The sequence below is a fragment of the Lathamus discolor genome, chromosome 21 (genome assembly GCF_037157495.1).
Source record: "Lathamus discolor isolate bLatDis1 chromosome 21, bLatDis1.hap1, whole genome shotgun sequence".
In the NCBI taxonomy this organism is placed as follows: domain Eukaryota; kingdom Metazoa; phylum Chordata; class Aves; order Psittaciformes; family Psittacidae; genus Lathamus; species Lathamus discolor.
Window position 1 is genome coordinate 64,726 of NC_088904.1, and position 132,467 is coordinate 197,192.

The following is a 132,467-nucleotide window of genomic DNA, read 5'->3' on the forward strand; positions in this document are numbered from 1 at the left end:
CCCTCACCCGACATTCTCTGTGCGTGCACCTCCGGTTTGCATTGCTTTGGGATGCGTCTCTGCGTGCTGACACAACTGGAAGCTCCTTCTGGAAAACTAATAGAATTCTTTGCCGTTCCCTTCAAACTTCCTCCTTGACAAATTCCAGCCGGGTTTTCTTCTGTGGCAAACAAAACCCTCAGAGAAACCATTTCCTACTGCAGCAAACGCCTGGTCCCAAGGCTGCTGAAGGGGCTGGGTTGGCATTGTAGGAGCATCAGTGGGAGCAGGTAGCTCTTGCTCCCTCCCCGTGCTTCTCTTTGCTTTAGCCACTAACTCAAATCCCCCCATGACTCCTCTCCATCCTGCTCTGATCCCTAAATGCTCCCTCTGGCCACCTTTGTTCTCCCGAGACCCCAGCCCGAACCCATCACTGTCTACTTACACTTCCTGCTCCCCAAAGCCAGTGTGAGGCTCCTCCACCCTCACCCCCAGCAAAGCCATGGTCAGGATAATTTTTGACCTTCCCCCCACCCTTGGGTGCTGCTCCTGTTGGCACATGGGTATTTCAGGGACCCCCGGCATCAGAGTGCCACTGGGTGCAGTGCGTACCAGAGTTGAGCCAACGCTGCCGTGCTAAGGAAGCCATAGGGGTCACGGCACTGATCCCACTCCCAAAGCTAAGTTTTCCCCTTTTTGGGACCACGGGGCATCCACGCTGAGTGGCAAGACTCCATCCCAGTGTCTCCATCCCAGTACACCCATCCCAGAGCCTCCATCCTGCTCAGGGAGGGCAGTAGCACCACAGCTGGATTTGAAGCCATTTGGCAGCAGTGAGGCTGATGCACATGGAAAAAGGCAAAAGCCCTCCTTTTTAATGTGAAGAAACCAGCTTCCAGCTTTGGGTCAGTTTGGGGTGATTGGCCAGGCACCCGCTGCAGAGGATGCAAGAGCCAGGGAAGAGCTGAAAAGGGGAATTCTCACCAGCTCTGGCTCCTCAGGAGTTGGTTTCCAAAAAATTTCAGGGGGGAAGAGGTGATGTTAGAGCTGATGGAAAAAACACAGATGGGGGGGGGGGGGGGGGAGGAAATGTGGAATTGTAATTTTCTAAATATCTAACCTGCAGCTAAAAAGAAACCCCAAAAACTTAAAAAGCCATAGCAAAAAATCCTAAAACCCCTTCAGACTCAAGCAGGATAATTCACTGCAATCTGCTGGCATTTTTTAAACTGAATTTTCCTTGTCAGCAACAGTTTCACCAGTGAATAACCTGCTTTAGAAAGAAAGAGAAAAGAAAAAAAAAATAAAGGGGAGGGGGGGAAGAGAGAGAAAATACACACACCAAAAAAAGAGAAAAGTCCTTTTTCATTGCACGTTTTGGCTTTGAATTGAGCTGGGCCAGACCTCTGCCTGGATGGGACCCAGGCCAAGAGCCATATGCAGGAATAAAGTAAATAAATTCTGGTCAAAACCAGAATATTCTCCTTAAAGGTGACTTTAAAAGCAAAGAAAGACAGCAACAGAATCGTCCCAACACTGGTTATTTCCCTTTCTTTCTCTTGTGCTGATGGGGCCGCAGTCCTAAGCACTGCACCCAGCAGAATGGGACCTTGGATAAAAACCCTGCAAAAAAGGAGGCTAGAAATGAGGCAAAGAAAAGGGATAATGAGGCTGGGGGATATTTTCCATGGGGATGGGAGGGTTTCCCAACCCAAGGATCTGCATCCCCTTGGCTGAGCCCAGAAGCTGGCATCAAGGCATCTCAAAGCACAAAGCAACCAGGAAACACCCTTTAGAAATAAAATGGAGCTTTGAGGAGGGAGCTTGAGCTCTGGTCCATGGACACCCACTGGGTTAGGAGCACAGCGTGGTGGGGAACAGCCTGAGCCCCCCCAGTGTGGTCTCTCACCATTCTCTTGCAGCAGGGTTGCACAAACCCATGAGAAACAGACCCAAACCTCAAATCCCCCCCTCTGTGTTTCTCTTTATTTGGGAAGCCGAGATGACCTGCACGGAAAGATTAAATTGGGTTCGGATTCTCCCCTCCCCCAATTCTGTTTACAGGCAGCCTTGAAACAACAACAAAAAAAGGATTATTGTATTTTTAGTGTTATTTTTAGTGTTTTTCTATCTGGGGTTTATACGAGGAACTAGGGGGGCTGGAGGGAACTGGGGCAAGTGGGGGCAGGATGGCAGCAGGTGTGCAGCCCTATGGCTAGAACAGCCTAGCTGCAGCCCTTAACCTGCCTGCATCCCACAGTTTGCCTGTACCCCACAGCCTGCCTGTACCCCATAGCCTGCCTGCACCCCAAGGCTCCCTTTCGCTCCATGGTGGCTTGGTGCAGATGCCAACATTATTTCAATCCCTGGGTCACTGCAATTACGCTTCATGGAAGATCAGTCCCTGGGCCCCTCACTGAGACAGGAGAAATGGGATTCATCCAGTGGGACACGACATGTGCCTGCGGGCTGCTGGAAACCCAACATCTCAGCCCTTAAACTCCAGCTGTGATTCACCCAGGAAACACTTTAACAGTATCACGAAAACACAGAGCTAAGGTAGAACCCCCCTTCCCGCATCCCAGGCCCTCAAGAAGTGACAATGAATGCCCAGCCCTGCTCTTCCTCCCTGCCATCACCCCACTCCATCTCAGCAGCCTGGGACCACCAACCAACCTCCCAACACACGGAAACTGAAGCAGAGCGTCCACGGCCTCCCCAGATCACGAGGAGCTTAGGAATGGCACTGGCTGGTGGCAGCTGCAGGTCGAGCACCGTGGCCTTGGACATGTTAGAAACAGGAAAATTCTTCCCTGGGTTTATTTTTGCACTGTATCTCGCCCAGGCAGAGAATGAAAACTGCTTCTGTGAGCAAAGTTATGGCTGAGTTCCCATCGCTTGGGGCTCAGGGAGCTGGGATGAGGCGAGTGAATGGCTTATTTCAGCCAAGAGCCTTTTATTTCAGCTTTAAAACAGGGAAATGGCTTGGGGGGGGGGGTGCGCGGAGAAGTAGATGGTGACTAAGAAATAAAAAAAATTAAAAAAAATTAAATCTAAAGCTTGTAAATATATAGATTTGGGGGTGGCAGGAACAAAATCAGGTCTCATTTCCATAAGGCCAATGGTCACACATTGGTGTCTGACCAACATCTTGAACAGCATAAAACAGACCTGAGAACACTCAAACTGTGCCATGGAATGTCCAGTATCCTGGGAGGCACACGGTGGGTTCAGCAAGTAAAGGGGCTATGGGGATGGATGAAATAAACCTCCAGCATAGCCCCAATCCCTGTTAAAATCAGGCTGACCCGTTGTCAAAATGCTCAGGGCTCACCGAGTCCTCCCAAAAGAAAATAAAATAAAGGCAGAAAAGGATGAAATAAAAACTGAGAGAATACCAGGGCAGCTTGTTTTAATTTTATTGTATATAATAATTTATTTAGCATATTATTTATCATGCTGGAATCATTTGAGTGCGAGACAGGCTGAGATTATGGTCCTGTTCATTCAAGACTCTGTAAGCGTGTCGGAAAAATACAGGCACAGATCATACACTGCAACAAACTAGGGAAAAAATCCTTTTGGTTTTTTTTTTTTTTTTGTTGCCTTCCTATAGAAAAATATGGTTATTTGAAAGGATTAAAAGATTAAGGGATTACTCAGTAACAAGGGTTAAAAACACAGGGCCAGACACAAAGGGGGTCGATAAAAGCAATAGGAATGATACCCCCCCCCCCAATCCAGCCCTTCTCTCCCAGCCCAAATCCAGCTCCTGGGTCGCTGCCAACTTTCCAAGTGGGATCAGGAAGCAGGGAGCAAAGCCTCGGCCCCCACCTAATGCAAAGCGGCCTGTAGCTTTAAGAGACACGCGGGGGGGGGGGGGGGGGGGGAAGTGGGGGAAAGGGGTATGCTGTGGAGGGGAACCCTGTGGATTGGGCACCCTGGGGGGGACGGAGAAAGTGCGGGGGTAGGGGAACGGGATGGAGAATGGGGGGCGTGACCAGCGGACGCGACAGGGGGTGTCCATGGGGCATAGAGTGTGCGGGGGGCGGGGGGAGATGCCCGCGGGGGGGGATCGGGGTACCCAGGGGGAGAATGCTGGGGGGGTTGAGGTGCCACTTGGAGGATGCCGGGGTTGGGGGTGTGGGGGCTACACACCGGAGCTCTCGGTGCGTGGTTTGGCAACCGTGCCCGGCTCTGCCCGCGGCTCCTCCCCGCGCTGCGGTAGCTCCGCACTGGAGCCGCGTCTCCCCCGCCTTCATCTTCCCCCTCCCCTCCATCCCCATCCTCATCCCTATACCCATCGCATCCCCCGCATCCCCCGCCTCCCCCGCGCCGGGCAGGGCCGGCCCCGCACCTCCCTCCGCAGCCCCCCCGCCGCCACCTACCAGCACCGGTTGCGCTGCGAGCGAGCGGGTCCGGAGCCTTCCTCCTCCTTCCTCCCCACCCCTGCACCGGGAGCGATCCCTCCGCAGCGCCGCCGGTGCCCCGGGCGAGGGGAGGAGGCAGAGGAGGAGGGGGAGGGGGAGGAGGAAGAGGAGGCGGCGGCGATGGGGCCGGGGCGCTGCGGGCTGCGAGGAGGAGCCGAGCCCGGCCGGAGTTGGGCTGCGCTGCGGGGGGGCGGGGGGGGTGTCCGCTTTGCTGCTCCATAGGCGCAGCCCGGCCCTCCCCGCTGTGGGGTTTTGTTTTTTTTGGGTGGTGGTGGGGTGGTTTTTTTCCCCCTTTTTTTTTTTCTACAATTTAAAAAAAAATATTTTTTTCTTGCTTTCCAAAAATAACCCTCTCCCCCCACCTCCCCCCTCCCTGCCCTCCAGCCCCGCCGCCCCCCGCGGCAGTGCATGAGGCCGGACCGGGCCCCACGTTCTCCCCCTCCGCAGCCTGGCCCGGTGCGGGCCCCGAGTTGCGGAGCCCGGGACATGGCCCCTGGGAGCGCGGCGGAGCCGGAGCGAGCGTGACCGCCCCGGCCGGGGGGGGGAGGGGGCTGCAGCGTTATTCGTGGGGTGTTCATCCTGTAATTATTATTTTTGGAGGGGGGGCGACGTTTTTCTTCCTCCTCCTCGGTGGCAAACACACGGTTGAGCACAAACTGCCCCCAGCCCACCCTCCCCGCACGGCTTCCCGCAGCAGCCCGTTAATTGCACTTGGCGATGGTAGGTCCCACGACACTTTCGTTTTCTCTTCTACTTTCTTTCTCTTCCTCCTCCTCTCCAACCTCCCCCCTACCCCCCCATTCCACCCCCCCACCCACCCCCCGCGTGTGCGTGTGTCTGCGCGTGCACCCACGGGCAAAAGTTGGTTGCGGAGGGGGATACTTTGGGGGAGGGGGTCTGCCGTGTCCCCACCCGCGGTCTGGGGCTGAGGGTGTCGTGGTGCGGGGCGGGATGTGGGGGACGGGGGGGGGGGGGGGGGGGTCGTAGCGCGGGGGGAGGCCCCGCAGCCGGCGGAAGGTTGGATGTAACTGAAAATGGCCGCTAGAAAAGGGGCGGGGAGGCCGCTGGCAGCTCCGACTTGAACTTGGAAGTGACGCTCCGGAGGGGTCGCGGCTCTGCCCGCACCGGGAAAGGGGGGGCGCAGATACCACCACCCCCCTCCGCAGCTACCATCCCCGGTATTAGAATGAGCCCACCCCCGCCGCAATGGGCTTTTTCTGCTTCATCTCCCCCACCCCTTCGCAACGGCTCCCATCACCCCCGCACCGAGTCGGGGGAGTGCGGGGGGGGTCCCGGATCGGGCGGTGAAGTTGGTATGGTTCTTAATGAGGTTTGAGGGAGGGAACCCCCAACCCCGCTTCATTCCCCGGTGGAGATTCGAGGCCGGCGAAAGTTGCGAGCGGAACTGAGTTGTGCGGGAGAGGAGCTGCGGGGGGGCGGGGAAAAAAACCCCTTTGCGGCCCCCCCGCTGCAGGGACCCGTCAGACCCCCCCCCCCCCCCCCCCGGGTGTGTGTTTGGGGCGGGGGCTCCGCGTCCTGCGGGGGATTCCCTTTGTTTTTCCGTAATTAGCTTTAAAGCCGCGGAAGTGCGCGGTGCAGCGGGAAGCTGAGGCTCGGAACCGTTTCGTGCGCTCGTTATTGGGGGTGGTGGTGGATGCGGGGCTGCCCCCCCATCAGCTCCCTCCCCGTGCCGGGGCCAAGGTTGCCCGTCAATCTGCAGCTTTTCGCCGCGTTGGCTCCGTTAGTTAGCTATTAAAAAAGCACCAAAACACCCAAAAGTCGGGGGGTGCAACCCCGCGGGGGGGGGTCACCCGTCCCTCCCCTGCTCCGCAGTGCCTTTAGGCCTGCGAGTCAAAGGGGGTTCCTACATCTTTAAATGGGATGTAATATTTTGGGATGGGCTTTTTTCATCACGTCACTTCATTCCTCGCTCTTTTTTTTTTTTTTCTCTTCTTCTTCGCCTCGGTTTTTTTTTTTTTTTTTATTTATTTTTTTTCCTCTCTTTTTTTTTCCTCCCTTTCCCGCTGTCCTCCCTCCTTCCCTCCCTCCGTCTCTCCCACTCTCAGATGGGGCCGCGGCCCCGTTGACTCCTACCCGCAGCTAGAGCGCGGACTCCCCCCGACCCTCCCTTTGGCCAACGTGAGCCTTTGGCTTTTTTTAATCCCACCACCCTCCCCCAAAAACCATCAACACCCCCACCCCAGAAAAAAACAAAACGTTTTATTTCCCAAAACGGGTGAGGAAATTTGCTTTTATATATCTATATACATAATTTTTAATTGTTTTATTATTTTTCCTCCCGGCGGGTGGAAGTTGGCCCCGGGTTATATCCTCCTCGCCCCCCCTCCCCAGCCCCGTTCCCCCCCCCCGGGCCCCGCAGAGCCGCTCGGAAGGAGAAAGGGAGGAAAAAAAAACGCCCGGACTGCTCCAGCCTCCGAAATGACTCAGTAACTTTTACGCCTCGAGTCTCAGCCCTGCAATTAGCCACTTGCCCAGCGCGGCTCGGGATGTATTCGTCTCCTCTCTGCCTGACCCAGGTAACTGGACCCCCCGTGTCCCGTGTCCTCCCCTAATTATCCCCCCTTCACCGCAACAGACTTTTACAGTTGCAACGCAAAAAAAGAAATAAGGAAAAGAGGAGAAAAAAAAATATCAAACAGCCCCCCCCCCCCCCCCCAAAAATAGTTACAGCGCGGAGCAGCCGCGTTTCTCTTCTGCTCTCCCCCCCCCCCCCCCGCGTTTTTACCCTTTTTTTTTTTTTTTTGGTGTTTCTGGTGCTTTTAAGGGGTTTTCTGCCTCCGGTTTCACTTGGGGTGGGGTTGGGAGGGGAGGTTGCATTGTGGTTTGGGTGTTTTGGGGGTTTGGTTTATTTTGTTGCTGATCCCGGAGGTTGTGGGGTCCAGCTGGTGGCTTTGGGGGTGCGGGGGGGGGGGGATCCCCACTTTAGGGTCGGTGGGAGGCTCGGCGCTGTGGGTTCAGCCTCAACAACACCACCACTTGTGTCGGTAGAAACTTTTTCTTCCCCCTCCCCCCCCAACTGGCTGCACATGGTGGGGTGCAGGAGGTGGGTTTTGGGGTGGCTTTTCTTTCAAAATCCTCCCAAGTTTGGTACAATTTGGAAGCAGTTGTGCCATGTGCTGGTGGCTGAGAGGTGGGGGGGATTGTGCGTGGCAGGATGTGGAGGGCACCCCCTTAGTCTTTGGGGCGGGGGGGGGAATGTTGGTGTCGAAGAGCAGCCCCGAGCCATGTGTGTGGGGACGCCAGTGTCACTCGAGTCCACGCCAACGTGGCCGGTGGTGTGGGCAAGAAGGGGGTGTCCACAAAGGCTCCCCCAGCAGCCAGTGCGAGGCTTTGGGGACCCCCACTCGCCCACTGCGGCTCCGTCTTTGCTCTGTCCTTATCGATCACTGATATTTATTTAATTATTGAGCAGGCAGCTCCCCCCCTCCCTAACCTCTTCCCTGCTCTAAACCAGCCTCGTGCCACACCAGGGGTGGCCACTGCTGGTGGAGCCCCCATGCCAGGGGTTCTCCTGCCAGAGGGCCCTGATACCATGGGCCAGAGGTATGGGCAGGGTCCAGCCCCACCTTGGAGGCCTGTACCTGGGGAGCTCATGGAGCTCCTGCGTAGCCCCTGTGTGGTGCCTGACGTCCACAGGGCTTCAGCCTTGGCCCCATCTCTCCATGGGTGCAGTGCAGCACATGGGGCTGGGGATGGTACTAGCATGGGCACAGGCATGGGCATGGGCAGAGGTGGGCAGCACAGGGGCTGTTCACAGCACCGTGGGGTGCTGCTGCCCAGCCTGGGGTTCGCTTGGCAAAGGGTCACACCTCAATCCTTTCTTCTTTCTTTTTCTGGGTTTTTTTTTTATTTTATTTTTTTATTTAATTTTTTTTCTTCTTCATCTTCTTTTTCTTCTTTCTCTTCTCTTTTCTTCTTTTCTTCTTTCTTTTTCATTTCCTTCTTTCCTTTCCTTTCCCTTTTCTTTTATCTCTTTCTTTTCCTTTCCTTTTTTTTTTCCTTTTATTTTTTCCTTTCCCTTTTTTATTTTCTCTTTTCTCCTTTCCTCTCTTTTCTCTTTTTTTCCCTTCTCTCCCCTTCCACCATGACTCCATCTTTTCCTGGGATCCCGCCACCCCACTCTCCACCAGCGCTGAGCCCTGGTTGCCCACTCTCTACTCTGGGCTGCAGTAGGAGCCGCTGGCTGCACGGCCGGGGCAGTTCCGCTCCCAGATCTGGGATCCCGGAGCTATTCCCAGCACTTTGCCCGGCCGACAGGGGGGAGTGGGATTTTCCTCCGCAGATCCCAGCCTCTGCCCTGATGTCTGCATGAGGGGAATGCTTCGGTTTCCCCCTCCATTGCCCTTGCGTAGCCTCAGCTTCGATTCCGCCGGGCTCAGATGGGATCAGACGTTGTCTGCACCTACCAGATCCAGCCCCACTGTTCCCATCTCAGCTCCGTGGGGAGGATTGCTTTGGCTCAGGAGCTGCAGATGGTGATGTGGATACATTGGAACGTGCGCGGGAGCCGCCCTTGCCTCGGCCTTCACGCATCTCCCGAGCTGCCACCGCCGGCCCCTCAAGCATGGCATGGCCACTTGCACCCCGGCTGCTCTTAGGGGCAGCCACCCTTCCCAGCCGGAACTGGTCCAAGCTGGGACTGGGCAGCCCAGTGGCACCAAAATAGCCCTGGCAAAGGCATCAGCCGGGACATGATCCCATTGGGGCCTTGGCCGAGTTTCCCATCAGGCAAGGAGGTTACTTTGTGCTTTCCTGGGTGCTCTGTCCCTGCCTAGGAACTTCCTGGCTCACCTCCATCCCTGCTCAGGGACAGGCCAGGAGCTCTCTGGATTAGCAGGGAAGTGGCACCAGAGCCGCTGCTGCAAGACGAAATAACCCTGACATTAAGGACCTGCCGTGCGTGTGTTCCTCGGGAGCTGCTGCTGCAGTGTTCCCAGAGTCGTAACAGTTATCCCAGCTTCTGGAGCTGCACTGGGGTTGGGGTGGGGCAGGATTTGAGTTGCTCCTGGGGAGGTAGATGTGCAAATCCGATGACCGGTGATGCTTATGCAAACCTCTCTCATCAACTCTGGTACCTACAGTCTGGGGGCGAGGTGAGGTAGGAGCCAGTGTTCAAGGCAACCAGAGCAATGGGAGCTTGTTGTCCTGCTGGGATCCAGCTGGAGACCTTCTCCCAAGACCCACGAGTCTGCTAAGACTGGGAGAGGGAAGTTGGCTCTGTCCATCGCCACTGTCTCAGGCACGTGGCAGGAGCAGGGATCATCCTTCGGCAAATCTCCTTCCCAAAAGTGCAAGCACGGGGAGCACCAGTGCTCGCCCCCTCCACCAGTAGCTCCATCTAACTGGCTTCCAGCCAGGAGCTCAGATTGGCTGCCAATGGATGGGAGCAGTGAGCTGGGCATGGTGGGGGGGAGAGATGGAAGGTTGCAACACAACTTTCAATTCTCCCATCTGCTGAGTATTGTTTGGGGAAAACAATGAAGCTGTTCTTTAAGCACAACCTTCAGGAGAGCCCTGCTTGTGCCTGCCAGGCCAGGCGCTGCTCGAGCTGATCCCAAGTCCTCACCATAAACCAGATCCTGTTTTAAGTGTGGTGCATGGGGCTGGGATGGGCATGCGGCGTGACCTGCTGCAGGAGAGACGCAGTCGGGTGAGAGCCGAGCGAGCGGCCGGAGCGAGTGCTGCACCACTCTCCACCGCATCACCTTGAACTTGGCTGGGGCCTCGTGCAATAAATCAACCACCCTTCTCCAGCGCTCCAATAATTCATCTTCCTGGGCAGCTCTGGCCCTGCTTGTGCTTCCCTGCCTGCCCACGGTTCCTTGCTTCCCTCCCTGCCTTTCCCTCTGTTACTGGGGCAGGGAGCAAACCCACCGTGTGCCCAGTGCTGCATGTGCACGCTTCTGCAGCTCACTGAACAAAGCCCAGCTCGCTGCCCGCCCACCTTGAAGCAATAGGGAAGAGTTCCCTTTGGGGCTGGTTTTTCTATTCCTTCGATCACGGGTGGGCTGGGGATGGATGATGGGATTGGCACATGACCTGAGCCTGCTTTGACCCGCCGTTTTTAACCGCTCTCATGGCAGCATGGCTAGTGTGGTGGGATGTGGACAGGGCAGTGCTGGCATGGTAAGGCTCAGTGGGCAGAGGAGCTAGCCACATTCTCCTTGGAAAGGTGCAGAAAATAGCATGGAAGGTTGCTCCCCCAGGAGCCGTGGGAGCTTGGGAACTCCAGGTGAAAACTGCCACGGTGGCAGCCGAAGATTCATCCTGGCTCAGGGCTGTGTGCGGCAGGGAGAGTCTGGCACTTTGTTTGGCACCTAGAGGGAGAGGAGAGTATGGTGTCCTCTGCCTTGGGGCGATGGAGGCAGGTCTCTGCAGGGGAGGGCTCTCCAGGACCATTTGGTGTGCCTGCTTCCCAGCTTTTCAGTGCTGCCTGTACCAGCCTTCCCATGCCTGGTCTCTGGACACTTCCCCACACTCCAAGGGGTACCCATTGTCCCCTGTCTTCCATGTCATGGCTGTGCTTGTCCTGGGGCAAGCCAAGCTCTGGATGGTAGGATAAGGATGGTAGTGGCACTGACATGGAATTGGAGGGGAAGAAGGAGGGCTTGGAAGGAGATAAAATATCTCCCCGTGAGGCTGGAACCCTGTCCGTGCCATGGCTCTTGGTGCACCAGGGTGGCAGCATCATCACCGAGCACTACCAAGGGGCTGAGTGCTGATGGGAGGGGGCCAGGGGGCTCCCATGCCTGTCAGTCCCTGCAGCTGAGCTGGGTGGTGCAGGCAGGGCCTCGGGGTGCCCGGGACACTGTCTGTTCCTCGGGGACCCCAGGGCACTGCTTCCTCCTGTGGCACCTTGGGCTGTGCTGGGCAGGTTGGGGCAGGGTGGTGAAAGTGATGGGGAGCAGCTGGAGCATCAGTGGGTGCCTGTCTTTTCCACATGGCATTGCCGGTGATGTCCCCACAGCGCCATGGGGCTGAGCCCCAGAGGAGCACTGCTTACTGCCAAACTCTGGTGGGTTTTGGGTACCAAAGAATCATTGGAAGCTTTGGATGCGCCAGATTGGTACAGGCAAGAACTCAGCCTCCCTCCCTGGCCCTTTTGAGTGTCACCCGATGAGATGGTGTCACCGTCGGGAAGCAGACAGAGACCCCTGCGCAGGATATCCCAGGGCCTGCCTGTCCGTCATGTGGGCCCCAGGCAGGCATCCCCACGGCTGCACTGCACTGTGCCAGCTTGGCCTGGACCCAGTGCTGGCCGCCAAGGCTCGGCGCTTCCCAAGTCCTGGAGAGGAGCTGGGAAAGGATCCCATGGCCCAGGTGAGGCAGTGCTCCTGCGCCAGGGGACCCACAGGCCAGCCGCTGCCAAGGATTGATTTCCCGGTTAACTCGCCACTGCTTGGAAAGCACATCCATCCTACTTCCCTGGCCAGCAGCCAGCTTGGAGCAGCATTTTGGGTGAAATCCTTAGGTCTAGGCTTCGGGCTGCCCACCTTGGGCATAGCTCTCCCCTAGGCAGCACCGCCTGGCACGGGAACGCCACGATCCAGCCATCCTGCTGACACCCCTCCTCCACTTCTTGGGAATTTGTACAGATCTGCAGCCAGGTGGATTTATTTTAAAACCTGGATTTTTATCTTGTTTTTTGAGAAGTCTTTTGCTCTCCTTGCAAAGGGCCCCTGCATTCTCTTTGCGGGGAAATGGTATTTGACCGGCTCTTGTCCAAAAAAAACCCCCAATGTGTTTCTGATCACGAAAAATCCAGGAATATTTTTGCTTTCAAATGGGTAAAAAAAAAAAAAAACCCAAAAAAAAAAACCAACCCAGAGAGAAATGTTGATTTTCCACCCAGCCATTTCCCCTTTCCCCAAAACTGCCCCAGAATGAGAGGCACCATCACTCCCTCCTTATCCCAGGACACCATCCCAGGGGCATCGTCCCACCAGGGATGCCACCCAGGGCTCATCCAGCCCCTGGCAGTGCTGAGCACCCTGCTGTCTTCTCAGAACCCCCCTTTTCCAGCTGCTCCCATCTTGTGGAGTGCTGCCAGGGAGGATGGAGAATGACAGTGACCCTGGGGAGCCACGACCATCGTGTTTGCTGAAGAGCTCCCAACTGCCTGCCTGCCTTGCCCTGCTATGATGGGCCATGAAGCTGCTCCATCCTATGGTTGCTTTGTGGGAGCTGGCATGTGCTGGATCATGCACCCCCATCTCGCCATCCCCCGGCTCCTTCCCGGTAACTGGGGCTGTCTTGTGACCCCGCCACGCTGCACCACACAAAATCTCCTTTAGTAACCCATGCACCAGGACAGGCACGCTGCGAATACCAATGAGGTGGTGCGGGGCGAAAAGTGCCGAGTCAAGGGTTTTCCATGGAAATGGCACCGCGTGAGGGAGTGAGCGGGAGCGTGCGCCTGGAGCCAGCACTCCAAGGGCTGGGCGGTTGGGGGACTGCATGCTGGGAGGTACTGGGGGGCAGTAGGGTGCCCCAGCGAGTGTGAGAGTGATGGGGTGCGTTGTGGGACTCATGGCCAGGGCACGGAGGCGCATCCACTGCGGTCAAGGACGGCGTGGCTCGGCTCGGCTTTCCTGCTGTCTGGCTGCAGGGAAGCGCTCGCCTGCCCCGGCCAAGCGCGCTCCTGATCAAAGGCACAGGCAGGAGGGCGCAGGCTTGTGCGAGCAGCACCCCTGGCCGCCCGCCACCCCACCACCCCGCTCCGCTCCCCCGGGAGTTTGTTAAACAAATTTTTGTTAATTGCACAAGCCCAGGAGTTTGGTGGAGAAAAAAGCCGGGAAATTCCCCTCCCCTGGGCCACCCCTTCCCCGCTTCCCCTGCAGTGCTGTTGGGGAGCAGCCGGGTCTGCCCGAGGCTCTGCACACCCCGGCGCCTGCGGGGAGCAGCTGCAGGGTGTCCTCAGGTCACTCCTGCCTGCACTCCAGCTCCTTGGAGCCTGGTCACCCATGGCCTCTCTGCTCCAGACTCGAGGGTTGGACCCTGTCACCGGGTGCGGTGACACCCGGCACCTCGACCACCAGCGTTTGCCGTCTCTTGGACGTTTCCCCCCCCGGAAACGGCCTTTGTGAGCCGCCTGTGGGCAGCCCCCGCCACCGAATCCTGTCAGATTAGTGAACATATGGGATAAAAGCCTCGGCTTGGCGGCGGCTCTGTACCGGGAGGGGGCTCTGGCCGGAGCTCTGCCAAGAAGGGAGGATGCATGGCCGGGCGCCTGCCTCAGCTCCTGCTGAGGTCATGGCTATAGATAGCCCGGGAGGGCACAGGGCCGAGGGCAGGATCCACACAAGCCCTTTCTAGTCCCATGGGCACCCAGTGCCTTGGGGGGAGCCACTGCCGACACTCAGGGCGTGCTGGTGGCAGGAGGAGGTTGGCTGGGCCAGTCGCCGGCCACTGTTGCTGCAGGCTGTGACTCTGCACCTGCAGGGATGCACTGCGCAGCATCACCATCCCCTCTCCATCCATGATCATCCATCTCCATCCTCAGCAGTGAGCAGGGTCCCACAGCTCTGTTGGCTCCGTGGCCAATGCCATACCCAGGGGTGGCTTTTGATGTTGTTTCTTACCAGGTCTCCTTCCAGGCTGCGTCATCTCCACCACCGGGGTGCACCCATGTATGCAAAGAGGCTGGGTTGGGTTGTGTGGGGCTAGCGTTCCCCCCCTCCAGCTCTCTGGTCATGGTGCAGCTCAGCTCCCCACATGGCAGGGTGCCCCCACCAGCCCCGTGGGGCCCCAGAGCGCCGGGGTGGCTGGGGAAGGCGTTGTTGATGAGGGCACTAAAAATAGAGTGGGACTGGGATCTTAATGGGACTTTGTGGGAAACCTGGAAACATTTTCTCATCCCCGTAAATGAGTCCAGATGCATTAGCAATGACTGCATCGCATCCTGAGGTGCCGCCGGAGGGAACCAGGACGCGCTCGGCAGCCTCCTTGCCTAGTGCTGAGGAATTGGTTGGAGAATGAAGTCCTTGCTGTGTCCTGTGTGGGGATGGGGACAGAGAGGCACTGGCTGAAGCTTGCCTGGTGTCACTGAGGGTGTGCACACGGGTGCTGTTGGGTTGATGTGCATGTGGGCATGTGTGCGTGGTAATGGCACTGCAGTCCCCAAGCCTTGGGGTGGGCAGTGGGAGACAGCACTGCACCCCACTACACCCCATGGTGGCATTGAGCTGGTGGGAGGGTTTCCTTCTGCAACACCGGGATATTGGCTGGGATAGTTGCTCCCAGAGCACCCAGCCCAGCTTGGGGACCTTGGACTCCCCAAGGGGATGGCTCTGGGCCAGCCCGGGCAAGTAGCCCAGGGTGGGTGGCTGGTGGCCTCCACATCACGAGGCAGGTTGGCATGGCAGGCTCAGCGGTGTGGTAGTGGCACTTAGTGGTTACACTGATATCCCAGGAGGCAAAGACAGTCTTGATCCATCCTTTGGCTCTGTTTTGGGTGGGGAGCAGCACCTGGCATGGGAGAGGGGCAACAAGGGAGCCAGCCACCAGCCTCTGCGCTGGGCACTGCCAGCGTCCCAAACAGAGCCCCTTTGTGCGAGCTGGCCCCATTCCTGCTGCTTGGGAAGCATCCAAGTCCCTCCCGAAATTGGACCCGGCTGGACTCAGCCTTTGAGCCTCCCCAGGAAGGCTCTACAGAGCTGCCAACCACGGCTGAACCCCTGTTTGCATCCATTAGAGCATCATGGTCCCTCAGCACTCGGGGTGCAGTAATGCAGCTGTGTTCAAGGTAGTGCCAGTGCCTCGTCTCTCTTTGCTCCCTGCTGCCATTCTGTGCCTCAGTTTCTCCATGCCTATGTGCAGGGGCCTGGTGGGGTGTACCCAGCCCCCAGGGAGCCTGTGAGATGCTGGAGCAGAAGCTGACCCTCAGATAATGTCCATGGTTTTGGCACAGGCTCCAGGGGTGGACAATCCTCCTGCAAGGTCGTCGGCTCCTCAGGGAAAGGCCAGGGTTATTTTTAACTGGTGACTTGATCCAACCTGCCAAGGATTGGATTTGCAGTGGCGTGAGCATGGGGAGCCCATCACAGGGTGCAGAGGTACCCCCTGGGTCTTCTCCTTCCCCTGGCGGCCACCCCCAAGAGGGAACTGGGGACCCCTGTCTGCACCACCACACCTTTAATGGTGTGTGATGGAGGTGTGTTGGGGGGAATTACTCCCCCTTGGAAAGGCCAGGATGAGCAGGCAGGGCTAAAAATATGTTGGGAGGGAAATAAAACCTCCTGCGTCAGGGGCTAAAGCTGGGCTTAGAGCCCTGGGCTTGGCCTTGGGGGGGGCTGAGGGGTCTCTCAGTGCTGGGGAGTGATGCTGAGCCAGGGTGTCTCCTGCCTCAGTAGGGTGCAAGTTGCCATCAACCCCAGTGCCACATCCTGGGGGCAGCTCCCAGGCTGGGACCCTGGGATGGGTGTGGGGTACCCCCATAGCCGCAGTGTGCAGGGTGGCAGGCAGTGGGGCACCCTCAGCCCCACGCTGGCATAGGGCCAGGTGGAGGAGCTGGCAGCGCTGGGGACTGTTGGCCAAGCTGCTTTTTTTTTTCCAGTTCGATGAAACATTTCACTTCCTTGGAGACTTGGGGGGGGTCGGCTGGGAAGCCACGTGGCCCCAGCGCTGCAGACCATGGGATCCTTCCCGGGGTGGAGGGAATGTCTCCTTGGCCATGGGCCGGGTCCTCTCCATGCTCCTCTTGAGCTGCTTGTGAGGCTTTTCCCAGATCCTATCCACTGCTGTCGCCTCCCCGCACTCAGAGGGGGATGAGCAGGGACAACACATGGGGAAGGTGAGGCACCAGAGGAATCTGCAGGAAAGCAGTGCTCCTAGCACCCTCCCAGCTCCATCCATCCATCCATCCATCCATCCATCCATCCATCCATCCATCCATCCATCCTCCCTCCCTCCCTCCCTCCCTTCCTCCACAGGGTACCAACCCCTGGGGCATCCCATACCCCAGGTACAGCACTCCCTAGTTTGGGGTGTATTTAGCAAAGCCGGGGAGGGACCAGCAACACTGCTTGTTGGAGGTGGGGGTGCAGACCAGAGGCAGGGTGATGGGGGCAGAGCTTGCCTCCCCCAGGAGAGGAAGGGCTGTGCTGGCTGGTGCAGGCCCAGGCAGTGCTTGGCACCTGAAGAGAACTGCTTTTCTTCCTGCTGTCTTCTAAGCAAACTGCCTGGACGGCCTCCCGTGACCTGCGGCTTCGGCGTGCTCCCCACTCCCAAGTGCCAGCATGTCAGCACTGGCCCAGCACCAGGTGCTCGCAGCACCCACAGGGCAGCAGAGGACCCGGTGGGGTGGTTGTGGGCAGCACCAGGAATGGGGAGCCCAAAAGGCTCCCAGGGTCCCAGGAACACCAGGGACCCAGACACGTGGCAAGCACCAGGTACTTTATTATAAGCCCATTGCAGTCTGATTCTGCGCGGGGCTGAGCATCAAGGCAGTAAATGAAGCACAAGGGCTTGCATCCATCCTGGCTGACCCTCCTGACAACAGGGTGGCTGCATCCAGAGCATGCTGCGGGTATGGTCCAGCCTGGAGCCCGACGTGGATGTTGGCTAGGGGATGCTGTCAGCTTCGGGGTAGAGGGGGCCATAAAAAACTGGGTGGTCTGGGGAGAGGAGCCGTGGGGTGGTTGCATCATGTCCTGCCTTCACCTCTACACCACAACAACGTGTTCTGCCTCACAGCAGCCCCGCTACAGGGCTGGGCGTGCAGAGGCTTGTCCCATCCCCAGCTATGTTCCTGGGGTCCCTCCTGTTGCCCTGCGCTGCAGTTTCCCCTGCTACCAGCATGTCAGTGCTGCTCTCCAGGGCTGGGGAAGCCTCTTGGGGATGTGCTGAGCTGGCCGGGAAGCCTGGCTGCAGCTCTTGTTAATAAATACTTTATGATGAATCCAAAGAGATTTCCTCCTCTGGAGCAATTATTGTAAAATGGGCTCTAATAGAGCACAGGGCTGGCCCTGGGAAGGGCTGGGTGCTTTTCAGGGCCTAAGTGCCTCCTTCCATCCCCTCTAATGAGCACTTCCCAATCATTGGCATCTGTCTCCACAACAGGTCTCATTCCCAGGTTAACATTACCCAGAGCCGCTTTGGCAGACGGTTAAGAAGTGGCTCCTGGAGGCTTTGCAGGGCCCATACCAGATTTTCATCCATGCCAAAGGCACCTGAAGCCTTTGGTGAAGGGAAACTGAGGCTGGGGCAAGGAGCAAATCCTCAACATGTGCCTTTTGGGCACCAGGATTTGAGGATTTTGGGGATTACTGGCATCTCTCCAGCTGCATCCCCCCTCTGCCACCATGCCAAAGCTTCCCATGGGGGCACAGTGCCTGTGCCGAACGTGCAGGTCCCAGCCCGGGTTGGTGTGGCCGCAGGGAGCAGGACCTGGCAGCGGTGCTGGGGTGTGTGGAGCCTGGCAGGGCCCCTCCACACCCCTTCATCGCACAGGACTCTGCACCGCTCCCTGCGTGCCACAGGGACACCGTCCTGCTCCTCCCCATGGCTATGTGGTGGAGAACAAAACCTGCTGACAAAGTAAGTGACCCCTCCTGTCCTCCTCCCCCTCCTCCTGTGAAATCTGCTCGGGAATTTCCTGAGGAAGTGTTTTGGTTTTTTCATTGGAAAATTCAGGCTGTTTCGCCAAGCCTGACTTGTTTGGACACGGCACTCAAGTGGAGGATGCTCAGGGCCTGGTCAAGCCCATGCTACAGTGTCCCTGTGTGGCACAGAGCATCCCACACCGTGACAGGGTGGAAGGCACCCACTGGGCAGCTGGAGTCAGAGGTGGCAGTGATGGGCACGGAGAGAGGCCCACACCAGCTCTGGGGTGCTGCTAAAGCCGTTAGTCCTGGCACAGCATGCCCAGCTCCACGGTAGGACTGACACCAAGACAGAGGCAGGCTTGATCTGTGCCTCAGTTTCCCCTCACTGCATCTGGTGCAGAAAGCCAGTGCTCTCTCTGGAAGGGGGAAACAAGAGGGTCCCTGTGCTGGGACTGGCAGCACCCCAATGTGGGCATGCTCTTTCTTACAAGCCCAGGCTGGATGAGGCCCAAGCACAGGCTCTGATGCCAGATTCCCATCCGGAAATGCCCCAGGAACAGCCTTGTCTGGGGTATTGCAGCATGTCTCTGCTTTCCAGTCCCGCAAAGGAAAAACAGCAGGAGAAGCACTTAACCAGTCTTTTGGCCCTTTGCCGGTGCTCTGTGCTGCATGCAGAGCATGGGGATGGACCCCAGGTCTTTCAGTTTGTCCCCCTCAGCTGCAGCCATCCCACCCACCCGGTGCCCCTGGCTGCCTGCACCTACCCCCGCTTGAGCAGCATAACTCGGAGAGCAGGGTAAGCTGGAGGGAAAATTGCCAAGGGGCTAATGGGCTTTGGGGCAGCTCCCATCTTGCTGTGACCCTGAGTACAGGGAGGACTCAGCAGGCACTGAGGGCTTGATGGGGCTTCTGCAGGCAGTGGACTTTTGAGGGGTGGCAGCAATTTGTTGGGCTCCTCGGAATAAGTGGCCACCAAGGACGATGAACTGCCCATTGCCCCGGCCAAGGGCTGGCTTTGGAACTGGCTGCTGCTTTTTTCGGCTCCTGTCTTACTTTTGTTTGACCTTCTTCCCTAATTTAAGCCACATGCCCAGCCCTTGCCCAGCTGCACTGAATTAGTGGCTGCTGCTGGGGAGGGAACCAGTCCTTGTGGTCGTGGGGGGCTGTAGCTGCCCTGTGAGCAGCCACTGGTGATGGGTTCCCCTAGCAGGATGGGTCCCCCAGGCTGGGATGGGTCCCCAGGGTCAAGAGGGGTCTGCATCTCCCAGGCAGAATTGGGTCTCCATGGGTGGGATGGGCTCCCCAGCAAGAGGGGTCCCTGGTGGGCTATGGGGGGACACCCATGGAGTCACAGCTCTGGTGAGACTCGGTCCAGAGCAGGGGCAGTCAGCAGGTCTGTGTTTGGGGGGACTTTTGGTGGGCTTGGGGAGCCCATGCTGGTGACTGGTGGTGCAGTTCTTGGTGTCTATACTGGGTTCAGGGGACAACAGGGGCTGTGCTGGGGTGTCTGTGCCAGGTCACGGCAAGGTCTGTGCAAGGGAAGCAGGTCTGAGGCTGTGCAGGAACTGGTTTGAGGTTAGTGGGTCTGTGCTGGACTCAGGATCAAGTGGGAGTTATCAGGGTCCATATGGGGTTAATCCCTGCAGGGAGCCTGCTCCAGGAGACACTGTCCCCTCCAAGCAGGGCCACTTTGGGACACAGCTGCTTCAGCCAGGGAATGGCATCACTGCCCTAGGATGAGTGCGACGAGTGCGGTGTCCAGAGCTGTTTGCCCCATCCCCTGCTGGGCTCCAGGTCCTCCCCTGACTCCAGCTCATGGACACCTTGGGGATGCAATTTCTTGTTTTCTCCCAGAGCTGGACCCATCCCGCAGTGCTCACACGTGGGAAAGGCAGTTGGAGCATGGCTGCAACTGAGGCAAACTGAGGGAGCTTCCCACTGGTGCGGGGGAAGCTGGGGTATGGGACATGGGTCCCTTGGACGCTGTGAGCTGGCAGTGCCTGACCATTGCTGGAGTGGTGGCTCCGGCAGGCACGATGGCAGGTAGGGTTGCCGTGTCTGTCAGGGTTAGATCAGAGAATCCCAGACTGGTTTGTGTTGTGTTGGAAGGGACCTTAAAGCTCATCCAGTCTCAAGCCCCGGCCACGGGCAGGGACACCTTTCACTGGAGCAGCTTGCTCCAAGCCTGGTCCACCTTGGCCTTGAACACTGCCAAGGATGGGGCAGCCACAGCTTCTCTGGGCACCCTGTGCCAGAGCCTCAGCACCCTCACAGGGAAGAGCTTCTGCCTAAGAGCTCATCTCAGTCTTCCCTCTGGCAGGTTAAAGCCATTCCCCTCAACCTGTCCCTACATGCCCTTATCCAAAGCCCCTCTCCAGTGACCACCCATCCCTCTGCCCCACAGGATGAGTTCCACCCCTTCATTGAGGCGCTGCTCCCCCATGTCCGGGCCTTCGCCTACACATGGTTCAACCTGCAGGCCCGCAAGCGCAAGTACTTCAAGAAGCATGAGAAGAGGATGACGAAGGACGAGGAGAGGGCGGTGAAGGACGAGCTGCTGAGTGAGAAGCCAGAGGTGAAACAGAAATGGGCCTCACGCCTCCTGGCCAAGCTGCGCAAGGACATCCGGCCCGAGTGCCGCGAGGATTTTGTGCTCTCCATCACCGGCAAGAAGCCCTCATGCTGCGTCCTCTCCAACCCTGACCAGAAGGGGAAGATGCGCCGCATCGACTGCCTGCGGCAGGCAGACAAGGTGTGGCGGCTGGACCTGGTCATGGTCATCCTCTTCAAAGGGATTCCACTGGAGAGCACTGACGGCGAGCGCCTGGTCAAGTCAGGCCAGTGCACCAACCCCATCCTCTGCGTCCAGCCCCACCACATCAGTGTCTCCGTCAAGGAGCTGGACCTCTACCTGGCTTACTTCGTCCGCGAGAGAGGTGGGTGCTCATCTGCCTGTGGGTCAGAGCCAGGATGAGTCCCTGTGGAGCGAGCTCCCAGGGGGAGGTTCATGTGCCAGGAAGGGGAGTGAGTGGTCCCCAAGAATGCTCCTGGCATCCCCCAAGGGGGATCTGGGGGGGTTATCCCACATCCCACACTGCCTGTGCCAGCAGCCCAGTAACAGCCTGTTCCTGTTGTGCCCAAGAGCTGGAGCTGGGAACATCCAGCAGTGCCAGGTTGCTGTGGGTTGTGGTAACAGTCCCTCACCCAGTGGGTGACCAAGGTGGGGACAGGAGCAATGATAACGCCATCTGGGGCAAACCCCAAACACCATCAGCTCCTGCTGTGCACCAAGGGATTGCTGCTCCTATGGCCTTCACCTGCTTGGGGCCCTCAGATGGAGCTGTGTGTGCTGCCAGGATCTGCCTGCCCAGCCACACCTGCTGGCATGTGCTGGGCTGAACTGGGTTTGGGATCCATCCAGTTAAGCCCCAGGGCGTAACTGGCATGCAGTATGCTATGCTGGGGGTACCCCATATTGGCTGGGATGGGGTGCTGCACACTGGGCTGGCCTGGGGACATCCTGGACTAGACTGGGCTGAAGTGGGAGCCCTGCCGTGGCTGTGCTGGCAGCAGGGATCAGGACCCCCATGGCAGCCACGCTGAGGTCCCCCACACTGCATTGGGATGCCATTGCCGGTGGGTGTCCCCAGGGAGGTGGGTACTCCTCTGCCACCCACCAGCATCGACCTTGTCCCCAGCGCCTGCGGTCACCTGAGTTCCAGTTGGGAACATGGGGCTCTAAATACTCTGATAAGGCTCCTGCTGCCATATTAAGGTCGCTCCGAGTCCCGGTTAAGGGAGCCCAGGACCAGGCAGCAGCACCCATCCTGCTCTCATCCCTGCAGCCATCCTGCTCCCATCCTGCTTTCTCCCCCTTGCACATCCCACCCTACAGCTCCCCACCCCCCGCAGCATCCCCAGGTCCAGGGGGGTGACAGGGGGTGACTGAGGGGATGTGGCCCCCACCGGCCGGGCCGCTCGGGCTCCCCACGGCCCCCCTGCTGCGGCTGCACACGTGGTTTTGGGCCAGGCGCCTTCTGCTGAGGTCAGCACAAATTCCCCGCTGCTGCTCTGGCAGCGCCGGGGCGGGGGGAGCTCTCGCTCTGGTTTCCCTGCTCGTCTGGGGGAAAGACCCACGGGGGAAAGTAAGGAATGAGCAGAGCCTGGTTGGGGAAAGGCTCCGGGGCGCTGAGTGCGGGATGGATGCATGCTGGATGCAGGATGGTGCAGGCTGGTGCAAGCTGGGAGTGGGATGGTGCAGGCTGGTGCAAGATGGGTGCAGGCTGGGAGCAGGATGGTGAAGGGTAGTGCAAGATAGGTGCAGGATGGGAGCAGGATGGGTGCAGGATGGGAGCAGGATGGAGCAGGATGGTGCGGGCTGGGAGCAGGATGATGCAAGCTGGGAGCAGGACAGTGCAAGATGAGTGCAGGATGGTGCAGGCTGGATGCAGGCTGGTACAGGACAGTGCAAGATGGGTGCAGGCTGGAAGCAGGATGGTGCAGGCTGGATGCAGGATGATGCAGCATAGTGCAAGATGGGTGCAGGATAGGTGCAGACACTGCGGGGCTGGGTGAAGGATGGGTGAAGGATGGGAGCGGGACGGGTGCAGACGGTGCAGGGCTGGGGCTGGGTGCAGGATGGGATCAGTATGGGTGCAGATGGTGCGGGGCTGGGGCTGGGTGCAGGATAGGTGCAGGATAGGTGCAGGCTGGTGCGGGGCAGGTGCGGGGCTGGGCTGTGCACACCGCAGTGGGGGCGGGGCGGGCGCTGCAGTGGGGGGTTGCGGGCAGAGCTCGGAGGTCGCTGGTGAAAGTCACTGCAGTAACCAGGGATCGATGGAGTAGCTCCATGTGCCGGGACCTCGGAAGCAGCAGATCCCTCCCAGCGACCACAGCCAAGCTGGGGGTCCAGTGCCCCCCTCCCTGCACCCTTGTGCCCCTATCCCGGCACCCCATCCCTAAACACCCAGCCCTGCATCTCCATCCCTGCATCCCCATCCCTGCATCCTAATCCTGATCCAGCTGGGGGGCAGCAGGAGCTGTAAAGAGGCTGGCTGGGCTCAGTGGTGTCCCCTCCCACTCTTTGGGGTGCTCTAGAGCTGGCGGGGACCCTGCAGCCGAAGGGGGCTTGGGCACAACACTCTGCCCTGAAGTGAGCTCCCCCTGGTAGTGCCTGGGGTGGGAGCAGATGGATATTTGGGGTGAGCAGGCGGCAGGTCCCAGGGTGGCATCGCTGCTAGCCCTGCCGCTGCGTGGATGGCACCAGGGGGAGGCAGGGACCTCCACCATGCTGCCAGCATCTGCGTCCCCCCTCGTTGGCAGCCCCTTATCTCCCCTCACCAGTCTCACTGAGGCAGATGGCACCAATCTGCCAGGGAGCCCGTGCCAGGGCTTTGGGTCCGGACGTGCCAAATGTCTGCGTGGTCCCTCCAGATGGAAGGGCAGGAATTCCCTCCGGCAGTGCTGTTCTGCCAGCCCCCCAAGCCAATATTTATGGGCAGGAGCGCAAAGAGATTGATGGGGTGCACGGTATTTGGTTGGAAGGGACCTAAAAGCTCCTCCAGTCCCAACCCCTGCCATGGGCAGGGACACCTTTCACTGGAGCAGCTTGCTCCAAGCCCCTGTGTCCAACCTGGCCTTGAGCACTGCCAGTGATGGGGCAGCCACAGCTTCTCTGGGCACCCTGTGCCAGCGCCTCAGCACCCTCACAGGGAAGAGCTTCTGCCTAAGAGCTCATCTCAGTCTTCCCTCTGGCAGGTTAAAGCCATTCCCCTTGGCCTGTCCCTAAAGACCCTTGTCCAAAGCCCCTCTCCAGGTTTCTTGTATATTTCCATTCTACAGGCAGGGCCCAAAAGCAATACACACAAGGTTATCTACAGGGAATCCACAGGGGCTGTGTCCCTGCCCTTGAGAGGTGGGCCGGAAAGGGGCTCACCAGGTTGCTGTGACCGCAGCTCTATCCCCATCCCCTGCAGCATCCCTGTGCCCTGGAGGTGGCTGCAGCTGGGTTGGTTTTGGCACGTCGTAGCTCTGTGGATGGTGTGCTGGTGACCTTGGGGAGGTCAGGGCTTCCCTGGCTCTCCTGCAGTGCGCCGGGCCGGCAGTGTGCCGGAGCCATGCCAGAGCCAGGCAGCTTTCCCGCAGTGCCACCAGTGAAGTGAGTTCTTCATGTCTCAGCCCCATGGCCCCAGCCAGGGTGCCACATCCAAAGTGCTAGGGCTGGTGGGGGCAAAGCGTTCCCTGCACCCAGCGGATAAAACACAAGGGAGCTCCATTGTGCCAGCACCCGCCTTTTCCCCACCCCGGTGCCTGCCCCATGGCCACAGTTGCTGTCCTGGCCAGGCGCCCAGCTCCTGCCGCGCTGGCAGGGGACAGCTGGGGTGGCAGATGCCACTGCGGGGCTTGTTCTGCCAACCCCCCCTGGCAGGACAATGTGCCCCCGAGCTGGGTTGGGGGTTTGGGGTCCCTCAACCTGCTCCTCCTCTCCCCCTCAGCCTTGTGCAGCCTCAGAGCTTGGCCGTGAGGAGAGAGATTCCCATCATGCACTGGGGGGGATGCCTGTGGTCAGTGGGGGCAGAGAGGGGAGTCTGTGGGACTCTGTGGGGGGGCTGGCTGTGCCATGGAGCTGTGCCATGGGGCTGTGCCGTGGGACTGTGTAGTGCTGCAGGACTATGCCATGACACAGGGCTGCGTCGTGGGGCTGGGCCGTGGAGCCATGTAGTGGAATGCTGTAGGACCCTGCCATGCCATGGGGCTGTGCTGTGCCGTGGGGCAGGGCAGGGGCAGTGGTTCCAGCAGCACAGGGCCAGGCCTGGAACCCTCTGACTGCGCCTGCAGAGCTGGGGTGTTCCCCCACACCCCTTCTTCCTCCCGCCCCCTTGCCTTCCTCCTGCCTTCCTCCTGCCTTCCTCCTGCCTTACCTTCCGTTTCCTTCCCTCCCTCCCTGTCAGCTCTTTCTCTTTCCTTGGTTTAATTTTCTTCTTTCTTTTGTTCTTTTTCCTTCTCCTTCTCTTCCTCATTTATTCTCTTTTTATCCTTTTCCCTTTCTCTCCACTTTCATGTCTTCCTCCCTTTCTAGTTACCCTCCCCACCCTTCCCTCTCTCCCTCCTTTCTCCCTCTCTTTCCTGTCCCTCATCCCCTCCTGCATCTGCAGCCCTAGGTCCCCCCACTCCATGGCAGAGGCACTAAGTGCCAGCACCCCAGAGGGGGTGTCTCACAGAGGATGTGGGGGTCTCAGCCATCCCTTTGTCCATCCTGCTCCCGTCCCTTTGTCCGCTGCCATCTGTGCTCTGCAGGCGCCGGCAGCCCTGGATGAGGCCCAGGCCTGGCAGGGCTGAGCGAGGGGGTGACCAGGCCCCGTGTTCCGCCCCCCCGGCCACTGCTGCCGGGGTCAGCCAGGGACAAATGCTCTGGCTCAGCCTCCCGGGCCGGCTGCAGGCTGGGACGTGGCAGCGGGTGCATGGTGTGACCCCCCCCCCCCGCCACCCTGCGGGACATCTGCAGCCAGGACCTTCCCGGGGCTCAGTGTGGGACGGAGGAGCTGGCTGAGAGTGGGCTGAGACCCAGCAAGCTCATCTCAGGCCCTTGTAGCACCGCTGTCGTGCGGGGAAGGAGGGAGGATGGAAGGGGAAGTGGGGGTTGTAGGCAGCGTGGCAGAGGGGTCTGGTGCTCCCACCGTGCTGGCTGAGCCGGGATTTAGCTGGAACACAGAGTGTTTCTCTGGGGATTATCTAAAGGAGGTTACACAAGCAGCGCTGGTGCGGGTTTTATGTAAGGGCCATGGGGCCACTGTGGGTTGGGGTTGCTGGGGGTCTTGCAGGGAGAGACTGGAAATCACAGACACACACACACACACACACACACACACACACACAACCCCTCCGCAGCTGCTGCCATGCAGCACTCGGGCTCCCTCAAGTCTCCAAACGTCTCCAGTCCTTGACCAGGACTGGAGACATTCGGAGGCCAGGAGCAGGAGCATCATTGTGGGCCCTACTGGTGCTCCCCGTAGGGAAGAGCCAGGCAGAGGCATGGAGGGGGGGGCTGTCCTGGGTTAACACCATCGCAGGGGAACTCTCCCCTGCCCCAGGGGTAACTGAGGCAGTGGGGCCGAGCCCTCTCCTGTCTCCTGGCCTGTCGCTAACAGAGCTGGAGGAGGAAACCTGCTGCCCTACCTGGAGTGGGGGGGTGTCCCACCAGCCCCCAGCACCCTCCAGCTGCTGCACCTGCACCCTACAGCAGTCCCTGTGCCCATCAGTGCTGCGGCACAGAGCCAGGGCTCTTCAGCGGCCCTGGGGGCACCCAGCCTGCATTGAACCCCAGATCCTGCCCAGGAGCTGTTCCCATGTGCTGAGGCCCTGGGGAGAGTCTCTGTGGGGCTGGTGGCACCGTGCCGGGATCCATAATTCAATGGGTGGCATCGGTCCAGGGGCTGGGAACGCGGACAGCCCTCACCCTGCCTCAGGGCACAGACTTTGTTCTTTCCAGCAGAGATGGGATCGACCTGTTTGGGCCCCTCCATGCACCGAACCCCACAGTCTAACATCAGGACCCCCTCCATCATCCCCCAGCCCATTATTTGGGGGTGCAGAGAGTGCGAGGTTGTCCCCCACCCATGAGGCTGGGGGGTCCCAGCCTTCTTTCACCTTCCCAATGCAACTGAAGCACTTTTTGGGTGGTGGATTTGGGGTGTCTCCCCCAAAAACACATCCCTTGGAGGTGGGAGGAAGGAGGCCGCCATTTTAGAGTGGGCCAGCAGGCCCCAGGCAGCCCTCACATGGCGGCGAGAGCAGAGTTTGGAGGAGGCAGCCAGAAATGTGCTGGCAAGATCACCCAGCCCCACCACGGGGGGTCCTGAGCCCGCAGCCCCCCTCCTGGCACCCACAGCCCTCCATCTGCAGGGACACGAGGGGTGCCAGGAGGGGGCAGCCCTGCTGGCAGACCTCAGAGGTCCTGAGAGCCCCCAGGTGCTCCTGGGGTGCCATGGCTGGAATTGGGGGGCTCAGCTCGGGGGATGCTCCCTTGGGATCGGGATCAGGGTCAAGGGATGATGCTGGTGGAAGGATGTGGGGGATGCCCAGGGGGGTACCCAGGGCAAGCAAGTGGCCCTGTTGGGTGCCCAGGGGCTACAGAGGACACACTGGGGTGGCTTTGGGGGGAGCAAAAGGCTGTGCCAACCATTCTGGGAGAGCAAAGGTCCACGTGGGGCAACTGGGGTTGAGGAAAGGTCCATGTGGGGCATCATGGGGTGAGCAGGGGCCATGTGGGGTATCTGGGGGAGAACAAAGGTCCATGTGGGGCATTTGGGGCAAGCAGGGTCCATCCCAGGACAAGCAGTCATGGGAGGTCCCATGGGCCATGTGGAGGCCACCAGCTTTGGTGGGATTCTAATGCCCGATCCCCCCGCGGGGAGCGAGCAGGGACCGGGGCACCCCGAGGCAGTGTTGGGGAGGTCACGGGGCTGCAGCCGCCGCCCTGCGCCTTGGCCCGGCTCCATCGCTAACGGCTTCCAGAGCCGCCGCGACGGTTGTTGTTGTAAGAGGCAAGGAGGGGCCATGTCCGGCCGCGTGGTGCCCATGACTGCGGCGGGGGGGGGGGGGGGGGGAGGCCCGGCCACCCCATGCCCATGCCCCCATGCACTTGGGCGTGCATCGGCCTTCAGAACAAGGGGGGTGGAAGGAAAACGGAGAGAAGGAATTGGGAGGAAACCCCTCCCGACGCACTGCCGTGGGAATCACTGCTCCCTAAAATGGCTGCCCTGGGGAAGCCGCAGGCGTGGGCAATGGCGGGCACGGGGCTGGCTGGCACCGGGCCGCGGCGCTAGTGTGGGATGGCTGCCAGCAGGGCAGGGGCTGCCAGGCCGGCGCGGGCAGCAGCCGCAGAGGAGCCTCGGGAACTGGGGAGAGAGACAAAATGGCGGCGCTTGGCATTGGTGTCCAGCAGCCCCCCGGGTGTGGGGTGGGAGCGCAGTTTGTGTGTGTGAGGGGCTGTGGGTCGCGGGGTGAGAGGGGCACAGAAAACCGGGGAAGAAAAGGGAAAACTGGGCAAAGCCCAGCTAAGGCGCAGCAGGAGGGCTGGCAGCTGCGGCCACGCTGTTATGGCGGTGTCATGGCCCTTTCCCGGCATCAGCCAAAGCTGGGGAAGAGGAATGCTGGAAGCCAGTGGGTGGGAGAAGGAGGAGGAGGATGGGGAGGCAGGATGGAGGATGAGGAGAGGGGGAAACGTGTGGCAGAAAGTTATGAAAGGGATCTGGGGGCTGGCAGGTGCCCTGCCCTGGGAAGGAAGGATGTTCGCAGTAAGGTACAGGGAACCAGAGGGCACATTGGCCATGCCGTGTTGCACCGTGCCGTGCTGTGTCATGCCGGGGTGTGCCAGCGCCGCTGATCTCAGCGTCTGAGAGAGCTTTTTTGTGTCTAAAGCTAAAAGAGTGTTCAAGGAGCAGGAGCAAGCGCTGCCCCACGTCCCAGCGCCCTCTGAGGGGCGAGGAGGGGGCAGAACAAGGTGCTGTGGAGCGACAGAGGCGATGCCTGGCGGTGGCGGCACTGCCCAAGCTGGGTGGCAGCAGCAGGAGGGAGGAGGGGAGGCAGGAGCAAGGCCAGGCAGCTGTCACTGCCTCAGGGCAGGAAAAGGGCTGTGGGTTCCCCTCACATGGCAGCCCAAGGGTGTCCCTGTTCCTGTCCCTGTTCCTGCCCATAGTGAGGGATGCCTATGGTGGCTCTTCCCTGATGGCTGGGGACGTGCCAACTTGGCCCTGGACCTTCTGCCAACCGTGCCTTGGTTTCCCCATGCTGCAGAGCATTGAGGGGGGCTGCCAGGGCAGGGAACTAGTGCGTACCCCAAGTTTGCACCGGTGCCTCATCCTGGTGGTATTTTTCCCTCTTGCAGATGCAGAGCAGAGCAGCAGCCCCCGGACGGGCATTGGCTCGGACCAGGAGGACAGCAAACCCATCACGCTGGGTGAGAGCACGGCTCAAGGGGCAGCATTACAGTGGCATTGGGGATGTTGGGGTGCTCTCAAGTTTTACCACAAGACAGTGTGGAGCAGGAGGGGTGCTTCTGTCCTGTCCTGCCCCCCATCCACAGAGCTCCCTACTCTCTTCCCACACAGATTCCACGGACTTCCAGGAAAGCTTTGTCACCTCGGGGGTGTTCAGCGTCACCGAGCTCATCCAGGTGTCCCGAAGTGAGTGCCACCATCATGCCACTAACGCCCCCCAAGCTGCCTGGGACTGGCAGCATCCCAATTGTTCCCCATCCCAGATGTGGGCCGACCCGCCCCCGCCAATCCCCTGATCCCTCTCTCTCCCTGCAGCACCGGTGGTGACAGGCACGGGTCCAAACTTCTCTCTTGGAGAGCTCCAGGGCCACCTGGCCTATGACCTGAACCCCTCCAGCACTGGCATGCGGAGGACACTGCCCAGCACCTCTTCTAGCGGGTACGTGATCCTGGGACCATGCTGGCGTGGTACTGGGTGACGCTGGGTGATTCTGGGTGTGAAGCCAGGGTGAACCCAAGCCTGGCCATGGGCCACTGCCCATCTCACTGTGGTGGAGGCACAGGACAGGTTGTGTCCAGTTGAAGGCTGGAGCTGATTCCTCCCCTACCCACCCAGGAGCAAACGGCACAAGTCGGGGTCCATGGAGGATGACATCGACACCAGCCCAGGGGGCGAGTACTACACCTCCTCCAACTCCCCCACCAGCAGCAGCCGCAACTGGACAGAAGACATGGAAGGGGGTAAGTGCTTCCCTACAGGTGCCTGCCTATAGATGCCCCCTTGCTGCTACGGGACCCCCCCAGCCAAGTCACTACTGTCTGTCCTCCCCTTTGAGAGCCTGGGGTTGCTTTAGGGTGCTCAGGTCAAAGCATGAGCTGGCTGGAAGGGCTGTGGGGTTGCTGTAGACCTCCCCCCCACCAAGACACAGGCTCTCTATAGGGTCAGCCCAGTGCCCCAGCCCCACAACAGCCTCTCCCAGCCCCACAGCGGCTGCTTCTGCTGCGGGCAGCAGCTCTGTTGCTTTCTTGGCATTTTTTCTGTTGGTTTTTTTTTTTTTTCCCTTTCCTGTCTAGACAGCCCCAATTAGCTGTTCATTAAGAAAAGGGGGGGGGGGGGGGGCTGGGCTAATTAAAGTGATGCTGCAGGGCTGGCAAGGCAGCTCCCACACCCTGGGGTGCCTTTGCAGGCCAGGGAGTGCTCGTCTTCCCCCCTCTTTGGCTCTTGTACTGCTTCCCTGCACCCCAAACAGTGGGGCAGAATCCATCCTGCCCCCCCCCCAGCGCTGGCAGAACCTGGAGGGTGCCTGGCTTTGGGGGACTGGAGGCAATTTGGGGAGAGTGAGTCCTGCCCCAGCAGGGTGCCCCATAGGTGCTGGGGATAGTGACCCATCCTGCACCAGCACTGTGCCCATGGGCCTGGTGGGTCCTCAGAGAGATGTCACCCCCTGCCCAAAACATTGCCTGGGGGTATGCATGGCAGGTTGGACTGCGCAGGGGTGCTCCTGTCCCCTGTTGGTGGCCTGATCCGGGGCAGGAGGGAAGGGGGCAGCAGTCCCATATGGGATGTTCCAGGAAACCCTCCTAAACACCAGCTGAGAAGAGGCTAAACCCATTACCAGGCCTTGGCCAAATGGCCAGAGCTAAAGCCACGGTGATAGGGGAGGGTGGGAGGCATCTACTGTCCCCTCCCTCTCTACCCCAGCTTCCGGCACCACCGGAACCCCAGCCCCAGGGGTCCAGTGGGGCACCCATGGGAGCCCCCAGTTTTGCCCCCTGGGTAGGCACCCACACATGCAAACACGCGTGTGCACACAGGCATAGAGGTACACAAATGCCCATGCTTGAGTACGTGCCTGCACATGCTACATGTGTTTATATGCCCACCTGTGGTAGGCCCATAGAAGTGCCCACATCCATGCACACCCTCACTCATGTGCACACACACGTGCACTCGTGCCGAGCCTATCCTCAGGGAGCCCCTCACCCCAGGATCAGGCTAGGTGCTGGGCTCTGACACTGCACCCCGCTTTGCCTCAGGCATCTCCCCCACTGTGAAGAAGACAGAGATGGACAAGTCCCCCTTCAACAGCCCATCACCCCAGGACTCCTCACCCCGTCTGAGCAGCTTCACGCAGCACCACCGTCCCGTCATCGCAGTGCACAGCGGTGAGTGTCCAAGGCATGGAGCCAGTGGGTGAGCAGTGTGGGGCTGGGCCAGTAGCTGGCTTCTGGTGACACTGGGGGGTCCCCCTCTTCCTGTTGTCGCCTGCAGGTATCGCTCGAAGCCCGCACCCATCATCTGCGCTGCATTTCCCCACCACCTCCATCCTCCCCCAGACGGCCTCCACCTACTTCCCCCACACGGCCATTAGGTACCCGCCTCATCTCAACCCGCAGGACCCACTGAAAGATCTCGTCTCACTGGCCTGTGACCCGTCCAACCAGCAGCCCGGACCGGTAAGGATGCGGCCTCATCCTTGCATCCCATCACTGAGCTCATGGTGGGGCACTGGGGTCTGCTGCATCCCCTTGACTGGGGTGATGTGTGAATGCGCCATCCCTGGTAGTGTTCAACACCAGGTTGGACAGGGCTTGGAGCAAGCTGCTCTAGCGGAAGGTGTCCCTGCCTGTGGCAGGGGGCTGGATCTGGTTGAGCTTTAAGGTCCCTTCCAACACAAACCATTTCGTGATTTTGTGATTGTCTGCCACTGTCGCCGTCACCGCCACCACAGCTGGGGGTCAGGGCACTCTGGTGGCACTTCGGTGCCAGCACCCAGCCTGGTAGGGTGTTGGACAGGGCTGGGCAGCCATGCATTGGTTTGGGAGCGTGGCTGCAGCTGGTTGGTGTTGATAGCTTGGTTCTCTGGTGATGGAGGGGAGACAGGGCAGTGGGTGCTGGGGCTGAGCCATTGGCTGGGGCTGGGGGTGTCTGTGGGAGTAGGGGACATGTGACCATTGCCAAAGAGCCACCATCCACCAGCATGCCGGGGGACTGATGGGCTCTGTGTGCTCCGGTTCTGGCTGGTGACCCATCAGCCCTGTCCCCACTGTGCCATGTCCCCATTGGGTGGCAGGGCCACACTGAGCTGCTGTGTGCTGTCCCTCATCCCAGTACCCCACACACCCAGCACTCAGCACACCCAGCACCCCATGCACCCCACATGCCACATATCCAGCACCCCTCATAAAGCACAAAGTGCATTCAGCAGCCAGTGCCTGCAGCATCCAGTTCACCTAGCACCCTGCACACCCAGCACCCAGCACACGTACTACCCTGCACACCTAGCACCCAGTGCCCTCAACATGCCATGCACCCATCACCTCACGCACCCTGCACCCCGCACACCCACGCTGTGCTCCCTTTGTGCCTGCAGCCAGGGCCTAGGAGTGGCTGCATCCCCACCCCCTGTGCCCCCATTCTGCCCCACAGCTGCAGACAGTCTGGGGGAGCTCATCTGAGCTCTGCCCAGCACCTGGTGAGGCCTGATGGCAGGGTGAGGGGCATGTCTCCCCATGCAGCAGGTCAGTGCCGGGGCTAGCAGAGACCGGGTCAGGAACAGGGGGAAGCTGGTACAGGAGCCTTCGATGTCCCCATCCCCTCACAGCACCCTGGCTCCGGCATGCTCCGCCATGGGGTGGGGGACGTGGGCCGCCCCCCAAAACCCACCCTGACCCCCCTGCTTGTCACCCCTTTCATGATTCCCTGTGGCTGGCACCGACCGTTCAGGGCTGCTCTGAGACCCATCAAACTTGTGCCAGCAGTGAGGGATGCTCTGTGCGGGTGCCAACCGGCACCAGGCGCTCCCGGGCCGGCTTTTGCTGGTGCTGCCCGTGCTTCCTAATGGCTTGTGCTGTTTGTTTTTCTGTCTGTGTTGTATCCCCAGTTAAATGGAAGTGGTCAAGTGAAAGTGCCCAGCCACTACTTGCCCCCGCAGATGCTGGCGCCACCACCTCCCCCTGGCATGCCCCGCTTGGCCGTCTCTCCTGACACCAAACCCACTACGACAACTACCGAGGGAGGGACGACCTCGCCGACATCACCCAGTAAGCACCCCGCGGCGCCCACCCCTCTCCCCGGCCCGGCTGGCCCCCTCCTCTTGCAGCCCCCCCAAAGCGTGTTCCCCCCTTGTCCCCGGTGCTGCTGGGGGGGGACGTTGGCGGAGGTGGGCTCCCCGCAGCCGGTGAGAGGGCGGCAGCTGGCACGCGATGAGTTTGCTGGGTCTCAGGCAGGTCGGAGTGGGCAGGGTTTGGGCAGGAGGCTCTTGTGTGTCCCCACCAAGCTGGGGGGGCCCTACACTGGTCCCAGGGACCTGATGGAGCCCGTGTCATTCTGAGCTGACGCCCTGCCCAAACCCCCCCCGGCACAGGCAGGGCTTGCCAAGGGAGGCAGTGGCCTCTCCGTGCCTCAGAACGCGGTGGTGCTGCTGGTGAGGCAGGGACTGGCTCAATGGCTGTGGTGGTGGAAGGGTGCCGGCCTGTGCTGCATGGGCCTGCTGTCCTCACCCTGCCACCAGGGTCCCCAGCGCTAGGTCCCTCATTTGATCAGGGGCTGTGAAGCGACTTGGGTGCAGGGCACCTGAAGAGCCCCTGGGGGACCCTTCGTTAGCAGCGGTCACTGACAAGCTCATCCTTTAGATGGCCTCAGTACCTTGGGCAGGAGGAGTTTGGGTTCACAAAGGGGAGACGCTGGTGTCACCCCCGGCCTGGCATAAGGGCATGTACTGTAGTGGTGGGACACTGCTACCATCACCATGGTGTGTCATCACCATGATCAACGAGAGTGTCCCTGTCCCCATCCTGCTGTATCCATGGGACTTCTGGTACCCAGAAGGAGGCTGCCACGTCCCTGGAGACAGGCGACAGCTGGATGCCATTGGTATGGAGGTTACATGGCATGACATGGAGGGGAGAGCTGTGGGTGGTGTGGCCCAGCCAGTGACGGGACCATGTCCACAGGGAGGGACTGGGCAGTGCCAGTCTCCCCTTGGTTCAGGGAAGGATGTACACTGGGTGTCCCCAGGGAGCACAGGGGCCAGCTGGCTCTGAGCCCTGCCCCGCCCCCCCCCCCCCCCCCCCCCCCCGGCTCCTGATGGGTCTCAGGAGCTCAGCAGGGCTGGGGGTCCCACTGCTGGACCCCTACCTATCTGGGGGTGGAGGTGGTAATGGGGTGATGTGGCCAAGTGGAGCTGGTGGCTCCTGTTGCACTTGCCCCACAGCGCTGTGCTGGCACCCCAGGGGTGCCCCCAGCCAGCCATCACCACAAAGCCACCCCTCCAGAGGGCACAGGCACAGTAGGCACAGCATCCCTGACCTCCACGTACTGCCAGGACACCACCAGGGACATTGTCCCGCTGTCAGCTCCATGTGCCTGGGACGCCTGTCCCAGCAGTGCCAGGCAGCAGCGGGACAATGGCGATGCCACCGGCAGCCCCATTAATGAGCTCTCGTTTGTTCCCCAGCCTACTCTGCACCAGGCACGCCCCCTGCGAACCGTTCCTTCGTGGGATTAGGACCAAGGGATCCTGGGAGTATCTATCAGGCACAGGTGAGAATGGGGATGCTGCTGGGGGGACCCTCCTGCCTTTACCCTGGGCACCACTGTCGTGGCATCGCCGTTGTGGGCAACACTGTTGTGGGCACAGCTGTTGTGGGCATCACCGCCATGGGTGTCTCCACTATGGCATTGCTGCAGTGGTGGGCATCGCTGCTGTGGCATTGCTGCCAAGGGCATCACCAGCATGGCATTGCCACTGTGGGCACTGCTGCTTTGGGCATTGCTGGCTTGACATCACTCCTGTGGGTGTCCCTATTATGGGTATTTCCATTACAGGCATTGCCACCGTGGGTATCCCCACCATGGGTATTGCCACCATGGCATCTCCACCTTGGGATTGCCACCATGGGAATCCCCAGCTGTTGCCCAAGCCAAGGCCACAGGTGCTCCTGGTGACTTGTGGCCACCAAATGTCCCCCATGGCAGCAGGAGGTCCCTGCCATGCCCACAGCTGGCACCACGCATCCCTGCACGAGGGCACTGGGGCCATGTGTCCCTTCCCCAGGCAGACACAGACACCCTGCTCTTCCCGCTCCAGACGTGGTGGGATGTGGCACGCGCCTTTCCCGGGAATCTTCACTGGTGCTGGGTGTGTTGAACTGGCCATGGGTGAGGCACCGTGGGCAGTGCCGTGGGGCAGTGCTAGAACCTTGTGCCTCACTTGTGCTACAAGTTGCACAGCCTCAATGGTCCCCTCAGGGGCAGTATCGGGATGCAGTGGGATGGAGTGCAGATGGCGCCATGGGGGGAGTGAGGACTTGAGGGGCTGAGCCGTTCCGTGGGGCACCCAAGGGTGCTGTGCTGTGCCACAGTGCTCAGGGCCCATGAGCTGGGGCACCCCAGGCGTGCTGTGTGGTTGCTGGTGGCAAACACTGGGGTCTGGCTCTGACCAGAGTGCCCTGCCTCAGTTTCTCCAAAGGACAGAGTGGGGTGGGCACCCCGAGGCTTTTGCATCCCTAAAAAGGAGACACGGGGTACTAGGGTCCCTGCACCCCAAACTCTGTGAGGGTCACTGTCTGTGTCCCTATGCATGTGTGTCTGGATGCACTCTAGGAGCTTCCCCAGAGCAGAAGGATACTCTGCCTGAGGAAACTGAGGCACAGTGGGGACAAAGTGAGTGGCCCATGTTCCCGGCAGCGGTGGCTGAGACCTGCTGCTCTCTGGTCATGTGTGGTGGGGCTGGGAAGGGTTAAGGGAAGCAACGGCTCCGAGCTGTCTGGTTGCCAACGGAAACCAGACATGAGGTAATCGGGAATGAACTTGAACTTGGGGCTGGAGATGGGGGGGAGAGAGACAACGGGAGGGTGGTAGGGGCCATCCCGCAGGGTCCCCAGTTCTACCACCCCTCTGCTTGTCCCCAGGCAGGATGCTTTCCCTGTGGAGCATCGCCTTGGCCACCGAGGAGGACGGGGGGGGGGGTCACTGAGTGAACTCGGTGCAGGAGTGGGGCAGTGAGGGGAGCATGGGAACAGTGTGGGGACACAGGGTAACGCCAGGCTTTCTCCTCTCTCCCGGCAGTCCTGGTACCTGGGATAACCGCCGCCGTGCCGCCCCTTCGCCTCCCTTCTCTGCTTTAGGCACCCCCAGAGGAACATCCCTGAGCACCAGGCCCAGCCTTGTGGTGATGACGGAGAGCGTGGACTCACGATGACGACGACGACGACGACAAGCAAAACCCACACCCGAAGGAAAGAGCGAGGGAAAGGAAGAAGGAAAAGGGTCAAACTTTTTCAAAACGGAAAACAAAAACCCCCACACAAACAACACCCCACCCCCCCCAACCCAGGAGGATCCCAACTCCCCCCCACCCCGGAAAACAAAGAAACACACACAAAAAAACGAGAGAAAAAAACACTATTATTTGCCCCTGTTGGCCGGCGCTACGCTGAGACCTGACACAACTCGTGCCAGCAATGCTCCTGCAGCGCCTGAGCCCCAGCGGCTGGTGACTCCCTCGGTCCTGCCTCCATGTGAGTAGAAAAGATCAAACCCCCTTTCACCGTCCCCCCACCCGGCCACACACAGACTGTAAGGGGAGCCCGGGGTGTGACACAGTGACATGGTGCTGCAGTGGCCGGGGCTTGGCTTGTCATGACTTTCACAGGAGGAAGGGGACTGGGGGTTCCCGTCCCCCCCTACCGTGTCCCCGTGTCCCCCACAGGTGTCCCCACCCCGGGGGGGGGGGGCGGGGGGGGAGCTGTGATGACGGGACACATCCGTGTGTCTGAGCTATGCATTCCTGTGGACAGGTACGGGGGGTGGGGTGCGATTGTGTTGCACATTTGTAGGAAATGCACTTTGAAGAGGGATTGGTCAAAAAAAAAAAAAAAAGAGAAAGAAAAAGAAGAAAAGAAAAAAAATTACTAAAAAGGAGGAAAAGGAAGAGGAGGAGGAGGATGGAGAGGAGGAAGAAATGGAGCCCCTGGCCTGGCCTTTGGCTGCTTTGGGGTTTTTTTGGGATTTTTTCTTTTTTTAACGCCAAGGGCAGAGCCCCCCACGCACCCCTCAAAGCATCCCCGCACCCCCCAAACCCCCCTGCACCCCAAAGCCCCCTCCGCACCCCCCACCCTGCGCCAAGTGCCTGAACCGCTGCGGTGGAAGGGACACGGACCCGGAGAACCCCCTTAAGGATCCCCCCCACTGTGGGGAGAAGCGCTGGAGGAAGCCCCCATCCCGCTCGGGGGAGGAGGAGCAAGATGAGGAAGACCCCCGGTGTCCCCCCGGAGCAGACTGGTGTTTCTTCCCGGCGCCGCAAGGGACAGCCCCCGGAGGTGATGGAGAGAAGCCACTGTGGGATGTGCGGGATGGCAGCAAGGGCACCGCCAAACCCTCCCCCGGCTCCCGCGGGAAGGAAAAGGGCTGGATGGAGGAAATCCCTGGAGAGGAGAAGGCATCCAAAACGAGAAGAAAAAGGAGAAAACCCGCAAGAGAACAAGAGAAAACAGCAAAAGAAGCACTTGGCGGCAACGGAGCCCTCTTTCGTTTGGGGTTATTTTTTACAGATCTGAGAGAAGCATTTTAAAAAGCCCAAAACAAACAAACAAAAAAAAAAAAAAAAAAGAGGAAAAGAGGAGGGAAAAAAAAAAAAAAAAAGGACAACCCCCCTGTCTATAAGTGCATGGTGCTTTACCAGGACTTGGCGACCCGGCTCGGCCCCGCCGTGCTGGCGATGCTGTGCATGGCAGAGTGTAACCGGCTCTACCTTCCCCTCAGCAACAGAGAAAAAGAGGAAAAAAAAAAACAAAAAAAAAAAAAAAACACAAAAAAAATCTGTATAAAAGAAAAAAAAAAAAGGGGCGAAACCACCCCCCAAAAAAAGGGCGAAAACCCGAAAAAAAAGCAAGAAAAAAAAACCAACAAATCCATGTTTTCCTAATTTGCACGAAGTTTTCTACCACAAGATGTGCCTTTGCCTTCGGAGCCTCAGTATTACCGGGCCCGGTGCCGGGGCGCGGGAGCCGCTGCATGCCCGGGGCCCCCCCCCCGCCTCCTGCATGGCTTCTTCTTGGCCGGAAAAATCCCCTTTTTCTCTCTTTTATTATTATTATTATTATTATTATTATTATATTGTTATTAATTCTTTTTTAACCGATTTTCCTCCCCTTTGGAAACGTCTTCCAGTTGATGCACCCTCTGCGCCAACACACCGGAATATGCAATAGCCGCCCCCCCCACCCCCCTGCTTTGCCTCTTTTTGAGGGGGGTTCCTTCCCTTTTGGGGGGGTTTCTTTTGGTTTTTGGCTTCCAGCAACCAAAGGCAGTGAGGTGGGAGGCAGCGCCCCTCTCCCTCCCCCCGGGCCTGGACCCTGCCAGTGCTCTGGGTCTGGACATGGCAAGATGGATGAGGATGCAGTTGGGGTCCCTCATGGCTGAGCCCTCGTGAGGTGGAGGGGGCAGCATCCTGACCTCCCCCTTTTGAACTGGTTTTTAATGGTGTGCAAGGACAAGAGGGCTGAGCCCAGCAGCTCTTGTGACAGGAATAGAACCGTGTGAATGTAGCTGTTCCCCCCCCCCCCCCCCCCAGAAAAAAAGGGCTGGTGTCGGGGGAGGATCACAGGTCACAGGCCCCCATATCTATCTCCATTGGCCTCATCTTGGGGGGTCAGGAGGGAACAGGCCACAAGGTCTCCTCTCGCCTGTGCAAAACCACCGAGCGGGGTCTTGACACCCCCAAAAAATCCAGATTTTGCCTTAAAACCCACCGTCCCGCCGGCCGGAGAGACACCCCCCTCCCCCCCAGCCCTGCTGAGGCCTGATGCATGTTGTGACACCGATGGGCGGGCGGCACCGCGCGGCGGCGCTGCTTCGTGATGAAGAAACGTCAACATTTTGGGGCTTTTTTTTATATTTTTGATAGTTTGGTGGGGTTTTTTGTGTATGTGTGTGTCCAAAAGTATTAGTGGGGGACGAAGGGGGAAAAGTAGGGGGGGATCTTCCCACCCTCGGTGTGGTTTGTTGGGGGTCCCACCAAGGGGAACGTCCGTGGGAGACACTTCCTGATGCAAGGTGCAGTGCTGATGTCTGCAAGGACAATGCAAGGCGGTGGAGGGGATCAGTGTCCAGCGGGGGGAGAGATGTTGAAATCATGGAATTTAGGGGAAAGTAAAAAAGAAAACAAACAAAACAAAACAGGAAGAAAATTGGGGGGAAAGGAAAAGGAAGAAAAGACAAAAGGAGGGTTTTAAGGCTCGAAAAAGGATCGGAAAATACAAAAATTAGTGTTTTTTGCAGCGGTGACAGGAGGGAGGGGGAAACTCCCCCGGGGCAGACCCCCCGGCATGTGCGGGGCCTGAGGGGGAGGTGAGGAGCGCTGGCGCCCCTCGGGCCTGCCCCCCCCCCAAACCCCCCCAGGAAGCCCCCGGCTCTCCCCTTTTGCTGCCTTTGCCCGGGGCCAGCCCAGCGGCTGCGGCCCCTCAGAACCCTCCCTCGGCAAGAAAAGCACCTTAAACATGTTAAATCAAGGCAAAAAATCATCATCTTGACACACACCTCCCCCAGCGGGGGGGGCTGGATGAGGCTTCCTATGGGGGGGTCCGGGAGCCCCCATCCCCCACGCCCCGGGGACTTTGCACTGCTCCCCCCACCCCCCCAAAGGGAATATGCAACCCCCCCAGAGCTCTCGGAGTGGGGGAGGCGGAGGGGGGGAGGCACCACTAATTTTTATTATTATTTCTATTTTAATTGTTTTCCCTTTAGTTTTTAACCCCTTCCAAGCCCCCCCACCCCGCTGCGGGGTTGGGCGCAAAGCGAGGTGGGGGAGTATCCACATATGATCCCCCCATCACTGGGGCTGCTTATGGGAAGGGATCCCATAAGATGGGGGGATGAAGGGGAGGGGTCCGCTCGACAATCACCAGGGCCCCCCCGGGGGGTTTCGTGCACTACAGCCTCTCCTCGAGGGTTTTTTAGGCTCGTCGGCTTCAACCGTTAATTAATAGTCCTCGTGCCCTATAAATAACGCTGTACATAGGAGCTCCCCCCCCGCACACACACATATATATATATGGGGCTGCGGGACAGGGGGGCCCTGCGGGCCGCACGCACCTAAAGGTACTTTAAAGCGCAAAGAAATATATATATATAAATATCACTATATATATATATATATATATACATACCCCGCTATATATATATGGCGTGTCCGTTGTCGGTTTGTTTCTGGTTTGGGTTTGTTTTTCGCGTATTTTTGAGTTTGGAAGTGCTGCTGCTGCGGGTGAGGGGAGCACCCATGGATGCCCCCTTGCAGAACCCGGGGATACCCCTCTGCAGCACCTATGGGTGTCCCCCCTGCAGCACGCATGGATGCCCCCTTGCAGCACCCATGGGTACCCCGTGCAGGAGCACCTGGGGATGCCCCCATGCAGCACCCTGGGGTATCTCCCCGCAGCACCAACGGTGCCAGCGGCCAGGAGGGAGCGGAGATGGAGCCCGGGAGGATGCGTGTGTGTGTAATGGGGTGGGGGAAACATCCCCCCCACAGCCCAAATAGCGGCAGAAGGAGGGACCCCCCCAAAAGGCGCCTTTCGGGGGGCAGCCGGGGCCCCCTCACAAACCAAAAACCTGCCGCAGTGCCTCCGCGCTACCGGCTGCCCGCCGCCTTTTGAGGGGGATCCTACCCTCCGCACCCCCTCCGTCCCCCCCCTGCACCCCAACCTCCCCCACCCGGGTCTCCCCCACTTTGTACCCCCCGAGCAGCCGGATTCTTGCTTCTTGCTTCACCGCAGCCGTTACTGGCCCCCCGGGACCCCTCGGGACACCCCTCCCCGGTGCATCACGATATTCGGTTCTCCCACCGCGCAGCAGCTGGCGATCCCCGCCGCGGGGGGGGGGGGTGGTGTTGGGGGTTCTGGTTGTTTTGTTGGTTTTTTTGTTTTTTGGGGTTTTTTTGGTTTTTTTTTTTTTTTTTTATTTTTGTTGTTTTTGTTGCGTTTTGGGTTTATTCGGTTGTTTCCCACCCTCCCCCCTATGCAAAGAAAAAAAAAGAGACAAAACAGAAGAAAACAAAACAAAACAAAACAAAAACTGACACGGGAAAAAACAAAAACAAAACAAAAAAAAAGGAAAAAATTAAAAATCATTAAAAAAAGACAAAAGCCAGAAAATGTACAAACATTAAACGAGCTCTGCTTCAACTCCCGCCCGCCTCCGGCCGTCCTTTGCCACCGGCACCAAGGCACCACTGCGGTGCGCTGGGATGTGTTGGGCTGCACTGGGGAGCACTGGGATGTACTGGGGTGGATTTGGGTGCACTGAGTTGTACTGGGATGCACTGAGCTGTGCTGGAGTCTGTTGGGATGTACTGGGGTGCACTGAGCTGTACTGCAGTGGATTGGGGTGCACTGATCTGTAGTGGGATGCACTGGGAGCACGGGGGTGCACTGGGGTTCACTAGAGCAGAGTCATGGTGGGCAATGGGTGCCCATCACCCCCTCCCACTCAGTCTATATGGGACACGGGGATGCAACTGCGGGGTCCCACTGCCTCCGCCTTGCTCGTGACGTCATCGCCTCGCAGGTGTGACGTCATTGCCCTCACCCGTAGGACGGCCTTGGCCCAAGCTGGGGGTCCCCACTGGCCCCGCCCCACCCAGGGGGTCCCCGGTGTCCCTGTGACCCCCCCGAGGCGTGGGGCAGTCCCACAGGCCCCGTCCCGGCGCAGTGACACCAGACAGTTGAGACCGGGCACTTTTACTAGGGTTCAGCTCCCCCCCGCCAGATGCAGGGGTGCAGGGTGCGAGGTGCCCCTGCGCTGCCCTCCCGGATCCACTCCTGCGGTGGATCCACGCCGGATTGCGGCTGCAGCCGGAGCCGCCCCAGGACACCTCCCGTTCCGCGGCCGCATCCGCAAAACCCGGCGCGGATTCACGCCCCGCGGACTGGGCTTGGGGCGCGATGCGCGGTGGGGGGTCCCGGCGCCGGCCCCGGCTCACAGCGGCGTGGCTTTCTTTTGCCCTTCGCTGTCGCTCTCCTCGCCGCTGCCCTTCTCAGCCGCCAGGTTGACGCAGCCGGTGCGCTCCAGCCTGCCGGGAGGGACGGTGCATGGTGCACAGGGCCGCCACCGTGTTCTCTGGCCGTGCTCAAGGCACGCCGGGCATGTGGCGGTGCCAGCGAGGCCCGGACCGAAAGGGCGCTGGCAGCCCCGCAGCGCACGGCCCGTGGTACCTGGTGATCCGCGGGGTGTCCTGGAGGCCGCCCTGCTTCCTGAGAGGGGATAGCGGGGTGAGCGGAGCCCGGGGGTGCCCTGTCCCCTCCCTGCAGCTCCTGCGCGCGGCCTCGGGCATGGCCGCCCCCCCGCCTCCCCGGCCCGGACCAGCACCCCCCAACCTGCGCATCCGGAGCTTCCAGAGCCGGTTGACGAGGAGGAGGATGAAGACGATGAAGAGGAAGACGACGATGGCTGTGAGGCCGACGAGCCAGGGCTGCAGCTCCTTGGGGCCAATGCCTGCACAGCCAGGGATGGGGACAGCTTCAGAGGAACCCCATCCTGTAGGGGATGGACTCCCCATCCCACAGCACAGGATCACAGACATTTGCTACCCCCCCTTCCCCACCCTCTGTCCAGTGCCACTTTCCACAGCCAACATGTCCCCAGGAAAGCACAGGGACAGCAGGGAGCACTGCGGGCAGCAGGTGGGTGCCCTCACATCTCTCTGCTCTGCCCCCAAAGTGGTCGCTACCAGGGCACTGGGACAGACTGGTGCGAATGGGGATGGGCATTGTGGGGACACCTACCGTCCTGTCCCCAGGCGGTGGCGGCGAGCATGAGCAGGACCAGGAGGGAGAGGGGTTGCCAAGTCCTCAGCATCTTTGGTGAGAGGTCAGCAAAGGGCTGCAGCACTCCAGATCCTGCACCCCAATGTGGGTCCTGTCCCACAGCTGGTGACTGGCAAGTGCAGGCGCTGCTCTGTGCACCCAGGGCCAAGGAGCGGCTTTTATTGCACTCGAGAGTACAAGTGCCACCAACACCACAGCAACGTGGCTCCTAGGGAGCTGGCACCGGCACTGGTGCAGCCACGGGTCTGTGGGTGCTGGTGTCCAACATGGGTGGATAGGGAGAGGGATGGATGGAAGGAGGGAAGGAAGGAAGGCCCAGTGCCCCATCCCAGTCTATCACCTCTGCCCATGGGGTGCTGCACCCCTGTCCCAGCTGGCAGTGCTGGGGCAGATCCAGGCCACTGCTCCATCCCCATGGACACAGCCCCCAACCTGCCATGCTTTGGGGACAGAGCAGCACAGGGGGACACACACGAGTAGTGCCAGTGCAGCCCCAGCCTCCCTCAGGCCCATCTGTGCCCCAGATGCATTGGCTGGTGCTGACAGGACCCAGTCATGTCCCTGGGGAGTGCCCAGTACTGTGGGGAGCTAAACATTAACGGTGTTATCGGGAGACCTTGGCAGGGTGCAGCCCTCACCCACCGGGACACGGGAACATGGAGGCATGGGGTGCCTGGGAGCACTGCAGGGATGGACCCAGGGTACCCTGCCCATGGCAACCCCTGCAGGGACACGGGGACAGGGCCCCTGCTGAAGGGGGGGTGTGAGGTGGGGGTTGCAGCCCCAGCCTAGGTTTAAGGCAGGGGAGGCTGGTCTGGACAAGGCAGCCCCATCCCCAGTGCCTCCACCTGTAGCTTTGCACCCCCAAGATCAGCTTTGAGTGTCACCTGTGGGTGCCCCTGAGCTCTGCCCCATGAGGAAAGGGCACAGCCTGGCAGGGTCAAGGCACCAGGGGGCCAGCAGGAACAAACCCAGCCTCAGTATCTGTGTGTCTGTCCCTCCGCACGCACGGTCACGCTGACATCAGCCTCCCTGCGGGTGCACGTGCCTGTGTGTCCACGATCATGTGTGTGTGCCCATGCCCCTGCCCCCATGCCAGGGGTCTGCATCCCCTTCACACCCCCACACACATGTAACACATGTGCCTCTCCCCACGCGCCCTTGCCCGGCACAGGGAATGTCCCTGCTGTCCCCAGGTCAGGGTGTCCCAGCTCTGCCCCCTCCCCATGCCCATGACAAAGGGGCAAGCAAGCAGGGACAGGGCAGGAGCGTTTATTGGGGGCAGCGATGGCAGCCCTGAGACAGTGCCTTAGGGCTGTGAGAGGACCCGGCTCCAGGGAGGGCTCCGGGGCGCTGGTGGTGGCAGGAAAAGGGCATCCCGCAGCTCTAGAACAGCCTCTTCTTGTGGGAGTTGGCGAAGGAGATGGAGCTGCGCGGGGTGGATGGGAGCAGTCGCAGCGCGACGTCTGTGCCCGCCAGCACTCCCGCACCTTCACCCACCAGCTCCCTCTCCCCCAGGGTCCCATCCTCTTCCAGCCACTCCACCTCCAACACTGTCCCCTTGGCCACCACCACCTTCTCCTCCTCTGCTTTGGGGCCGAACACCCAGTCTGGGGGGCAGAAATAGAGCTATCAGCAGCACAGCCCCATAGCAAAGGCTCTGGGTGACTGCCCTAACGCAGCCCCTCACCCGGCCTCGCTGCGGGCAGCACTCACCGGCAAAATCATGCACCAGGTCCTTGATGAGGTGGCCGACAATGGCGTAGGCCACCAGCAGCACCAGGGTGGCTGCCATCATCAGGTACAGCACATAGCGGGGCAGGCGAATGCTGTCCAGGGCAGGGGGTTTGTACTCCACATAGAGCACCCCGTCCTCCTCGGGAGGGGACTGCAGCAAGTGCCGCAGCCCCCAGGCACCCCTGGGGCTGGGGAGTGGGGTCCCCCCCGCCAGGGCCATCGACAGCTCCCCCCAGCCACCAAGGGACAAAGCATCCATGGGAAGGAGCTTAGTGCCCGCTAATCCAGGCACAGCCCTGGCAGGCTCCACCTCAGGGGGGCTGGGGAGCTGTGACATGGCCCAGGGTATCCAGAATCTGCCCCCCCGGCAGTTCCACAGGTCCCTCCATCTCCCCAGCAGTGAGGAATCCCCCACAGCTGGAGAACCCCCAAAAGCAGGGAGGGGAGGGACGACAGACACAGCCCAAAGCCTTTCCCAATCCCCTGGGCTTGGTTAGGTCCTACGAACAGATTGTGCACGATGCTGGGAGCAGGCAGAGGATGCAGCGACCTCCGCACCAGGAGGCGATGGGCAGGGTGATGGGCACCACATCCTGACGCCAAGGGGGGCCACAGGGACTCTTTGCTGTGCTATTGCCTTCCCAGGAGTTTGTATCAGCCCCACAGGTGGCAGCAGCACCCAGCAGTGGCCAGAGGGATGAAGGTGTCCGTCAGGTTCAGCTCCAAGTCAGGGCTCAACACCCAGATCCTGCTCTGCCCTGGCACACGGGGGTGCACTGAGGTGGATTAGGGTCTACTGGGATGAGCTGCTGTACTGCGGCCCGGCTCTGCTGCACCCAGCTCACCCCAGCCAGATCCTGGCTGCAAAAATGCAAAAATTCCAACTTGGGCCTAAAGGGCCCTTGGGGGGAGCAGAGGCAAATGGTGGTGCAGATTTAGAAACAACCCTGCTTGGCCCAGGTGAACCTGGACAGGGAATAGCGGAGAGCAAATGGTGGGAGCTGCTGACTCCAAAACAGTGTGATAATGTCACGTCTTTGTAGTGCTGAGAAACAGAGGTTTGGTGGGCGTCAACCTCCATGACACACACAAGTGACCCCGTCCACAGCACTGGGACACGTAGGTCTGACTTGCAATGAGCACATGGGTTACCTGCAAAAGTCGTGGATGATGCCCCATCCCTAGCAGTGTTCAAGGCCAGGTTGGATGGGGCTTGGAGCAACCTGCTCTAATGGAAGGTGTCCCTGCCCGTGGCAGGCGGTTGGAACTGGAGGAGCTCCCCACACCCGGGCACAGGCTACAGCACTGCACCGGATTCCTGCTAGAGCTCCTGCTGCCGGCACTTTGCTCCCTGCCAGCCAAGCCCTGTGCCCACAGCAGCTGACTGGGGGTGTTGGGTGACAGCAGCAAACCCCAGCCTCAGCCCCCTCCAGGTCTGGTTCAACGTGGGGGGAAGTCTGGGCAGGCTCTGCCTCACCCTGTAGCCCCGATGGCAGCGGCACTCCCTGCAGAGAGCAAAGCGCAGCCAAAGCTTCCAAACTCTGCCATGAAACAACCCCCATCCCAGGGCAAAGGCTGTGGCAAGCACAGCCCTGGCCTGCCCTGACAGGTCAGGCCAAACCCACACAGCTCCTCCACTGCAGAGGCAAGGAGGGATGCGACTCAGCACCAGCACCACAGGTGATTTTGGGGCATCCCACCCTTACAACCTCCAGAGCGAGTGCCCAAAGCCAGACCCAGCCTCCCAGCAAAGCTCCAGAGAAAGCAGAGCTTTTCCACATGGAGCCACTATGGCAGCACAAGCCCAGAGCAGCCCCTAGGCCCCATAAAGCCACAACAGGCTCTGACGTGCTGAACAGAGCCCACCTGGTCCCAGCCCTGAGCCAGACTACAGGTAAGCAGGGAAAAAAAGGCAGATCCAGGAAACTGAAGGTGGTGGGAGAAGGACAAGTACCAGCTCAGCCCGGATTTGGAGGGAGAATGCAGCTGTAATTGTGCCAGAGAGCGAATCCAGTTCGTCCTCCACCTCTGCCGTAGCAGGGCATGGATCTACATCTATGGAAAGGGCCACGACAGTGCTGCTGGGGTGGGGGGAAAGCAGCAACCCCATCCTGAAGCTCCCAGAGGTGGGGCTCAGGCCGAGGCCTGCAGCCTGCAAAGCCCATCAGCATACTGGAACTGGTCCCCGCTCTGGTACTCGAACATGTCCAGGGCCACCTCGCAGCTCTCGCGCACCACACGCTCCGCGTCGCAAGTGAAGGTGCGCAGGGTCTGCAGGCAGGAGGGGTGTGCTATGGAGCCCAGCGCCTCGGCGCACTCGTGGCGCACCATGGGGCTCTCGGTGAGGCTGCACAGCGCAGCCGTCAGCTGCGGGACACAGGCCTCATCCTGCATCTGGCCCAGCACGTAACCGATCTCGTGGCGGAACAGGGCGCTGCCACAGCGCAGTCCTGTGGGGAGAGCACAGAGTGAGCTGCCACAGCCTCAAAGGGCACTGGGGTGCCTGGTCAGAGCCCCACACCCAACCCCAAAGCCATGAGGAGCACACCTGTGGGGTTAGGGCTGGCAGTCACTGCCACAGACCATGGGGAAAGGGGACAAAATACCTATGGGAAGGGGTGTCCCACCTGCTTCGAGCCTGCATGGCCGCAGCAGCTGTGGCACAGAGAGACCCTCTTGTGATGGAGCTGTTGTCCCCTCTGCCTGCCCTGGCGAGCCTGCACTGCCCATGGACCCTGCTCCACCAGCACAAGGTGCCGGGGTGGTACTGGCATCTCAATCTCAAGTCCTACCATGCTGTGGGGCTGAAGAGCTGCAGCAGGAGCCATCTACTTGTCCCAGACTGCTGAAGAGCCTTAAGCGCTTCCCTTGCGCTGGGTTGTGCACCCAGACAGTTCCTGGGCTGTGGTTCACCCTTTCTCCACCCAGGAGACACTTACTCCCCTCTCTAAAGCTATTCCCAAACCCCAGGAGGAGGCTGGCAGCCTCCAACTTGAGAGCAGGGCCCAGGTCCTACCAAGAAACATCAGGTGAGACTGGTTGGTCCCTGGCCGGTATTACAGCCTGTGCTCTCTCTCACCTGGACCCACGGAGCAAGGGATGACATTACAAGGGCTGTGAAACAAAAGAGCACCAAGTGCTTTGCAATGTGGCTCCTGCAGCAAGCAGGGGGCAGCAGCTCTGGAAACACAGAGGGTGAAGAGCCCAAAAGGAGCCGCAAAGCTCTGGATTTGGGAAAGGGTAATCCTGGATTAACCTACAGAGAGTTACAGCACAGAACCTGCCCTCACCATCCGCCAGTGCCAGCACAGCGGCACGGCCCCCCACGTTCCGCAGGGCAAACATGGCCCTGTAGCGGTCGAACAGCGGCCGGGACTCATCCAGGAGGGTCTCACGGAGTTTGGTGACATCTGTCTCCTCTGCAGGTGGAGCAGGATCCACAGAGAGGTATGGGCTGCTGCCTAGATCCTGCTTGTTCTCCTGCAGCCATTCCAGTCTCCTCACTGCCAACTGACATGTCTCAGCCACCTGCAGAGATGAGGACAGAGCCCTTGTGGGATGGATGGGAATGGGCTTCACTAAGGCAGCAAGGAGTCAGCACACAGGAAGATGTTTTTCATAGAATCATGAAATCTCAGCCTGGTTTGGGTTGAAGGGAGCTTAAAGCTCCTCCAGCTCCAACCCCCTGCCACAGGCAGGGACACCTTTCACTGGAGCAGGTTGTTCCCTGTGGACCCATCACCAGGGAAATGAAACCCCCTGCAGCCCCCCCACCCAAGAGCCTCACCTCAACCACGGGATCCTCTGAATAGCATTTCAGGATATCCAGCACATCAGGATTCCCAATAGCACCCAGGGCTTCACCTGAAGGAAGGATGTGTCAGTGCATTAGCAGGGTGTCTGCTGTGCTCTCCAGCAAAGCCTCGCCCTGCTCTGAAGTGGGGACATGGGCCTGACTGACCAGTGCTAAAAGACACAGCCAGAGAAATCACCACAGCAGGAGTCTGGCCAGTGGGAATGGGAAGGCTCACCAACCAGTCCAGCCAGTGCCATGTGGTAAAATGGCTGCATTCTTCAGGATCCTCCCAGCCATTACACCCAAGCTTGATGAGGCCACCACAGAATGGTTGGAGTTGGAAGGGACCTTAAAGAACACCTTCCACTGGAGCAGCTTGCTCCAAGCCCCTGTGTCCAACCTGGCCTTGAGCACTGCCAGGAATGGGGCAGCCACAGCTTCTCTGGGCACCCTGTGCCAGCAACTCAGCACCCTCACAGGGGAAGAGCTTCTGCCTAAGAGCTCAGCTCAGTCTCCCCTCGGGCAGGTTCAAGCCATTCCCCTTGGCCTGTCCCTACAGGCCCTTGTCCCAAGCCCCTCTCCAGGTTTCCTGCAGCCCCTTTAGGCACTGGAGCTGCTCTCAGGTCTCCCCTTAAGGAGCCTTCTCTTCTCCAGGCTGACCCAGCCCAGCTCTTTGGTACCGACAGGAGCACCCACAAGTCCCACTTAAAAGCTACCCACTGCCTGCACCCGCAGCCATCGTACCGGCCTCATGCCTGACCATGGGCTCCTGGCTGGTGTCCTGCAGTACACGGACAAGCACTGGGATGGCCGCTTCGTCCTGCATCTGCCCCAGGCAATAGGCCAGCTCGTGCTTCAGTAGCACAGAGGCGTCCCCGAAGGCGCTGCCGATCCAGGCCACGGCCGCGGGGCCGCCCAAGTTGCGCAAGGTGAAGAGGGCCCGGAACCGGGCGGGCAGCGGCTGGGCCGTGTCCACCAGGGCCCGGCCCACGGCGTTCACCTCCTCCGCCATCAGCATCACACCGGAGGGGAGAGGGGCCTGCGGCACGCGCCGCTCCGGTCACAGCCCTGCACACGGGAAGAAGTGAGGGAGGCCTTCGGCCGCCGGCGGCTCCGCTGGGCGAGAGCAGACCCCGCGCCTGCACCGGCGGCCCGGTCCCAGCGGGACCCGGTCCCAGCGGCCGCCCCGCGGGGGGCCCGGTGCGGGCGGGCCTGCGAAAGGGGAGACACACACGAAACCAGCCCCGCACTCACCGAGCTCCGCCATGCTGCGCCGTCACGTGACCACGCCACGACTCCTACTCCGCACTTCCGGGACCGCCCATAGGGCCCTCCCCCCTCCGCGTGGGCGTGGCCGCGCAGCGGCGGCGCTACCTTGCGCGTGGCGGCAGCGAGCGCGAGCAGCGGGGTCCCGGCGTGCGACTGCGGCTGCGCACAGCCCCACCGCGGCGGAGCAGCCCGGGCGGCAGCGGGGCCCGGGCCCACGAGCTTGGGGCAGGCGGCCCTGGGAGAAGGGATCTTTCCAGTCTCCATCTGAGCCTCCCCCCGTGCAGCTCGAGGCCTCGTTCCTCGGGCGCAGAGCCCAGCCCCTCCTGGCTCCATCCTCCTGTCAGGCACTTGCAGGGGAGCAGTAAGGTCCCCCCGAGCCTTCTCTTCAGACTAAGCCCCCCCAGGTCCCTCAGTCGTTCTCCATCACACTTGTGCTCCAGGCCCTGCAGCAGCCCCATTCCCCTTCTCTGGCCCTGCTCCAGCACCTCAATGTCTCTCCTGTAGTGAGGGGCCCAGAGCTGAACACAGGATTCAAGGTGTGGCCTCAGCAGTGCCCAGTGCAGGGGCACAATGCCCTGGCCATATTGCCACACTGGTGTTCATACAGGCCAGGATGCTGGTAGCTTCTTGGCTGCCTGGGCACAAGCTGCTCAAGTTCAGCTCCATCACCCGGCACCCCCAGATCCTTCTCCGTGAGCAGTTTCCAGCTGCTCTTCTCCAAGCCTGGAGCGTTCTCAAGGGCTCCTCCTGGTTTCAGCCTGACAGAGCGGCCTTCGGACAGAGCCAAGCTCCCCAGAAAAGGAAACCCAGGCAGCACCCACCCACCCAGCCCCGCTCCCCACCTTCTCCTCTCACAACACACCACCAGACCGCTCTATGCCTGGAAGAGAGTAAAGGGCACAAAATACATTCCACTGCCTGAAACAAGTAGCAAAAACAGGATGAGCACAATGCAGCCACCCCTTTTCCCCATCCTGGGAATGGCCAATGCAGTCAGCAGCCCTTACTGGACATGGGAGGACACAGTCCTTTGCCGAGCAGCATGGTACCACTCGGCCAATGTCTGCTGGAGGAAGTCCACAAGCAGGGATGTGCAGGGCTGCTCCTTCCCACCCCAATCCCATCATCCCTCCCCAGATCTTCCCTCCCCACAGCTCTCGAAGTACTGGCACATGAGCTCCCGCACTTGCTCGGCCCGTCCATCCTCCATGGCAGTGGGTGCAGGCTGGCAGGGCTTGGGCAGCTCGGTGGGCTCGGTGCCCTCCAGCCACTCCTGGTTGAAGGGGTTGTCATGGGCTTCGCAGACGTTGTGCAGGATGCAGCAGGCAAGGACAAGGGTGGGCAGCAGCTCCAGGCTGCAGTCATCACACTTGAGGAGGATCTGCCAGCGTGCCTTCAGGCGCAGGAAAGCATTCTCGATCACGCTGTGCGCCCGCTTCAGGCGGTAGTTGAACTGCAGCTGCCGCTGAGTGAGGGTCTCATCCTCCTGGTAGGGCTTGAGAATCCAGTCTTGCAAAGGATAGGTGGCATCACCCAGCAGCACGTACTTCTGTGCCTTCCCCATGAAGTGCTTGGGAGGGTTGGGGCACAGCCGGCCCTCCTTGGCCAGCACCCACAGGCTGGAGCTCTCCAGTACTGCACTGTTCTCCATGCTGCCAGGGAAAGCAGTGGAGACATCCCAAAACTGGCCCAGCCCGTCCACAGTGGCCTGTGTAAGGATGGAATGCCAGCCCTGGCCATTGCAGTAGTCAGCACTGAGGCGCAGGGGAGGGTGGATGGGGATGTGAAGGCTGTCCAGGGCACCGATGCAGTGTGGGAAGCCCCAGCGGGTACGGAAGATGCGCACCATGTTCTCCAGCTCCTTCTCGTTGGGTAGCCGGAGGTAGAGGGGCTTCAGCAGCAAGACAACAGCATAGCTCACCTCTCGCACACACGTCTGCACCGTGGAGGGCCCCACACCAAAGAGAGGGCTCAGAGTTTGGTACTCCACATTGGTGGCCAAGTGCCACAGGGCCACGGCCACCCTCTTCTCCAGGGGCAGGGTGGGGTGGAAGTGGGCGCTATGCGGAGCCAGCCCAGGACGCAGCTGGTTGCAGATGTAGAAGAAGGTCTCCTTGGACATCCGGAACTTCTCCAGCCAGTCCCGGGGACTGAACTCCTTCAGCACCACCCGCTCCCACCAGTCTGCGCCCCTGACACCGGGCCAAGCGCGGGGGTAGAAGTAGCAGCTGGTTCTCCTTCGGCGAGCGATCAGGAGCTGCAGCGCAGAGGGGAGACAAGAAGGGAATGAGGAGGTGCTTCAGAGACTCATACAACGGTTTGGGTTGGAAGGCACCTTAAAGCTCATCCAGTTACAACCCCATCATGTCCCCATCTCCATACACATTCCCCATCCCTGTGTCCCCAGGTGTCCTTTGTGTACCACATCCTCTGCTTATCCGTTGCGCTTCTCACGTCCCTCACCCTTTGTGTCCCAGTCACCTCTATGCCCACATCCTCCCCATCCCACCCCCCCCCCCCCCCCATGTTGTGTGTGCCCTCCCCCCGCATCCTCCTTGTCCCTGGGCTTCCCCGCCGTGTCCCCGCCCCACTCTTCCCCCGATCCGGGCCCCGCGGGCCGTGTCCCCACGTCCTTCCCCCCGCCGGTCGCGCCCTCCGCGGTCACCGTCATGAGCCGCTTCTGCCGCTGGCTGTAGTAGTGCCGGAGCCAGGCCCGCCGCTGCTGCCCGTCCCAGGCGCCGGGGCCGGGCATGGCGCGCCGCCCGCCCGTCCGCCGCCGCGCCAGCGCGCACAGCAGCACCACGAGCCGCTCCCGCATGGTCAAACCGGGAACGGGGGCCGTGCGCGAGGCGATCGGCCGCGGGGTCACGGCGGCACCGGGGACGGGGTGGGCACAGCGCGGCCGGGTCTCGCCCACGCTGGGCCCCTGCTCTGCCGCCCGGGGACGCCTCTGGAGCGCGGTGGGATCTCGGGGCGGCGCTGGAGGAGGCGGGTCCCGCACCGCGGGACCGCACCGGGATTCGGGCCGTGCTGCCGGGGCGGGGCGGGCCTGTTCGGGCTGCCGCGCGGTGTCCGCAGCGGGCAGGGGCCAAGCCGCGGGGAGCAGAGCACGCCGGGATCCCGGCCCCGGCACGGGCGGAGGGGCCACCGCCAGCGCCAGGCCGCCCCGTAACGGGGGGCCTACGTGCAACAACGTCAGCGCCGTGACGCTAGCGCGCTGAGAGCTGACGTCAGACGCTTCTCCCACACCGGGGTTGCGGCTGTTGCCATAGCGCCACTTCCTGTGTTGATTCGAACGGAGGTGACGGGTGCGCTCCCTTCGTGCCCCGCGCGCGGGGGGCGGGGTCAGCGCTTTGGGGGGCGGGGTCAATGCCGTGAGGGGCGGGGTCAGCTCTGTGGGAGCGGCAGCCATATTGCGCAGCTCTCGGGCTAGCGGAGCCCGCCGGGAGGAGGCGGAGCGGGGCCGGGCCGCGCCGCGCCGGGCGGGCAGGGCCGACAGGTAGGGGCGGGGGGGCTGCAGCCTGGGCTGGTGTCACGGCGGCGCGGGTTGCGGCCCGTCCGCTGGCCGCTGGGCTTGTGGGGAGGACCGGGCGGGCCCGGTGCGGGGCTGGCGCGGCGGGAGCGGTGCGCGGCCCCGGGTGTCATTCTTCCGGGGCAGTGTCGGGGGGCGGGCGGTTGGCGGGTGGTGCCGGCGCCCCAACGGCTCCTTCCTCGCTTGTGCCCACGATGGTCGGGCAGGACGGGGTCGGCGCTGCCCCCGGCTCGGAGCCGATGCTGAGTGAGGGCTCTGCTGCAGCGCCTGGAGGCCGCGGGCCTTCGTGCACCGGGCCCACCTGCTAACAGTGGTACACTGGAGCCAGGGGCAGGGGGGCCCGTGTCCAGCCCCGCTGGTTAAGAATTTTGGCTGTAGAGCCTTTACCCGGCCCTGCTCTAGGTGAGCTGACACCGGGGCTGGCTTCGCTGCCGTGGCTTCACCCTTTCTTGGCTTCTTGACCAAAGTGACACAATGAGCAGTGTCTGAGTGTGTCTGGTGTGGGCTCTAGTAGGAGAGCACCCAAACAGTGACAGAAACTTGGGTCAAAAGTGGATTGTTTGTGCCCAGAACAAGTTAATAATGTGCCATTGTCCACCCTGTGGCTTCTGAGGGAGAATGTCACCACGTCCTCCATTAGGGTCTCGTTAACGTGGTGGGGATGTCGCATGTTCAGCAGGTTACAGGTTTGAGGTCTTGAAAGTCCAACGTGAGCATCGTCTGGGGTGCTGAAGGGGAGGAGGAGTTGTTAAAGCTCATTAGGAGTTTCAGGCCGTGATGCCTGTAGAGTGTTTTGTTCCCGAGGTTCTTCACAGAGTAACCCCCTTGCTGGCAACAGCATCCCATACTAAAGCCTGATTTACTTTATTATTGACTCGGAAGCAGAGTTTTCTGAGGCTGTTAACTGAAGCCCCAGTTAAAGCTGTTCTGTTGTCTAAATACTCTTTCTGTTGTTGACCATTGCAGCCCCAGCAGGTTAGATGTTATGAGGAAGCAGACTTTGGAATAGTTCCACAGCCAAGGCTTCTTGGCAATTCTTAATCTTGGCTTTTAGTATATAAACTGCTAAAACCCCACCAAGCAAAAGAGCCTGAAGGTCCTACAAAATGTTCCAAACCACATACAGTGTGTGACCGTTCTTGTGATCCCTTCTGCTCCTAAGAAAGTCCTCTGAGTCTGGAATGCCTAACATGGAAAAACTCCACCTGTATAAAGACCTTGTATCCCTGAGGTCCAGGCACTTCATCCCTCACCACTCCTTTATTATCAGCTGTTGGTGTGCAGGGAAGTGGTGGAGTCTCCATCACGGGGGGATATTTAAAGGAAGTGGTGCTCAGAGACATTGGTTGCTGGTGGATGTAACAGCGTTGGGTTAATGGTAGAGCTCAATGATCTTAAAGGTCTTTTCCAACCTAAACGATTCTGTGCAGAAGAAGTAAATATCTTGTAGGTAATCGCTAAAAGGAATGCCGTTGTGTGCTGGTTGGTGAGCAGCTGACAGCAGAACCTCCATTTCTGCTGTCTGTCCAGCAGCTTGTCCAAAATGTGTGTTTATGTGGGGAAAGCTGCCATCAGGTGACAATTGGAAGTAGAGGTGCAGTGGCTGCAGTTTAGCCTCTCTTTCCTCTTGACTGTGCAGTGGCTGCACGTGGCTTAGCTCTCATCTTCAAGGGCCGTTTGGTGGTTAGGTGAAGTCAAAACAGAACACGAGGTCGATGCTTCTTCCCTCTTTGTCAAGGAGGAGCTCAAGGGAATAGTACCCAGCTCCTTCCCCAGTGTGTGTCCTAACCTCTGGCACCTGCAGGAAGGGATAGTGTTGAGCACAGCAGGAACCTGTTCCTGACAACCACAGGAGCAGCAAAACTTGTTCAGCTCTTGATGTTTCTTAAACATGAGCTGCCAGAGCTGAACCTGACCCTGCACTCAGCCTTCAGAGCTCTGCTCGAGCCTCTGGAACAGCCAGAGAGGAAAGAGGAGGCGTTCAAACGCTGTTTAACGTAGGTACCTGCTAGTGATTGCATCTCTCAAACTGGAGCTGTATTTCTGCTGCCTCTTATTTGGTTTTCTTTGATAATAGATGAACCTCTTGGGAGACGTTCTGTTAATCAAATGCAGAAGTTGCCTTTTGTCCTAGAGGCAAAAGGTGGCCCAGAGCCCCATGGTGAGCGTGTGTTGTATGTTCATGCTCTGTGTTTCTCCTGCCCTGCTGAAGACTTTGTACTTCATAGCGGGTTTCCTGGGAACAGGTGTGTCCCTCTTGTTTGTGGAGAAGGGAAAGAGGAAATAATCCCTCCCTGCAGGCCATGAAAAGGGTGATGATCATAATGGTGACGATCTGAGAAATCCTCTGCTGGGTACGAGATTGTCATGTCTGTTTAGATAAAACATGTGCTTCTGACAGTCTGGTCTCTGCTGCAGTGAGGTGTGTGGTGAATGAAAACATCCTCTAGGAAGTAGCAAACCTCCAGTTCTCCAAACGACTTCTCCTAATTTACTAAAAGCTGGCTGGAGCAAATGTGGAACCCCCTCATCTGGGGCCTGGCTGCTGCATGGGGTTGATGGTCATGCTTGTATTTGAGACTTGAGCAGTTGAAAATGTGCTTGTCCTTTGAGTACAGCCCAGCAGACGTGACTCTGGCTTCCCTTCTTTTCCAGTTATGGGGAAAAGTGGGGGAGGGTTAGGGAAAACATCTGTGCTGAAAGCAGTGGTTGTACCTGAGCATTGCCAATCTAAGAGGCAGCAGTAGCAGTGTTCTTGGTAGGCTTCCTGCAGTGTTCCGTTTGGGCAAGGGTTTGCATCTAAGAGCAACTGTTTTGTGTCTGGAAACCCTCTGGTCTTGTCCTGGTGTGCTGGAAGGTTGAATATTGGAGGGAGGGGTGTTATTTTACTGAAGGCTTCTCCATAGACAGAGATTTTCCTGTTCCCTGAAGCTCTCACAACCCTGAGTGTTGAATGTGAAAGTCCACACCACGTGCAGAGCTGTCTGGCATCCTTGGCTCACACAGTTCCCTGCAGCACTCCATGACCTGAGTGTCCTAAATTAGTGCTGTTGCTGTGTGGTTGCTGGTCAGCATTCCTCTGTCACCTCTCTAGGGCTGTAGGTTGCTTTGGAAAGGTATAAATGAAGCCTAAAGTCAGCCCCTTAAGGGGAAACCTTAGAGCAGCTCCAGTGCCTAAAGGGGCTCCAAGAAACCTGGAGAGGGGCTTGGGACAAGGGCCTGTAGGGACAGGCCAAGGGGAATGGCTTGAACCTGCCTGAGGGGAGATTGAGATGAGCTCTTAGGCAAAAGCTCTTCCCTGTGAGGGTGCTGAGGCGCTGGCACAGGGTGCCCAGAGAAGCTGTGGCTGCCCCATCCCTGGCAGTGCTCAAGGCCAGGTTGGACACAGGGGCTTGGAGCAAGCTGCTCCAGTGGAAGGGGTCCCTGCCTGTGGCAGGGGTTGGAACTGGAGGAGCTTTAAGCTCCCTTCCAACCCAAAGCTGTCTGGGATTCTATAATTTGATGATTCATGGTGTTAAGCCACAAAAGAATAAAGGGGAGGGGATGATGACCAACAGCATTTTTTATGATTTGAGAGGTCCTGTTAGCCTTTAATGCAGATTTCGTAGATCAAGGGTAGGTCAGGTTGGTGATGAGTGAATTACAAAAGAAGGGGGAGTGTTTGACATGCGATGCATTCATTTTTTTTAACCTGCTTTGTTAATAGCATCACAGACTTCTTGAACTTCTCCCTTGCAATAATGCAGTCTCTGACTCTTGGGGAAGCTGAACAGGTTAGCATGAGGTACTCCAGGGTTACTCCTGCAAAAGCATTGGGATGCTTAATGGCGGGGAGGAAAAGACCTCTGCATTTCAGCATCTGCAAGAAGTCCAAGTTTCAGCACTAAGAAATAGCTCAGCTAAAGGGAAGGTATCTCTGCTCCAGACCATGCTCTAGATTTCATGTGCTTTAGCTTTCAAACTAGTTACAGAGAATATTGCAATAGTTCAGTCATGTCTCACTGAACCCCTCTCAGCTTGGTGCCAGTTTCCAGGAGCAGAGCCTGGGTGGGTGTTTTTCTTCTTTGAGGTAAAGCTCCCTGCAGCAAACCTCTCCCATTGCAGAGGGGCTGAGGCCTGTGTGTTAGATTCCACCTTTCCCTTGGGATATGTTTGTCTTGGGTTGAAAGGCCAACTTGGCAATTCTCTTCTGGCGTTTGTGTCAGCGTAACCTAGGGGCAAAGCATGAGATGTGGGTGAGTTGGGCAGCAACATTGCTGCTCTGTGCCCTTCAGAGCTTGGAGCTAGCCAAGAGAAATTGGGAGAGCATGGGCATCAGCCATTGGATGTTAACCCAAGGGGCTGCCTAGTCCATAGCAGTGTGTGGTACTAAGAGTCTGCAGGACTTTTGACACGGCTAAAAGTTACCCCAGGCAGTGTCAGCACTGTGGTGTGCACTGCTGTGGATAGGAAAAGTGGTCTTAGGTTGAAAGAACAGACAGAAGAGGTTGGGGAGAGGCTGCTTCTGTATGAAATGGTTGAATAATCTGGTGGTTTTCTTGGCCTGTCTGTTGCAGCAGACTAATTACTGATTGGACTTGATGAGTGCAAAATCCTGAGCCTGCTGGACTCTTCAACCTTTCTGCTTCCCAACATGGACCAGGATTATGAGAGACGTCTCCTACGCCAAATCAACATACAGAATGAGAACACAATGCCTTGTGTGAGTACACATGGGCTCTGCTGAGTGCTCTTGGTCTGACTATTAAGTTTTCTTGTGACTGTTTTCACTTGAGCTTTTAAAAGACATGGGATCCTTTGAAGCAAACCTTAGTGTTCCCTTGTGCTGTGAGCAACTGTGAGTTCCTGAGCTGTTCCAGAATAACTGAATAACTTCAACAACAAGGAGTTAAGATATTTTAATGTAGCTTAGTATTGCCTTCTAAATAAATGTAAGCACGTGTGCAACCTGAAAAGCTGGGGGCTAACCAGCAAGCCAACCAACTGCAGGGCTTGACAAGATAGAAAAGTCCAGTGGGGGCCACCAAGATGGTTGAAATCAGCCCTTTTCTGAGCTGGGGGTCCCTTCCAACAGAAATGGTTCTATGCCAAAGCATGTGGCTGAAAGTGAGGAACGTGCTGCTCACCCTGCAGCAGTCTGTACCATTCCGCCTGCCTCAGGTCTGCCTTGACAGGGTCACTTTGAGAGGGAACACTCAGGAAGAAGCTGTTTAATTGCTTCTCTTGGCAGATGTTCCCATGACAGTTGGACTCTATGCTCACTGGTTCTGTGAAGAGGATAAACTAGTGCTTGGCTCTTCTCTGGCATAGTCAGCTTTGACAAGACCCTGTTGATGTTTTTCAGACCCCTGCCATGATCAACACTTGTTCTTGTATATGTCTTTTTAATTCAGGTAGCAGAGATGAGAAGAACCCTGACACCTTCCAATTCTCCCATGTCTTCTCCCAGTAAGCATGGTGACAGATTCATTCCCTCAAGAGCTGGGGCCAACTGGAGCATCAACTTCCACAGAATAAATGTAGGTTTTTCTCCCCTCTCCTGCAGTCTTGGAAGTGAGGAAGCGGCTGGCAGAATTGCTCTGCTTGTCTTCTGCTGCCTCAGAAGAGTTCCTTTGAGGGCATGTCTTCAAACAGGCTGCCCCTGTCATCCAGGAGACTTCTTCACTTGTTATTTTACCATGTGTCATGATGTTTCTGTGTGGTGAAAGTGTGTTTCTCCCGCTTAGGAAAACGAAAAATCGCCAAGTCAAAACAGAAAAGCAAAGGATGCTACATCAGACAACGGCAAAGGTGAGGCCACACTCCTACCGCTTGTGCCAAGGCTACAGTTTTTGCTCCAAGCTCTGTTGGAAAGTTTGGAAATTGAGGGAACACTGATAATTCAATGCTTATACAAAAACACATGCTGGTGTGTTAGGAAATGCCCTCATCATGAGAGTGAGTCCCAGGTCAACCTCAATGGGCTCCTGACAAGCATGTGGGAAGCATGAGGCTATTTGTATCTCTTGATTTGTTGTGCCTTGGAAGCCGTTTTCTGATGGACTGGGAGGAGGGGAAGCTTGCTGCAAATCTTAATTCCAAATTGTGGCTCCAGGCTTATTGAGAGGCCCTGTTAATGTTGAGTGTGATCCTGCTGCTCCCTGTGGAGCTGTTTGCTGCCGCCGAGCTCCCCGCCTAAGCACACATTTGGGTTTACAGATGGCCTTGCCTACTCTGCCTTGTTGAAGAACGAACTCTTAGGAGCAGGGATCGAGAAGGTGCAAGACCCACAGACAGAAGACAGGAGGCTGCAGCCATCCACCCCAGAGAAGAAGTCTCTCTTCACTGTAAGTGGGTTACCTGACATTAAAACCAGCGGAGGTTTCACATGTGTGACACTGGAACAAAGCACCTGATTCTGCCAAGCTGCTGGGGCCAGTGAGGTAGTGCTGTGCCTTGACTGAGATAAACTGTTGATAACAAAATTGGGTGGCCAGGTGAACAGAAGGATCTGCAGCAAGCTACGTACTTCCTATTTCTGTGCTGGCAGGGAAGCTGGGTTGGAACCAAGCTTTTTTGGGCAGTGTGATAAATGACCAAATCAAACTTGAGGATTTCAGTGGAGATGAGGTTTTTTTGTGTAGTTTTGGAGCACGTGGGAAAGGGAGGAACTGGAAAGTCTGGAAAATTTGGCTGTGAGTGTTAGAGTTAACATTGGGCACCAGCATGCGTTCTGCCGAAGTCCTGGTTGTGCTGGGGCTCTTACTGGATGTGTTTTCTTTATGCAGTATTCACTCAGCACAAAACGTTCTAGTCCAGATGATGGCAATGAGGTCTCACCGTATTCCCTGTCTCCTGTCAGCAACAAAAGGTAATACTGATTCTCCACAGGCAGCAAGAAGGGAAGGGCAGGGACAGAGGATTCACTGCGTTCTCCAGGGCTTTTTATTAAGGCACCAACAGTTGCTATGTGAAGTGGGTTTAGGAATCTGGGGAGATAATAAGTAGGGACAGTAAAGTTGTAAGAATTTTGTGCAGGTGCCCATCATGCCTCGATCTGTCTCGGCCAGCTTCCAGTAGTCCGTTTTACCTCTTTGCTCTCCAGCTCCTTTATAGCAGCACAACCTAATTCTTTCCAGTTTGCAAAGAATGTTGCAGGCTCTGTATGTGTTTCTATAGCCATGTAGGTATGCTTTGAAGAGTGGCTACATGTGTGTCTACCATCTGCTGCCAGGTGTAAGATCCTGTCCTTGTTTTTGTATCTGTTTTTGTAAACAGCCAGAAACTGCTCAGATCACCTCGAAAACCTACTCGGAAAATCTCCAAGATTCCTTTCAAAGTGCTGGATGCCCCAGAGCTGCAGGATGACTTCTACCTGAACCTGGTAGACTGGTCCTCTCTGAACGTCCTCAGTGTTGGCCTTGGGACTTGTGTTTACTTGTGGAGCGCTTGTACAAGCCAGGTAAATGATCATCCATATCAAGAGAGTCAGGCGCCCATTGCTGTAGCATCTTCCAGAGCTACAGGAGGTGCTGTGTTAGGGATCCAGCACTTGCAATGCTCTGCCCCAAACTAGGCACTAGTCAGTGAGACAGTTAATAGTGTAGCTTGACAACAGCAAGTGTTCCTTAACTCCATTCTGTCCTACTCCCAAGGTAACCCGTCTGTGTGATCTCTCTGTGGAAGGAGATTCTGTAACATCTGTGGGCTGGTCAGAACGGGTCAGTACAACATTGTCAATATCAATAGCTGAAAAACTCTTCATTTAGACCCTCTTCTGGTAGCTGTATAGCTCTTCCTTTATAGGTTTCATTTCTTAGATTGTTTTTCTTGTATTTTCCCAAATTCCCTGTATGCATTACAAATCAAATGTGGCTTGCTGTTCTTGCTGTTTTTCTTGCTAAATGAGAGGGGATAGAAGGCAGCCTCTTGGATCTTGAAGTTCTCGAGGTATTTGCAAAGAGGTGTGGGAGGGAGAAAAAGCCAGTTGGCTTCTCCAGTTCTTGACAGTAAAATGCTACAATAAATATATTCCAGCCAGGCTGTTTGGCATTCTCAGGAGGGAAAAGATGTAAGATGGAAGAACTTGGTATGCTTTCCCTTTTGTGGGATTTATCACAAGTCTTTTCCTCAGCTTTTAGCTTTTGTTTTATGTCTGTCTGTACTTACTGGCTTTACTGATTGTGGTCTTCTGCTTCTCTAGGGGAACTTGGTAGCTGTTGGCACTCACAAGGGTTTTGTACAGATCTGGGATGCAGCTGCAGGAAAAAAGCTCTCCATGCTGGAGGGGCACACAGCCAGAGTTGGTAAGGAGGTGGGAGGAAGAGGTTTCACATGTTTTGTTTCTTCATGATTGAACTTTCTCCTGTGTGAGGGATTTGCTTGAAATAACAGAACACAAAGTACCAAAATTGCTAGTGCTATGTCTTCAGCAGTCTTCAAAATATACCATCACTGCAGTGTTCTGACCCTGAGTGTGGTGGTGGAGGAATCTTCAGCTGGTGTTTCCACCATCTCTGAGGCATTTTAGGTTTGGTTACAACATCTTTTCTCACTGCCTCTGGCTTCCTGTGTCAGCCCTGTAGGCAGGCAGCTTTACACTGAGATTTCCAGTTCCCCTGTTCTGTGGGGACTGTTTTCTTTGCTCAGAGGTGCTATGAATCCAAAAGCTGGAGCGAGATTTGGGAAGTCAAGGCACTCTCCAAGTTTCTGTGCTTTATTGCACTGTGAAATGGGATTAGTGATACCTTCAGTAAGGTTGTGCAGGTTAATCTTCCTTTGTACACTACTCTAGGGACTTCAGAAGGATATAAGGGAGATCCATCAGCACTGATTTTTCTTTATCTTTTTAAAACCTTGGCAACTGTGGGGTCTGTTCTGCCTCCCCCCTCCTGCAGGACTCCCACAATGTGCTCTTCTGCTCTTTCTGCATTCAAGGTGCCTTAGCATGGAATGCCGACCAGCTATCTTCTGGGAGTCGAGACCGGATGATCCTTCAGAGGGACATCCGCACACCCCCACTGCAGTCTGAGCGGCGGCTCCAGGGCCACAGACAGGAGGTCTGTGGGCTTAAATGGTCTACAGACCACCAGCTCCTGGCCTCTGGAGGCAATGACAACAAGGTATGGTACTGCCTAGGTGCCAGGTGAGCCTCAGGGTCTCTGCATCTTCACCAAGAAACAGCAGACCCCCTTCCTTTAAGGATATATGTCCTTTCTGAAAGAGGTTTTTGTTCCAGTTGTTGGACTGTGTCCAAACAAATCATGCTGAGCCTCTCGTCAGCCTCCTCTCTCTAATGAAATTAACAAGACAAATTTCATTTTGCTTCTGTATTTGGCTAATTAAATCTAGAGCTTGACTCGGGGGTTTGAGTGCAACAAAGCTACTGGTAAGCTGTGCTTCCTGACTTTATTTAGGTAGAATATAGTAGCTTATTGCAGTAATGTTTATCTGTGCAGAAGGAAACTAAGTTTAGAGCTTTAGAAGTTTTAATACCTATAATGCAGGCTTGTAGTTCACTGAGCACCATATGGAAGAAGCATCTGTTGTGGAGAAGCAGTGTTCAGAGCCCTTTGGAGCGGGTTGCTAGGTAGTGAATTTGCCCAGTGCCTGTGTGACAGCGTGGTTGTACCCAGTTCCTCCTGCTCAGAATAACTTCTAATGAACCTGAGCATATTTCTAAGTGTGTTCTGGAATAATACAGCCATAAAGAGAAAAGAAGGTTTTGAGTCATGTTTAGTGATGGCATGTTTTTGGCTTCCTAAGCTTACCTGAAACAGCACTCATCCTGAGAGACAGACCTACCTGGAGCATTGAGGCTGAGCTGGTGTGGTCCTTACTAGCAGAAACAGTGCAGGGCTGAGCTGCTAATGCAAGTACCCAGAGAAGCTGTGGTTGTCCCATCCCTGGCAGTGTTCAAGGCCAGGTTGGACAGAGCTTGGAGCAACCTGCTCTAGTGGAAGGGGTCCCTGCCCATGGCAGGGGTTTGGACCTGGATGACCTTTAAGGTCCCTTCAACCCAAACCAGTCTTGGATTCTATGACTGTGGCCCTCAGAATCCTCCTCAGCTGAGGTTGTGGCAGGGTAGGACTGGTTTCAGGGCTGCCAAGCGCAGAGTGGAGTTGCATGTGCAAGGCTGTGGGAAACCACCTTGTTGCCCAACTGCCCTCATCAGTCCCAGTGCAACATCATGGTTTGTTGTGTGCCCGTAACACCCACTGCAGCACAAGTTTGATCACGTCTCTCCTCTGCCAGCTCCTTGTCTGGAATCACTCCAGCCTGAGTCCTGTCCAACAGTACACCGAGCATTTGGCAGCAGTGAAAGCTATTGCCTGGTCTCCACACCAGCACGGGCTCCTCGCCTCTGGCGGTGGCACCGCTGACCGCTGCATACGCTTCTGGAACACGCTCACAGGGCAGCCCTTGCAATGCATTGACACTGGGTCACAAGTGTGCAACCTAGCCTGGTCCAAACATGCCAATGAGCTGGTAAGTTCCATCCTGTGCAGTCCTACTGCTGAGCTGTCTCCTGTTCAGAAACTTCATGCATGTTTCCTTCTCCCCTTCCAGGTGAGTACCCATGGCTACTCGCAGAACCAGATCCTCGTCTGGAAATACCCCTCCTTAACTCAAGTAGCAAAGCTCACGGGGCATTCATACCGAGTCTTGTATCTGGTGAGTGATGGCCATGTCTCTGAAAACCTCTGTAACTTCTGTAGCTGCTTTATCTGGCTGCAAATAAAGCATCTCATTGGGGCTCCTCTTCTGTGCTGAAGATGAGGCTCAAAGCCACAGTGCCGGTGGCACTGTAAGCTGCCTGTAGTCTAGGTGGAGATATGAATGCTGCCCTGTGAGCAACAGAAAATGCTCTGGATCTGGTTTCCTTGCCTGCAAGGGTTACCTTTCATTTGCTGCTATGGAAATGTGAGGTTTTATTAATGAATAGCAAAGCCTGCCAAAACACTTCTAAGGAAGCAGAAGCATCTCTTTTTGTTCCCTTAAGACTCGAACGCTTTTTCACTGGTGACTGCCAGGTGGGTAAGAATTTGATGCTTTCAGTCTTTCTAATTTGTTATTAAAATACTTGGTGTAGTTAATCCCCATCGATCTCATACCTGCTTTGTTACTACTACACAGGGCTTTCAGTGGTGAACTCATAACAGAGATGATAAATAGGCAAATACTGTTTTGTGAGGTGGATTCCAACCCAAGTGACTAATAGAGCTGGCAAATGCCACTCCTATCACACTTCCTGCCTTAAGACATATTTATAGTGTGGGGAGGAGTTGCCTCAATTACAAATGGGTTGGAGTTCCTAATACAATAATCCTTTTTATGATAATTCTACCCATGTGTTCCATAGCTGCATAAACAATATGCAAGTGCTTGAATTGGCACCTACTGAGACTGAACACTGCACATGAAAGCAGAGGTAGCTGCCTCATTTCTCACCAAGTAGGAAGGAGAGTTAAATCTCTTTCATTCCAATGAAGATTTGTTTTCAACCTCAAAAAATGAAAGAGATGCTAAAGGTTGCTCTCTCTTGGCCTTAGGCAATGTCCCCTGATGGGGAGGCCATAGTCACAGGAGCTGGAGACGAAACCCTGCGCTTCTGGAATGTCTTCAGCAAAACCCGCTCGACAAAGGTAAAGATGTGTGTGTTGTGTGCATGGCTGCAGCTCTGTCCTGCCTTGGGCGGTCAGGTCAGTCCAAGCTTGTTCTTTTCTGCTGCCTTGCTTCTGATCTCATCACCAGATCCTGCAGATTGAGGGCTGGATGCAGTGAAGGGTTAAACTTTGCAGAGAGATGAAGGTTGCCTCTGTGTGCCTAAGGCAGTAGGACAGGACATCCTTCTCCTGGCTGCTACAGGGCTGCTGCACACAGCAGCATTTTGGGGAGCTCACAGACTAGCAGTTGTTTTAATGCACACCCCAAAGGGCAGATGGAATAGTGCTGCAGTACTTAGCCCCTGCCTTGTCTTCTCTTGTTAGGAGTCAGTATCCGTTCTCAACCTCTTCACCAGGATACGATAAACCCCTGTGCTGAGACCCAGGAAGACTGCAGGCTGCCATACCAGGATGAAACCACTACCTTGGTGTGCATGGACCCCCAAGTGATTCACCAGAAGGGGAGGGAGTGCCAATGGGACTGGAGGACGGACCCAAGAGATGATAATTAAATACGTGCTTGTGAACATGCTGGGCAGTATTTGGGGTAGTGTTGGGGAGGGGAGGGAACTGCCAAAGGTTTATGGATTCATCCTTCATAAAAGGGCACAAGAGAAATGTTAAACCTGCATCTTCCAACCCTCATGTTGTGTACTGGAGAAACCACGTGTGACATGGACCACTGAGATGGGACCAGCTGCTGTGTTGTCCCCTCCTGGGAGAGACCAGACCATCTTTGCCTCTGTAGGAACAACTTTAACGTGCTGCTCTGGGTCCTGCTGTCCTTGGATGCCATCAGTGGAAGTAGGAGCCAGCCAGACCAGTTCAACGTCACTCATGCATGGGGGCTGGATTCCAGGCTTGTTGCCTGGCACCCCCCTTAGAGGAAGAACCTGGAGAACTGTTTCTTTCCTTGTGCTCCCCAGGGGTGCTGTGTCTCGATACAATCACTCCAGCTTGAGTTTTGCTTTCGTTTAGGCATGCCTGACAGGTGCCTTCAAATCCATTTGGGGGGCTCAGCTTTGGAGGAGACTTGAGGCTCCATTGTGGAGGGAGCACTTCAGAAAGTGCTGAAATTGCTGTTGCATATTCTGGGCTGATCCTTTTAGTTAACAGAGGAAAACCAATGGCTTGAAGAAACCCAACCAACAACCACTGTGCACGTGGAGCTCCCCACAGTGGTGTTTGTGGCAGGCTGGTTGCACTGGAGTCTTCCTGAGGACAAAAGCAGTTGAGATGAGTGGTTTTGTTTCACAGACACGTGTGGATCTGGGTTGTTTTGGAGAGAGCAATGGCCTCTTCTGGCTGGAAGGGGGGCATAACCCCACGTCTGGATGAGAACAGGGGTTCCTTTTTGAAAGCAAGAAGCATTGCTTTACTTTCTAACCCCCCAGGTCAAAGTGAGGGACCTGTTGTGGGGGTTTTGGGGGGTTGTTGTGGGAGTTTAAGTTGAATGAGAAGAGAGTGCCTGCTGGTGAGCTTGGGGTGAGCCATGGGCTGAGCTGCAAAGTGCTCGTGTGTCTGTGTTGCTTTTAATTTAAAGAGAAGCTGTTGTGCTTGTCAGCAGCCTGTTCGCCTCTCACTCTGCCCATGTGCCAATGCTCTCCCTGCCACACCTGAATGGATGCAAGTGCTGTTTCCTCTTCCCAGTTGAATTTTCCTGGCTGTGTATATAGACCTTGACCTGTTCTCTGTAGATTGCAAAAGCGATAATGTTTCTCTCTTCCTTTTCCTTCTTTCCCTGCACTGGGCTGTAATGGGGATGTGATTGTCTCTTCCCCAGTGCCACCAGTATCCGTGGTGTAGGAAGGATGTGTAGGAAGCTCCACATGGAGAAGGGCAGTGAGGTGCTGCTCTGTTCACTGCAACCTTGACTATGGGTGCCATTCACCAGTGCCTGGATCAGGCTTTTGGTGCTCCCTTTGCATGTCACAGGGATGTATGAGGCCCTCGTGCACCAGGATGGCAGCACTCAGGCTCCACAGCCCAACCTGGCAGCCACATTGTGGTCTTACAGCCTCACCTGCTTCCAAAACGTCATGTCAAAGGGATTTCTGACCCACCTTTTCAACACAATGACTTTAGTGTAGTGCAGGGGCATGGAGTTTGGTTTAAAAACCATCCCATGGCCTCGCAGCCCCCCTCTTTTTGTGTGGTACATTCACAGGCACTGTTAAACATCCAGTGTGTGGAAGGAGCACTCAAAGCACTGAGGAGGAGTTAAAATTGACTTGGATCATTAAGTTGGTGAGAGCAGGTTTGAAGTTAAAGGCCACCTGCAGCAAGATACTGGCTTTCCCAAGCTTCTGTCCTGTCTGCTAACCACTGTATTGGGCAGCAGTTGGGCCCAGGGTGGGTGTTTGCACTGGGGCTGGAGATGGTTGTAGCTGTTGCTGTGGATTTTCCTGTCTGTTGTGGGTTCCCTTCTGCTGAAATCCCAACATTCAGGTGGCTTCGTGTGTTCTGGAGCAGGAGGGAGCTGAGCCCAGGGGCATGCTGCTGACTGGGAAGGGCCACTTGAGTGTCTGCCCCTGCATCAGGCTCTTCTCTCCCCAGGGACTCCCACATCTCACATCTCACTCGGGCACTGGGAGCAGGTTGGTTTCTCTCCTGGTGATGGGGGAGTGAATGAGCTCTTCCTATGGGCCTGCCACAACCTCCTTCCCAGCAGTGGTGTTCCCAGAGATGCTCCCTGGGGTTTGGGATGCTGCTGTGTGTGTTCTATGTGAGCACAGGCAGAGAGCAGAGCAGAAGGGCCTCCCTGTGTCTGGGTTGTGAAGTCTTGGCCATGGGGCATTTGTTATATGTAAGGTGGGGACAAACCCCACAGCGAGCACATTGTGACTTGTCTGTGTAAAACAATCTGACTGGCATTAAACAAGGTGTGGATTTATGGCTCAGGATGGCTCTGCTTCTGCTTTTCCAGGATGAGGTATGGGGAGCAAGGTCTGTGGCTGGAGGAGGAGGAATGGGGGGGGAGCAGTGGGAATCTGGCTGGGGGGAGATGGGGCAGCTCTTCCGCTCGCTCAGTCCCAGCAGTTGGGGTCCTGGCCCCTCCTTCCAGCCTCAGGGCATCCCACTGCCTCCACTGCACCCCACAGGTGGTGGGGACAGCCCCATGCATGTCCTCTGCCTGAGCCCTGATGTGCTGCTGGTGGGGACACAAAACCCACCCCCATGCTCAAGCAGGCCCTCATCTGGAAGACAAAGACCACCCCATAGACTGATCTGCTGTGGGGCAGAGCTGGTCAGGGGTGAGGATGAGGAGGCTGAGAACCCCCAGTACTCTCTGGCCACCAGCCATGGATCTGCCCCATGGAGGGGGAGTGGAAGCCCCTGCCCTAGGTCTGGGCTGAGCTGGGGGATCGGGGGGGGAGGGAGGGGATGGGGTGAGGAGCTCTTGGCGGCTCAGTTTCTGCCCTCCCTGGGGAGCCCCTCAACCAGAGCAGAGGGGGGCTGACGGACCCCAGGGCGAGAGGGTGCCTGGTGGGACCCCCATCATCCCCACAGGCTTGTCGTGGGCAGGAGCAAGCCCGCGATGGGCCTGGGCGACTGCAAGGAAGGGATACTCCAGACCGGAAACCACCGCACGGTGACGCCATCGGTGATTCCAGCCTCTCGCCCCCTCCATGGGGTGCTCGGACACAGCCGCGGCCTCCCGGCCAGCCCTCGTGCACGCACCAAAGCGCGCACAGCACGCGTGCGCGCACACACGCGGGAACGCAGCACCTGCCTGCCCCGCTGCGCATGCCCGCGCCCCCGCACACACGTGACCCGTGCGGGCACGTGCAGCCCGCCCCCGCGAGGGGCCCGCGGCGCAGGGAGGCGGTAGGAGCCCCGCCCCCCCCCCCCCGGCGCTCCTGCCCCGAAGCCCACTCGGCTCCAAGAGGAGCTCACCCATTGGCTATCCCGGGGGGCGGGATATCCGCGCAGCACCCAATCATCACGCTCCAGCACTTCTCCTCGGCAGCCATTTTGTTTGCGGGTGCTGCCGCCATGGTTGTTGCTGGCGGCCATCTTGCGGTGCCGCTGTCCGGAGGACAATGCTGCGGGAGGGGGAGCCCCCCCCCGACGCTGGGCGCCCCGCGTCACGGCCAGGGCGCTCGGCTGTGTCCGTGCCTTTATCTCTCCTCTCCCAGGTGCCGTGTCCGGATGCCCTCACAGCGGCTGCACCGCAGCGCTGCGCTCCCCGCAGCGCGCCCCAGGGCCGTGCCAGCGCAGGCGGCTCCTCCGGGAGTGCCCGCCCGGGGGGGGACGCGCGGCACGGCCGGGGTCACCCCGAGCCCCCGGCGGGCTCAGTCCCCGGCGCAGCGGGGCCGCCCCAGCGGAGCACACGGTGCCGGGCACGGCCCTGGCTCAGTTGATGCTGGTGCTCCGGCCCCCTCCCTCGGCGCTCTCCGTCCCGGTGCAGGAGCTCCCTGCTCTGCTCGGCCCCCGTAGGCAGACGGCATCTGCGGGATGCGAGAGAACGGACAAGTCAGGAGCCGCTGCTGCTTCCTGAGGCGGCGCAGGGGGGGTCTCCGCTCTGCCCTCTGCCACGGCAAGATGCAGGTCATAGAAGCACTGAGTGCTGGTGTGGGCATCTCCAGCCGGGCAAGGGGCACTTCTGTCCCCACGTATGGCCGCCACCACCCCTCAGTGATGGCTGGAGGGGGCCAGCTGGCAGTGCTGGATCCTGCCCTCCAGCAGGGCAAAGCACAGCAGGGCCAGCTCCCAGTGCCAGCATGCAGGATGGTGGTCCTGCTGGCCCAATGGCAGTCATATGCAGCAAGGCCACCACCAGCCCTGCCACGGGGCCAGGCTCCCACTGCTTCCCATCGAGAAGGACACTTCATCCCCTGGCATGGCACTCCCGGAGCCCCCAGCCCCACTCACGGTAGCGAACGTGGATTGGCCACACCATGATGCAGCAGAGAGAGGCAATGGCAGCGACAGCAACGCCTCCGGTGACCCCCACCATCACCCAGTGGTAGAAGCTGGCACATTCAGAGCAGCAGAGCTCGGACCTGCAGGGACAGGGCAGGGATGTGGCTCATGGGCAGGACCAGAGGCTGGACCAGTGCTGCCCAAAGTGCCCTGACAGCAGGCCCATGTCCTCAGTGTCAGGACTAGGAGGTGAAGGGAAAGTCCAGGGCAAGGAGAAGGGGCTGTACCCCATTGAGATCCCCACCCCCTTTGTGTGCCTGGAAATGCAGCCCTTATCTGGGGCCAGAGGAGAAGTTGGGGGGTATTTATGACAAATCAGAGCAGGTTTCCACCAATGTCCGTTGCTCCGAGACAGGGGTGTTTGCTACCTGGCTCGCAGGCTGTGCGGCTGGAGCCGTCACTCTGAGGGACACTCACGGGCACGGGTGCAGGTTCTGGATCGCCATCACGGCCAGGCCGTTGGCCATCTTGTCCGTGAAGCTCATTGCGCCGTAGACGAACGCGCTGCTGTGCTGCAACGGGAGAGGAAAGCTCATGGGCCCCACACAACGCAGCGAGAGCCTTGTGCCCTCTCATGGGCACAGCTCGTATTGCAGCAGAGCCCGTCCTCAGCGCCCTCGCAGGGGTCTCCATCCCCCGGGTCCGTGGCGGCCGGGAGAAGCGCAGGTACCGTGTTGGTGCCGATGAGGTCTGCGGTCATGGAGAGGGAGGTGACCAGGATGGTGGCAGAGCCAGCCCCAAGCAGCATGGCCGCCCCGTAGATCTCTGCTCCCATCTGCTTGACCAGGGTCACCCAGGAGGCGAAGGTGAGGATCACCAGGATGCCCACGAAGTAGGTCAGCTGCTCCGGCCAGCACGGGCAGAGGCAGAAGGAAAGGGGAGAGCTCAGCTCCCGGCCCAGCAGAAACCCAGCATGGCCGTGGGGAGCAGGGAGGATGTGGGCACCCAGGGGACAGCCCTGGCTCCTTTCCAGCCAGTTCTAAGCAAAGAGCCTCCAGGCAGCAAGAGCCCTGTGGTGCTCCAGGGTGTTCTACAGCCCGAGCCCCGCAGCGCTGCAGGCGGGGGTCCTGGCACTGGGACACCCAGTCACCAGGAGAGGTGGAGTACTGGGGAGCAGCGCCTGCTGCAGTGCAGAGCAGGGTGTCCCCATCCGTACCCAGGGTGGTTCAGCCAAACTCTCCCTCTGCCTCTCACAGGCACCATGGGGCTGACCACAGGTGACTGTGGACCAGAGCGTGCAGGATAGACCCATGCCCCCCCCTGCCCACTACTCCATGCTGCAGCAGAGCATCACTGGCAAAGGATGCATAAGGGGTTCCTGCTCTGCAGCCAGGCTGAGGTGTGCCAACTGCTCTGTACACTTGTGTGGTCAGGATCTGGCCCATGAGCTTTTCCCTTTGGTCTAACTCAAACCTCACCAGTCCCCCAGGACTCACATTTCGACCCAACCACTTATTCACAGGCTTCATGAGGAAGGAGGAGAGGAAGCCACTGACATACATCACTAGGGGGATGGTGGCGATGTATTTCTGCAAGAAATGAGAACAAGGAGGAGAAAAGCTCCAGACCATCAGCACAGGACTCCTGCCCATGGCACCTTGACACAGGAGCAGGGACCTGCCCTGTGCCCACCTTGGACAGCATCAGCGAGTTGGTCAGGTACATGGCAATGTAGGCCTGGGAGAGGTTGACGATGAGCCGGGTGGACATGTAGAGCACCGCAACCTGTGAGGGACAGACAGGGCAGCACCGTTCAGCCTGTGCAAACAGGAGGTTTGGCACCTCCTGTGCCCAACCCTGCCATGGCAGAGATGTCCTCTGAGAAGGGGACAGACCCTGATGTGGTAAGTGGGTGCCCAGTACCACCCAGAGAGTAAGAGTGGTTTGAGTTGGAAAGGACCCTAAAGCTCCTCCAGTTCCAACCCCTGCCATGGGCAGGGACCCCTTCCACTGGAGCAGCTTGCTCCAAGCCCCTGTGTCCAACCTGGTGTTGAGCACTGCCAGGGATGGGGCAGCCACAGCTCCTCTGGGCACCCTGTGCCAGTGCCTCAGCACCCTCACAGGGAAGAGCTTCTGCCTAAGAGCTCATCTCAGTCTCCCCTCGGGCAGGTTCAAGCCATTCCCCTTGGCCTGTCCCTACAGGCCCTTGTCCAAAGCCCCTCTCCAGGTTTCTTTCTCATCTTTCTATCCTCACAGGACATCTCGCTGCCAGAGGACCCCCAACCCCCAGCAGGTACCTGGTAGAAGGCAGGTTCCCACAGCCAGTCCCTCCAGATCAGCAGCGGACGCAGAGGGCTCGGCTCCTTCTGCAGCAGGGGCGCGCTCTCCTCTGGCTGGGCCGATGAGCCCCACGGGAACGGCTTCTCTTTGGTGCCCAGGTGGAAGATGAGGGAGAACACGGCCCCCAGCCCCACCACAATGAGGGCCAGGTTCTGGGTGAGGCAGAGGGGGTGAGCATGGCAGGGGCTGCCCTTTGCCTGCCCATCAGCCACCCCCAGCCGGTGGAGAAAGAGGTTCTCAAAAGCCCTGGGAATCTCAGTGCTACCCCTGCGCCGTGCAGTGGGTGACGTTTCAGGGCGCTGCTATTTCACTCCCTCTGGTACCTCCCCAGTTGAGCCACATCCCACCCAAGGAAGAGGGGACTCCAAGGCCACTTACCCGAAATATAGGGACATCCTGGGGGCCTAAGTGCTCTATGCGTTCAGGTTGGTCCACCTGGAAGTTCAGCAGGAGCCAGGCCAGGCCGTACACAGTGATATTGGCCATGACGGTGAAGGCATACCTGAGGGGAGACAGGACGTGCTCTAGTGGAGGGTGTCCCTGCCCATGGTGGGGGGTTGGAACTGGATGAGCTTTAAGGTCTCTTCCAATCCAAACCAGGCTGTGAGTCTATGATCCCTCTGGGCCACCCTGTTCACTCTCCAGTTGCAGCTCACTTCTGCCACAAGGGTGCCCCAAGCTGCCTGAACCAGTGCCAGTAACCAGCACTGGAGCCGTTACCCCAGCACTGCCCCACATCCTCCCTGCCCCACTGCACTGCAGCTGCTCCCCACTCACCTGCTAGAAGGGACTTCCTCCCACCCCTGCTCCATCTGATAAACCCTCAGCCCGATCCTGACAGATCACAGAATCATTTGGGTGAATGAACTTCATGACATTCACACAGTCCCACCTATCAAGCCTGTCCAGATCCCTCTGGATAAGCAGCACTGAGCCGGCTCTGTGCACAGAGCTGTATGTGATGCCCAGCCTGGCCCTGAGGCCATACCTAACTATGGCACAGCTTGTGCAAGGCCAGGGGCATCCGGGGTGTCTGTTCCTGTGAGCATCACCCTCCAGTGCCAAAGGAGAAGTGCCCCCAGGGAAGCATCCCAACACCTCTGCCACCAAAACATTCCTGGCACCAAAGGGTTTGGGCCACCAACCCAGAGCACCAGAGCCATTTGGACACATTCTGCAGGACACCCACATGGCCCAGTCTCGGTCCTGCTGTACCAAGGGCTCACATGTGCCATGGCACGCAGGGGACCTCTCACCATGCAAGCAAAGGGACACAGCAGAGGGGACAGCCGTGCTCACCGGAAAGCTGTGAGCTCCACCTTCTCATGGTCACTGGTCACCAGCTCGGGGATGAGGGAGAGGTGGGAGACCTGTGTGGCTGCCCAGCCGAACTGGAAGATGATGATGAAGGGGAGGTAGTAGATGAAGGCTGCCCACTGTGGCGTGTTCTCCTTGCAGGCCAGGCAGGGGTTGAAGATGAAGGGGAAGGACACAAGGACACACGTGGTGCCTGGGAAGAGAGCAGAGCAGTGAGAGGCTGCAAGTCCTGTTTCTTTGGGACACAACAGCCGCAGCCAGCTCAGACACACACAGAGTGACCCAGCACCTCTGCCAGGGTGCTTCAGCCACCTCCTGCCCGCTCTGTCCAGAGGACAAGACCTTCACATACGGCCACACCTTGCAGGCACCAGGAGCTTCTCTCACCTCCTGCACATGATAACGAGAGCCAGGGCCGTGCTGCCTGCCCAGGGCGATAAGGTCCCCAAGGGGCTGCAAGGCTCTGGGGTCCCCCTTCCCTGCTCCCAGGGGGCTCCCCCCACACTCACACCAAGGCCCCTCAGCACCAGGGATACCCCTGGGCAGTGCTGGGAGGGCAGGAGCAGATGTGGCCCATGGCTCTGAGCCACCTCGGAAGGTCCCAGCTTAGCCAGGGGCCGCGGAGCCAGGCTCCTCCCTCGGCTGCAGCGTGACGGCGGCGGGACGCCAGCGTGGAGCAGGCAGGGACAGGATGGCTTCTCCTTCTGCAAGGTTACAGAGCAGATCTGCTGCAGTGCTCCAGAGCTCACACCCAGCTCTGGCGCTCCAGGAGCTCTCGGAAGTGCAGAGGACTTGGCCACACCATGGTGCCTGCCCCAGAGAACCCCTGGGACAGGAAGGGTCTGAGAAGGTTCCAACTGCACCAGACCTCCTTGGCTCCTTTTTAACCAAGCCCTGACAGGATTGAGCTCTGCATCCCCTAAGGACAACCCCAGGGGAGCTCTGGGGCAGCAGCTGCACACCCAGGGGTGCTGCAGCCTCCACGTCCACCCCTGGCCCATCACCACCATCAAACACCAGGGCCACCTGCATGGAGCTGGGCTCCTCTGCCATGCATCTGCACCCACATACCCTGGATCTACCCAAGTGAACATGGCTTCACCAGGAGCCAGAGGGGTGCTGGGGAGCCCACACTGCTCAAGTGAGGCCATGGGAGTCCCCAAAACACTCCCTTTTCCCACCCCTGTCCCCCGCTTTCAGCAACCAGCCCTGTGGGGCAGAATTGAAAGAAGCAGGATCCCAGGAATACCAGGCTTCCCTGTGCAGGGAATCTGGGACAGCACCACCAGACGCTCAGAGAGGCAGCAAAGAGACATTCATCCTTCCCAGACTGCTATGGCTGGAAACTGCCCCCCAGGAAGAGTCGGTGTGGTGCTGAGCCATCAGCACCACCAGCACCAGGAGCCCAGTGTCGCGTTGGGGAGATGCCACCGATAGCAACTCGTGGTGTCTGCGCCACAACCACCCCCGGGGCTGTGGTTTCACAAGTTTCCTCTGCTGGGAGCACGGGTTGCCAGCACACTCCCACACGGAGCGTCTGCCACAGTGTGAGGAGCACAGCACCGCTCCAGGTCTGCTGGACCCCACTGCCATCACCCCACTTCTGGGGACAACAGCCCCTGCTCTGGCCAGGGAAGCAGCCTCCAGCCATGCTGCTGGAGCTGGGAAGGGTGATCCAGGACTTCGCTTTGGGAGCAGCAAGAAGCGGAGCTGCCCGGGGCGGGGGAAAACACAGCACCAGCCACTTCCCTAAATCTAGGACACAGCTCTGAGCTGAGCCCTGGCAGGCATGAAGCTTCAACAACCCTCCCTGACTCACCCAGCAGTACCCCGGGGAGATCAGGCACCTTATCGGGCTATCGCTGGGCTGCACAGAGTGGTTGGCTGAGATAAGTCCAGGACTAAGACAAGACCACCCCATGCTACAACTGTCCTCTGTGTGCATCCACTCTGGTGTTACCATTAAGGGGGTTTATCTCTGCCTGTGCATGTACGTTTCTTAAAGCCAGCTGCCCAACAACTGCTCTGCAGGGCTGGGGCAGGCTCCTGCGCACCAAGGACCCTCCTCCAGGTCACACTGACCCCACCACGAGCGTCCGCACAAGCCCTTGCACCTCCTCACAGTTTGTTTGACCCCAAGGCACAGTGCAGGATGCCAGTAACTCAACACCAAGCCACTGGTGCCTCCTCTGTGTTCCCACAGGGCTCTTTCTCCCCATGTGCTGGTTGCCTTCCCCAGTGCAGACAAGGGCCCCAAGGCCACCCATAGGGAAAACCCAGAGGTGCCGGGCCACAGGCAAGGCCCTGGTGAACCCCCAGGCTCCTAGGGAAGCCCAGATGTTAACAACAGTCTTGTTCCTGCCGCAGCATCGACCCGCTGAGTGCAAAGCTCTGACCCTGTCTCAGTGACACCCACACATGGGGGCACAGGGACACTCAGTGCATGGCCTGAGGGACAGTGGGAGCCCAAGGCAGCACCAGCCACTGTGTCACAGCCTACTGGGACTCTCCACTTGGCATCTCCAAAGAGCACCTTTGATGTCTGCCCCCCTCACCGGGCACCCCAGAAAGGCTCCCCCTGGGCCATCGTCTCCACCCAGGGCACCCTGGATGGGCCTCTTCAGTTCCTCAACCCAGGGTCACCCCAGAAAATCTCCCTGGAGCCTACCATCTACACTCAGAGCATCCCAGAAAGGCTCCCCGATGTCCCCCACCCAGGACGCCCCAGAGAAGCTCCCGTGGGGCCACCGATCTCCACCCTCAGTTCCCCCACCCAAGAAATGTTCCCCAAGGGTGCCCATTTCCACCCAGGGCAACCTAGAAAAGTTCCCTAGGGCCACCCGTCTCCAATCAGAGCACCCCAAAAGGCACCCGAGGTTCCTGCACCCAGAAAAGCTCCCCTGCGGCCACCCAGCTCCAATCAGAGCACCCTGGATAGGCACCCTCAGTTCCGCCCCCCCAGCGCACCCCAGAAAGGCACCTCCAGGGCTGACCCCAAAATGCTCCCCAGGGCCACGCATCTCCACCCAGCGCATCCCCGTCGGCGCGCCCCCAGCGCCGCCCCGGCACCCACCGGCGAGGTGCCACGACTTCCTCCTGCCGTAGCGGCCGCAGCCGGCAGAGCGGTCGGTCTCGTAGCCGAGCAGCGGCGTGCAGAGCCCGTCCGCGAGCTGCCCCGCCAGCAGCAGCGCGCCCGCGGCGCGGTGTCCGAAGCCGAGCGCGCTGTGCAGGAACAGCAGCAGGTACGTGAACCACAGCGCGGCGCAGGCGTCGTTCTGGAAGTGCCCGGCCGCGAAGCTCAGCCGCGCCCGCAGCGGCAGCGCCTCCGCTGCCCGCACCGGCAGCGGGAGCGGCAGCGCCCGCTCCGCCATGCCGGGCCGGGCCGGGATGGGACAGGCGGGCGGGCGGACGGGGCGGGACGGGGCGGGGCTGTCCCGGTGTCGTCCGTCGTCGTCGTCCCCCACCCCGGGCTGGCTCTGCTCCACCCCCCAAACACACCGCGCGGCCACCGTTGCCTGCGGGGGGGTCGGGGCTGTGAGCGGCGCTCGGCGGGTACCGGGAGCGCATCTTGAGTAGGTACCGGGTGACTGGGACCAGTATAAGCAGTACTGAGGCCACTGGGAGTTGTGGGGGCTACTGGAGTGACTGGGAGCAGCGGGGGGGGGGATACTGGGGTGTCTGGGAGCACCCCTTGGGTGGATACTGGGGTGACTAGGAGCAGTGTGGGCTGTAGCGGGGTCACTGGGACCACTCCTTGGATGGGTACTGGGCTCACTTGGAGCAGTGGGGGGTACTGGTTTGACTGGAACCTTCTGTACCACCCCTTGGATGGCTATTGGGGTCACTGGGAGCAGTCTGAGGGTACTGAGGTGATTGGGACCGCATCTTGAGTAGGTACTGGGTGGCTGGAACAAGTATGGGCAGTACTGGGGTCACCGGGAGAAGTGGAGGGGAGGGTGTCGGGACCTTTGGGAACCCGAGGGTGGGCGCTGGGGCCACTGGGAGCAGTCGTGGGGTACTGTGAGTAACGGGAGCAGTGGGGGGGCAGTAGCAGGTCACCGGGAGCACTGGGACTGGGGCCGCCGGGCACAGCGGGGGTTACCGGCTCCCCCGGGCTCCTCCCGGGACGCGCGCCCCGGGGGTGCATTGTGGTCCCCCCCGGCTGGCACGCCCGCCCCTCCGCGGTGCCCTCGCCACGCCGATCGCTGATTGGCCGAGCGGCCAGTCGCGCGCGCGCAGCGGCAGCCGTCCCCGCCCCTCGCTCCGCCCTTTTCTCCGCCACTTCCCTCTGACGTTGAACCACTTCCAGCCAATCCGCGCTAAGCTCCTCGCTGCGCCGTTCGGCGCTGGAGGCCAATGGGAGGGGCGGGAATCTCATTTGCATAATAATAGAGGGGCGGGGCCAGGGCAGGAAGCGGCGGCGGGGGTGGGGGGTGAGCTCGGATCGGGGCCCGCTGAAGGGAGGCGCCGTTGGGAGGTCCCGCCATTACCCCCGGTTCGGTCCCGTCCCGTCCCGTCCCGTCCCAGCCTCGTTTCTGTTCCTCAGGGCGCGGACCGCGGACCATGGCTCACAGCGCCAAGCAGCTGCCGGCCGGGATGCTGTAAGTGCCGCCTCCCCCCCCGCGCAGCGGGCTGCCGCCGTCGCTGTCCCGGTGGTGCTGTGCGTTCTCGGGGGCCTCTGCCGGAAGGGAGTTCGTGATGAGCTCTTGGGCAGAAGCTCTTCCCTTGAGGGTGCTGAGCACAGGGTGCCCAGAGAAGCTGTGGCTGCCCCATCCCTGGCAGTGCTCAAGGCCAGGCTGGACACAGGGCTTGGAGCAAGCTGCTCCAGTGGAAGGGGTCCCTGCCCGTGGCAGGGGTTGAAGCTGGAGGAGCTTTAGGATCCCTTCCAGGACAAGCCAGGCTGGGGTTCCATGGTTGCGCAGTGGGGGGGCATGTGCTCAGTTGGGGCAGGGAGGCTCTGCTGGACCCACATCCTCCACTGAAGCCTGATGTGTAAAGGTGAGCAGCAAGCTGGGGCAGAAGCATCTGAGGCCACCAGGCCTGTGTTGGAGCCCCTTGGTGTGTCTCGGTGGCAGTGGCAGAAACCTGATGGAGCAGTTGTGGCTGGAATAGGTCAAGCCAGCAGCAGTGCCCTGCCCTCATCCTCTGTCTTGAGGCTTCTCCTTATCCCCAGCAGTGCTTGTGCTGGGTGTGGGTGATGCTTCCCTGGAGCCAGGATCCAAACCCCTACAGCTTCTCCTCCCTTGCTGAGTAGGATCAACTGGTTTGTGCCGTTTGGGAGGTGTGTACCTGAGCAGGGAAGTGACTGTCGCTGTTACCTGTCCTCAAAAGCAGGACTTATGCCTTCTGCTGCCCTTCCAAATGTCATTGGCAGATCCCAGGGTCATCCCTGGGCTTTGGGGCGGCCTTTTTATGCTTAGGACTGTCTGGTGCTGGGCTTTGCTTGAATGCCATCGACTCAGCTGTGGCCTCCCATCACTTGGGAGCAGGGGCTCCAGGGCTGGTGGCAGGTTTGGGGGCTACTGGGACATGGGCAGGAGTTTGGGGGGGTGTCACCATTGGTCCTAGCAGTTCCTCAGCCCTTTCTAATGGGCACTCTCTGGCTGCAGACATGCCACGGGCAAAGCTCAGCATGGGAACTTCCTGGTGGCCATCAAGCAGGAGAAGGGAGAGGTGGCACGGACGAGTGGTGAGAAGCCACACGGTGAAGAGGAGGTGAGTTTTGGTGCCTTCCTCCCTCCCCACAAAGGTTGCCCAACCTGGGCCTCTGCTTCCACTCGCCTTTCAGCAGCCTGGGCATAGCCAAGTGACCCTCAAGGGGTACTTGACCATTTCTCAAGGGATGGGAGGCCCAGGAGGCTCTGCATGCCACTCTTGTGTCCTGTGTTGTGGTGGCATCATGTGCTCTGATCCATGATGGCTTGTCCTTTTCCCTTTGCTGGGTGCCAGCCAGTGAAGAAGAGAGGTTGGCCCAAGGGCAAGAAGAGGAAGAAGATCCTTCCCAACGGCCCTAAAGCCCCAGTTACAGGCTACGTGCGCTTCCTGAATGAGCGGCGTGAGCAGATCCGCACGCAGCATCCAGACCTGCCCTTCCCAGAGATCACCAAGATGCTGGGGGCTGAGTGGAGCAAGCTGCAGCTCTCAGAGAAGCAGGTACTGGCCTCCACCTAAACCTCCCTGTCTGCTTGTCCCACTACTGGTGGGATGGGCAGCAGAAGCCTCGAGTAGTGGGGAAGGGAGTCAAGCAGCCCCCTGGGAGCCTGTGGCCAGGCTGAGGCCCCTCTGTGTCCGCAGCGGTACCTGGACGAAGCAGAGCGGGAGAAGCAGCAGTATATGAAGGAGCTGCGGGAATACCAACAGTCAGAAGCCTACAAGATGTGCACGGAGAAGATCCAGGAGAAAAAGATCAAAAAAGGTGCGTTTGGGGAGCAATGGCTGCTGGAGGCACTCTCAGGACCTGGCCAAGCGCTGCCAGAGCCTCTGGGGCTGCTGGGCTGGTTCTTAAGGGGAACCTTCTCCCTCCTTTCCAGAGGACATGGGCTCTGCAGCAGCAAACACCTTGCTGAATGGGCACCCGCACAAGGTAAGGCCCCAGCCGGTCTGCCTGTGTGTGGGGAAACTGGGGCACCCCTTGCCCTGTCCCTGTGCCTTCTGTCTGCCCAGCCCCAAGGAAACTGGGTCCCCTTGGGTGTGCTCAGCCCTGCCTGATCCGTCCCCCAGGCTGGTGAGTGCAGTGACACCTTTTCCACCTTCGATGTGCCCATCTTCACAGAGGAGTTCTTGGACCAAAACAAAGGTGAGGGGCTGGGCTGTGAAGTGGGGGCTGCTGGTGCTTGCAGCAGCTTGCGTGGGGAGCAGCCTCTATCCCATGGGGCAGGACCAGGCTAGCACTGGGTGTGAGATCCAGGCTGTGGAAGGTCCCTGCTGAGGTTGGATACAGGGACTGGAGCCTGTGGTTGGTAATGCTGAGCCTCTTGTATGAGTCGTGTCTTGGGGAAAGGATTGAGAAGAGAAGGCTCCTTAAAGGGAGACCTTAGAGCAGCTCCAGTGCCTAAAGGGGCTACAGGAAACCTGGAGAGGGGCTTTGGACAAGGGCCTGTAGGGACAGGACAAGGGGAATGGCTTGAACCTGCCAGAGGGGAGACTGAGATGAGCTCTTAGGCAGAAGCTCTTCCCTGTGAGGGTGCTGAGGCGCTGGCACAGGGTGCCCAGAGAAGCTGTGGCTGCCCCATCCCTGGCAGTGCTCAAGGCCAGGTTGGACACAGGGGCTTGAAGCAAGTTGCTCCAGTGGAAGGGGTCCCTGCCCATGGCAGGGGTTGGAACTGGAGGAGCTTTAAGGTCCCTTCCAGGACAAGCCAGGCTGGGGTTCCATGGTTGGGCTTGGAATGTGGGAGAGCCAAGGGTGTCCCTGCTGATGTGGTGTGGTCCCGGCAGCGCGGGAGGCGGAGCTGAGGCGCCTTCGGAAGATGAACACAGAGTTTGAGGAGCAGAATGCCATCCTGCAGAAGCATACGGAGAGCATGAACTGTGCCAAGGAGAAGCTGGAGCAGGAGCTGGCCCAGGAGGAGAAGCAGACCCTGGCCTTGCAGCAGCAGCTCCAGTCTGTGCGCCAGGCCCTCACCTCCAGCTTCGCCTCCCTCCCCATTCCTGGTGAGTTTGGGGTGGCTGTGAAGACCTGCAGGGAGGCATCCTGGAGCTCTGCATGTGGTATAAGCAGGGCAGTGGGGTGGTGATAGACACCCATCTGATGGTGGAGTAGGATTTTGGAGCAGTTTGGGGTGCCCAGGGATGTGGCAGTCAGCTGGCTCCCCTATAGTGCGGTAGGGCAGGCTGAGAACCATCTTCCTCTTGAGCCATAGTCACCCTCGTGCCCACAAGGCAGAGATTAGTCCAAATCCTTTAGTTCCTGGGCTTGTGGTGTTGTGGTGCTCTCCTGCTGCAGGGTTCAGGGTCCTGTCACCAGCATTGATGGGCTGGGCCAGGCTAGATGGAGACTTGCGGGCATTGCTTAACTGGGCTTCTGCCCCGCAGGCACTGGGGAGACCCCCACACTGAGCACTCTGGACTTCTACATGGCCAAACTTCACAGCGCCATCGAAAGCAACCCACTGCAGCATGAGAAACTGGTGGTGCGCATTAAGGAGATCCTGTCCAGGATAGCCAGGTGAGCTGGTGTCCTGTGTGTCCTGGTGAGCACTGGAGCAGCCCATGGAAGGGCTGAGCAGCAAAGTAGGGGATAAAGAGAGGCTTGGAGCTGCCCCAGAGCTGTGGGAGAGAGAAGCTTCCCCCCTGTAACTCAGCTTTACTTTCTTCCCTCTCTAGCGAGCACTTGTGAAGGGGACCAGTCCCTGTGGCGCCCGGGGCTGGCCGCACCCTGGCCCTGTCCCTTGGAGCTCACACGAGGGACAGTCTCTGCTGGGGCCCGGTTCTTTCTTCCCCACCCCTCACCGGAGGCATGAGCGGGGATCCTCTGGCTCTTGGGCACCATCTCCGAGGACATCAAGCTTCTGGGGACCAAGCGGTGCCAGGGCTGTGAGGGTGTCCTGGGTTCAGCAGTAGCAGTTATTTTTCTCCTCCTTGGTAGCTGGTGCAGCGCTGTGTTTTGACTTTCGGCCTGGGAACAGAGCTGATAACGCTCTGTTTTAGTTGCTGCTCAAATGTTTGGTCTGGCCAAGGACTTTCTGAGCCTCATGCTCTGCCAGGGAGGAGGGAAAGCCGGGAGGAAGCAGAGACAGGACACCTGACCCAAACTAGCCAAAGAGGTATTCCATACCACAGCACGTCGTGCCCAGGATGTAACGGGGAGTTACCCAGAGGGGCTGGGACTGCAGGGTTGGACGAGGGATCAGTCGGTGCTCGGTTGGGTGGAGGGGGCGAGTTACCGGTCACCTGGTGCTGAGGTGTTGTATTCTCTTCCCTTGTTATTTCCTTTATCATTATTATTACTGGTGGTAGCAGCAGTGGTTTGTGCTATACCTTGGTTACTAAACTGTTCTTATCTCAATCTGTGGGAGTTGGATTCTTTTTGATTCTTCTCTCCGTCCCTCCAGGAGTAGAGGGAGGGAAAGAAGGAGGGGGGGAGTGAGTGAACGAGCTGTGTGACTTTGTTTAAACCACGACAGAGGGACGTGGTGTTGTGGCTGTGAGCAACCCCCCACACGCCCTGTGAGCCCTCCAGCTCCTGCTGTTCCACCTCAGAGACACCCCAAAGGCTCTTCGGTGGTGAATGAGTTGCATGACACAATGGCTGCTTTTAACTGGCATGTACTGAAAGGGAAGCAGCCAGGTACCTCCTGGCCCCTGGAACAGCTAAGGAAGCCTCTTGCTTGCCCTGTCCTGCAGTGCTGAGGTGGCACATTCCCTCCTGGCCTCCTCCTGCTTTATTTAATCCTCTCCATGGGTACCTTCAGCTCCCTGCCTGTCACCTCCTTCCACCGACTCTGGGACCAGGGAGGGCAGCTCCTGCCATCTGCAACAGCAGAGGCAAAGACAATCATTCTGGATGGGGGGCTGGCCCCAACCTCATGCACAGGTTCTGAGCTCCTGCCCAAGCCCATACAAGAGTGGGACCACCACACTGGTGGCTGTGTCCTAGCCCTGCCCTCCCAGGGGCTGCCTCTCACCAATCTCAGGCTGTTACTAGAGAGTGTCTTATTTTCTCACTTAGCACAACGTGGGTCAAGCCCTGGGTTCAACCTGGGGCTGGACTGTGCCTGCTTGGCTCCTGCCTGTGAGGTCTGTGCTCTGTCGAGTCTCCTGGTTGCCATCTCCTGGTGGCTGATTGGCTTGGGATGGAAGGTGGAGCAAATAAATAGCAGAGAAAACCAGCCTGGGCTCAGTGTGTTAATGCCTGGGGCCAAGGTCCCAGGGATGTTGGGGTGCAGGAGCCAGGGTGTTAGACTGGTTTGTGGTGGAAGGGACCTTAGAGCTGCTCCAGCTCCAACCCCTGCCACGGGCAGGGACCCCTTCCCCTAGAGCAGCTTGCTCCAAGCCCGTGTCCAACCTGGCTTTGAGCACTGCCAGGGATGGGGCAGCCACAGCTTCTCTGGGCACCCTGTGCCAGCGCCTCAGCACCCTCACAGGGAGGAGCTTTTGCCTTAGCTCCAGCCTGAACTTCCCGTTTCAGTCTGAACTCATCACCCCTTGTTCTGTCACTACAGTCCCTTATGCAGAGCCCCTCTCCAGCATCCTTGGAGCCCCCTTCAGATGCTGGAAGCTGCTCTGAGCTCTCCACACAGCTTCTCTTCTCCAGGTGAACAGCCCTGATGTTTTCAGCCTGTCTCCTATGGGAGCTGATCCAGCTCCTGATCATCCTTGTGGCCTCCTCTGGACATCCAACAGCTCCATGTCCTTATGTTGGGGACATCAGAACTGCAGCCAGTGCTGCAAGTGGGGTCTCACCAGAGCAGAGGGGCAGGATCATGACCTGCTGCTCATGCTCCTGTTTGATGTAGCCCAGCACACGGGGGTTTTCTGGGCTGCCCTGAGTTCTGGGAAGGGTGTGATGGAGCCAGGGCCTGTTCTGGGCCCAGTCTGTTAATACTTGGAGCTGTTCTGGGCCTAATCCCAGGGGTTTGGGGTGTGGAGCTGTGATACTGGCCCTGAGCCCCTCTCTGCAGCCGCACCAGGTGCGGTGGAGCTGGGGCCCTCTGTGCATGGCAGAGCTCACCTGATCCCAGGTCCCGGCTCAGGTTCCCGGCACTGGGATCACCTTTCGGCCCAGCACCATCTATAATTGAGAGGCACGGGCAGCCATGCGGCGCGCGGGCAGGCACGGCCGGCAGCCCCCGCAGGGCAGCCCCATGGAGAACGGTGTGGGGCAGGCACCAGGCGCCACCGAGCCCGCAGCTGAGGGGCCCCCGGCACCCCGTGCCCCCCGCACGCGCCCCAGGCTGGTGTTCTACACGCAGCTGGCACACGGCAGCCCCACGGGGCGCATCGAGGGCTTCACCAACGTCAAGGAGCTCTACACCAAAATCGCAGAGGTCTTCGGCATCTCCCCCACTGAGGTGAGGGGGGGCGTGGGCAGGGGCTGGGCCCTGGGTGCCCCCCAGACAGTGCTGCTCCTATGGGTGGCCCCTGCCCTGGCAACACCAATGGAGGGCCCCCAGCAGCTGATGTGGGGCTCCCTGGGGCAGATCCTCTTCTGCACTCTCAACACGCACAAAGTGGACATGCAGAAGCTGCTGGGGGGGCAAATCGGGCTGGAGGACTTCATCTTTGCCCACGTCCGGGGCGAGACGAAGGAGGTGGAGGTGACCAAGACAGAGGACGCTCTTGGCCTCACCATCACAGACAACGGGGCTGGTTACGCTTTCATCAAGGTGAACCGCCCCCCCGGGGGGCTGCCCTGGGGCCTGCAGGGTGACCCCCTCCCTGGCACCCCATTCCCATCACCTTCCTGAGGGTCTCCCCCACTGAGGGGAGGGCCCTGCCTGGCCATGGGGGTTTTATGGGTGGGGTGGGGGCTGTGTCGCTCTGTCCCTCCCCTGGTGCCACCGTGGTGCTGTGTACCCCCCGTCCACAGAGAATCAAGGAGGGGAGCATCATCAACCGGATCCGGGCGGTGTGTGTTGGGGACAGCATCGAGGCCATCAACGACCACACCATCGTGGGCTGCCGGCACTACGAGGTGGCACGGATGCTGCGGGAGCTGCCCCGGGCTCAGCCCTTCACCCTGCGCCTTGTGCAGCCCAAAAAGGCCTTTGGTGAGCTGGGGGACTCCCCCCGGCTCCCACCTGGGGGACCCCTGGAAGGACCAACCCCTCCCCAGGAACCACCACCCCTGTGTGCACCCCCCATCCTCGCATCACCCCTTGGGACACCCCTTGTGCTCTGCACCCCTGCACCTACTTGTGCTCCCAGGGGATGCCCCAATCCTCTGTGCACTGCCCTGTGCACTGCCACCCTGCACCCATGGGTGTTCCCATGCCCACACTGCCTGTGAGCATCCCCTGGCACAGTTCACCATGGGGTGCTGGGACACGTGGATTGGGATGGGGGTGTCGGGGCTGGAGGGTGTCAGGTTGGGGTCAGGTGCCCTCACCTCCCGTTCTGGGCTGCAGACATGATCGGGCAGCGGATGCGGAGCAGCAAGGCCCTGGGCGAAAGCAGAGTGAGCAGTGGAAAGGAGACGCTGCGGCTGCGGGCAGAGGGCCCGGCCATGCTGGAGGAGGGGGTAAGACCCCCAGGAACCCCTCACCCTGAGTCCCTGGACACAAACACAGTGCCCAGGGCATGCAAGGGCAGCCCCATGCTCCCGGGTGAGCCTGCCCCAGTGGGTGCCTTGCTGAGGGCACCCATGAGCATGGCTCGGTGGTACCGGGGGTCCCTGCTCTGTCACCCCCTGACCTCCTTCAGCCCAGCCCCTTCGAGGAAGAGGCCACGCGTCGGGTGGACGATCTGCTGGAGAGTTACATGGGCATCCGGGACAGCGAGCTGGGTGCGTGGGGTTGGGGGAATGAGGGGCTGCAGGGGGGCCCCCCAACTGCTCCTGACCCTCCTCTCTTCCGCAGCCTCGACCATGGTGGAGGTGGCGCAGGACAGCGCCGGCGTGGCGCAGCTCGCCCATGGCCTGGCCTCGGTGCTTGGGGACTTCGCTTTCCCCCAGGAGTTCGTGGCTGAGGTGTGGGCGGCCGTCTGCCCCCGCCAAGAGGGGCAGGAGTAGCGGGGGGGTCCCCGTCCTGCCCTGCCAGAGCTGCACCCAAGGCTGGGGCAGTGGGGGGCACCCCCCCCTCGCCCAGCTTCTCTTTGCACACCCCAAAACACGGCTGTGGCTCAGTAAAGCAGAGAGTGGAGGAGCCCAGGGCCTGTTCCTCTTTCTGTGTCCACCCAAGTGAGCACAGAGCTGCTTTATTGGGGGTCTTGTGTGGATGGGGACAAGGTGGGGGAGCAGCCTCACACCTCCTGCCCCCCTTTGGGTATTGGGTGGTGATGAGCACCTATGGGTGTGGATGATGGGGACAGTTGGTTACCCTAGGGTGGAGGCAGCTTCTCCTGTCCCCACATGGGGCCACTACTGCAGGACAGAGCTGGGTGTGAGCTTACGGCGTAGGGAGAGGTTGAAGACGGGGTAGAGGGAGGCGATGGAGGGCCGAGGCCGCAGTCCGGGGTAGATGCGCTGCAGCACGGCCCGGCGGAAGAGGATGTAGACCCAGGGGTCCAGGATCTGGTTCCAGGTGACCATGCGGATGTAGATGAGTAGCATCTTCTGCGTTTCCATGGGCAGTGTCTGGAGCTGGCCCTTGGCTGGCAGCTGCTGCAGCACCATCTGCACGATGAAGACCTGGGAGAAGGGGAAAAGGTGTCAGTGGGGGGAATCTGGTGGTTTGGGGGGTGGTTTGGGGTCAGGGAGATGAGGAGGGTCCAGGCTGGGCATTGAGCCTGTTGCAGAGAGATCCTGGGCTGGTCTGGGGGCCCTGCTCTGCCTGTGTGGGATACTGAGCCCCAGAGCCCATCATCCAGGCCCAACAGACAGAGCAGTGCCAGAGGGACACCAAGTCTCAGGGCATCACCAGGAGAACACCCCCAAACCTGGGACATCACCAGGAGGAGCATGGAGGGAAACCGAGGCTCAAAAGGGACACGGTGGGGGTGGGAAAATGAAGACCCAAACCCCCCCAGGAGAGTGAGGGGGGTGAACCCAGGTCCTCACCAGCAGGGGCATCCAGCAGATGGTGGCGATGATCATGATGCCCACGAGCTGCACCATCATCTCCACCTCACTGTCCCGGCGCCGCTGCACTGACTCCCGGTCATGGTAGACGCGGCAGAGTGTCACCACGCTCACCGTGTTGAAGACAAAGGACAGCAGCACAGAGAAGATGCCCAGCAGAGCGAAGAGCAGGCAGAAGATGATGTCCCCGGTGTCAGGCAGGAGGGTGAGGAAGCACCAGGAGCCGGGGTACTGCAGCGTGTACCGGCCCAGCCCCAGCACCGGCAGAAGCCCCAGCAGGCAGGAGAAGCCCCACACCAGCCCCACGATGGACCAGGCGCGGCGCTTCGAGACGCTGGTGGAGCGGGAGAAGGGGCGGTTGATGCCGAAGAACCTCTCTCCTGCCATGGTGGCCCCCAGCAGCAGCGGGCACTGCCCGAAGAAGACCATGGAAAAGCCAAGGAAGTTGCAGAGGTGGCAGCCGGGGTCCACCTTCACCCAGGCGAATTTGATGAAGTGGTAGGGGATGATGACCGAGGCAGTCACCAGCAGCCCCATGAAGTCTGTGACCACCAGCCCACAGAGGAAGACAAGGAAGGAGGAGCGGGCCTGGCTGGAGAGCTTGCGGGAGGAGCTGAGCAGGACACAGAGGGCGAAGAGGTTGGAGCCGAGGCCGATGAGGCCGAAGGTGGTGGAGAACCAGGGCGAGGTGATGCTGCTCTGTGCAGAGTCATGCCCGTCACTAGTGTTGAACACCCCAAAGCACGCATCCAACCGGCTGCCATTGGAGGGATCCATGTCCACCCACCCCATCAGGTGTACTCCTGGCTTGGCTCTATGGCGTGTGTGTCCCACCAGTGCTGGCACTGGTCCTGCCTTGCCCTGTGAGGACAATCACAGAATCCCCGACTGGTTTGGGTTGACGGGACCTTAAAGCTCCTCCAGCTCCAACACCTCCACGGGCAGGGACCCCTTCCACTGGAGCAGCTTGCTCCAAGCCCCTGTGTCCAACCTGGCCTTGAGCACTGCCAGGGATGGGGCAGCCACAGCTTCTCTGGGCACCCTGTGCCAGCGCCTCAGCACCCTCCCAGGGAAGAGCTTCTGCCTAAGAGCTCATCTCAGTCTCCCCTCTGGCAGGTTCAAGCCATTCCCCTTGGCCTGTCCCTACAGGCCCTTGTCCCAAGCCCCTCTCCAGGTTCCCTGCAGCCCCTTTAGGCACTGGAGCTGCTCTCAGGTCTCCCCTTCAGGAGCCTTCTCTTCTCCAGGCTGCCCCAGCCCAGCTCTCCCAGCCTGGCTCCAGAGCAGAGCTGCTCCAGCCCTTGCAGCAGCTCCGTGGCCTCCTCTGGACTCACTCCAACAGCTGCACGTCCCTCTGGTGCTGGGGACACCCCAAGAGTGTGCCAAGAGGGGTCTCAGGGACAGAAACAAGGTGGGGGTTTGGGGCTGCTCCCCCATGGTCAAACCTACCCAGCACCCGCTCAGGGCAGCAGATGTGGGGCTGTAGTGAGGGGACACTCACCAGCACCATGGGGTTGGCACAGCGTGGGGTGCAGCTGGTCAGGATTAACAGTCCCGGGCCCCGAGCCATGGGCGCTGCTGCCTCAAGGCTCTAACCAAACGCAGCGGGTGCTGGGATCACAGCATCGGCAGCTCCGGGAATGGGGAATGGGTGCCCACCCCTGGGATCAGACTCGGACCAGACACCCCCGTCCTCCTGGGACCCTTTTCTCCAGGCTCTGGATGTTCCTGTCCCCCGTCCCCCCACCATACCCAGCCTGGTGCCCCCCATGGGATGCTCGGTTTTGCCCCTACCTGTCACGTCTGTGGAATGTCACGCTCCTTGTGCAGGGTGGCCCTGGTCTCTGCCCTCTGTCCACACAGGATCCCAGCCTGGTTTGGGTTGGAAGGGAACCTTAAAGCTCCACCAGTTCCAGCCCCTGCCACAGGCAGGGACCCCTTCCACTGGAGCAGCTTGCTCCAAGCCCCTGTGTCCAACCTGGCCTTGAGCACTGCCAGGGATGGGGCAGCCACAGCTTCTTACCCTTAATGGCCACTGGGGAGCAGGGAAGGGAGTGAGAGTGGGACACGTCCCCATCCCTGTCCCGGTCCTGCTGGCAGAGCATGGCGGTGATTCACTGCCCCGGCTTTTTCCATGAGACAAGAGTGAAAACTTGTGCTGTTTGTTTGCTCTGGTCCCCCCCCCGCCCATGGCTGCAGTGGCCCCAAAGGCATCAGTCCCCTTGAGGCACATGGTGAAGCCTCAGTGAGACAGATCCAGGTCCCTGAGGGCCCACCAGCCTTTCCTGCATCCCACTGGGATCCCCACGGTAATGCCCCAGCTCAGAGGTCCCACTCCAGGTGTCCCCTGACGTGCCTGGGTGCTGTCCCCAAGCATGTCTTGCATCCTCCCAACCCCAGGGTGGTTCCTGCACTGGTTGGGGATCAGGACCCATGGGACGATGCTGCCCAGCTGCCTCCATCACCTGTGGACTCACAGCCATGGGATGCTCTGGGCTCCCAAGGCTGTGCCTTGGCACACCACGACCTCTGTTTGGGTGCACGGTCACTGTGTGGCAGGATGTCACCCCTCTCCCCACAGTGCCAGCTCCACACTACACATCCCAAACCCCACCATCACCCACATCCTCTTCCCTCCTGCCTTGGAGCTTCCGTGATCTGGACTCTCATTGCCAGCAGAGCTAGGGACAGCAGGGACACCACAGGCCAAGGACTGGGCACGATGCTAGGGTGGGCTCAAGGGTTGAGCATTCGTGTGCTGCCCTGGGCAGAGCTGCCTTGGAACTGTGCAGCTCTTAGAGGGGATAAGGCATTAAAGAGGGGCCATTCAGCCGCTGCCTCACACACATCAGAGCAGAGGCACTCATTGGGTGGGGTTCACGTGGGATGGGGGGATCCTCACTCACCGTCCTGTGGAGGAGATGCCCTGAGCCTGCACGTGGCTTTGAGGTTACTGGATCTGGCCAAACCCTCTTCCAGGGAGCTCCTGCGGATGAAGGCAAAGGGGTGAAATCCCAGCAGAGAGGAGCAGCTGAGGGGTGGGAGGTGCTGGATGCAGAGGTGCGGGTATTAACAGGGCTTAGAGTTGGCATCATGGAGATGCCCCATGGGATGCCCAGGCCCCACTTCCTGCCCTTGGCCACATCCGAGCTCAGGGAGGGGAAGGCAGGAGGCGGAGCGGGAGCACAGGCAGCTGCTCCTTATCAGCGTTCCCAGCCCATCACTTCCCCGGTTCCTCAGGCAGGGGGTGGGGGGCGCTGAGAAGGGAGGTTTCTGGGCAAGGGGACACCACAGGGAGACCCCCATTGCCCTTCCAGCAGATGTCCCTCCTGCAGGTGATCCCACAGGGCACCGCTGGGCACAGGGATGGTCCCAGCACCCACCACCCCCAGGATGGTGCTCTCTGGGTGGCGGATCAGTTTGAGGACATCAGCTGGGATGATGATGAGATAAGGATGGGATAACAGCCACACCATGTGGACAGGAACCCAGCAGGGCTCCTGCATCCTTCCCTGGACCCACAGCCATCAAGGGGACCCACTGCTGGGGTCCTGGGCTGGCCTGGAGCGGGGACACCCCTGGGACATGCAAGACAGGGACACCGATGTGGAGCGGTGACACAGGAGCAGCAGCAATCCCTGCCAGGCTCGGTGGCTGTGGCCCATAGCAAGGGGGCCGGGCAGGGTCCGCCCCGACGTGGGGGTGGCCGGTGCTGGGGGGAAGCTTGGGACATGTCAGCCCCGGACACCCGGCCCAGAGTACGGACAGGCACAAAGCGCGGGGTGGGCACCGCCCGTCCCTGTCACCCCCGGGGGGTCTCCAGGTCTCCCTGCAGTCCCGGCCCCCACCGCGTCCACCGGAGTCCCTCCGTTCCTGCGTCCTAGCTCCTGTGTGCCCATCCCCGCTCCGTCCACCCGGACGCATCCGCCCCCGCCGCTGCCGCTGGGACCCACTCAGCTCCTCCCCGCGCACCCCGGGTCCCCCCGCCCCGCCCCGGTCCCCGCAGCATCCCCCGGCCCCGACTCTCACCTGCCCCGCGGCCGAGCAGCGCTGCAACCCCGGCGCCGCGGTCCCGGCCGCGCTCAGCAGCGCCCGGCTCGGCCCCGCTTTACTCATTTGTTTACCCGAGACGGATTCCTGCGTTCGGAGGATGGAGCGGGGGGGGCGGCGCTGGCGGGCGGGACCCGCGGACCAGCACCCATCGAGCCCCTGGGTGACACCGGGCACACCATGGACCAGCACCCATCGAGCCCCTGGGTGACACCGGGCACACCATGGACCAGCACCCATCGAGCCCATGGGTGACACCACGCACACCATGAACCAGCACCCATCGAGCCCATGGGTGACACCGGGCACACCATGGACCAGCACCCATCGAGCCTCTGGGTGACACCGTGCACACCATGGACCAGCACCCATCGAGCCCATGGGTGATACTGGGCACCCTACGGACCAGCACCTGTCAGGCCCATGGGTGCGTGTGCCCGGGGGGGCAGGCAGTGAAGGAGGGAGAGCTCCAGCCACTGCCTTTGGGGTTCTTCCCTATTTCCTCCCAGGCCAGCCCTGGCTGAGCCTTCACACGCTTCCTGCACCCCCAGTGCTGAGCTTTAAATAACTCACAGGAAGGAGATGCCGGGGATGTTACCCAGCCCCAGGGATGTCCGGCAGGATGGGGATGGAGATGCAGATGGGACAAGCACGTGTGGGTGTAAGGCTCTTGGGGCTCCCCACACCCCTGCCGCTGAGCCCTGGCATGATGGGGGGGGGGCTGCAGCAGGCATGGGACCCCCCTGAGCACCAGCTCCCATGGCCTGGGCATGGCTGGATGCGGCCAGTGGCGCTGAGAACAGCAGGACGGGGCAGTCCTCCTGAGCTCTGGGGGGAGATGACAGCTGTGGGGCAGACCCTGAGTGCAGGGAGCCCCCCAACAGCAAGGCTGGCTCTGCCCCAGTGCTGGGGGTCCCCAGCAAGTCCCTTGGCTGTGGGGCCGTAGCAGGGAGCAGGATGCAGCGAGGCTGCCTGCGGGGAGGAAACAGCCTTGCTGCAGCAGTTCATGGCCAAGACGAGGTTTCCTCACATTCCGGCATCATTCTGGCTTCAGCACCCGCCAGGTTCAGAAGCTGCTGGGGACGGGGCCATGTGGGGTGACTCCTGAGCATTGGCTGTGTCCCAGGCCAGCACCAGGAGGGACCAATACCAGCAAGTCCCAGCTCAGCCTTGAAGGCGCCCAATACCCCTGAGCGATGGTTGAGGCTCTCAGGAACACCCAAGCTCAGGCCGGGGCAGCCCGGAGCTGCTGAGGCACCGGGTGGGAGGGACCGCAGGGTAGATTTTCCCCTGTAAGGAGATGTCCCATCCACCACCCTCTCCTCCTCCCTGCCAAGGCAGGCGCCTCACAGCCACTGAACCTTCATCCCACGACCAGGGTCAGGAGGGGGTGGTGGCTCTCCCAGCCCGGGGAAACCAGATCCCAGGGTGGAATGTGCCAGAAACAGGGCTGGCCAGGAGGGTGATGGGCCCAGGGATCCATCTGGGGAGGAGCAAGGGTGGCTGCAGCTGGGGAACATCTGGTCTGGCACCAGCAATGGGAGTGTGTGGGGCTGGGAAGGGGACACTGGGGGCAAGGAGAGTGCATGGGGCTGGACCAGGCACTCCAGGGTGACAGCAGAAGGAAAGAGGTGACAGACCCTGAAGATGTGCATGGGGACACCCTCAAGCACTACCCAGCAACCAGAAGAGCTCCCAGTGCTGGCCCAGTGTGGTACTGGCTGGTGGGGACGTGCAGGACAGGAGTGAGCAGCATGGGGCGCCCACACCCAGCAACACACTGCTTAAACAACCCCTATTTATTGGTACCAAAGTCTCAGGGTCCCTCAGGATAAAAGCAAGGACAGGGAAATCCCTCAGGAACAGGCCCTGTGCTGGGCCACGCCTTGGGGATGGCTGTGGGGCAGTGCATGTGATTGGGAGCGAGAGCCCCTTGTGCCAGGGCTCTGGAGGTGAGTGGGGCAGCTCCTCATCTGCGATAACGGTACCGCTTGAAGTGGAACCACAGCTGGAAGATCCCATTAGCAAACTGGCAGCGGAAGCCGTGCCGGTGGGAGTACTCCCACTCGCGGTTGACGATCTTGAAGGCGATATCCTCATAGGGGGGCCCAGCGTGGAAGCGCAGGATGGCAAAGTCCTTGTTGTCCTGACAGGCCTCCAGGAAGTACTCGGGCGTCGAGCGCTTGTCAATGAGGTCGGGGTAGAAGATGTTGAACTTGTAGCCCTGCACGATCTTGGGAGGAGGATTGTCAAAGTCATAGTGGGTCTGGTTGTACTTGTTCCACTCGAAGCCTGTGTGCACCCGGTTGAAGAAGCGGGGCTTGCGGGGCCGGTACTTGTCAGCCCAGAGATAAGCTTTGCCTGTGAGGGGCATCTCCACACTGAACTGTGCTTCATCTGCACCCATCCCCTCCTTAGCCTTACGGAAGAAGATGTCATCAGTGCTCTCGGTGGCATCACCTACAGGAAGTAGAGGTAACAATTGGTCACAGCATCATGGAATGGTTTGGGTTGGAAGGGACCTCAAAGCTCATCTAGCCCACCCCTTGCCATGGGCAGGGACACCTTCCACTAGAGCAGCTTGCTCCAAGCCCCATCTGCCTAAGATCTCATCTCAGTCTGTTCCCCCTCTAGTCCTGCACCCTGAAGCACATGTTGGCAAGCACAGGGGCTCCTACCTGTGACCTGCAGCTGCTGACGCAGGAGCAGCAGGCGATGAGTGTCCTCCTCGGCCTCCAGCACATGGGCATCGAAGGGCAGCTCGTTGGTGCTCAGCAGCCGGGGGCTGTACTTCCCTGCATCGTAGTCATCCAGGCTCTGCTGGATCAGGTCCTCCTCCATCAGCACAGCCTCTCCCTTGGCCTCTGAATCCTGCTCAGCCTCTGGCTCTGAGGACGGCCCTGGCTGTACCATCTCCTCTGGATCTAGCCTGCAAGGAAGAGAGAAGAGAGGACTGGGACGGGGATGGTACCCTTGTTCTGTGCTCACCTGAGGTCCGTCTACCAAAGGACAGGAGAACAAGGCTGCATCTTCTGCCTTGGGTGTCCCATGGGAGAGCCTTAGATGCTGCCCATAGGAAGGGCTTCCTACCTGTCGCTGGGGGAGGCCAGCTCCTGCTTGATGATAGGAAAGAGTGGTTCACTCTCCACACCCTGCTCCTGCTTCAACTTGTACAGCTTCTGGCGCAGCACATCCTGGTGCCGCTCCCGCAGCCTGCGAGGACGAGAGGAGCTGTCAGGTCCCACCCAGCAGAACCCCCTCGTGCCCACATTTCCTAGAGTTCTGACACCACCACGTCAGCTGGAAATCTGCTGAGGTTTATAAGGTCTGTGGCTGCACCACCCTTCAGTTTGATTCCCTCTTGGAGACCTCACTGTAAACATTGCTGCTGCAGAAGGGACTATCCCCAGCTCTTCTCCCCTCTTGGCACAAGCTACCACTCAGGAAAATGTAAAACCCCTCCAGTAGTGATTTTGGGTTTGTGTCCCCCTGCCAGCTCTGCTCACAGCAGGGTCTGTGCTGCCCCTTCCCAAAGCCTTGGCCAAGGGGCAGCCCCTGGCTCTTACCTGGCCCGAGCCATGTAAGCCTTCAGCTGCTGCAGCAGACTCTCCCAGTACCCAATGTCCAGGTTGGGGCCTCCTGCCCGGATCTTGCTCTCAATGCCCTGGTACAGCACTTGCAGCTGGTTGTATGTCTTCCCCTTGAACACGGACTGCACATCGGAGCTGACCGAGGCATTGACGCCATCCCGACGCTCTCCTGGACACACAGACAAGGGCAATCAGGTCTCAGGGTGCCCAACCTGCTTTCAACAAGGCCTGAAGCAGATCCACAGCCTTCATCCAGCAGATCCCAGATTGCTCCTCTGAGCCCCAGCGCACACAGCAGACCCTACAACCCACCACTCACATCCCCTCTTGACACCCACACCAGGCTCTGCCCTCCCACTTACCTGGTCCTCCTTTCCCAGAGGCCTCCAGTTTGCGGAGCTTGGCTATCTCATCCTCCGTGATGATGGTCATGTCCCTCCAGAAGTCCACATTCTTCCCTTGCTCCAACTCCATGTAAACCTGCAGGCAGAAGACAAGCAGGGCATCAGGCTCCTGGTCCACACCACAGGTAGGGAAGCAGAGCTGTAGGGGGAGAAGCCTTGAGCACAGTGGTGGCAGAGCTAGTAGGTACCTGGATGTCCTCCACCAGATCCTCCATGTCAGAGACAGTCAGGCCGTTCAGGAAGGTGTAGGGCTCGTGCATCTCCACAGCCAGATCGTCATCCTCTGCGCTGATGTACTTGGCCAGAAGGTCAATAGGCTTTGCTCTCCCATCCCGAATCCGGATCTTGGACCTAAAGGAAAGAGACAGCCATCAGTGCCTGCCACTCCCTGCTCCCTGCTGGGCCTGTCCCCCGGAGCCGCACATCTACCGCAGCTTGGCCTGCTGCAGGTGGAAGTTGTCCTCCTGCTCCTCCCAGGTTTTGAAGTGCTCCGCCTCCTTCTCCCGCTGCAGCATCTCCAGCTCCTGCTCACGCATCGCCTTCTCCCGCTCTCGCTCCAGACGCAGCTGCTTCACCTGCCAGGGCAGAGGGAGACGTGAGGCCGCTGTGGACACAACCCCGCACCTTGGTGCTGTGACCTGGCGCTCGTCCTCCGCAGCACCTCAAAGCTGGACCGAACCCCATGAGAAGAGCCTTCTCAACATGGAATAGCAGAAATCTACTGTGCACCCCCCCCAGTCCTGCATCCTGTGGGCACCCCTAATGAGAAGAACAAGGGCAATTTTTCAGGTGAGAACTGGCCTAGCCACAGGGTTCTCAGCTGGATGGTTTGAGGGAAGAGGCATCTGACCCCACCTTCTGCAGCTCTAGGCGATTGTCCTCCTGGATTCGCTTGTTTCTCTCCTTCAGGTCCTTTTCATCCAAGTGACTGATTCCTTTCTTTTCCAGTGCCTGAAAAGGAGCGGCCAAGGGCAGCCATGAAACCCAGTGACTTCTACAGCCCCAACCAGCTAGCAAATCCCATCACATCCACCTGCTTCCACTGCTCCAGCGAGCTGTGATCCTGTCAAAGGTCCCCCAGTCCCTTAAAATCCCACTCCTGAAGCCCCTCAGTGAAGCATGAGCACTAACACACTGATGAATACTGCTCAGCTCTCGGCCTGCAGCACGCAGTAGGTCCAGGTCCCTCTCCTGTCCCCTGCCCCACCTCCTCACCCTGCACCCCTTAGCTTAGTCCTCAAGAGAAGGAAAGGAGATAAAACCCCACCAAGCTTGTCAGAAATGCCCGTCTGCTGCCCTAGAGCAGTGCTTTACTCTTACAGAGCTGCTCTTCGCCTTACAGAGGTTCCCACCTCAAGCAAAGCTCCCTCAAAGATGCACAGCTCCTCTGTCCTGTTGTTTGGCAGCCACGGGAGCACGGTCTCCCTTGAGCAGCAACACACGGGCACTGAGGAGCTCACCTTGCTCCAGATGAAGGTGCCCAGCAGATTGTTGTCCCCGAAGGGATTGTCAGTGTTGGTGTAACCCATGTACTCTTCTCCCCATCCCATCTTCTCCCGCTTCTTCCTCTCCTTGGCCTCCTTCTTGGCCAGCCGCCGAGCCCGCTTCTCCTCGGGTGTCTCCAGGGCTTTCATGAGCGCAGCCTGCTTCTTCTTCTCCTCCTTCAGCCTCAGGCGCTCCTGGAGGCTCAGCTGCTGCCCCATCTCCTCCCGGCCCCGGCAGCGCGATGGGGAGGGGGAGCTGACAGAGGACACGGAAGACTTGGAGCCGTCCCTCCTCCTCCGCTCCCTGCTCCGGGCTCTCCTCCGGTCCCGCTCACGCTCGGAGCTCGACCCGGAGGAGCGGCCCCGGGAGTGCGAGCGGTGCCTCCTGCGGCTGCTGCGGCGCTGGTCCCGGCTTCTGCTCTTGCTCTGCTTCCATCTCTGCCGCTCATCGCCAGACTCGGGGCTGCGGCGGGGGAAGGGGCGCTGGGGACACGGCTCCTGCTCTGCGCCGGGGAGCGCGGGCGCGGGGACCGCCGCTCCCCGCTGCGGCCGCGCCAGAGCCCCGAGAAAGCTCCAGGGCGCTCGTTCCGCGGCACCGGCCGCACCTTCAGCCCCGAACGGGCTCGTTCTGTGCCACGGCCGAGGCTCTGCGAGGCGCCCACCGGCCCGGGGGCACCGGAGCCCACCCCAGGGCCCCGCGGGGCCTCACTCCCCGCCGCGGCCTAGCCCCGGCCCCGCCGCGGCCTACCCCCGGCCTGCGCCGGGCCTTCCTTCCGCGCCGGGCCCCGCTGCACAGAGCCGGGCCCGCCCCGCCCCATCTCCCCCCGGTCCACGCTCACCCCGAGCTCGGCTCCCGCCGGCGACCCCCGCTCCGGCTGCGCCGCCGCCGCTTCCCCCGGCTGCCGGAGCGCTCCCGGCCCCGCTCCCGGTACCGCCGCGCCGGGCTGGGCGACCTAGAGCCCATCGGCGGCGGCGGCGACAGCTCCGCCCCGCGGCCCTCAGCAGCTCCCGGCCAGCCCCGAGCCCAGCTGCGGCCGGGGCTTAGGCCAGCGGCGGGGCGGAGCCAAGCGGGGCCGCTCCTCCCCCTCCTTCCTCGCTCCGTTTCAGCCCCCGCGCGGCTCGGCGGCAGGAAGCAGGCAGAGCCGGCACAGCACAGACGATGCTTTTATCACAGAGCAGGAGCATCCGGTACAGTCCTCTGGAACGAGGGAGCCCCTCAGAACAACCAAGAACATCAGGAAAGCTCACGGCTTCACCCCCAGCGCGAGAAACATGACAACAGCCACGGGTTGGCATCACACCGCGGCTGCCAGCCCGCCCGCGTCCCGCTGCTTACATACATTCGTTACACGGTGCACGCACAGAGCGGACACAGAATGAGCAGGAACAGGAACATCACCAGAACAGACTCGGGTCTGATGTAGACATCAACAGAAAGGAAAACCCAGCACGGTCCAGAACGCCTGAGCTGCGGCTTCTACCTTGTCCTCACCGGAGCAGGACAGCTGGGAGCGAGAGACAGGGAGGAGCAGAGCCCACGCCGGCAGCCGTGCCCGCGCCAGCTCCGTACCAACACCTACAAGTGCTTGAGCTTCACTAAAACACGTCTGAAAGCGCAGTTTGGGCACTCGGGGCGCTCTGTGCCAGCCCCGTGGTGTACCCCTTCAGAGCCTTCACAGGAGCTTGATGGCAAGCATGACAAAGATGCCGGTTTTCTCTTGCCAAATCCATCTGCACTTTGGCAATAGCCAGAGCCGAAAGCTCACTAGGGCATGTCCCACAGAGCCAAGAGTTCCAGACGGGATGATAGGGATGAAGGAGAGCAAACAGCTACATGGGGACCAGCTGTCTCATAGGGCTGCTCTGCTCAAACCTTAGTGGAGTAAGAGAAACATGGTGCTTCCTCTTAACGATGGAGAGAGCAGGGGGTTACACCAGGGAGCTTCTGGGTCACTACAGAAAACCCTGACCAAGAAAGTACAGGCAGCTTATGACCCAGATGGGCTGGAAGTTCAGTGAGACAGAACTGCACAAGGATTGTCCCAAAAAGCCTGAACGCTCAAGGAAAGCCAACACTTGGAATGAACATGCTGCAAGAGGTTTGGGGTTCTCCACCTCTTTTGGAACCAAGAGCAGCTCCAGTTTGTGGAATTCATTCACTGGGATGCTCCATGGAGGTGGGGCTCAGATGCTCCCTGTAGAGAGGCTTTAGAGCCTCCTGAAGTGAGGGGAAGGAATGAAAGTCTCCATCAACAACATTGAAGCCATCTTAAACAAAGTGCTTGATTTCAGTTGGCTGGAAAGGCCCGAGGGGGACAAACCCCACACCTGCAAGCCCGGTGGTTCCAGGGTGGTGAGCTCAGGCCAGGCCACCCGAGCCCAGCTTCCTGGACTCCTCCAGCACAGAACCCAAGAGCAGCATCTGAAGATGCACAAGGGATGGGCTCCCTCTGGCCTCTCTACACACTGCATCACTTCGAGAGGAAAAAAAGGCTGAATTCTCAACATTTTGAAGCCTCCAGCTTTCAGCCCAGGGGCAGGTTGGGCTGTAGGTATCACTCTTCCTGCCTCCTCTCCTCTGAGCTCCTGGAGCGCTGCCCACAGCCTGTGGAGCCCAGGGCTGGCACAGAGAGGGGATAAGAGACATTCCTCAGCCTGCAGCAGGGCTGCCATGGAGCAATGCTGGCAGCTGGGTGAATGAGCCATCGAGGAGTGACTCAAAGGGGAGAGTTAAAGACTTCTTATAGATGATTTGGTAAATACATGAATACATCTAATGTCAGCAGCTTGCAAGATCTGCAGCCTGTGCTCTTGAGAGGAGCACACCTTACAGCCTTCAGCATCTGCAGGTAAAGGGGAAAGTCTGGGTTCTGCACTGCTAGGCAAGAAAACAACCATTCCTGAAGATCCTCACCAAGTTCAGCACGTGGCAGCAATTCCCACCAGCCCAGTTCCCCTCTGGGATCTGAATTAAGCTGTCCTGAGCACTGCTGGGAATTCAGACTGGGAGAAGGGTCCCTTTCTCACCCTCCTCTACAAGGAATCCCAAGGACAGTCTGAACATTGTAATGAGAATAAAGACATTTTGACCCTCTTTCTCAAGCAAGGCTCATAAAGCACAGGAATGAGACCTGGCTCCTTCTGGTCTAAAGGATTTCCTTTCTTCTCTCTAGGAGATGAGGATGAGCTTGCTGGAGTTGAAGACAACGCTATGGTGTGTGCCCTGCTGGCGGTTGGGCAAGCCTTAACACCACCTGGTGACACCAAATGCCCTTGCTTTAAAGCCCTCCTGAAGCAAACTATCTCAGACAGCTGAAGCAGTGATTCCCAGCAGCTGATGTTACCACAGGCAACATCCCAGTCACCAACACAGCCCATGAACACGGCATGTGGTGGCAGAGCCAAGCTCCCATTCCCGCCTCCAGTGCCTCGCTGACCACCCTGAGGTACATATGATCTATGTGAACCCAATCATTGTGCCCCTCCAAGTACACCCATGAGCATGCAAGGTGCTAAGTGGCTCCAGCGGGGATGCAGTGTCCAGCCCAGGCACAGCTGGTCCCAGGAGGTGCACGTCTGTGCCAGTGTGTCCGGTGCGGCAGTCAGTTCAGATGAAGCGTTGGGACTCGGAGCACAGAGTGAGGGTGATGCAGTGGTGCAGCACATGGTGAAGGCAGAACCCAGCACGACAGCCAGAGGCGAGCTGACAACATCACTGTCCCTCGGGATTGGTCCAGGATTGTTCTTGCGGCCCCCACACAGTGGCACAGATTGAGAGAAGTCACCAGTGATGCTTTAATCCAAGAAAATTGGCATGGCTACTTTGGACTACTATAACATGGGAGTGATTCTATTCCATGGCCTTTAATACATTGCATTTTCATAGCACCTTTCATCCCAGGGTTTAAGTGCTTTAACGGAAGCAGGTACTGTGCACCCCTTATCATGGGGGAAACCGAGGCACAGAGTGGTCAAGTGACTTGCCTTAGATCACTCGGCAAAACCGTGGCAGAGTCTGGACAGCCTTAAACCTCCCGACTCCATCAGTTGGTCAGACCATGCTGCTGCCTCCAGTGAAGCCACTCCGGTCCCTGCCCTCCCCAGCAACGTGCTCCTACCAGTTCTCCAGTGAGGTCTCACACTCCTTTCTGATGCACAAATATATGTCAGGAAAAGAAAAGAAACAAAAAAAAAAGGGGGAAAAAAAAAGAGTGCAGTAAACTAAATGTTTAAAAAAGCACATTTGTGCTGTCTCTGTGCAAAGGTAAAAGAAATAAATACACGGTTAAAAACTTAAAAAGGTTCACAGTATCACACATGGATAGGTAGCTAGGGTAGTGCACGTCTGGAAAACACTGTATTACTACTCAGGATTTTCTACACCCTGCTGCTGCCTCCCTCAGGAGCTGCGGGTGGTTTCCTTTGCTGCCCACATCTGGGATAAGTAGAAAGACACGGTTATAGTTTTGCTCCATTCTGAAATGCAGTGCCTGGGATCCTGCAGTGCAGCAATACTGGTTGGTGTCAGCAAGCTCTTCCTCATCCCACTGGAATGGCTGCATCAACAAAAAGGGAACACATCGACCTGCAGAGGGAATCGCTGCTCTCTGGGGCTTCTGTGTCTGCATAGAGATTACTGCAAGAGGCAGAGAAAACAGAGTCAGCACCTGCCCTCGGCCCTGTGTGTGGTTCCATGTGAGCCCAGCCAACTCCCCAGAATCACATCAAGCATGAAAGAAATCCCAAGGGTGTAAATCTTGCATCCTCCAGTAACAGCAACCCCACTGGAGAACTTCAGCTCCCCAAAGCTCTCACTGCACCACACCATTCAGAATGAGCCACAGCCCCTGCTCTGCCACCACAGGAGATCTCACCTGCTGCCACAGAGCTGACCCAAGTTGCAGCAGGGCTCTGCTGCAGCCATGCAAGAGCCCCTGTGCTGAGGGGACACAGCCACAAGCTCTGACCTCGACCCACTGGGCACCCAGCACCCGTGTCTCGTACACTTACTGTATCGCTCTCCTCATCAGAGACAGAGTGGAGCTGAGCGCTATAGTGGAGCGGGGAGTAAACCCAACTCCTCTCGTCTGTCGGCTGTCAGAGTGGCCAGAGACGGTGGGGAGAATGCAAGGAGAGCAGCAGCAGAGCAAGGAGCAAAGGAGAGAAAAGGGAACAAATAAAAGGAGAAAATAAAAAGAGTAGGAAACAATACATAAGAACAGTCCACCTGAGGGAGAGAACTGAGCTTGGTGCCAGCTCTCAGCAGAGGACCCTTCCTCATCTTTGGTACATACATGGGACAGCCCACCAGCAGCTGACACTGCACCCTGCTCCCCTGTAGCAGGGATGGCACAATGATTGCTCTTGCAGGGACAGCTTTTTAGAGCTTTGAGATGCGAGAGAAACCTCAGCTCCCTCCCTGCCACAGCAGCACCCCTGCTCTAGAGCAACCGAGAGACACGTGGCAAGGACTTACCTAAGGGCAGTGAGAGAGCTCGTGGTTCTTGCTACCCACTCCCAGCCCTCAACTTCCCTTTTCCTGAGCCATGTGCATGAGACAGGCTGGCATCTTACAGTGAAACATGGTCTGGTTTGCTGTGCCTTCCCCCTTCCCTGCAGGCCAAGCAAGGCAGCAGATGGGTGGGTTAGACCATGGTGGATGGTGGCCACGGAAAGGAAACGGTTATCACTGAGTGTCTTGGAGACAGTGGAGTGATGGGAACGAATATGACAAAGGAGGCAAAACATAAGTGGATCTTGGAAAGAATAAGGGGGAAGAGGGTGCGTGCCAAGGGAGCTGGTTATCACAGCACTGGGCATCGTGTGACAAGACACTTGTGCTACTGACACAGCTCAGAGAAGCCCTGAAGGATTCAAAGGCTGGTGTCTGCTTCCCGTGTTCCTAGGGGGGACCCCACTTCTTCTGCAAATGGGCTCTTTTGTCTCCAGAGGTGCTCCCAGAGAGAGGAAACTGCACCCTTTGAAAGCCTGGTGTTTGCAGAGGAAGAGAAATGGAACTGGGTGCTTGGAAAAAGCCTGGAGGTGGCTTAACAGTCTACAATGTACAAGAAACTAATGACAAAAAGCCAGAGGAGCTTTGAAGCACTGGGCTCCACATGCTGAACCCCATCAATAACTGCAGCTTCATTAGCAGAGAATGGAGGGAAGAGCAACCTTGCCTGCAACTTCTCACAGGGCTCTGCTAGAGGTGCAGAAAAGCTCAACATTGCATAAGACCTCCCCCACATCCTGTTGCTCATCCATCCCGACTGAACTGCAGGCTCCAGCCAGCCTCTTCCAGAGCCTTTTGGGAGCTCAGATGCATGCAGGGAGCTGCAAACCCAGAGGAGACATAAAAGAGCATCTGGTGCTTGATATTAACTCTCCTGGTCCTGGGGCAGCCAAACCAGGCTGAGGGGCAGGAGGAGCTGCTGGGGGGTGTTGCCCACTTGGCCAGGTAGGTGCAGCACTTTGTGATGCCATCAGGAGCACATCAACGGCCCTGCTTCCCCATGCCCACCACTGCAGGCAATGGCAGGACCACGCTATACAAATGCTTGTGCTGAGGCTCTGGCACTGCCTTTGAGCAGATCAGCTCTCCCAAAGCCTGAGAAGGGAAGCAGTCTGAGCTCTGGATTCAGCTCTTAAATACTCAACTGCTTCCCTGCATCCTATGGCAAGGAAAGTAAAACCCCTACTGCTCCCAGAAAACCTGCAGTGAGGAGGGAGCACACTGGTGCTGTTGAGAAGGGCTGGAGAGCTGAAACAACACCTAACCCAGCAGCAACTCCTTTGGCTGTAGCAGCTGCTCACCATCCCTGCCATGAGCCTAAAAGCTCAGATTTGGGTTTTTAGCAGCTTCGAAACATCTTAATGGTCTCTTTGGAATCTCATCTGGCTTCCTGGGCTGAGTCTAACATTACCTACAAAGGCTCAGATGCCTTTCTGGCCAGTTCTGGTGCTTGCAAGTTCATCCGAGGAATGGGTGATAGCACAGCCCATACCATGGCAGAAGCTGTGGCACCAGCCTGCAGAAAAGCAGGACAGAGCACGTGGTCCTGCAAGATCCTACAGGGAAGATCCATTTGTGTGATTCCAGTATGCTCCCCTGGTTTCTTCTGCACCACATGACACACAGCCCCAGCATCCAAGGGAAAAGGAGCACTGGCCCCAGTGTTTCAAAGCTGCAGCTCTGCTCCCCTATGAGCTGGCACGTCCACTTACACTCCCAGAGGGAAGCCAGGTGGTTCGGAATCTGTGCTGGCGGGGAGAGTAAATCCAGTACCTCCCATCTGTGAACTGGATGGCCCCAGGAGGAGCGAGGTGAGAAAGGAAACAAGAGGGGAAAAAAAAAAAAAAAGAAAAAAAAAAGATGATGTGAAAAAGAGAATGAAAGAGAAAGCAACAACCACCGGGTTGGACAGCTCCAGGCCTGAAGGGCTCAGCGGGCAGGAAAGCCGTGCGTGGGAAGAGCAGTGCCCAAGCCCTGCCACCAGCTCTGCACTTTCGTTCCCCTGCAGGTGAACAGGAGGATAAAGTGCTCTCCTTTCAGGAGCAGACTCCCAGAGATCACAGTCTGCTGGGACTTGACAAATCACCCCTTGACCATCACCCTTGGAGCATTCCTGGCAGTGAGCAGCCACAGCTCCAGTCCTGCTGCACTCCCATGCTCCAGCTCAAGTGCTTTTCCAAGGACAGCGCCCATGGGAACCCAAAATCAGCTTTTCTCTTCATCCCAGCAGTGAGAAACACTCCACAGCACACAACACACATTTAACACAAAACAAGGACTCGGATGAAGTATGAAATGCTGATGAGCAGTCGGTCACGCTCTCTGGGAGCACATACTGCACACAGATGGTTTCCTCGGGATAAAGAGGACTCCCACAATTTGGTGGGTGAGTCCATATGCCCAGGGACATGGACGAAGAGAAGGTGACCTTTCCTATAAGACACTTGCCATTGGAACAGGCAGCTTACAGCCAGCTGCCATCCACAGGCAAAGAAAGAGCGGGTGGGGTTGGAGGGAGTTGTTGGCATGCATAAAAACCCAAACCAGACGAGCCTTTAAAATGGAGCTGATTCCTTCCACAGCTCCCACGAGCCTTGGGATGACTCGGCAATGAGTGAGCAGCTCTGCAGCAGAGTCATGCAAGCACAGGGAAAGGCAGACATTGCCATTTTTAGGTTAGCCTGAAAGAGCTCATCACAAGGGCTCAGCTCAGCTCCATCACCACATACCCAAAAGCAACATGTCGGAGCAGGAAGGATATGGGCACCTCCTTTACTGAGATGGTTCCAGTGACTGGACACAGGGGAGAGCTCTCACGGTCAGACTCTCAGCTCTGCTTTGGGAACCCACAGGGCATGTCCATGTGGCTAAAAACTCTCCTCTGGTCTGTAGAAGCTGCTCAGACATTGTGATGGCTGACTGAGGAACAGCTCCAGGCTCCACAGCACTCTACTGCCAACCAGCAACCACCTCACTTACTCCCTGTCTCAGCACTAGATTTCCACTGCATCACCTAATGTATCTGCCTGCAGGAAAAAGAAAAGCCAGAGTTCACCAGAGCCCAAGGTCAGCCCCACTGCAATCATCTCCCTTCTGGCTCTAGGCCACTGTGGCACATTTGAGCTCAGGAAAGCAGCCGGGCTCTCTGGCTGAGGAAGGAAGAACCCCTCAGTTGCACTTACATTCACCCTGGCTTGTCCCAGGAGTGAACATGGCCTAGATAAACTCTTCACCCTGCTTGGAAGTAGAGCAGCACACCTATGGTTACATCCACAGCAGCAGTGCCACCCATCTGAGCCCTACAAGATGCTGGTTTGCATTCTTCAAGGGTTAATCCACTTGCCTCTACTCAAAAACCCACCCAGTGTCAAGATCTCAAGGTGCTCAACATGCAGATGGCACTGCCCTGCACCCAACCGCCTCGTCCAACCTTTCCCATCACGCCCCTAACTGGCCAGGCAGGGAGAGTGTCTTACAAAGTATATGTCTGTGACTGGCACATCATCTTCATCCGAGGCCTGGCTGGCTGGTTCCGAGGCCTGGCTGGCTGGTTCTGAGGCCTGGCTGGCTGTCTCTACCTCTATAGTAGCTGTGGATGTTACAATGGCACAGGCTGAAGAAGCCGCCTCTCTGGAGGGGGGAAAACATGATAGAGTCTATCAAAAATGAGCAAGCAAAGCTATGATTTACTACAGAGGTGCTGGAGATGCTCCACTGTCACATCCAGGACCAAATGACACCAGGCAGGGGTCTGCAAAGCTGCCCAGCATCACAGAACACTCACTCTTTGCCATCTTCTTCAGGAGCTACGATCTCAACATCACACTTGGGCTCCAGCTCGACACTGATCTGCTGAAGCTCCTCCTCAACCCGCACCTCCTCGTGTGACCTGGAAACCAAAGAGCGAGGTGAGAAAGGAAGACAAGAAGAAAGGGATTAAATAGCCAGTGTCAACGGAGTACAAGAGGAAAGAGAACTGGTCTCTGGGGAACACCTGTGCCCACAGTTTGCCTGGCGTTATGTATCAACCACACAAGGGTTAAAGCCTCTGACTTCTTCTGAGACTCCCAAAGCTGCCCAAGCACACGCCAGGGTTAACACTGGATTTACCTGCACATTCAGGAGCTGTCTGTGAGAGTCTTCAGTTTAACACCTTATGCTATTGCAGTAACTGCCTGTGCTAGCAGGGCTGGCTCCACAGTCCTCATGGGAAGGAGAAAATGGCACATGCTTGGGAATAAAACGAGCTCCAGGTTCACTGGCAGCACTGTCCTGCTCTGTGCCACCCCTGGCTGGAAGCCAGAGCCAAAAGCCAGCACTTCCATCCAGCTCCATGCCAGGCAACTCACTCCTCTTCCTCTCAAAACCCCAGAGGGGATTCCCCAGCAGATCAGAATAAGCAGCTCTGGGGAGACCTTAGAGCAGCTCCCAGCACCTATAGGGGCTACAAGAAACCTGGGGAGGGGCTTTGTAGTAGGGCCTGTAGGGACAGGCCAAGGGGAATGGTTTTAACCTGCCAGAGGGGAGACTGAGATGAGCTCTTAGGCAGAAGCTCTTCCCTGTGAGGGTGCTGAGGCGCTAGCACAGGGTGCCCAGAGAAGCTGTGGCTGCCCCATCCCTGGCAGTGCTCAAGGCCAGGTTGGAAGGGGCTTGGAGCAAGCTGCTCTAAGGGAAGGTGTCCCTGCCCGTGGCAGGGGTTGGAGCTGGAGGAGCTTTAAGGTCCCTTCTAACCCAAACCATTCTGTGATTCTGTTTTCCTCACAAAGCACTGAGAGATTCACTTTTAAGGAAAATTCTGTCTAAATAACTGGGATCATTTGATTGCAGGAAGCAGATCATCATCCCTGCAGAGGACCGTGCCAAAATCTTGGGGCTGCTGGAATTCACATTCAGCCCTTCAAGAGACATAGGGATGAATTTGAGGTTTCTGTACAGCAGTTCAAGACAAGATGAGACTTTCCTTACCTGCCATCCTGCCCTGAGGAGTGTGTACGCCTCCTGCAGAAGGAAACAAGAACAGTAGAGTTTAAGGAGTGATTTAAGACAGGAATCCTGTACTGCTCCCAGCTCTAACTCCCCACCCCATGAGGGAGATGTTCTGCTTAACAGCTGACACTTCTCCCAGCAATAATTAATCCCACCAAAGCTGTGTCTGTTTGCTCCCAGGAGAGGTTTCATTAAAGGCAGTCATTAACATTCCAGATCACAGGGCAGCTGCTGAGATGTGCAGCATGAGGAGGATCTGCAGCTGCCTGGCTGCAGCAGGGCAGGGATGGGTGGGCACTGTACTCACCTGTACCTGGGCTGCTCAGAGGTCTCCGAAGGGGATCGCTCGGGAACAGACAGAGATGTTGAAGACAGCGTTGTGGCTATGGAAGCTGTGGTAGCTTCTTCAAAGGAAGGAGGTGTGCAGGGTAGCAGGTCTGGCCTGCCTGCTGGTCCAGAGTGGAGGGCAGGAGAGACAGAGGAAGAAAAGGATGAGTAGGTCAAACACCAACACCTCATACACCAGCCCTGTGAGAGGCTGCTCCACCATCAACCTTCCCACCCTCCCTGGGACTGCTCACTTCAAATACAAACTGCAGGAAGTTTAGCTGGGTTCATGAATGCAAGTGTCTTCCAAAGCATCCTCTAAATGAGAGCCAGTAAGCACCATTCCCACTGGGACAGACAGACACTACAGGAAATGTAATGCCAGTGAAGGCATCTCACTGGCAACCAAAGCTGGATTAAAAGTCTTGGATCACTGGAGATAAATATCCAAGTGAATTAAGGGATGAATCCAGTGCTTGCTGCCTTGCACTCGAGGAGCCTGCCCTTCACCAGTCGTGTAAGGCCAGCCCAGATGGAAAGCAAACAAAAGGCAGCACAGAACCAGGTAAACTGTCTTTTTTCTGATGGCCCTTATAACTATTCAGACACTGTCATTAGAGTCCTAAAGCTCCCAGCCCTTCCATTGCACCCCTTTTTTTAAGGGCTATGACTGCTGGTGCCTTGCAGCAGTGACACAAGCAAGCATTTTTACTCAGAACCATACAGTGCTGCAAAGAAGGGATTCAGTCTTCAATGCAGAGGAGCTGCTTCCCCAAACAACTAACTCCTGGTGCTGTGACCAGAGAGCATACTCTCACATTCTCCCCTGTCCTGGTGAAGCTTAGCACCTGCGAAGACACAGCAGTGAAGAGCAATCCATCAAGGAAGACATGGTCAGTGGACAGTGGGGAACTTGACAAGGATGGGGGAGGATCCTAAGGAATTGCTACAAGAGAGAGGGTAATCACAGGGCCATGAGGCACCACACCAGACCATTACCTTCATCGTCAAGTGTGGGGTAGCTCCGGGCTGCACGAAGGTCATACTGTGTCTCATCCTTTTCAGAGGGAAGCTGGCTAGCTGAAAATGCAGCCGTTGGACCAGCAGTCTTGACAGCCAGCAAGGCACTGCGCCCTTTCTTTGAGGGAGATGACTTCAGAGCTGGACGACAGGAGGGAAAGGAGATGAAATTCCTACCAGCAACCACAGTGGATGAAAAGCTGCCTGGCAGAAAAGGCCCCGGGCGTGCTGAGTGATGGAGCTGAACATAAGCCAGCTTGTGCCCAGGTAGCCAGAAGGCCAATAGTATCCTGCCTGCATCAGCAGCACCAGGACAGTGGTTGTGCCCCTGTGCTGGGCACTGCTGAGGCCACACCTCAAATCCTGTGTTCAGCTCTGGGCTCCTCACAAGAGAGACATTGAGGGGCTGGAGCAGGGCCAGAGAAGGGCAGTGGAGCTGGTGCAGGGCCTGGAGCACAAGTGTGATGTGGAACGGCTGAGGGACCTGGAGGGTTCAGTCTGGAGAAGAGAAGGCTCAGGGGGGACCTGATCGCTCCCTACAACTGCCTGTCAGGAGGATGGAGCCAGGAGGGGGTTGGTCTCTGCTTCCAAGAAACAAGGGATGGGACAAGAGGAAACAGCCTCAAGCTGCACCAGTGGAGGTTTAGATGGAGATGAAGAACAATTTCTTCCCCAGAGGGTGCTCAGGCATTGAACTCCTGGCACACCAAAGGCAGTTTACCCTTCCTAGAGGGAGAGAGTTCTCCACCCTCTGGCACACATACCCATGTAATCTGCAAGTGCCATCTCCCGAGGGCTGAGTGTGAGCCAGCCTGCGGGGAGATGAGAGCTCCTGGGGCCAGTCTGAGCAGAGCAAAGCAAGCCATGGCAACCGGAGGGCTTTGCTCTTCCCCCCAGTGGAGAAGCCTGCTCAGACTCTACCCCAGAAACCCTCCACGTGGACCAAAGCAGCACAACTGCTTTGACTCATCACGAGGGCATACTTACTTACTCTTGGGTAAGAGTAAGTAAGGGCTTATGAGGGCTTACTCTTGTGTAAGGTACTTACAAGAATTCTTTCGGAACACTGTGTTGGTCATGAATTTGAAGAACCTCTCTGCGTAGAAGCTGGGTCTGTGCACAGACACCGTGTCCTGCAGAGGCAAAAAGCAGTTATTGCATTGGAAAATTACCCCTCAATGCAGAATTTCTGTCACAACCAGCAGAGTCTCTTCTATTTCAACACTTAGCCCTGATAGAGCCTTAAAATGGAAAGGCTTAACTGAAATGAGCTGATTAATGCTATAAATAAGCCTGGAGCATTGCCTTTGATTTGATTGCATTTTATTATATTCTGGCTGTAACTTTAGAATGGATTTTGGTGATTTTATTCCTTAGTAGCCTTCTGGAGTTTTACACACATGACATTTCTCCTGGCTCTGCTGCCATTCAAGGCACATCCAGGGACCTTTCACATGGCACCGACCCCAGCGTGCAGCCAAGTTTCTCCACACATCTCACAGTTAGCACTTTTAAGTTGAAAATCATAAACCCGGAGCTGTCTCTGTCTCTGCTGTTTCACTGTGCCACTGTGACTCGGCAGCCACACACTTCCTTTGCCTTATTATTTAAGGGAAGCCAGGATCTGTGATGCTGAGAAGTAGTTTCCACATCCAAGGTTGTTCTTTTGTAAACGTGCACACGGCTGCTGCAGGAGACATGGCAGCAGGGAAGCACTGAGAGGGATTTATTAGCAGATAGTTACTGGAGTGGAAACAGTCAAAGAGAGCAAACAGAGGACTCCTGAATACACACCCGAATGCACACAATGTGTGTGTACAGCTCCTGGTGTCATGGGGAGGAAGAAAATGACAGATGGGAGTAGAGGAGGAAAGCTGGTAGCACAACAGCTAAACATGCAAGGAGGTGGAGTGAGCAAGAAAACCTGATTGGGAATAAGTGGCACTACGCCTCTCTGGTGGCATAAGAGGCAAGAACTATTCCTTCCATCAGCTTCAACTGTGCCAGTTCAGGCACTATAAATAGCAAGGTAATCAGCAGCAAGTAGCACAAAGGAAGCCAAGGCAGGTAATCCTGCCATGGCCTGGACAGACACTCACCCCGTCATGGACAAGGGCCTTCCAGGTATGTTCTAGCCTCTTGATGAACCTAAATTCCAGGGGAAAAGTGAAGAGAAAGGGACAGATTCAGGCACATACTCTATGTCAAAACCACACAGGGGAGATCACTGAGCTGCTAACAATTCCTCCTTCATACAAGTGCAGCTTTCCTCCAGCCAAGACAGGTCGGCTGAGCACACTGGCACCTCTGAGCCAGGTCAGGACTGCCTGGGAACCCTACAGGGAAGGAGAGCTGGGCTCCAAGAGGAGCAGAAAATCAACTTCGAGCCCTGGATTTATGATGCCTTGGAAACCTATTATACCTTAGAGGAATGGTTCTGCATCACCAGCTGTTCTAAGGACAGGATAAGAATCCACGGCCCCCGCCACGCACAGACAGACAGCTTTAGGCAGCCTGCCTACTCATTAGCAAACCCTTCAGCAGAGGAAAACCTTGCTGCTTCCATTCAGGATTAAAATAGATGTTAACATCCTTAAAGGACAGACAACTGCAAAGTTACCTACCTGTATGATTGAAGGATATCTATTATTCCTACATGGAGCAGGAGACGCTCTCCTTTGCCATTCACCGCTGGGATTCCTCCCATCCTGCAGGCGGAACAAAACTTCAGTGAGTGCACCCCAAAATAACACTCTGAGCTCTGCAGAAGGGTGGGCAGCAGCAGCAGCACTGAAAAGAGGGCTCTGATATGGTGGTCACAGTGTAAAACCTGCAAAGCCACTTTTGTGCACAACCAGGGGAAGTCACTGACTGACACAGCACATCTCACACCAGCTGTCCCCAGGGTTCCTGCCTGCCTGGATCACCAAACACCCACAATCAGGACAGAACCAAAGGTGACAGCTCTGCCTGGGCCAGGCAGCACCACATTGTCTTCTCTTAGCTACAGGACTTCTTATTCTGGGGCTCAGAATATTTATCAGGTCACCGCAAGCTGCCTGCCTATTAGGGCAGCAAACTTTCGAGGATGAGGGTGTTTCCAGATCCATCCACATTAACACCAGTCCTGTCACAGGTGCAGCAACCACAAGCCCCAGCATACAACAAAAGAATGCCACTGGAATTAATGATGCTGCTTGGAAGAATGGAAATACCAAAGCATTATCCTGGCTCTGCTGTGACTGATCCTCCATCAAAACTGGAGCAGCTGGTTTCAGACACCAACAAAGAGCAAACTCTACCACTTGTTAGCATGTTTGGTACCCAGAGCCACAGAGGCAGTCATGAGAGCCACAGGGCAGGCACAAGACAGGTTCTGGGCAACCCCATCAACACACAGCTCCACCAGTTACTCCAGCATTTGTCTGCGCTGCTGTCTGCTAACCCCATGGGGATGGCCTCAGGAAGTTGTGAATGCTCCAACCCTGGCAGTGTTCAAGACCAGGTTGGACAGAGCCTTGGGTGACATGGTTTAGCATGTGGTGTCACTACCCACAGCAGGGGTGCTGGAACTGGATGATCTTAAGGTCCTTTCCAACCCAAACTATTCTATTCTACTGCCAAGGATTCCAGAGATGGAGTGATGGAGAATTAACTCCAAGCTCCTAGGGACAGGCTGATCCCTACTTCCCCTCCAGTATTAGGATGCTCAGCTAGAACTGAGCAAGCTTATGCTTCCCAGAGCACAGGTACATGTTCAGAGGCTGTTACAGGAGCTGCCAACCTATAGATTGGCCTAAGAAGAGAGATATGAGGCTGGAGTCTTCCAGCACTATTTCCCACCTCAGCTTCCCGCTTTCACACCATGCTGCTTTACTGGCAGCAGTACCACAACCCCCAGGAGAGATGCTCACTCTTGACAGTTCATATGGGCCTCATTTGGGATTTACTACTCCAGCCTCCACATCTCCACCCCCCCCTCCCCCAAGTGAACCAGGTTTTCACCTACGCGTCATCTGTGTCTATGGACTCCCCCCGGACAGCCCCACCCTGGATGGACTCCATGGCCGTGGAGTAAAGTGCCTTCTGCCCCACAGGACGCTTCTCATCCGACGTGCTGTGGGCTCCCTCGGACTGCTGCTCCCGTTCTTGCTGGTCTATGTTATGAACCCCAAGCAGGAGGCTGTAGTCCATGATTTTAAAGCTTTCCAACACCTACAGGTTAGTATTGAGTTTAAGAACAAAGACAAAATATCAGGCCAGCAGCTCAAATGCAGCACAGATACCAAAGCATGGGACAGCCTGTCCACATCCCCTCTATCTTTGCCAGAGCCTGAACAGTTCTGAATCAAAAGTCATCTCTGAACTTGATTGAATGGAGTCTGGCCATCCCACAATCAACCCAACGGGCCAAAGGCTTGCAAGTAACAGTGTCGTCCCATGTATGTGCTGCACACTATACAGAAAAAAAGTATTTAGTCGCAACAGATCAGCTTCAAGTGGAGCAGACTGCCATGATATGAGGCACCAGGCAAAGGAATACAGCCTTAGTCCTCAAAGGCTGTCATGAAATCCAACTCCACTGCTTTGCTTTCAGGGAAAAGCACAAGAGAAGGGATCTATCCTGCTTTGGGGTTAGCAGATTAGTAAGCTTCTCAATCATTTGCTCTTTGTCATGCTTGAGAGCCATGGAACTTCATTAACCTGCTCCCCTCCTTACCAGGCAGTCACGTTGCAACGTTTTCACCAGTGCAGTGAAGGTGTCTGCATCCAACATCAGGCCCTCAGGTATGTCTTGCATGAAGTCTAGATCCTTGTACGTAGGGCTGGACTTTTCTTTTTCCTTCTTGGATGCCCGGCGTTTATAGGTGGAGCCTTTCAGGTCAAACTTCAGGTGCATTTTCACCACACGAGGCAGGATGTTGTTCATCACGACCACACGAATGTTTTTGCCCCCTGACTGCACACAGTAGAGTCCATAAAACTTTGGTAGCAGTGTCCGGGGGTTCTGGTTCAGGTTCTGCAGAAGGGTTGGGAAAAAACATAGGGAAAGGTCATTGTGGCAGAGAGCTGCTGTGTTCAACATGTGTTACAGAACCATGGAATGGGTTAGGTTGAAGGGAGCTTAAAGCTCCTCCAGTTCCAACCCCTGCTACAGGCAGTGACACAGCAGCTTGCTCCAAGCCCCTGTGTCCAACCTGGCCTTGAACACTGCCAGTGATGGGGCTGCCACAGCCTCTCTGGGCACCCTGTGCCAGCGCCTTCATAGTGAACAGGTCCTGGAACAGTCAGATGCGAGGTCTTCATTTAGAGCTCTTCTCAACTTTACATGAGAACTTACTGCACATGTGACAAACTCCTGCATTTCACTGGCTTTAGGACCTGAAAATACCACTATGCCTTGAATACAGGGAATGGGGTTTTCAGCACTCTCTGCACAAATAACCAAGTCTGGAAATTCCCTGCTTTCCCCATCAACAGCAGCTAAAAAAGGGAAACCAAACTGGAGGAGAAATAAACATAGCAAGTGGGAACTTCAAGTTTAAAAATATCAGCTCTCTTCACCTCTCCAGAAGTCAGAAATCAAGAGCTGTTTTCTGGCCCAGGATAAACCAGGGACAAGGGCTTTGCAAATACTTGGCAGGATTTGTGCTTCTGGGCCTGGATTTGTGTTAACATTGGTGCTGGGGGGTACACACCATGTAGTAGCCAGGAAGGAGCTTCTGTAAGAATTCAGCTTCTTTGTGCATCACAGTTTTTATGATGAATTCATCGTCGCTGGTGACGTAGAACAGAGAACCACTGGCACCAGGGTTCGACAGCTCTATCAGAGGTTCATTACATAGCGAATACTAGGGAGGAAAAGAGAAAAAAGATCATGTTTTTAGGCCTCACTCATTGCACACTGAGTCCTACACCCTTGAGGGCTTTCTCCAGCCAGGAAATGAAGGGGTAGCAAAGCTTCAGTGAGAACTATTTTCATTACAGAGTAGGTCTAAGCAAAGTGGATGGCCAGTTTACTATTAGAGACTGAGATTACAGTTCAGAGCATCCCAACTGCTGAGGATAAAGCTAATCATCTGCTTTCAGCAACATCCAGGCTTCATAATGACATCTTCTCTTCTCCCACTGTGTCTGACATTTAGGCTTCTTTCAGAACATCACCACAAGTGCAGAGGGAAAGATGGGATTTTAAGAGACATGACAATCTGCTCAGGGTACCACGTATCGCTGTGCTGGAGGGAAGAGAGTGCACTGTATATTCTCAGCAGCCTCCTCTGGCTTTGTGCTCCCTGTTACAGAGAAATCCCCATCTCACCCCTCAATCCTGCTGGAAACACATGAAAAGTATCAGACCAGGTGTCCAAACAAGAAGAGGGTCAGTACAGTGTAAGCACAGCAAAGGGGTTGTTGTGGTTTAAACCGAGCCACACAGCTCGCTCACTCACACCCCCTACTTTCTCCCTCTTTCTTTCCTTCCTCCCTCCGCGTTCCCCGCTCCCGGAGGGATGGGGAGGAGAATCAAGAGAATGTAACTCCCACGGGTTAAGATAAGAACAGCCCAGTAACTAAGGTATAACACAAATCACTACTGCTACCACCAATGATAATGGTAAGAGAAAATAACAAGGGAAGAGAATACAATACCACCCACTGAATGAGTTCGACCCCCCTGAAGAGAGCCCGTGCCCTTCCAGGTAACTCTCCGTTACATCCTGGGCATGATGTGCTGTGGTATGGAATACTTCTTTGGCTAGCTTGGGTCAGGTGTCCTGTCTCTGCTTCCTCCTGGCTTTCCCTCCTCCCTGGCAGAGCATGAGGCTCAGAAAGTCCTTGGTCAGACTAAAACATTTGTGTTATCAGCTCTGTTCCCAGGCCAAAAGTCAAAACACAGTGCTGCACCAGCTACTAAGAAGGAGAAAAATGACTGCTACTGCTGAACCCAGGACAGGCGTCCAGCATCAGGAACTGGATTTGGAGGCCATTTCTAGACATCAGTATGCAAACAGCAGGTCCTCAAATGAGCACATGGTTAAAAAAGAGGAAAGTGCAAGCACACAAATGCCCTTTGCAGCAGGTACCAACCCTAAGGTAACCGTGTAGGTCAAATTCAGGCCAGCATCACGTCAGAGCTGCCACAGCAAGAGGTAAGATAGGGAGAGGGAGGGAGGGGATGTGAGGCACATAATCAGAGCAATAAATTCACTGCTCATCATTACATACTGAAAACGGCTTTCAGCTCTGCACAGATTAATGATCCAAGACTTTATCAAGTTAATTATCTCATGCATAATTAAAGGCATTTGCTGCTGTGGCAGGCAAGAGACAATCAGGGGAAGCAGAAACAACAAATCAGAGCTGTGACCTTTGCAGTTGAGGCAGGCTCTTTGCCTCACCCAAGTTTTGAGCCACGCATCAAATCAGCCAGTGTTATTTTGGGTGGCACAGATGGGGACCACTGCTGCTGTCAAACCATGCAATGGCACAGATTTGTTTCTACTGGAAGGTGCTCAGCTACAACTGCTCCTGTCTACAGCTGAAGTCAGAAAAAAGGCCTATTAAAAAACCCTGTGCTCATTTGGATGTGTTTCCTTCCCTATCTCAATAAATGTCCTTCAGTTCTAAAGAGCAGGGCATCATACACATGCAAAGGACCAACTTCAACCCCAGTGTACTACAAGCCCCGACAGCTTGTATTAGTGGGTATTTTAAAAACGGCCTTTCCAGCTCTAAGAAGCTTTCTGAGCGCAAGAACAAGCTGTATTTTACTCTGTCTCTGTAAGATGATTAAAATAACTACAACTCACATAGCTCTGGAGTGAGTACACAAGGAAAAATTTCCATCTTTGTCCTCAGAGCCCAAGGGGACTTACAGGTTGCACCCAGCAGAACACCACTCCTTGCGCTTGTAAACAGAGAGTTACTGTCACCCAAAGCAGCAGAGAGAGAACCCCACTGCACAGCTCACACAGCACACATAGATACAGATCATTCCCTTTCCCTCTAGTGGAACCCAGCTACACCTCTTAGCAAATGAAGACACGGACTGAGTGCTGCTAATCTTCCTGGGACCATCACTGGATCCCCTCCAAAACCGAGCACAGTATCTAAATCCATAGCTTGTTCCCACTCCTTGCTGGGATCAGAACCATTCTTTATCTCTTTTTCTGTCCCTTTTAGGCAAGAATAGGTGGCAGCCTTGATTTAGGGGCAAATTTCTTGTCTCAAAGGAGGAAAGAAAGAGAAAGAACAATCCATACCAAATAATCATCTGGACGAATCCCAAAGAGTTCTCGGAAGTACCGAAAAGCCACTGGTGCATAGGTCTTGAACCTGAAGTCAGCATAATGGTGAGCTGGAGTGAGATTACTTCCTTCACTGCACAGGAGAGATGTGGCATGAGCAGGGCCTCTTATTACCACTCACAAGATAAGCAGAGTCACAGCAAGGCTACTGTATATTTAAGATGAATTTGGCTTTGCTAGAAGAAATATTAGAACAAAAAACCCATCTTTCTTCTGTGGCACAACAACAGAAAATAGGTTTTAAATTATCTGAACCCAGGACACATGGTATAATTCCATGGCAGAAATTCTAGATTGACATGTAGAAAGAAAAGCATGGAGGAAGGCTAGCAAACTCAAGCAGACAGTACTGCATCTTGCATTGTACTTCCTTTCAAGCCACTGTGCTGCAGAATCTAGCACTTCCCACTGTTCTGTCTGAAGGTGATGGATGCATATTTAAAACATTCAGAGCATCCAACTCAGTGATCTAAAGACAGATGGAAGGAAGCTCTCTTGAAAAGAATCAGTGAGAAGAAAAGAAATAACTCATAGAATCACAAACTGGTTTGTGTTGAAGGGACCTTAAAGCTCCTTCAGCTCCAGCACTCTGCCATGGGCAGGGACACCTTTCATGAGCAGGCTGCTCATCTATTTTGTTTCCCTGTCTCCATTACCTTGGGAAAAAAATGCTTTCCACCACGTAGAAGTCCTGCATCAGGACATCTCTCTCTGGCTTGGAGCTCAGATTGCCGACAGTGTACCCAATCCCCAGCTGGATGGCCCCCTTCAGAGTGGATGAGGTGGTCTGGCAGGAAGTAAAAGAGCAGTGAGTATTTCACAGCAGATTACCCCAATAACAACCCATGGATTACGATAGTCACTTCTACGACTCCTGTGGGGTCAATCCCAGGCACTACACACTGCTGAACAAATTCTACCAGCTGCTGAAGAGCTGGGTTAAGGCTTCCAGGTTTGCCATGTGCAAGATTATGCAGCAAAAGTGTGCCGCACAAAAAAAAAATAAAATCTATCTCAGACTGGCAGCTACTGGGCCCCAACTTCTCAACCTACCACGTACGCACAGCAGCTACTCCCACTGCACAAAACCAAACCTTTTTGTAGGTGGTTTCACCAGAAGCATCAACGCTTCGATGACCAATCTTCTTCCCTTGGCCAGGCTGTCCCGGTAGCGATGGTCCCTGCAATGAAAGAGCATGGCTAAAGCCCAGACCAGAAGCTGAAAACGCTGAAACTCCACCAATGACATGTAGGGGTTGGTTACTCTAAAGAAGGGCCAGATTTTGGCTATTCTTTTAAGCAGCATGCAGAGAGATTCAAGGTCAATTTCCCAAGGAACAACATTATCTCAGTGTCTCTCTCGTGTGCTGCACAGACCCATCCTCTCCAAAGTGATGTCTACAGCAGACAATGGATAATTTTGTTCAGACTACAGCTGTTCTTTGTGTTTTAGCTCTGATTCAAGAACTGGAGCTATTTCTGCTCCAAGTGCTTGGGACTGCTCGTGCTAAAGGGCAGTGATTTTTCCTGCATAGATCTTCATTTCCTGCCCTGTTTCAAGCACTGAGCACAGCCAGGTTGTTTCCGAGTGCTCCCCTCCTGGAAAAAGTGGGTCTATTTGTGCACTGACAGTGCAATCAACTTCCACACAAGTTGAGCTTCCTACTAGGATTATTTCTGGGGAAGCAGAAAAGAATCAAGTGTCACATCCCTGGCAGTTCCATGGGAGGATGTTCAGCCTCCCAGGTGAGTGATGGAAAAATCAGATCAAGCAAGAATCAGTTGAACATGTTGCCCTAAACTAAGAGTGTGGGCTTCAGGGAACAGCTTTGAGGCACAGATCCTCCCACGAGATTCCCTGCTGCCAACTGGGAAGAGCTTTGCACCAGAAGGTAACAGTGATTCAGCAACCTGCGACCTGGATTAGGGGTGAGAGAAGATCAGTCCCTTGACATATTCCCTTGTTTTATGGCTTCACAAGTTGCAGGCTCCTTGGCTCATTCCCAGGAGCAGGTGATACCCAACACAGAGCCCTGCACATGTCCAGAACACAGATCCTCTATTTATTACCTTCAGGTTCTGATCTGAAAGAGGTTCCCTCAGCCAATTACTAGGAGACATCAGGGATGACATAACTAAAACTGGCCCACAGGGTGGGCGTAATCCCTTCACAACCCCTCTGTGGCTGTGGTGATGCCAACATAGGGACTCCAGAGACCTGCCACTAATTTTCTTTCTCCCAGATAACAGATCTCAAGTTTTCAGTCATCTTAAAGGTACTTTGGAATTCCGCTTTGCTCAGAAAAAGCCAGACAGAAGCGTTTCCCAGAGCTCTGTGTTCTCCTTTCCCAACACAGGATGTACAGGGCCAGCTTTACACATCTCACCTCGGTGACGGCTGCCCTCTTCGGTGCCAGACCTGAGGAGAGAAGGGAAGAGCATCAGTAAAAGTAGGGACATTGGGAAAAAGCCCAACAAGAACCCCACCAAGAAACCAGCCTGATGCTTTGCTCTGTCAAGCAAGCTGGAAAGCCTTTAAAGCAGGTCCTTTTGTTCAGTTTTCAGTTTCACCAGTGCAGAAGTCTGAAATGACAGGGCTAACCCAAACAATTCAACATCCAGAAGCAAAGATGCACATATTTTCTTAGCAATGATGTTTCTTAGAGGCTTCAGGAGACACAGTTCTTGTAAATCCCTGCTGCAGGGCAATAGGTCCAGACTGCACCAAAGAGTCAGTTCCATAAGAAGCCCACAGAGACCCTAAGGAAGCTGCTTTCCAGCCACTCAGAAGGCACTTGACAAACCACATTGATAATTGCATCTATTTATAGAACCCACATCCAAATATACCACAGAAATGAATGCATCATTTATCTCTAGCACTGCCTTGGGGAGAAGCCACCATTACTCCATTACACTGAACGGTGAGAAATTAGGGTTTTTAGACCAGATATCTCAGAGATGGAAACATGAGCCCATGTCCAAGGCCTTAAGCACTGCCAGGGATGGGGCAGCCACAGCTTCTCTGGGCACCCTGTGCCAGCGCTTCAGCACCCTCACAGGGAAGAGCTTCTGCCTAAGAGCTCATCTCAGTCTCCCCTCTGGCAGGTTAAAGCCATTCCCCCTTGTCCTGTCCCTACAGGCCCTTGTCCAAAGCCCCTCTCCAGATTGCTTGTAGGCTCCTTTAGGCACTTCTTCCTAACGTCTCATCTAAATCTTCCCTCTTTGAGCTTAAAGCCATTCCCCTTTGTCATATCAGCAAATTAATCATCAGGTTTTGTGCTCAAAAATCACTTCTTCAGCCCAAGACAATACAACTCTGACCATTCAACAAGAAGCCCTGCAGTGGTGCAGGAGATACAGCACTAAGTGAGTATTTGGCTCCCAAACATTCAGGGCACGAGCTGGAGGAACAACTCAGTACCACAGAGGAACCCAAAGGGGCAAATGGTGCTCCAAGCTGGAAGTCACTGGGAGCACACCGTGGCGGAGGGACGCTGCGCTCTCCCTGCCACGGCCACTCTCCTGCTGCACTAATCTCTATTCTGCACTTTGTCACCGTTCCAGAGCAGGAGATTAGCTTGAATTTGTGATAATTACCACAAGCTGCTCTCATCCCCAGCTCCTAAGTGTCTGCTGCTGTACATGTACCAAGAGTGGAATCAACGCCAATACTTGTGCCATGGATAAGGTGATCCAGGCACAAGGAGCTGCAGATCTCAGAGAGAAATGATGCTTCAGGTGAACAAGGGCATCACCAGCAAAACCTCCCCCCCACCCCAAAATCATCTTTATAAAATTGACTTGTCTAGGCAGAAAATGAGAACAAATCTTGCACTGGCTCCTTGGCTGTGCTCATCTCAACCAAGCTGACAGATGGCCTTGTGAGACCCGATTTAACTCCAGCTTTGGGGGTTATACAGCCACAGGAGACAGTACCCGGGTTTGTGGGGAACAGGCGCTCTGCCGTAGGAAGGTTCAGCTCTTTACAAACTGATTGAGATGATCCTTAATCGATTTGATGCTGCTTCATGAGGGGGTATTCAGGAATGTGACGAGTAGCTCTCGAAGGGGAACCCTGGGATGAAACCCCAGCTTTCCACCCTGCCTGGGTCTTGCAGCACACATTGCCTGACCTGCTGCCTTCAGCTCCTCATCTGGGCACAGCTCTGACCAAGGCTCGAGCTCCTCTGCAGCCTCAGAGCTGAATGCCTTGGTTGTAGCATTCAGGAACTCTCATCCCTGATTCAGCATCTGCTGTTTTATATGCCTCACTATTCAGAGCCACGACGCTGGCACCCCACAGGACAGGGATGGATTTACTCCAGGAAAGCCTCTGTACAGTCAGTGTCCGACACAAAAAAAGGACTCTTGAGTTTTAGCCCTGCCTCCCCTGAAAGGGCCTCCCCTGCGACTCCCAGGAGCAGCCAGGGACAAGCAATCCCATTTCACCCCCTGTTCCCCTCCTCTCACCTCCCACCCCAGCTCCATGCCTCATTTTGCCATTTCAAGCACACAGGAACCACCTCCACTTTGGGGAGGGAAGGTGACATTTGCAAACCAGGATCTGCTGCACCACCCCTATGTGCCACACTCCTTTCCCAGGCCCTTTGCCTTCTTTGGTTGAGCATAAACTCAGGAGGGAAAGGAACAGCCTGGCTTGTACAGATTAAGGGAGAGAGCTTAATGTACCTGCTAGGTAGGACAGGGCCTTGGGGCGCTGCTCAGCTTGCTCTGCTCCTTTCCACCCCTGCTCTACAGGTTCCTCGAGGACCTTGCCACCTCGAGCAACCCCCTCCAGGCTTTTGCTTGAGGGTTTTCAACTCCAAAGCCCAGAAGCTGTTCCCTCACCAGCACTTCCTCCCCCCCCCAGCCAATGATCAAGTGATTTGAGCCCTGCATGGTCCAGCCCACTGAGGGCTGCTCAAAGCAAAGCACCCAGATGGAGCACTGCCACTGCAAGGGCATTGAACACTGCCTTGAACACTGCCAGGGATGGGGCAGCCACAGCTTCTCTGGGCACCCTGTGCCAGCGCCTCAGCACCCTCACAGGGAACAGCCTCTGCCTAAGAGCTCATCTGAGTCTCCCCTCGGGCAGGTTAAAGCCATTCCCCTTGGCCTGTCCCTCTTTTTTTCTTTTACGCAGGAACTCTCTCTGCTTCAGAAATCCATCTGTTCATCCGGGCTCCGGAGGCAGGGCAGGAGCTGAAGATGCAGAGGGGCAGTTAACACATTCCTCCCTTGGCTGCAGGTGGGGATGGCATCCTGGGTGTTCACTTCCCCAGGGCCACACTGCTGATGTAGAACACACCATGATGAAGTGCTTCCTCGCCAGCTCAGCAGAAAAGCACTTACAGCGCTGCAGCCCAATTACAGCGAGAAGCGAGCAGGACAAGAGCAGGGAAATGAAACTGAGAAATAAGTGATTTGTTTCCTTGTCTCCGATCAGCTGTGGGTAGGGAACAAAAAAGGACAATTTTGGAGGGCTTTAGCCCGAGCTGCATGACACAGCAGCCAGCAAAAGCAAAACAACGTCTCATCAAGAGGAGCACACAATAGCTGATCCCCAGCAGCAGCAGAGGCTGCAGCCGCTCAGCTCCATGTTCCACTCTGTAATTATTCAATCCAGTGGGATGTTCAGGCAAACATCTGCTCCATGGGAAAGGTGCAGCCTTATCTGAACACAGTGTTCCTGCTCCTTTCCACTCTGCCAGTCACAGGAGCGGAACAAAACAGGCTCCCCAGCACAGCTGGGATGCCAGCCTCTTCCCAGCCTCTGGCTCCTCTCTCCATTACGGCCTTCAAGTCCAGATCCGTGTACAGAACTCGCAATAAAGCTTGATGAGGATTAATTAGACAGCAAACATCCCAGCAGGAAGCATAACCTCTCCAGGATAGAGTCAGCTCGGTGACGACATCCAGGCACAGCGGCACCATGCTAAAACCACGACGCCAATTTCAAGCGAGCCCATAAAAGGCTGAAGGACTTTGAAGTTACATTCCTCACTGCCTTCCAGAGGAGCTACAGCAACAGCCAGTTGTCCCCTTACCTTTGCTCAGGGGTATGATATGCTTCAGATCCACTTCTAGCAGGTCACAACCCACCAGCACCACTCACTGGAGTGTCTCCTGGCTCCTGGGAGAGCTGCAGGTCACCAGCAAGACAAGAGACAACCTCCTGTTGCCTTTCTAGCTGCAAAAACATCAGGAACATGAATGCAGCACAAGACCCCGAGCAGCCCCTGGGACTATCTGTGTGTTCAGATGGAGTTTTCAGCTGCCACAAGATCCCAGATCACCGTTTCCCAAGACCAGAGTCAGCTCTGTAAGTGCTTGGTCCAGAATTTACTTCCTGCCTTTGTTTTCTGAGCACTGCTCCAAATCTGCTGCCTGCAGGCTCCTGCCTAGAAGCAGGATTCAGCACTCTAAACGTGCAGTGTCTTCAGTGCAGGGCGGATGCTCAGACGGATCCTCCAAGAGCCACTAACAAAGAAGGAGAAGCAAGAACTGAGTAATCACAGTCTAAGATCCCAACAGTTTAAACACAACTGGTTCAGGCTGGAAAGCAACTTAAACCTCCTCCAGTTCTAACTCCTGCCACGGGCAGGGACCCCTTCCACTAGAGCAGGGTGCTCCAAGCCCCTGTGTCCAACCTGGCCTTGAGCACTGCCAGGGATGGGGCAGCCACAGCTCCTCTGGGCACCCTGTGCCAGCGCCTCAGCACCCTCACAGGGAAGAGCTTCTGCCTAAGAGCTCAGCTCAGTCTCCCCTCTGTCAGGTTAAAGCCATTCCCCTTGGCCTGTCCCTACAGGCCCTTGTCCAAAGCCTCTCTCCAGGTTTCTTGTAGCCCTTTTAGGCACTGGAAGACTGTGACAAGGTCTCACATTACAAAACCAGCCAGACCGGGCTTTCCAAGGAGCCAAAACGAGCACACGGGCACACTGAAAGGCACAAACCAACCTCCATGTTTCTTCTTGCACTCCAAACGTGCAGCTTCAGCCCCCAGCCAGCAGGACCAGGGTAACCACTGGAGAGTAGATGGCACAACAGAGAGCAGAAACCAGAATCTTAGCAGCCTCCAGGAGAAGGCAGGTCTTTCCAACCCGCCCTTCCCAGGCAGGCAGGGTGACCTACTTGGATTATTAAACACGTTTTCTTCTTGTAAACCAACACTGCTTGATGAGGCTCCCAAACACCAAGTAAGCTTCAATATTAAATCACAAGTTTGGGGGGTTTCCCCACCCCTTCAATGTGGCTCCCATCAGCAGAAAGAGCTGCAGCACCCTGGGCATGGGGAGCTGCTTTTGGAGAACCTGGAGAAATAAGGGGATAAAGCAATCTGAGACAACTTTGGCTTGGGACAAGGCAACTCCTTACAGGTTTGACACTTAAAGCCATCCAGTTTTCCCTGGAGCGCTTGCTGACTGAATCAGTTTTGGGATCATCTACACAAAAGCTTGTGCTGGTTGAACACTGGATGGCCTTTAAGGTCCCTTCCAACCCAAACCAGAATCTATGATTCTGGGACACAGGACAGGGATGGATTTACTCCAGGAAAGCCTCTGTACAGTCAGTGTCCGACACAAAAAAAGGACTCTTGAGTTTTAGCCCTGCCTCCCCTGAAAGGGCCTCCCCTGCGACTCCCAGGAGCAGCCAGGGACAAGCAATCCCATTTCACCCCCTGTTCCCCTCCTCTCACCTCCCACCCCAGCTCCATGCCTCATTTTGCCATTTCAAGCACACAGGAACCACCTCCACTTTGGGGAGGGAAGGTGACATTTGCAAACCAGGATCTGCTGCACCACCCCTATGTGCCACACTCCTTTCCCAGGCCCTTTGCCTTCTTTGGTTGAGCATAAACTCAGGAGGGAAAGGAACAGCCTGGCTTGTACAAATTAAGGGAGAGAGCTTAATGTACCTGCTAGGTAGGACAGGGCCTTGGGGCGCTGCTCAGCTTGCTCTGCTCCTTTCCACCCCTGCTCTACGGGTTCCTCAAGGACCCCACCAGCTCCCCTCACAACTCCCTGTTCATGTGATGATACCTGCAAGGCTGGAACCAGGCACAGGACAAGGAATTAGCGGCTTGAAAAAAGAAAACTTCACTGTAGCTTATCCCAAACTTAAGCTGATAAACAGCAGAGGATGCTGTTACTGAGAGGGCAGGAGGATGCCTTTGCACAACATCAGCTTCTCTGGGCACTCCTCCAAAGCATCTCAACCTGTCTTGGCAGAGCCAGAGAAATCATTTGAGCTGCTTTGTCAGAGCAGACAGCAGATGCACAACTAGCAATCCAGCACTCAGACAGGGACAAATGATTTCCCCCACTTTCTCTCTCAGCCCCTTCTCACAGAGGGCTCTGCAGCTAAACAAACTTGGCACCTCCAATCCAGGAGGAATGGGCCAGACCTTCTATTGCTTCCACTATTTAAAAGTATCTTCTGTAGATGCTACTTGATGAGAGCTCCCTCCTCTTGGCCATTAGCGGTTCAGAATTATTCTCTGACTAAATTAAAATAGAACTCAAGAAAGAAATTCACCTCCCCAAGTCTTCCATTTCCTGACTCGGTAAAAGACACGCGAAAGTCCAGCTCCTACAGTCACAGCAGGTAAAGAAATCTCCCCTGAACTCGCATAACCACCTACCACCAGGATATACACAGTAAGCACAGCTTTAGAACTGCAGGAGCTCCACATCCCAACCAACAGCGATCTCCAAAGGGAAAACAAGACGCTTTGTCTCAGGCCACCCTCCACAAGCCTGGTAATGAGTGGGGTATTTCCTGATTTACTCCACAGCCAAAGCTGCTCGTCTAAATCCTCTCAGATTTCATTCTGCTCTTGCTAATGTTGCTTGACAGAGCTTCTCCAAAGGTCCTCAAACACTGGAGACTCAAGAGCGGATTTCAGGCTGGGGCTGCGCACAACCTGCGTCACTGCATGTAAAGTCCTTTTGGTAGGCTGCTCACATCAGGTTGAGTCAAGTCTCCTTCACACCACACTTCGGGGCTGCCACGGGTGCTGCTGATGACGCTACAACATGCCTGGTCTCTGTGACCAGAGTTTCAGCCGGGTGCTCCTGCTCTGCTCTAACAAAGGCACCTGAACAGATGGAACAAAACAAGCTCCAGCGATGAAATGTGCTGCCAAAAACCATAACTCAAAGTTTCAGCGAGTGCAGCTTCCCTCCCTGGGATCCTGGCTGGAGCCTGGCAGCTTGTGACTCAGCTACTGCCTGAAAATAAGCCACCTAAACCCCAGTAACGCTTAAAACCACTTCTAGAGCTCTTAGTAGGAAAACCAAGCAGGTGAGACACATGTAGATAGCAGGAAGAGACAACCTTCAGTTTCTTATTTTCTTTAATAAGCGTTTTCTGGCACTTCCAGCCCAGAAGCCTCCTTCTCACAAGAGTGTCCCAGATAGTTAATCCACCAGTGACTCCTGCTTAATATCAGCATGAAAACAAACATCCAGCCCTCAAGACTAAGGCAGAGAAAGGCTATGTCATCATTTCTCTTCCATCACAATTCATATAAGCCTGAAGAGAGGATGGGTTGAGGGGAAGTACCCTGCAATTCAAAAACCCAACAGTATGACCATCACAAACTACAATGGGAAGCACAATGTGCACCCCCAGAAAAGCTTTAGCATCTTGTAATGTAAGTTAGGATTACAAGGGGGAAAAAAGGAGTGAATGAAGCAAAGGCAATTGTTCACCTTCAGATTTCAGCTCTGAGCCCTGAACAAACAGTCCTTCCCAAAACAAAGCCGTCACATAATTTGTGCTGTTTAAACCCACAGATAATCACCACCCGGTAAGCCAAACTGAGGAAAGCCCTAATGTGCCTTACTTCTGCATTCCACCTAAGCCAGTGTTTGCCCTGTGACTGAAGAGCACCCCACTGAACTGCAGGTTCCAGGCACTGATGTTCTGCTGTCTTTGCTCCATCTTTGAAGTTAGGGACTCTTTTACATCCCTACAGCTTGCATTTCTGCCAGCAAATTCCACACTGCCCCCATCAACACACATCCAAACAGATGGCGAGAGCACCACTGAATGCATACAGCAAGAAAAACTGTCATTTTGAAGACAACACCCATTTAAAGTGACATTTAAAAGAAGACAAGTGGTTTCAGGTATTGCATCTGCCCTCTTCTGATTACATCACTCCTTCCTCTCAGCGTGGGGATGCTGCAGAACCGACTGCATGGACAGGAATAGTGAAATCAAAGAAATCAGAGAGAACCAAGTTTCGTATCAGCATCTAAATGGAGTGCCTGACTGCTTGAAGTACCATCAGGCAGCCATTCAGAGAAGGAGCACTCAACCAGATGATGGTTTCAGCCAGCTGCCTCCCTTTGAAAAATGCAGAAATGGACAATTTTGCCTTGAAAAACGCAAAGAAAAATACTCAATGACTTGGTCCATCTGATAAGCAGAAAGACTGTAGAAAGAAAACTGCTGCAGCATCCTTACCATCAGCTGCTTTATCCTGCCCACACCAGAGGCTTTGTGTCCAGCTCCCCAACACCAGAGGGACACGGAGCTGTCAAAGTGAGTCCAGAGGAGGCCAAGGAGCTGCTGTGAGGGCTGGAGCAGCTCTGCTCTGGAGCCAGGCTGAGAAAGCTGGGCTAGGACAGCCTGGAGAAGAGAAGGCTCCGGAAGGGGAGACCTTAGAGCAGCTCCAGTGCCTAAAGGGGCTGCAGGAAACCCTGAGAGGGGCTTTGGACAGGGGCCACCTCAGCCACCAGTGATCTAAACCTGAACTTACTTGAGGTGACAGAATATAAAGCAACAACTGAGAATGGTGAGCTCCAAGCAGAACAGAAGTCTACCTGACAATTTAAACATCATCTTGCCAGGCAGCAAATGAAAGGGCAAAATAATCCTGGTTAATTCTGCTCTTGAAGAACCACAACATGGTCACCAGCACGGTCTGACACATTCAAAACACCCATTTTGAAGGGCAAGATCCTGATATGTCCAGAGTTTGAGTGATGTTAAGGACAGGCTTCCACACCAGCTCTGCCAAAACACGGCGTGGGCCCAGCTGCCTGGTCTCTGCAGCAGGGACCCCTTTGCCTCCTATGGAAAAACATGGAACAGCTGCGGAATCATTTGGAACACTACATCCAGTGAAAGAGGGACCGAGTGGCTCCCAGCCCAGCACGCCCCTTCGTCTGCTGGGGAGCTGCCTTTCCTCTGGGAGCTCAGTGCTGTTTGACATCAAAGCACTCGCAGATCTTCTGGAGAAGACATTAGGAGGTATCTACCATGGGAGAGGAACACAGAGGAGTTGAAGTCAGCAGTTTAATGAGCTTTGTCACAGAAAACTTCACCAAGTTTAAATAAAGAGTTATTAACTGGTGTGGCTACATGGACCCTTCATGATGATCTGCACCAAGCTACCCTAGGCACCACCGGGGCCACGGCAAGTCCAGAGCACAGCAGGAGAGTCTTAACAGCAGCACAAGGCACAAAGCTCAATTAAACATCATCTCCCTGCATGGCTGGGAGAGGCAACAAGGAGCACCTGAGCTACTTGGAGCTTGACTAGTCCTGAGCTCCCCATCAGCACCGTCCCAAGAGCTGCTACGTCCTAATGGCCACAAACAAGGCAAAGCTGCCCTGGTCTGATAATCTGTTAATTCCCCCGAGCCCAGGCAATGGAGCTTGGCCACACGGAACAAAGACAGGAGCTCGTGGTATGCGGGGTTCCGAGCACAGCTAATCCACAGGCCCTTTTGGAAGTGGCACTGTATCTGCTCAGGTTGGTCTTGTGACAAACCTTGGGCTGTGACCTGGTTTCCTCTGCCCTGAGCAGCAGAAGCAGTCCAGGAGAGCTACCCAAAGTGGGTCCTGCCTTCCCAAACACCACTCACAATGGGCAGGTCTGCAATGGTGGAGATGCCACAGAATCCATCAACCCATTTTCAACTCCTCTTTTCTCCCAGGAAGTCCTTCCCACCCTCTCCAATAGCAGTTCCTGCAGACAACACACAGATTCTGCTGATGGAGAATGAGGAGATGAGGACTGTGGGAGCAATCTGGTCCAGTGGAAGATGTCCCTGCCTGGGGCAGCGGTTGGAACTGGATGAGCTTTAAGGTCTCTCCCAACACAAGCCAGTTTGTGATTCCACGCTTCTAACAGCCATTTATCAGAGATGCAACAGCACAGGATATGCAATCTCCACACTGCTATTCTTCAAGTATCAACTATTCCAGCCTGTTTCTGTGTTAAATAATTAAGAGACCCTATCACACCCTGACTCCAGTTGTCCACATTTGTATTTTTTAAGGAAAATTAGGGAAGTGCTTTTGCTGTATTCAAAGCAAGAGGGAAGAGAAGCAAATGGGCTAACTCCTGGTGAAAGACAGAGCCTCTCCCCAGCGCTGTGAGCCAACGGAACACGTTGTGGTTGGCAGTGACCAGCTCACAGTGAACACGTTGAAGCCTCCCCATCTCCTCCTGCCACAGCAGATGCTCTGACTCAGGTGGGTTATTCACCACAAGCCAGCGCAAAAACCCACATGGAAGCTGAGGAAGCCACAAGAACACACGATGGAAGGTGGTGATGCTTAATCAGGGGGGTTGACAGCATTTTCTGCTTCAGCGTGGGGGTGAGGAGAGATGAAGTGACACAGGAGCTGCTCCATCACTTTTAGCTCTTTAATTACAGAAAACCTTTCCCAGGAAGTCCTGAGGTTAACTCCGCTTCTGACAACATTGGCAAACTCACACAAGCACCAGGCTGCTTTCAGGATCAGAGTCTTTCTAAGAGCTACCTATAGAAGGAAAAACCCCAACGTTACCTTATTGTCATGGGCTGCTGTAAGGCTGCTTGGAGCCCTACATGCTCTCTCTGCACAAGTGTCTTTGAGGAAAGGAGGTGCCGAGGCTTTAAAAGACCCCTTTTAAACTTCGCAGAGTCTATAGAGCATGCCCCATGCTGCTCCTGCCAGCTTCCCCAGCACTACAGGCTCTGGGGAGAGCAAGGAGGATGCATTCATGGGATCAGATCACACAGGGAGGGCAGGACCAGCTTTGGTTCCTGTTTTCCAGCAGCTCTGTCCAAACACTGGAGTGTGCAGAAGTGTCCACGCTGGAGCCTGCCAAAGGTCACTGCCACCTAAACACAGCCAAACCTCCCTTGTGCTGGGAGCTCCAGAGCGTTTCCCCCTCCAACATCTGGAGAGATGGACAAGGGTAATCAAAGGTGACAAAGATGCGAGCAGCAGGCAATGGGAAGGGCTTTGTCAGGGGCTTGCACACCCACTGCTGGACTTGACTGGCTGCAACTGGGAGATGTGTTCATGAAGGAAGTGAGCACTGGAATTCCTGCTGCTGCTTTCCAGGCTGCAGTCACCTTATATGGGAAAATCAGATTTAACAAGATTGTGCATCTGGCAAGAGCCCATAATGGTCATGTCAGTGAATCACTTCAATAATCGTTCCCAAATGATGCACTGCTCATACTAAATCCACTCAGGTCATTCCCTGAGGAGCCCTTCAGGAGAGGCCCAGCGAGCTTCCCAAGTGGGACACAGTGGCAGCTTTGCCAGCAGCAGATCCAGGGCTGCTGGAACGGACTGCTATATACAGGTCAATGCCAAATGCTACTTAATGAAAATGAGATTAATCATTTTTCGTCCTGGGTTCTCAGGGATTCGATCTCCAGCCTGGCCTGACATGGATACAGATGGGCTCAGCATCCTTCAGGACACTGCCTGGATCTCTCTGCCATCTAAACGCTGCCCTTCACAGCCCCCAGGCCCCAAAATCCCATTTGCTTCCCCATTTGCAGATTCAGATCTTAAAGGACAATTAATTTGCCCGAGCAGCCTGAATTCTATTTTCGCTGCCTTCCTCCTTCCCTGCAGCTGAGCTGTGACTTATTGACTGTGAAGGAACCGCAGGGTCTTTACAAGTTCAAGACACAGGGTGGTTTTGTGTCTGTTTTTGCTGAGCTGACTCCCTCTGAAATCATCTTTGCTACCACCATTTCATGGGCAGGAGGCATGTGACACCCAGCAAAGCTGTGAACAAGCATCATGCTAGGAATGCTGTTTACATTTGATTTTTCCTCAAGCTGGTAAGTTCTCTCCAATTTCCCCCTTCATCACCTTGGTATGGCTTGAGCTGCTTGTGCCACATGGGGTAGAATTCTTCCCCTATCTCTAATCTGCTCATTGAGACAAAACAATGCTGCCAGCAGCCCTTCAAAAGTCACCTCAAAGTGATCATGGCAAAGAGGGAAGAGCTGGGTGCTCTCCCAGTGCAGATGGGCTTATAGGTGCTGTCAGCATCCAGCAACATGGAGAGCTCCAGCTCTGGGTGCAGTGAGACAACTTGTCATTTCAGCTTCCTAAAACAGAGGATTCAACCCTGAACACCATGCTGGAGGCTTCTGCCCAGACTCCAAGCCATAAATGATGGGAAGGCTGCAACACATGGAACAGGAGATGCGAAAATTGGAAGTAAAACAGACATCAATTTTCCTTCCCCATTAGGCTGAGGATTTCCACCTTTGCAAGAGGCGGTGAACAGCTTTGCCACCCATGTGTGCCAACAGTTCTCTAATAACTTGAGAGCCTTTGGAGAAAAGGAGGTTTCCAGGTGCTCTGTCTCCTGGGTAGAGGGATGATGATGATGTGCCTCTCCTCACCCAACCATTCCTGAAGGATCCTGGTGCTCCTGTCACCCTGAAGGCACACAGAGCCTCCACACGCACCTCTGTTTGCGCCAACAGCTCTGCTATTCACACCAGAACAGGTAAATGTCCCCTGCAGTCCCTTCCGAGGGGATGAAGATGGGGATCCAGGGAGGAGCACAGAAGCCATTTATACCCATTACATTTTGAAACACCCTTTTCCAGCATGGTGGTGAGAAAACTTACGAACCTCAGATTTGGATTCTTGGAAAGGGACAAACTGGGGCTGTGTGCTCCTGTGCGAACCCTGCTGCTGGCACAAAAGGAGGTTTTCTCCCTCAAAGACTTCCTAAAGCTCCCTTCAGAAGCCTCTCCATGCCTCACGTCAACTAAGTCAGGCTTTCTGTGCCTTTCAGCCCTTCTCCTCCATCCAGTTTTACTAACCAGCTCCCCTTGATACCTACTGAGTGCTTGGGGCAGGTCTTCGCTGACCGGACCCATGCTCTGGCTTAACCCCACCAGATCCATTTAGCCAAAGCCCAGCACAAGCCGCCCTTGCTCGGCAGCACAGAGCCAGGGAGCAGATCCTGGCTGTGCTGGTGACCCTCCATCCTTCATCCACAGCACGAGAGCTGTGGGGAGTGGCACAAAGCACGTGTAGAGACGGGTCAGGAGTGATGAGCTCCACCAGGCACAGTCCTGACCCAAGTGCAGCAGAGCCATCGAGAACCTGCCCCAGCCCCTCCACACAATACCCACTAGCTGCTGTCACGTTGTCCTCAGCCCTCCCAGGAGCTCCACTTGCAAACTGAGGCCGAGTGACACAGTTTGGACGTGACCCAAGTGAGGAGTAAGCAACTTGACTCAGAGAATCAAAGCAGCAGTGAAATGTCTGGCTCCAATTCACGTGTTTTTTACTATCAGCGTCAGGTAAGCCAGCTGCTGGCTTGTACGTTCAGAGTTACTTGCAAAGAGAAGGAAAACACACACTCCTCCTTAAACTCAATGATCTTGGCATGAGCAACAGCCCTGTCCCCTCCCCAAAACACAGGAAGGTGACAGAGAAGTCAGAAGGATAAGGAGTATTGTAACTGTTCATTGCCAAGAGGCTCTCTCAGCATCCCAGGCTGGAAGCCCACAGCTGTGCTAGGAGAATGCTCCCAAC

General features: G+C 57.1%; 11 protein-coding genes and 1 long non-coding RNA gene across 25 annotated transcripts in view; 4 read left to right on the forward strand and 8 right to left on the reverse strand.

Annotated features, from left to right (window-relative positions):
* Positions 1 to 3,381: 3,381 nt before the first annotated feature.
* LOC136003302 (uncharacterized) lies at positions 3,382 to 4,732 on the reverse strand. Its single transcript, XR_010608056.1, has 2 exons — positions 4,368 to 4,732; positions 3,382 to 3,543 (listed from the first exon to the last, which is right to left on the reverse strand). It is a non-coding gene; the product is annotated as an uncharacterized LOC136003302 (long non-coding RNA).
* NFIC (nuclear factor I C) lies at positions 4,539 to 41,162 on the forward strand. Of its 3 annotated transcripts, XM_065658787.1 has the most exons (12): positions 4,539 to 5,129; positions 6,476 to 6,946; positions 20,379 to 20,910; positions 28,860 to 28,931; positions 29,083 to 29,157; positions 29,287 to 29,410; positions 29,588 to 29,712; positions 31,009 to 31,137; positions 31,244 to 31,428; positions 32,856 to 33,015; positions 34,431 to 34,516; positions 36,044 to 41,162. In XM_065658787.1, exons 2-12 carry the CDS (start codon positions 6,917 to 6,919, stop codon positions 36,059 to 36,061), a joined length of 1,536 nt encoding a protein of 511 aa, XP_065514859.1. In that variant the 5' UTR covers positions 4,539 to 5,129; positions 6,476 to 6,916; the 3' UTR covers positions 36,062 to 41,162. The 3 variants fall into 3 exon arrangements, with proteins under 3 accessions (XP_065514859.1, XP_065514860.1, XP_065514861.1); XM_065658788.1 differs by lacking the exon at positions 6,476 to 6,946; XM_065658789.1 differs by lacking the exons at positions 4,539 to 5,129; positions 32,856 to 33,015 and having other exon boundaries at positions 6,420 to 6,946.
* A 534-nt stretch (positions 41,163 to 41,696) lies between these two features.
* SMIM24 (small integral membrane protein 24) lies at positions 41,697 to 42,940 on the reverse strand. The gene is made up of 4 exons (XM_065658790.1): positions 42,757 to 42,940; positions 42,349 to 42,466; positions 42,187 to 42,225; positions 41,697 to 42,044 (listed from the first exon to the last, which is right to left on the reverse strand). Exons 1-4 carry the CDS (start codon positions 42,827 to 42,829, stop codon positions 41,951 to 41,953), a joined length of 324 nt encoding a protein of 107 aa, XP_065514862.1. The 5' UTR covers positions 42,830 to 42,940; the 3' UTR covers positions 41,697 to 41,950.
* Positions 42,941 to 46,503: 3,563 nt separating this feature from the next.
* DOHH (deoxyhypusine hydroxylase) lies at positions 46,504 to 49,685 on the reverse strand. Its single transcript, XM_065699983.1, has 5 exons — positions 49,586 to 49,685; positions 49,076 to 49,399; positions 48,323 to 48,399; positions 47,826 to 48,063; positions 46,504 to 46,985 (listed from the first exon to the last, which is right to left on the reverse strand). The coding sequence occupies exons 2-5, from the start codon at positions 49,347 to 49,349 to the stop codon at positions 46,669 to 46,671; spliced, it is 906 nt and encodes a 301-aa protein (XP_065556055.1). The 5' UTR covers positions 49,350 to 49,399; positions 49,586 to 49,685; the 3' UTR covers positions 46,504 to 46,668.
* Positions 49,686 to 50,477: 792 nt separating this feature from the next.
* Positions 50,478 to 53,012, reverse strand: LOC136003381 (uncharacterized). Its single transcript, XM_065658994.1, has 2 exons — positions 52,266 to 53,012; positions 50,478 to 51,857 (listed from the first exon to the last, which is right to left on the reverse strand). The coding sequence occupies exons 1-2, from the start codon at positions 53,010 to 53,012 to the stop codon at positions 50,724 to 50,726; spliced, it is 1,881 nt and encodes a 626-aa protein (XP_065515066.1). The 3' UTR covers positions 50,478 to 50,723.
* Positions 52,990 to 67,677, forward strand: FZR1 (fizzy and cell division cycle 20 related 1). Its single transcript, XM_065699876.1, has 14 exons — positions 52,990 to 53,099; positions 57,689 to 57,834; positions 58,526 to 58,651; positions 58,859 to 58,922; positions 59,331 to 59,458; positions 59,900 to 59,982; positions 60,390 to 60,573; positions 60,767 to 60,832; positions 61,315 to 61,417; positions 62,049 to 62,233; positions 63,366 to 63,599; positions 63,681 to 63,785; positions 64,664 to 64,756; positions 65,102 to 67,677. Exons 2-14 carry the CDS (start codon positions 57,766 to 57,768, stop codon positions 65,141 to 65,143), a joined length of 1,482 nt encoding a protein of 493 aa, XP_065555948.1. The 5' UTR covers positions 52,990 to 53,099; positions 57,689 to 57,765; the 3' UTR covers positions 65,144 to 67,677.
* Positions 67,678 to 68,734: 1,057 nt separating this feature from the next.
* Positions 68,735 to 76,711, reverse strand: MFSD12 (major facilitator superfamily domain containing 12). 2 transcript variants are annotated; one of them, XM_065699874.1, is made up of 10 exons: positions 76,374 to 76,711; positions 73,283 to 73,493; positions 72,362 to 72,485; positions 71,941 to 72,135; positions 71,336 to 71,428; positions 71,140 to 71,232; positions 70,374 to 70,544; positions 70,121 to 70,215; positions 69,653 to 69,783; positions 68,735 to 69,228 (listed from the first exon to the last, which is right to left on the reverse strand). In XM_065699874.1, the coding sequence occupies exons 1-10, from the start codon at positions 76,669 to 76,671 to the stop codon at positions 69,134 to 69,136; spliced, it is 1,506 nt and encodes a 501-aa protein (XP_065555946.1). In that variant the 5' UTR covers positions 76,672 to 76,711; the 3' UTR covers positions 68,735 to 69,133. The 2 variants fall into 2 exon arrangements, with proteins under 2 accessions (XP_065555946.1, XP_065555947.1); XM_065699875.1 differs by lacking the exon at positions 70,374 to 70,544.
* On the forward strand, positions 76,421 to 82,304 carry HMG20B (high mobility group 20B). Of its 2 annotated transcripts, none has more exons than XM_065699887.1 (10): positions 76,421 to 76,542; positions 77,847 to 77,901; positions 78,910 to 79,015; positions 79,250 to 79,453; positions 79,595 to 79,715; positions 79,831 to 79,883; positions 80,021 to 80,096; positions 80,735 to 80,950; positions 81,332 to 81,464; positions 81,623 to 82,304. In XM_065699887.1, exons 2-10 carry the CDS (start codon positions 77,864 to 77,866, stop codon positions 81,633 to 81,635), a joined length of 960 nt encoding a protein of 319 aa, XP_065555959.1. In that variant the 5' UTR covers positions 76,421 to 76,542; positions 77,847 to 77,863; the 3' UTR covers positions 81,636 to 82,304. The 2 variants fall into 2 exon arrangements, with proteins under 2 accessions (XP_065555959.1, XP_065555958.1); XM_065699886.1 differs by lacking the exon at positions 76,421 to 76,542 and adding an exon at positions 76,762 to 76,872.
* A 989-nt stretch (positions 82,305 to 83,293) lies between these two features.
* GIPC3 (GIPC PDZ domain containing family member 3) lies at positions 83,294 to 86,101 on the forward strand. 2 transcript variants are annotated; one of them, XM_065699879.1, is made up of 6 exons: positions 83,294 to 84,309; positions 84,439 to 84,624; positions 84,828 to 85,008; positions 85,366 to 85,478; positions 85,661 to 85,742; positions 85,816 to 86,101. In XM_065699879.1, the coding sequence occupies exons 1-6, from the start codon at positions 84,055 to 84,057 to the stop codon at positions 85,965 to 85,967; spliced, it is 969 nt and encodes a 322-aa protein (XP_065555951.1). In that variant the 5' UTR covers positions 83,294 to 84,054; the 3' UTR covers positions 85,968 to 86,101. The 2 variants fall into 2 exon arrangements, with proteins under 2 accessions (XP_065555951.1, XP_065555949.1); XM_065699877.1 differs by having other exon boundaries at positions 83,294 to 84,624.
* A 6-nt stretch (positions 86,102 to 86,107) lies between these two features.
* Positions 86,108 to 91,138, reverse strand: TBXA2R (thromboxane A2 receptor). Of its 6 annotated transcripts, none has more exons than XM_065699884.1 (6): positions 91,002 to 91,138; positions 89,879 to 89,958; positions 88,996 to 89,062; positions 88,767 to 88,844; positions 86,955 to 87,836; positions 86,108 to 86,585 (listed from the first exon to the last, which is right to left on the reverse strand). In XM_065699884.1, exons 5-6 carry the CDS (start codon positions 87,765 to 87,767, stop codon positions 86,316 to 86,318), a joined length of 1,083 nt encoding a protein of 360 aa, XP_065555956.1. In that variant the 5' UTR covers positions 87,768 to 87,836; positions 88,767 to 88,844; positions 88,996 to 89,062; positions 89,879 to 89,958; positions 91,002 to 91,138; the 3' UTR covers positions 86,108 to 86,315. The 6 variants fall into 6 exon arrangements, with proteins under 6 accessions (XP_065555956.1, XP_065555954.1, XP_065555952.1 ...); XM_065699882.1 differs by having other exon boundaries at positions 88,996 to 89,098; XM_065699880.1 differs by lacking the exon at positions 88,996 to 89,062.
* Positions 91,139 to 92,806: 1,668 nt separating this feature from the next.
* CACTIN (cactin, spliceosome C complex subunit) lies at positions 92,807 to 97,523 on the reverse strand. Of its 2 annotated transcripts, none has more exons than XM_065699873.1 (10): positions 97,340 to 97,523; positions 96,477 to 96,963; positions 95,872 to 95,967; positions 95,446 to 95,591; positions 95,205 to 95,367; positions 94,975 to 95,092; positions 94,589 to 94,781; positions 94,113 to 94,235; positions 93,701 to 93,951; positions 92,807 to 93,482 (listed from the first exon to the last, which is right to left on the reverse strand). In XM_065699873.1, exons 1-10 carry the CDS (start codon positions 97,462 to 97,464, stop codon positions 92,992 to 92,994), a joined length of 2,193 nt encoding a protein of 730 aa, XP_065555945.1. In that variant the 5' UTR covers positions 97,465 to 97,523; the 3' UTR covers positions 92,807 to 92,991. The 2 variants fall into 2 exon arrangements, with proteins under 2 accessions (XP_065555945.1, XP_065555944.1); XM_065699872.1 differs by having other exon boundaries at positions 93,701 to 93,975.
* Positions 97,524 to 99,225: 1,702 nt separating this feature from the next.
* Positions 99,226 to 132,467, reverse strand: part of PIP5K1C (phosphatidylinositol-4-phosphate 5-kinase type 1 gamma) — a 34,555-nt gene continuing 1,313 nt past the window's right edge. Inside the window, exons 2-18 of one of the 3 annotated variants that reach the window (XM_065699933.1) lie at positions 119,039 to 119,070; positions 117,746 to 117,832; positions 117,308 to 117,438; positions 116,607 to 116,724; positions 114,045 to 114,197; positions 113,066 to 113,365; positions 112,355 to 112,560; positions 110,970 to 111,053; positions 110,445 to 110,493; positions 109,394 to 109,478; positions 108,325 to 108,486; positions 107,306 to 107,447; positions 106,978 to 107,010; positions 105,797 to 105,901; positions 105,489 to 105,642; positions 101,511 to 101,594; positions 99,226 to 101,136 (exon numbers count right to left, since the gene is read on the reverse strand). In XM_065699933.1, coding sequence (XP_065556005.1) covers positions 101,134 to 101,136; positions 101,511 to 101,594; positions 105,489 to 105,642; positions 105,797 to 105,901; positions 106,978 to 107,010; positions 107,306 to 107,447; positions 108,325 to 108,486; positions 109,394 to 109,478; positions 110,445 to 110,493; positions 110,970 to 111,053; positions 112,355 to 112,560; positions 113,066 to 113,365; positions 114,045 to 114,197; positions 116,607 to 116,724; positions 117,308 to 117,438; positions 117,746 to 117,832; positions 119,039 to 119,070 — 1,928 coding nt within the window. In that variant the 3' untranslated portion in view covers positions 99,226 to 101,133. The remainder of the gene's footprint in view (positions 101,137 to 101,510; positions 101,595 to 105,488; positions 105,643 to 105,796; positions 105,902 to 106,977; positions 107,011 to 107,305; positions 107,448 to 108,324; positions 108,487 to 109,393; positions 109,479 to 110,444; positions 110,494 to 110,969; positions 111,054 to 112,354; positions 112,561 to 113,065; positions 113,366 to 114,044; positions 114,198 to 116,606; positions 116,725 to 117,307; positions 117,439 to 117,745; positions 117,833 to 119,038; positions 119,071 to 132,467) is intronic. The other 2 variants (XM_065699934.1, XM_065699935.1) reach the window with 2 other exon arrangements.

Coding starts and splice junctions, on each gene's coding strand:
- DOHH (XM_065699983.1), bottom strand. CDS start 49,349: ATGCTGATGGCGGAGGAGGTGAACGCCGTGGGCCGGGCCCTGGTGGAC. Junction 48,400..49,075: donor CATGGTCAGGCATGAGGCCG/GTACGATGGCTG, acceptor TCCTTCCTTCAG/GTGAAGCCCTGGGTGCTATT. Junction 46,986..47,825: donor TGTGCTGGCACTGGCGGATG/GTGAGGGCAGGT, acceptor CTCTCCCCACAG/GACTGCGCTGTGGCAGCGCC.
- NFIC (XM_065658787.1), top strand. CDS start 6,917: ATGTATTCGTCTCCTCTCTGCCTGACCCAG. Junction 6,947..20,378: donor CTCCTCTCTGCCTGACCCAG/GTAACTGGACCC, acceptor TCTGCCCCACAG/GATGAGTTCCACCCCTTCAT. Junction 31,138..31,243: donor CGTCATCGCAGTGCACAGCG/GTGAGTGTCCAA, acceptor TGTCGCCTGCAG/GTATCGCTCGAAGCCCGCAC.
- LOC136003381 (XM_065658994.1), bottom strand. CDS start 53,012: ATGGCTGCCGCTCCCACAGAGCTGACCCCGCCCCTCACGGCATTGACC. Junction 51,858..52,265: donor GGCAGAAGCGGCTCATGACG/GTGACCGCGGAG, acceptor TCTGCGCTGCAG/CTCCTGATCGCTCGCCGAAG.
- MFSD12 (XM_065699874.1), bottom strand. CDS start 76,671: ATGGCGGAGCGGGCGCTGCCGCTCCCGCTGCCGGTGCGGGCAGCGGAG. Junction 72,136..72,361: donor AGGATGTCCCTATATTTCGG/GTAAGTGGCCTT, acceptor TGCCTCACCCAG/AACCTGGCCCTCATTGTGGT. Junction 71,233..71,335: donor ACTCGCTGATGCTGTCCAAG/GTGGGCACAGGG, acceptor CATTTCTTGCAG/AAATACATCGCCACCATCCC.
- HMG20B (XM_065699887.1), top strand. CDS start 77,864: ATGGCTCACAGCGCCAAGCAGCTGCCGGCCGGGATGCT. Junction 79,454..79,594: donor TGCAGCTCTCAGAGAAGCAG/GTACTGGCCTCC, acceptor CTGTGTCCGCAG/CGGTACCTGGACGAAGCAGA. Junction 80,097..80,734: donor GTTCTTGGACCAAAACAAAG/GTGAGGGGCTGG, acceptor TGGTCCCGGCAG/CGCGGGAGGCGGAGCTGAGG.
- SMIM24 (XM_065658790.1), bottom strand. CDS start 42,829: ATGCTGAGGACTTGGCAACCCCTCTCCCTCCTGGTCCTGCTCATGCTC. Junction 42,467..42,756: donor CACCGCCTGGGGACAGGACG/GTAGGTGTCCCC, acceptor CTGGCTGTGCAG/GCATTGGCCCCAAGGAGCTG. Junction 42,045..42,186: donor GACACCCCGCGGATCACCAG/GTACCACGGGCC, acceptor CCCTCCCGGCAG/GCTGGAGCGCACCGGCTGCG.
- TBXA2R (XM_065699880.1), bottom strand. CDS start 87,767: ATGGGGTGGGTGGACATGGATCCCTCCAATGGCAGCCGGTTGGATGCG. Junction 86,586..86,954: donor TCTGCTGGATGCCCCTGCTG/GTGAGGACCTGG, acceptor CCCTTCTCCCAG/GTCTTCATCGTGCAGATGGT.
- CACTIN (XM_065699872.1), bottom strand. CDS start 97,464: ATGGGCTCTAGGTCGCCCAGCCCGGCGCGGCGGTACCGGGAGCGGGGC. Junction 95,093..95,204: donor ATCTGGTGGAGGACATCCAG/GTACCTACTAGC, acceptor TTCTGCCTGCAG/GTTTACATGGAGTTGGAGCA. Junction 93,976..94,112: donor CTGGCCTCCCCCAGCGACAG/GTAGGAAGCCCT, acceptor TCCCCGTCCCAG/TCCTCTCTTCTCTCTTCCTT.
- FZR1 (XM_065699876.1), top strand. CDS start 57,766: ATGGACCAGGATTATGAGAGACGTCTCCTACGCCAAATCAACATACAG. Junction 58,923..59,330: donor TACATCAGACAACGGCAAAG/GTGAGGCCACAC, acceptor TTGGGTTTACAG/ATGGCCTTGCCTACTCTGCC. Junction 59,983..60,389: donor TCTCCTGTCAGCAACAAAAG/GTAATACTGATT, acceptor TTTTGTAAACAG/CCAGAAACTGCTCAGATCAC.
- GIPC3 (XM_065699877.1), top strand. CDS start 84,055: ATGCGGCGCGCGGGCAGGCACGGCCGGCAGCCCCCGCAGGGCAGCCCC. Junction 85,009..85,365: donor GCAGCCCAAAAAGGCCTTTG/GTGAGCTGGGGG, acceptor TCTGGGCTGCAG/ACATGATCGGGCAGCGGATG. Junction 85,743..85,815: donor CATCCGGGACAGCGAGCTGG/GTGCGTGGGGTT, acceptor TCTCTTCCGCAG/CCTCGACCATGGTGGAGGTG.